The sequence below is a fragment of the Ruditapes philippinarum genome, unplaced genomic scaffold (assembly GCF_026571515.1).
Source record: "Ruditapes philippinarum isolate M1 unplaced genomic scaffold, ASM2657151v2 ctg3737_1_1_1_1, whole genome shotgun sequence".
NCBI classification, from domain to species: Eukaryota; Metazoa; Mollusca; class Bivalvia; order Venerida; family Veneridae; genus Ruditapes; species Ruditapes philippinarum.
Window position 1 is genome coordinate 86,800 of NW_026859629.1, and position 144,179 is coordinate 230,978.

Here is a 144,179-nt window from a genome sequence, read left to right on the forward strand (position 1 = left end):
AAATAAGGGCATAAATGATATTATTGAAATCTCTCATTAGCTATGTACAAACATATTGATTGGAGAAGGTATCAGTAAACCCACGTATAGCTGAGCATTCATTTTATTTAGTGACGTTAGCAATTTGATCTTATATTTGAATATGTCTCATTTAAAAAAAGAACCTTGAAGTTTAAACTATGCATGGCAATCTGCACTCTTCAATACTGGTCAAGTAAACTCATCCTTTCTTTAAACAATTGCCAGATTGTTTAAATGACGTAATGCATAGTGTGTTTACTTATACAGTGTAGGATTTAATACAATACATATGTGTGAAGTCAAAAACATGACTATTGTTGTATGCACAAAAAGACAGGATGCCAATTATCAATATTTTCAAATATTATTTTTAGCATAGTATATCTTTAAGTTTTGTATTACCTTAAACTGATTTCTTACTTAATATTTTTATCTCCGAAATACTCGCTAATCAGTTTAGCTACGACCTATTGATAACCATTTTATAGCATAACATTTATTTGAAATACCTGTTCAATTTTGTTACAGTTTCTGCATCTTTTTATCTTTTGTTAATAAAATGATAAGCTGCTGCTCGATAGCTTTGTTTTGTACAAATTACCGATGTTATGTGTGTAATTTAATTCTCTTGTAATTTTATACAGATTGGCATATACTTTTTATTTTTTGCCTTGTGTATACATATTATACGTGACTGTATATTGATGAGACTTTGTCTTGTAAATCCATTGCGCCGAAAAAAGAAATGTTGGCTTACTCCGGGTTTTACAACTTCAACACAAAACCAGAAGTCAAAACCACCTCACCTGCGAAAGAACCATAACGGTTTCTTCATACGAGAGATACAAATCTCATAATTACCTGAACCAAATATATTAATTTAATAAGAATAGAGCTATAGCACATTTTAGTTGCAATTATATATGTATCAAATCCCTTGCATTCCCGTGCTTCTACAAATTTCAAATGCACCGAAATAGATGCAATTTCCCTCTTTTATGCATATGAAACTTTTAACCAATTTTCTGTCAAATGAATATATATTTTGTACAACTGTAACAATCTAACAATAAAAGTACTGACACTTGTAATATTGTGCTCTTTGCAAACACTTTTAATAACCGTCACTATTTATGTAATGTTTATTTCCCATAGTCAAAAGGGAGTTTTGTTAACTGTTAACTCAAGTGTATCATGTGACTAGAAATTAGTACTGTAATATAGATAAAGAACTTTGTCACAGAAAATAATTATCATGAAAAATAAAAACCTAGAGAAAGAATGTTCCATGAAATTTTTATTTGAGGTAACAACATATATAACACAGAGGATTGCAAAAATATCAACTGTCGTAAAAATACATTGACACTCGGCTGACCTCTCTGATAATAGTATTTCCTCAGGATGATGTTTTTACAGTTACTTACAAACCTTAGTGTCATTCATATAATGTTATAAAAGCAGATACTTATGTCTATTGTACGTTTGATGATACTTGTTATTGGAATTAAATGTACTGCCTAAGACTTGGATTTTGATATAATTTGACTTTGCTGTACCCATATCATAGCATCATGCATATTGTTCTGTGCAATTCGTAAAAGTTTTTACTATATATATGAGCCGCGTCACGACAAAACCAACATAATGGGTTTGCGACCAGCATGGATCCAGACCAGCCTGCGCTTCCGCGCAGTCTGATCAGGATCCATTTTGATCGCTATCAGTTTCCATGCTGGTCGCAAACCCATTATGTTGGTTTTGTCATGACGCGGCTCATATATATATATATATATATATATATAATATATATATATATATATATATATATATATATATATATATATATATATATATATATATATATAAATATATATATTATTGGACACTTGAGTTCTTTTTAGTGCCCTGGATAGTAAGATTTAAAAAAGGAGTTTGAAATGATTCTTTGCCTTTCCTAAAATGAATATGTTTAATTCCTTGTTTGTGACATATAAAACTTTCAAGTATCTAGTGCATATTGCAGCAAAATTGAAAAACAATAACGCAGGTGCATGACTGATAAATTGCTATGTTATACAATCTACATAAGATTTGATCAATACTACACCAATAATAATGTTTAAGCTATTAAAGAACCGTGTGTTCATCAAAACAATGAATACAAAGGGTGGTTTAATAAATGCGCACGAAGCATAATGATAGCATCTTAACTCTATACACTCCTAAATCATGTAAATGTTATTCATTTTGATGTGTTTTTTTTTATTTGTTTTTTTTTGTCATTTGGTCATATTACATGCACATTATATCATATGTTTAGCAATGGACACATTGTATGATTATGCTGAATGAACTATTGATATATAATTATATACATCGGGCAAAGAACATTTAAAGTCTGTTAATTGTGTTTTAACATGGATTACATTTAGCTTATTATAGAGGATTTAATCTTCACATATATGGTAAATTATTTTCTGTTTATTTTATCTAAAATTCATTAACGATTACATATAAATAGATTTTGCCTTGTGTAGTCAGATCATACTATTGTTACAAACATGATAAATTTACAACTTCATGTGATTTATTAGGGAAATAAATATCATTGCCTGAACCAGTCATGAACATAGGATCTCGAGAACGGGACCGCAGATTGCGGCTCATTTTTCCGATCGTGTAACGGTTTTTAAAAACGTTTCTGCCACTTCTAAATATATTTTAGTATTATCCGAGTATATGGCATCAAAAAAATATATTATCAATTGAACCCAATCTGTCTCTTCTAAAATTGGTCAAATTGTACGGTTTCATTAAAAAAAAACAAGGAGTGACAGCCGCCATTCGCCGCAACGTTTTCGGCATGAGTTTTTCCCCTTTCGCTACAATTGATTACTATTTTTCAGAATTTTGTTCCCGTTATTTTTGTCAACTATCAGGTGTCGTCCATATATAACGGTTACAGTTTATTGATTACTCGTGTTGACATGTATAGGCGACATTATAACGGGCGTATTCGTGTTTTGATTTGTTAACATGGAGAAAACAGACACTTTAGTAATATGGTCCAACTGATTTTGCCTATCCATGGATAAATTTTTTAGGCACTCATCTGGTATTCATAGCAAGAAAAATTAAAACAAAAATCAAGCATATCAAGGGGGATAACTTACGCCGAACGTTGCGGTAAATGGCGGATGTCACTCTTTTTCTTTTTTCAATATACCGTAAATTTGACTGATTTTTAAATATTAAGCAGATTATATTGAATTGAGATTAGATAATTAAAGACCACCCGCTCGCATAATAAGAAAAGATATTCAAAGGTCGGACAAACAATATGTAAAGCCGGTATGGATTCGGATTTATGCGCCGCAATATGCGGTCCTGTTCGTAATGAAATAATACAAAGCAAAACTAAAAACTTATATCATCGTTATGTGTTATGTCATAAAATAGTTTGAACAAAAGCTTGTAAAGTTTAGAATAAGGAAAGTCATTTTTTTTCAATCAAAAAATTGTACCTGTTACAGGAGTGTTAATGTATATAACAATTAGTGCTATTTACTAAACGGTTATACTTTTTTAAAGTTTACTAAAATTATTGGCTGTGGACCGTGTTGAATATGTCGTATTTTCATTTATTTAAAGATATACTATGCTCATCCTTGAGTACAATGTGTATATCAAAGAAATTTATTGAAATCTATGAAATTCTTATTGAATATGTCTAATTTGAATCAAAAAATGAATAAACTGTGTTTTGGAAGCTACGTTTCCTATTACAGGACAGGTAAAGATGGTCTTTTCTTTAAAAAAAAACTTCCTAGTTCTTTAACAATACTTTATATTGATATTATGACAATATATTGTGTGAAGTGTTTTAAACTTGACATATTTACTTTGTGCAGATAAGGTTAAATTTTGCAAAGTTGTCTTTTTAGAATGTTTACGGTAGTAATTTCCCTTAACGGCCAAACTAAATATTTTGTGGTGTTATGTGTTTGTCTTTTGTCTTTTTGTTATGGGTGATTGAACTGGTTTAATTTGCAAGTTGAGTGATGGATGATTGATTTTGGTATGCAAGTTATTTATAGATGATTTGGTTCTCGAACCTATTTTTTTCTTTATAACTGACCACTCCTTGTCTCGCTTTCGAAGTGGAAACACATTCTTTGCATTTAAAAGTTCTTATTTCTTTCTTTATAGAAATATTTGTATTTCTATATTTGATTTTTTTAAATTAGATCTCATCTGTTTAAAGCCTGGTATGTATATATGTATTTTAACTGTACTTGTGAAATGTTTATAATGTATATATTTTAATTATTGTAATTGTGAAATATGCAATTCAATATGATATCAACATGAAACTTTGAAGGTAGATAACTCTTATTGTGTAGATGTTCAATACACAAGAACCATAATTCTGCATTGCCTAATTTTGGACTTATTGCCCTTTGTTCATTTTTACACTTCGAACCTTGTCCGGACATAACTCTAAAACAATAAGAGACATCAACATGAAGCTTTGTAGGTGGATAAATATCATTAAGTAAAATCGCAGTGCAAAAGAACTGTAACTCTTTCTTGCCTATTTTTGGAATTATTGCCCTTTGTTTCTTTTTTTTTCATTTTGAACTTTGTCCGGGACATAGCTCTAAAACCATAAGAGGTATCAACATGAAACTTTTTAGGTAAATAAATTTCATTACAATTAGGCGTGCAGTGCACAAGAACCGTAACTCTGCCTTGCTTAATTTTTTAATTATCCCCCTTTGTTTATTTTACACTTTGAACTTTCTCCGGGACATAACAGATCTCAGCATGAAACTTTGTAGGTAGATAGATCTCATTGGGTACAGGTGCAGTGCAAACCATAACTGTGCCTTACCAAATTTTGGCGTTTTTGCCTTTTGTTCCATTTTTTCATTTTGAACTTTGTCCGGGACATAGCTCTGAAACCACAAGAGGTATCAACATGAAAATGTGTATGTAGATAGATCTCGTTAAATAGAAGTGCAGTGCAAGAAAACAGCTTGATTTTGAAGTTATTGCCATTCGTTCATTTTTACAGTTTGAACATTGTCCATTACATAGTTCTTAAAGTATGATAGATGTAAGCAAGACACTTTGTACATGGATAGATCTCATTAGGTAGATGTGCAGTGCAAAAGACCATAACTCTGTCTTGCCTTATTTTGGATTTATTGCCCCCTTGCTCATTTTTACACTTGCATTTTATTCCGGGACAGAACTCTGACACTACAAAAGGTTCTTTTTTCTGTGTCCAAAACATTTTCGGAGAGCATCACCCGGTTCTACCGGTTCTTGTCCGTTTGTTGCTGTTTTTTGGTTGTTTTTATGTGTCTGTGTATGGTTTTTTATGTAAGTCATTTTGTTACTTTTTGTCGAAGAAACATGTCGCAATTTAATAAGATATTTCAAGTAGTGATAAGTTTCCTGATTAAGCATAAACTAAACATTTATGACTTTTGTCACGTTAAACTGCAGTTAGTTACAGCTATCTTTATTTGTACTAGTAAATATACAGATTACAAGTTTTTTAACCGTTTGTATGCGGGGGAGTGGAAGTTCTGCCTTTTTAAATTTTGTCTTTAGCAGCTTATCTATGAGATGAAATCTAAAAGCTGCAGGCCTCCAGATGAGCAAAAATAGTTCGCTTTATATGTGTTGAAGAGATCTGGTGATATAGAAAATCATCTATTTAACTATGAATAACATGAAATAAATGTAACCATTGAATAACCAATATAAAGGAACAATTGTAGCTTTGGCGTAGAATCCATTATTCCGTGTGTTTGGTAATTAAATACCACTACATCAATAGGGTAACTATCTGATGCTAGCAATAGAAATACTAGAAATAGCGAGTATATATATAACATTTTGACAAATAGCGAGTACTACGTGTACTCTAAGGATATTTTACTTGCACAAGCCAAATTTGATTATATTAAAAACCTGACAAATGAATTGACACAACCTTTGCAAAGCTATCGTAACATATATTATTTTCCATAAATCATTAAAAGATATACTTTCTCATCCATACTTTAAACCCAGAATTATATTGAAACGTATGGGATTCCAACTGAATATGTCTTATTTGAATAAAAGAAGAGACAAACTATGTATTGAAAGCTTCGTTTCCTATTGCATGTCAAGCAAGTAACATTTTTTTTTCTTTAAAACAAAACTGCCAGTTGTTTTATTTGTGTTCTTTTTATGAGAATATGACGTCATATTGTGACCACATTTAGTGTGCAGAATATTTACAAAAGCAGCTGTCCGTAGGACAACATGCTAAACTATTCTTTGTGCTTGATAGTAAAAGAGTCTTGATGATGCATTTTTTCTAAATTCATAAAAGTTTTTTTGTTGTTTTTTTTTAATTCATGTTACAGTTATAGGCCTTGAAGAGTGTCATATTATGTTCTCAAAGAAATGTATAAAATTTTAACTTATTTCAAAGCAAAATGTCTGAGGTGGTACGCAAAATTTAATGTAAATACTAAATCAGAATGATTGTTAGAGATACGTGCTCCTGTCTCAGGTTTGTGGAATGGTGGTGAACAAGTGTGCAAAGTTTCAAAACCATTATGTCAATGGACTTTATAAATATTGAGATGGAACGCAAATGTAACGTAAATACTAAGTCGAAAAAGGGGCATAATTTAAAATGCTTGGTAGAGAAACCAGCTCATGTTTACAGTTTAAGGGCGTTATGGTAAACAAATGTGCAAAATTTCAAAGCAATGTGTCCATGGACTTTGAAAATACTTGTGGTTTTTACATAAATTCTTAGTAGAAAAAGGGGCATTATTGTGTCAAAATACTTGAAATAGTTACCTGTCTACATGTTGGGGCCATGATGATGAACAGGTGTGCAATGTTTTAAGGTCATATGTCAGTGACTTGTGAAAATATTTGAGGTTAACAAAAACTTTAACATAACTTTTTACGGCGACGGCGGCACCAACGCCGACGTTCGGATGACTAGGATTGCTCTACTTATTTTTATCGAATAGTCCAGCTAAATATTACATATCTACTTTGTGTGAAGTCAAAACACGTTCATTATGTATTTACAAAGATACTGTCTAGCAATTATTTATATTTTCTTATATAAATTTTGAGTATATTATATCTTTAAATTCATATGCTAACTTAAAGATAGATTTTACTTAGATTTTATTACAAAGTTTATTTTATAGATTTGTACTCACAGGAACAAATATTTTCTAATTGACTGTCATGCAGTAAATTACAGGCAAACTTCTTTATTAAAATTGTACTCAGAAATCAAAAAAAAATCTACTTTTGTGTCTCGTAAATATCACAAAATTGAATAAATATTTGTATGATAATGATAGATAAAGAATCACTTAAATCTTTTTATAATTTTGGCAGCAACTATTATTGTTACGAAACCATTAATGTTTATAATCAACACATCAACGATAAGGTTAATTCTTATATGTAGTGTTTTATATTGATATTTCTGAAGTGAAAAGAAGTAACATGTTAAATCAGTCGATATTATACATGTATGATTATTTCACATGTGAAAGAAAATTACAATCCTTCAATGCATACTGAAGTTTAGAGCGGACACAACCACCACCTTCTATATTTATATTACATAAAAAGATGAAAAAGTTTGAACCCTTACAGTAACCTTGACCTTAGTAGTAGGAACTGGTCTTGTTTGCGACCCCCGCCATAATTATAAAATACTGCCCGGATGACAAAGACAGCCCCGTACGGTTCCGATTTTGATTTTGCCACCCTCCGAGGGCATAAAAAAAACATTTCAAATACTTTTAAGTGAAAATGAAAATTTTTAGAGGTTAATAAATTCCCCATGTAATAAAAAAATTGAAAATATAAGGGAAATTGTTTTGTTTCGAAAGTAGCCCAACCTTTCCCGAAATTTTCTGATTTTTTAAAGGGGGTTTCATAATTGTTGTATTTAATTCCCAAAATGATAACGTTTGTATTTACAATCATTCCCAAAATGGAAAAAACCCCGACAGTTGATAAAACCATACGCCCAAATAAAAATTTTAAATAGTTTTCCTTGAAATTTTTTTTTATAAAAGGAAACCCAAATGTTTTATTGGGGGCTTTTAAAAGGGGTTTTTTAAAAGGGCTTGATTTATAAGCTTTATAAGATGTATCAAGATAAGTATAAGTTAACTAAACAAAATGTTGATTTTTTTCTTAATGATGTTAATTTTAATGAAAATAGACACATAATTAGAAAGTCTATGTCTCATTTAGTTGCAATACCTAAGGCTTTTTAGTATCTAGTGTATATTATAAAATGGTTTAAATCAATAATGCATAACCGAATGATAAAATTCTACTTCAAAGAAGCGACAAATAGTCTTTTACCCATTCAAATATTAACAGTTAATCAAAAGAACATATTGTTAACCGTGTGGTAACCGATACAAAGAAGATAGATTTATTATTATACCTCAAAACATCTTGATAATAATTGAAGCTTCGTAACTTTATACATTGGACAAAGAATAACTTCAAAGTTTTGGATAATGTGTAGCCTACAGTGGAATTAATCGTCATTAATATGGTATTTTTTTCTATTAGTATCCAATTATTTTTTGATATTATAACGATTACACTTATTTGGGTTCTTTCTTATTAGAGCAACCTTGATTTACAACAGTAAATGATTAGGCAGTTCAGTAAATATCAGTATTTAATTAAGTGGTATTTTGCACCGTAAACTAGTACAAGTCAAAATAAGTTTTACACTTTGTTATGATTTTTTTTCGATTTTATATTTTACTTTGCATGAATGATAACTAACTGAGGTTGCCCAAGGACATTTTTATAAAATACCCATCGAAATTAAATTGTAAGGTTCAATTTCTAAAAATAGTAAATTTATATCTTACAAAAAATATTTTTTTAAATATCAACTGTTGGTCAATCACTAATATATCACTCATTTTTTTAAATATAGTGCTGATTCAGCTTAACTTGGCAATAAAAGTATAAGCATAATTTCACAGAGCTGCATCAGTACTAAGGGTGTAATACTTAAGTACCAGTACCAGTACTTGACAAGTTATGATGTACCATTACGAGTGCCAGTACCAGTCCATTTTTAGGAAGTAATTAGTATTAGTACCAGTACATTTATAGATTTATCAAAGTTTGAATAAATACACACTGTCAAACAAAAATAGCATATTTTGTATATACATATTTTAATGATTTAAACTACAAATTTAATAAAATTCAAACAGTAGTCAGCGAAACAATATTTTTTTTATTTACTTTAAAAGTTTTTTTTTACTTTACACGTTTACAACTTTAATCATTTAACACACTTTTACAAACAATATTTTCAAAACATCATATTCATGACATATATGTATTTATTTACAGTGCATATACATATATGGTAATTCCACATGTTTTTAATGGAAATAGTTTTGGCGGTAATTATAAACGATTTGGTAGTTGATAAACTATAGAAATTCGAAGCATTACGTTCACGCCGTTCATTTGTGAAATATCGATTTTCTGTGCTCGAAAGCATGTCCAAAGATTTGACAAATTAAAGGCGTATTTCGATGAGAAATTTTCTGAAATAAAATTGATGTTTTCCGCCAGCCGTGAAATCCACGACGCTAAGGTAAAAACAGTGGCGTACCTACCGATACGCCAATACGCACGCGCGTATAAAAAGAGAGTTTCGAAAACAAACATGAATTATCAAAAATGAAATCAGTATGGGCGTAGATTGATCAACATATTCAAAGCTGCTAATTGATTCTTTAGGTATGCTTAGGATGATACCTTATTTGAATATGCGTTTACAATCAAGAAATCAAGTCTAAAAAAAGGAAGTAAGCACATATGAACAAATTAAAATAAAACAATTGCTTGGGTATATCTACGGAAAGCCATGTTAGAGAGAATTATTCTATTGTTGTGTCAGTCTCGAATCCGAGAAATCAGTGTTTTTAAGAAGGTATGGTTTAAATTATCATTAAAATTTCAGTTTATATCACCCTATGCGAAAGATGAGACTTTAAACCTCAGAAAACAAAATATTCGGACTTTCAACAGTAACTAGGAGTGACTAACACAATGTAAAAATATGATAAAAACAATTTCTTTGGAATTTCCTTTTTTTAAAATTGAGTTAAGCTTTAAAGAAATAATGTTATAATGCTCATTAACCTCGTCAAAATCAAAATAATGATAAGAAGTTGTCCAATATATTACCATCATTTTTTTCACAAGAATAAAAATCAGTGAAAACTTAACATTTATTTAATTTCTTACATCGATATCTATATGCAAAATTAAGATATTGTCTGCAACTTTGAGTTTGCAACCAAATGAAAATGAGTTAGCTGTATGGAATTTTCCTTGTAGCTATAAATCAGTATATTATTTGTCAATTTAGTAACATTCGTTCATCTTATATTCCTTTCAAATTGTGTAGAATATTTTGGGTCGTACGAATCAGATCTTTGCCAGCATCTATCGTTACAAACCGAACTAAACTTCTGTTTATATGACCGTAAAAATGAAAACAAGTATTTACAAAATATATCACTACAGAAAGATGTTTTTACTGTATTATTTCATTGTGTATAGAAAAAGAAATACTTCTGCAAACAATGACATATGTCTATATTCTTTATTATACGTAATCTCTTCTTAACATATTTAAAACATGTACATCCCAATTATTTCATTTTCACCAATTTTAGATAACGAGTCGGGAGAATCCTTTTATGTTCGTGAGGCAGTTGACTTCCTGATGAAATATCTTTAATATTTCGAATGGAAACTGAAAGAGTAGAGTTGAGAATAAAAACTGTTAAAGACAATATTTATTGTCTTCAACATTGGCATAATACGCATTTAAAAATATTTAAAGGGACCTAAATGATCGTGCGATACTAATATCTAAGCTGATAAATACGATAGCATTTCGTTACACTAAAACATTTAAGCTGTTGTGTTTGTATTAAAGTCATACAGATCATTTTAAAGCAATTTTTTCCTTGATTATATCTCATGTTAAGTTATGTTGAAACAAAAGAACAATAACAAAGAACAAACTTGTTAAACATTTTTTATTACAATAGAGAGACACCTGGCTATGTTTTTTTCTTCTAATAGTAAATACCTTTTGAACTTTTTCAAATATTGTAAATGATAGACTTCAAGCAAATTCTCTTACATTCAATACATGTACTTGATGTTATTTTCATTACTATAGATAAATACAATAGAGTACAATTACCATGTATGTCCCCTAAATCCCTTATTTTAGCACATATAGCTATATTTTATGTATATCTCTGGCGACCCTTCGGCCAAAGACCTGCACACGGCGTACACTCAAAATAAGCCTAGGTACGCTCCTGCAAAAGCTCAACAATATCAAACAGTGTGTTAAGAACTTAGAATGCATTACAAGTCCTTTAGAGAACTGTAAAATAAGTGTCATTTGCGCGAAAATTCAGAAGAAAATTAATCGTTGTGTCAAACTGATTAAATCAGCGGACAAATCTCAGGCAGGCTGGCTCGTTGTCAAAAAATACGAACAAGGCCCGGGGGAAAATTGGGGGGGGGGCCAAAAAAAGTTGGAAAAAAGAACGAAAAGAAGCACGAGGAATAGCAAAGGAAAAAAAAAATTAAAAGAAGAAGTCGGCCTGTGGCGATTTTAAAATAACGGGATAAAATGAGAAAGTCACTTATTCAACTTTGCTCAACGTGATTCTCCTTATAACGTTTAAACTTTTTCTAGATCTGTCGGCGACAGATATGCTATCATGGCATCTTTTAATCAAGGGATTAGCAATTTTCGTCTCTGTACAATCAACAACCAGTGGCGACAGCAACATTTTTACGGTCCAAGACCAACTGACCAATGTTTTTTACTGTGGCAAGGTCGGGCACTACCGTTCTACCTGTCCTTACATCTTCAACCGGGAGCCAACCGGAGGCGCAGTCTTCTCAGATTTGGAACCTAAGAAACAGTAAACAAATGACTTGAAAGTTGAGTATAATTCATTCGTTCATTCTTATATCGAAGAAAAGATATTTTTGAATTAAAAGTAAGACAGTTTTTTCAAACATTTTAATGAAGGGCAGATTAAAAAAAAAAGGATGTACTTATAGAAAAATCGTTATCAGATATGGTTATTTTATTCCTCCTTATTCACACCCTAGTTTCAGTTTTCTTGACAAATAATCAGTCAGCTTTAATAAACATTTTTGTTTTAGACGCCATTTCCGAACTATTGATTTCTGGGAGAGTAGTTTTAGAGCAGCCTTTTAAAATAGGAAAATAAGAATCCCGAAAGAACGCCTAACACGAAAATAATGAAAATATTGCAGGCTCGGTTTTATTGAGCCAGTTCATGGACGGTACTGTAAAGTGCAATTTTCCGTCTATGTCCCCTAGCACCGGTTTAAGCAGAATTCAACATTTAAAATGAACTGGTACAATTTTGAATTTTGAAACATCCGCACATGTGTTCATAATTTGGTGGTAATCATTGAGTTAGTGTAATTCCATGAAAAGCGGCATATGGTCCCCAAGTAAAAAAATGTGTGAGCCCTAAATGAAAAAAATAGAGAAAAACAAGAATTACTAAATAAAGCCAAAACGACAAAATTGAAAAATGTTGAAGGCTCAGTTTGATTGAGCCTGTTAATGGACGGTACTGTAAAGTTCAAACTTTCGTCCACGCCCGAGCACCGGCTTTAACAGAATTCAACATTTCAAATGAAAATTGTAAAATTTTTAATTTAGAAACATCCGGAGATGTGTTCATATGTCGGTTAAGTCATAATTTGTAAGCCCTCTTAAAGGTTCTGTATATTGTTTAGACAGGAAATGATTAATTTTAGATTTACGGCGCATTAATCAGTATATTTTGATAGAAAAGATGCTTTTTGAGGATATAGAATTTGCTTTAGAATACGTCAAAATGGTACTCACATATTCCAATTTGATCTCACATCGGGCTACCATCACATAGATATTGCTCCAGAACACCAAACATTCTTTTTTTTAACTAAAGTTTTGAAGTTTTGAGAGAGCTTGTAAAATACTGGCATACTCAAGGCATAACAATAATTGTATATTTAGACGACGGTTGGTCGGTTAATTCCCTTTTTTCATCAGATTTTCGCTGATTCTGATTTGATAAGGACTTCTCTTAATGCATCCGTTTTTTTCTACTTATAATTAAAAATCGGTTTGGGTCATAATATTGACCTGAAAGCAGTCGTAATGAAAATAACACGAGAAAGACTAGATAATTTGAAAAGATAATGTCTGATGCTAAGTCTAAATAGAGTGTCACTGCGCGCCATCTAACAAAAATAACGGGGAAAGAAAACTTCCATTTCATTTTTTCATTGGGGCAGCCCTTTCCCCGCTTCAAAGACCCGCTTTTTTTATGCCCAAAGGTAATGAAGGGAGCTACTGGGGTCGACTAAATTTTTTTTATTCCCAAAGGTAAAGAAACACCCGTCCTGGGAAACGAAATTAAAGCACCAAATCAAATGGATAGAGTTATGTTTCGGTCTGACACTATTAATAATCTTAACATAAAACAGTTGTTTTCTGTTCTTACGATACAATAGTCTATGTCTGTATTCGAATGCTAGTGACGTAGTATGTGCGGCTTTTTTCGCCACATATTGCTAATAGAATTGCACATACGACATGGTCAGATAGAGCAAAACACAAAAGTTCTACTTGGGGATAATTAAAATGTATAAAAAGGGGTATAAGGGCTGTGTCCAATAACCTGAGTGAAAATATATGCTCAAAATATGAAATTTCCGATTATTCTTTTCTCCTTTAATCGATGAAGATGATTGGTGGGTGTCCGATGATTTCTTTCATTTTATTAATTCATTATGGGTGCCATTTACTATAGACCGTTTTGCTAATGTCGATTACAGAAAAACAATCTGTTTCAATTGTAAGTTTTGGAATCCAGAAAACGAGTGCTATTGACGCGTTGTGTTTAGTGTGTTTAGCAAGCAAATGTATTTTGCATTTAATTGACTTTCAGGCTTCAGGTACTTGATTGTGCCGAAATGGCCTTTGGCTGCTTTCTGGCCTCTTGTTTTGCAGACGAATTTTGCACATTGATAGATTATATTTCAGATATCATTAAACCTGGCAATAATACAAAATCTTTGTTTCGATCTGGCCGTTTCAACGGGTCTGTTTTAGCTATTAAATTGGATGCTCGAGCAAAACAGAAATTGAACTTTTGTTTATAAATAGTTTACTCCGCCTTTATCGGTTGTTTGCTTCTATTTATAATAACTTGAGTGTTTTTAGTACAGATCCCTCTCAACACACACCCATACATACGCATGCACGCACGCGCACATACAAATTGTTCTTGTTTTTGTTAAAAGACACATTGGGATTTTTATCGAGCATGCGTATTGTAATCTACTTGAATTCATTGACCTGTTGAAAAGATATAGGGAAAATCGTGAATGTTTACACGATACATACATGTGATTAAAAAAACAAAATAAAATAAGAAAAAATATCAACTTGTCTCAAGTTTACCAGCATGCTTTATTTGTCCAAATTTAAAAGATCTAGCCGATAAATTACCAGAGATCGTGTTTTAAAGTAAATTCGATAATACCAGGAAACAATATTCGTCTTACTTAAGAATAATGATTGCATGGTGCAAACAGATGAAAATAGCTAAAATATATCCCACTTTGAATTTTGACATTGCTTTCATTCTCCTTTTATTGATTCAAAAAGAGAGCTCGTATGCAGTAATTGAACATAGCTTTTATGCATTGAAATGAGTGCACTATTTTAGTGACGCAAAACCCAATGTTATTCTAAAACAGTTAAAGATATTCTATGCAGAAAAAATGGATACCTGCTACACAGTCTCTACCACCAGCGCCATATATGGCATTTCAGACAGATCATTTAAAAAGCACGGAAGGTGGCAAAGTGATCAAGCAAAAGACGGTAATGTTGCCGAAAACTATTCAGAAATGAATATCAGTTACTCAAAACTTAGGAATTTAAAAAAAACGGATCTTTTGAATATAACTATCTTTCAGATTTAAGAGTTAATTGCCTTGGTCGTTTTATACTATTTTTCAGTAATGAAACACCTAACTTTAATATTGTTAAAGGATTTTATCAAGACTTATCAATTTTACATTTTTAGATATCGGTGATAGTTGATTCCCTTTCTTTAGCTGTCGACGGTTTAACCGCATGCCCCTAACCTGGTTCCATGTTATATTTTTCTTTAAATTACGGTGCATACACTGTGTCTTTCCATATATAGTAATTCCTTGTGTTTTTAATGGTAATAGTTTTAAAAGTAATTATGCACGATTTTTCGTTAAAGTTGATAAAATAAAGGTATTCGAGGCATTACACTAACACCATTTGTGAAATTTCTTAGGATATACTTTTTATATATTACGTTTAATCATAAATCAATTAATGGATTTAACATTGTCTTCAACAGATTGTTGATATCTTGTTTTGTCTATTTCAGATTCTTTATATTCATTTTAACATGGATGTAAAAAGTAAAAAAAATGAAGGAGACGAAAGATCAACAGTGCCATGTTTTCATTCCATCTGAACAGCGCCATCTGAACTTAATGCATTTCATATAATGAATGGTTTTTCATTAGACTCAAAATCGGGGATGTGTCAGGTAGGCGATTGAAGCAGCCGCTGATCTAGAGCTTTGGAGCTTCCTATATCACCGACACCCCTTCCCACGACGAAGTAGGGTTCGGTAGCCCGCTTGCAACATTTCTGACTATGGCTTTTAGCTGACCAGAACCGAATGTTCAGGGTGAGCTGTTAGTATCAATGGAAGATGCTCCGTCGTCCGTCGTCATGCGTCAACAATTGTCTTCTTCTCTGAAACTGCTGGGCAGATTTACCTAAAATGTGGTCTGTAGCATCCTTGTGACATTCGCACTTGAATGTGCTCATGACATATCAATTGTCCCCTTTAAGGAGTCAACAGAGCTAAAAATAGAAAGACCTTTAAACATCTACTACATAACTAATTGATTGATGATCACCAAGCTTTGTCTGTAGCATTCTTGGGTAGTATTTTATCAAGTTATGCTCATAATAATTTGATTGGCCCCTTTAAGGGGTATCTAGGGCTAAAAATAGAAAAGCCTTTAAACATCTTTTTCTACAGAAATTTATGATGGATGATCACCAAACTTTGTGTGTAGCATTCTTTTGTAGTCTTATATCAAGTTTGCCAATATAAATTTTAGGGCCGCTAAAGCTAAAAATAGAAATACCTTTAAACGTTTATTTCTACAGAACTAATTGATGGATGATCAACATACTTACACTGTAGCATTATTGGGTAGTCTGTTATCAAGTTTGCTCATATTAATTTGATTGACCCTTTTTAGGGGTCTCTATGGCTAAAAATATGAAAACCTATGTACATCATTTCCTACTGAAATGATTGATAGATGATTACCAATCTTCGTAGCAGTCTTAGATTGTCTTTTATCAAGTTTGCTCATATTAATTTAATTGGCCTCGTTAAAGCTAAAGCTTAAATGCCCAAGTTATGTAGTTCAATCATTGTTTAAACATATTCTAAGGTCAAATTTAATATTAGAAAAAAATATAACAATGGATAATTTCCAAGACTGAAAAGCAGCTGTTTCTGGTAAGCGACTCAGGGCCATCACGGCCCTCTTGTTCCAAGTATATTGTATTTGATTGCTTTGAAATAGAATTTCTTAGAAATCTAATTTCAATAAGTTTGTTTGTTTGGGTCGGGGAGCAGAACACGAACGTTCTAAAAGTGCACTTGCAGTTTATCTTCAGGTATTGATCAAAGGAGTTGTTTCTTTGTTTCCTGTAAATCCTTTTGGCAATTAAGCGGGACGGCTTAACGGCATGCCCCCTAACCTTGTTTTATGTTGTATTTTTCTTTAAAGATGTTTGAATGCAGGCAGAAATATAATGAATGATAATAGATAATGTATGCTCGTTTGAGAGGATCGAATAAGAGCATAACGTATTTTATATTAACCAGTCACAATGTCATCATCCAGGCTTGGTGTAATGAATATTGGTAATGAATGCATTACCTTTCCTGAGAGTGATGCAATGTAATGATACTGCATGCCAATTTGCAGTACTTGAAATTGAACTGGAATGCGAAATTCAGGTAAATAAGTTGCATTACTATGCATTACTTTGCATTACTTTACCAAACCTACTGCGTTATATATTGTATCATGGATGATCCAAAAAACACATTCACAAGATAAAATTGTGATGGCCTTAATCAGACAAATAAAATATATAATCATGAAACTTCAACGTCCCATCCAACTTTGATGTCTGCACTGATTTATAACATTAGTATCAATTGAAGCGTTTATTGTACTTGCAGGCGTGTACATTGTTCTTGTTAGTGTAAATTACAATTTTACAATTAAATAGCAATTATTATAGACCTGAATGAATTGAGTGAATACTAACAAAATACCGTTACAATCTAATTATATTACCAATCTGATATTTTAACACCTTTATGAAAAGCCGTGCTACCAACCATAACCCTTTATGCAAGATAAAATAACTATTTGACACTTGCCTTTGTTAGACAATTGGGCACATTAGCACATTTTTTGGAATTTTCCTTGTTACATTATGTCAAGCTGCCATGTGCCAGACTAATAATCACTAAATGCATAGTCAGCAAGTTTATGTAAATTCAGTTTGGTTGTATTTTAATTTAAAGGCAAAACACAAAGTGAATATCTTGAATCTTGAGTCATCTATAATAAAGGCAGATAATCAAGCAAAATCACAACATTTGTGCAAGAATCCTCTTAATCTTCAACAAGTATACTCCAAACAATCCTTAGCAGTTAAAAGCCATATTTTTATGCCCCCTTCGAAGAAGAGGGGGTATATTGTTTTGCTAATGTCGGTCTGTCTGTCGGTCGGTCCGTCGGTCTGTCGGCCTGTCCGTCGGTAGACCACATGGTTTCCGCTGATTATCTTGAAAAGTATTTATCATAAAGTCTTCATATTTCACATAGTTATTGGTCAGAACTAGTAGATGACTCCTATTGATTTTGGAGTCACTAGGTCAAAGGTCAAGGTCACAGGGGCCTCAAATATCAAAATGGTTTCCGCTGATTATCTTGAAAAGTATGTATCACAAAGTCTTCATATTTCACAAAATGATTGGTCATAACTAGTAGATGACCCCTATATATTTTGGGGTCACTAGGTCAAAGGTCAAGGTCACAGGAGCCTTAAATGTCAAAATGGTTTCCGCTGATTATCTTGAAAAGTATCTATCACATAGTCTTCATATTTCACATAGTGATTAGTCATCACTAGTTAATAACCCACATTGATTTTCGGGTCACTAAGTCAAAGGTCAAGGTCACAGGGGCCTTAAATGTCAAAATGGTTTCCGCTGATTATCTTGAAAAGTATGTAACAGAAAGTCTTCATATTTCACATAGTGATTGGTCATCACTAGTAAATGACCCCTATTGATTTTGGGGTCACTAAGTCAAAGGTCAAGGTTACAGAGCCTTAAATGTCAAAAGGGTTTCCGCTGATTATCTTGAAAAGTATTCATCACAAAGTCTTCGTATTTCACCTAGTGATTGGTCATAAGTAGTAGATGACCTCTATTGATTTAGGGGTTATTAGGTCAAAGGTCAATGTCACATTCGCCTTAAATGTCAAAATGGTTTCTGTTGATTTTTCCATAATTGAACACTTCCATGTACCAATTTTTGGCAAGTTTCTGTAATAAAATTACCAATTATGTGAGTCAATGGCTAGAAAGGGGGGTATATTTGTCGTTCGACATTCTTGTTTTACATAGCTGCCGATTTTTTATTGTAAATATAAGCTACAAAAGATCTTAGCTTGGTTAAAAGAAAATGTCTTATGCTTAAAAGTAATGGTGATGATACTGCATTACTTGGTCCAAGTACTGGTAATGTACTGCATAATTTGCCCAAAATCAAGTAATGGTACTTGTATATTCATGTCTTAGTCTTATTAAATTATCAAGAACCAACTTTTTTTTAATTCAGCACAACCGTGCAAGTCTTAATCAGATTTGATTTATATACATAATTAGTATAACTATAAAGAGAAGTGTGTGTGTGTCCCTGTTCCTTATGCTAAACAAAGTCTTATTACGGCAGTTGTCTATGCAATTATTCAGATATCAGTATTATCGAAACAAGTCCAAAGCATTGTATGTGCTGCATAACTACAATTCGTTTAAAGTAACCATTTTTGGCCAATGTACTATACACCTTACCTGCGTGGATCAACAGCGAATTTCAATTTTACGAGAGTTATGTTCGATTATAGGTCTACCAAATGGCTTTTACCTCGATTCAGTGTTGTTCCTTCGAGGTTTTTGATTCCAGCCGTTAGTGTCATTAATGAATGATAACTTAATGGTCCCGGTACACAAACTTTGACCTCTCTATGAGACCTTGATTTTGGTAACAAGAACCTCGATTATGTGCAATGGTGAACATTTGTGTCAAGTTACGCTCGGCCCCGAACAAGCATTTTTAATGACCTCTAAGTGTGACCTTAACCTTTAACCTAGAGACCTCGTTCATGCACGTGACACTGCTTCTCATAGTGGTTAACATTTCTGTGAAGTTTCATTAAAATCCCACTATGCGTAGAGGAGATATGCTCTGGACAAAATGTCTATATTTTATAACATTTAATAACCTTAACCTTGCATATTTTAAGCTTAATTACATGTTTCACACCAGTAGTTATGATAATGAATATTTGTGTTTCAATCCCTCAATAAATGATTACTAACTGGTCGGAATACACATGTCCATATTTTTTATCAGAGGTTTGACCCCTATGTGTGACCTTGACATTGACTGCAGGGACCTAAATTCTGCAGGCGACACTCCGCCTTACAATGGTAAATATTTGTGCCAAGTTATATTAAAAACCTTCTACCCTCTATGCATGTAGCAGTTTTGCTCCGGACAAATCTCTACATTTTGTCATTTTAGTGACCTTGACTATCATCATTTAGTGACCTTGTCCTTGCTTATACTAAACTAAATTGTATGTTTCACACCAGTAGTAATGATATATCGATTATGACCATTTGTGACGATGGCACATTTAGCATTAATTTTGAGAACTTCTGTCGCAAGACAAATTAACATTCTAGAAACGGGGATAGCTGACAAAATAAGTAATCCACAACTGCCGACGGCATCATTATTCACCGCAACAGAAAAAAAAATGTGCATGAGTGAAATATTCGCTAACAAGAGAAAAGGTGAACACACGTCGATTGATTGCGCAAAAGGTAACACACGTGGAGAAAAACTAACTTGTATTAAAACCCAAACGCATGTGTTTCAATTGTTTGGGAAAATACCAAGTTTCAGAATGTCGTTTTAAGTTCCGATGCAAGAAAAACCAGCGAAAGCACTTTTCTAGTATTTGTGACAAGCTATCGAATTTTGGTTTTGATATGCATGCGTCATTATTCATAAGCTATAATTCCGGCCAAACAGGAAATACAGGAACTGCCTAATTCTATTCACTTACACATCAAAGATCGGACATTTTACTCAAGACTGCTGTCGCTGAAGTATTTTTGCAAGATGATACGAAAACTAATATAAACATATTATTTGATAAAAGTGCTCAAAGGTCATTTATCTGAGAAACTCAAATTCAAACACACTGGTTCGGACACTATATCATTAGCATCTTTTGGCGGCAAAACAGAACAGTGTCGTCATAAACCCACAGAGTGTTTCTACACGTCTTACATGTAGATACCATAACACTTATTGCACTTATTGTACCAACCATTGCTGAACCATTACCTTACTTTCAATGAAATATGAAATGTTTGAAATATAATTATTTGACGTCTTAAACTTGCACATCCTATTTCCGACATTGACGACGATTTCGTGATATCACTCTTTATCGGTGTAGATTATTTTTGGCAGATCGTACTGAATAAGGTCGTTAAGTGTGGGCATACGGCTTTGAAATAAAAGCCCGGTTATTTAAGAAATAATATGTCCCAAACTGTGATTTTATCGCTCAATAACATCACTGTTTGGAGTTCGGATGCGAGGAATTATATCACGAGGGCGTAGCCCGAGTGATATAATGATGCGCATCCGAACGACAAACAGTGATGTTATCCAGCAATAAAATCACCGATTTGGATATATTATTTCGATTCTAACACGACATAAACAAATAAATGCTGCCGTACCTGCTATTAAGCAAAATTGCGCCTGATTTTTTCCGTACTTATTGTCAGCGCGTCGGATTTTATAGTGGTTACGTCACATGTATAATGATTACGTCACATGTCTAAATATAGAACGTCAAACAGTGACTCTATTGCATAATAACACACACTTTCGGTTCTTCTTTGTTCAATAGGGAAAAATGCGGGTCGTGTTAGAATTACTGTTAGGACCCTTTACGGATGCTAAAAAATGGCCGTCATTTAACGATATGTTAAATGTCGGCGCAACCTCATGTCACAGATCTTTAGAGGTCTCTGAAGTTAAAATCTATGGACATATTAGAAAATGCGACTGATAAATCTACTTCCGGTATACTTAAAGCATTAAGAGAAAACTGCATGGCGTACACAGATTGACGCAATGTTCCCAAACCGCCTTAGGAAGAAGTTCATTCTGTAAATCTCTGTGACTCATTTCAAGAACAGTTATCTATGGTTTCACAGACCTATATGGCTTACCCCACCTGACAGTTGGCCTGTTTGGCAAGAAAGATATACTAACGTTACCATGACAACGTTAATTAACCAAGGAACTAAGCCAAATGATACAGCTTTATCATTAAGCAATATCAGTTTCATAGACAAGTCAAGGATCAGTTCGTTGGTAAAGCTGCTCTGAGATACAGCTTATGTCCTGCGTATTATATTCAAATGTCGAGAAGGGAGTCATACGATGATTAGAGATATTAACTACAGACGAACTACGCAGAGCTGAGGAGCTGTATGTACGCAGCTGCCAGATGTCCAAATATCAAGCAGAAATAGAAGACACAAAAATAGAAGACACAAATTCAAAATGAAACAACTTTAATTATGTAGACAACTTCAGTTATTCATAGACGATGGCATATTTAAGTGTCATAGTCGTGTCCATAAATTCTCCATTAGACGAACTTACTAAGTTCACGTACATACTACAAGCTAAGCATCCAATTCTACAACTATCTAATCATCAAAGAACTAACACTTGAGTGTTAATGTTTTGCTTTTGCAAACACTTTTATTTCACGTCACTGGGTGTGTAATGTTAATTATCCATAGACAAAATGGAGTAATTATCACTGTTAATTCAAATGTACCATGTGGCTAGAAAAGATATGAAAAAAACTATATTAACAGTGTAACAATGAACTATTTGTTTGAGGTAATAAATTAATTTTGTGAGTAGTAACATCTCTCGTACAAATAAAGTTACCCTCGACTTTCGCCTCTTATAATAGTCCGCTCTTGCCCACAAAACATTTGCACTAATTATATAATTTTATAAAAACAGATGGGTCTATTGAACGTTTGTGGATAATTCTTATTCGATTTTAATGTCCTGCTTCTTGTTCTTACGTGGACTTTGTTGTACCTATAATATGCATATTTTTCTATTCCGTTCGGTATTTTATGTATAAAAAGTTCCAACACATAATTATTACTTGGTCCCTCGAAGTATTTTTAAGTGCACTGAAATAAAACGAATAAAGAAAAAGAAGTTATAAATGATTCGTTGATTTTTCTGCAATGACAAAAGATATATTAAGTAGAATGTTAATTTCTGTTTATGTCTCATCTTTTGCGATATCTAAATACATCAAGTATCTAGTGCATATTACGGTAAAGTTAAAAAAAAGCAATTAAACATGGGCGAATAATAAATTTCGCAATAAGCTCTTTTCAAGTTTTAAGTCAATATTATACGCTTTATCACGCTTTGCTGTAAACGTATAATACCATTTTTAACACTTTATGAACCGTAAGTTAACCCTTACAATGAAGATAAAATGATGGTTTTGTTAATGCACACAAAGCATTTAAATAATGACAGATACTTAATTCTTCACATTGGACAAAAACAACGTTTAAGTTTTTTAATTGTGTGTTAACATAGATAATATATTAGGCTTATTGTGGATTTAATCTTTACCAATAAGGTATATTATTTTCTATTTCATTAATATAAAGTTTATTTTTGTATAACAATACCATATACATATAATTAGGTTATTCCTTATGTAATTAGATCATGCCACGACAACCATGATTATTTTAACTTTAATTGATTAATTTGCTAAACAAATCTCATTGTAAGAAAAATTAACGAAACAGTACAAACAAACCTCATAACTGGATATACTTTTTTATGTGTCATGTCAAAAATATTTTAATTGAAGGCTTGTAAAGTTTAGAAAGAGGAAAGTCAAACTATTTATTTCAATCATAGAATTGTACCTATAGCATGAGTGTTTATTTGTATAACAATAAATGATATTCACGACAATGGCAATACGTTTTCTAGTTTACTATTCATGACTGTATTATGCAAGCATCATGCGTCTTGTTATCATTTTTTAAAGTATTTTTTCTTATTAATTACTTATTTATTGATCGTGATTAAATTGGTTATCCTTGTTTCTAATATATGAGTAAAATCAGTTCGTGTTATTGTGATGCATTACAATAAATTAAGCTGGAAAAGTTTCCCAATCTATTTGGGCAAACACCGAATACGAGAAAATTTCTGTAAATTAATTATTGAAAAGTAGGTTTTACAAGCAATATCTTTTATCCAACCATAACCAAATTATAAATATAGTCAACATGTGTACAGTTTGTACTCTCGGTGTTTTAAGGTAGCACACCTCTAATATACTATCTCCACTTTGAAGAGTATTCAAACAGGCTAGAATCACTGTCAAGTGTATTGAAAATGAGGGGCGTGGGTTCAAACCCTAGAAGGGGCAACTTTTTTCTTTTCTTTTTTTTCTTTTAAGTTAAACATTTTTTATGAATCACTCAGATCCGTAATGGCAGATAAATCTGTTTCATTTTAATTATATAAATATTGTAGGTATTTATTTGATAAAAAATGCCAAATTTAATAGCAAATATGATACCAGATATTTTCAAAGTTTAATAAAAATAAAAAATACACGGTAAAAGTATTATATAATTTGCAGGACAAACCAATATACATTTAAGAAAATTTAGGCAAACTTTGAAAACATTCCCTCATTGTGGAAAAGTTAAAGGATATTTTAAATATGGCTTTTTACGTAAGGAAATGGTAAAGTAAGTGTTTAAAGTGGAAGGGTTAGGGTTACATTTTTATACATATTAAAAGCATATTATTTGGAAAAAATCGTTTTCTTGTTTTATATGTTATCTGAATGTCATTATTTGTTTCTTAACAATGGATAATAAGAAAACACTTTTCATGTGATGATATTATAGATTATTTAGAGTTTCCTAATTTCTGAAAAAAGCCCTTCTAATGGCAAAGTTTTAGTTAAGAAAAATGTCTATAACTTATAAACCACATGGTAAATTTTGTTTAAATTTTGCTTACAGGTAACATTTGAGGAATATAACTGTCCTATGTAGTCAATTTTACAGTTCCCAGTAGTGTCCATTAGAGGTGTTCTACCTTAAAACATAATGGTTAGTAGAATGTTAAGTATTTGTCTATGCATATCTTCAAGTTTTCTTAATCTAAGTGGACTTGTACCCGATATAGTTATTTAGCGAAGGTAAGACCGAAAAACGTAACCGTTACGCGTAATCATTATAATTGGTTCGATTTCCTTATAAGAAGATTGACTGAAAGAGCCGAAAAAAATGCAATTGTCCTTTTATTTTTTTTTTTAAAGTAAGTGATCTTGATAAATTACGTGTCGAAGAAAAATGTTGTTACTGCATTATATTTATTAAATATAGTTATGTCTCCTGATTTAGGAAACATATCTTTCTTACGCTGCTTAAGCGGAGGTTGGTTGCTTGTACTTTCCAGTGCCGTGCATGAACAGGCTAAATCAAACCGATTATGAAATATTTTCAATTTTTACCGTTTGGACCATTCTTAAGGGGTTCATATTTTTTGGGATTTCCTTTTTGCTTTTATTTGAAATTATAAGCATTGTTATCTTTATATAAACCTATAATTTATTTATCGTACTTTAAAATTAATTGAACTTAAAGGACGTCTGTATGTTTTTCACTTTGTTTTGTCATTGTAATAATTAAATTAAATTAAATTGATTAAAACTGTTATATTTCACAGGATTGTGTCATGCATCAGGAATATCGTGCCATCTCAACAAGTAAAAGTGCACCAGAAACAGGTAAGCATTCAATATAAACTTATCAAGGGGGAGAACCCAACAGTCTTTAGACACCGGGTTAATTTTTGCAACGAAACGGTATTACGTATTGAAACGAATACAATGTTTCTCTTCTTATAGCCGGTGCCATTTTTACAGATAACGACTTCAACGTCGTTAATCGTGTACGTTTTTCGCAATTTCCAATATTATAACGGCTTTACGCGTTTTTAATACATTTTACGGTTCGCGACGGAAAAAAAATCATTATTATTATTATTATTATTATTATTTGTATTATTATCACTTGTGTTTAATAATTTCTATATCTTAGCAAAAGAAGGGTGCGAAATCGAACAGGTTTTTACGGAAGTGATATCCGGAAGTGATATCCGCTTGAAAAAATAGCTTAGTGATCCTTCTTATTGTGTCTTGTTATAATCGAAAAAATATCGATCTGAGCGGTGTTTATCGGCTATTTAACACCGGTTGTGTCTTTTAAATGCGAAAAAATTGGCCACTCAGGCAAACGACATTCGTGGTCAATTTCTACGCATCAAAACTCCAAACCAGCGTTGAATAGCCGATAGACACCGTTCAGACTGATATAGTTTCTTACGTTAAACCCTTTAACTGAAAACTGTAATGTATATAAAAAGTATTTTTGAGAGTATAAATATGTACCAGTAAGCAATATTAAATATATTCCATTGATTTTCATTGTTTTTTAATTGTTTTTTTTTGGGGGGGGGGGGCAAAATACGGTAATATTAACAATCGAAAAGCAAAAAATTCTTAGGTTTACACCCCAAACTTGACACAAAATAATTGTTTTAAAAATAGCACTCATTTTTTTTTTTTGCAGATGATTTTTGAACATCTGAATAGTTCTTAATTATTTACAATAAATTGTCAAAAGTTAAATTGACAAGTTAATGAAGTTTATAGTAAATTTACTGTATATTGAACATTCAAAGGTTGTATATTTATTTGTTTTTTAGTCTTCAATGAAGTTTCAGTCTTTTATAAACATTGATCATTCTTTTTTCTAAGAAAGAGTTTAAGGGTTTCTACGCTGATTTGATGTCGAGTTGTTGAAACAACAAAATTTGAAAACTATATATAACGTTGTAGTCGTTCAATCACCAAGTTTGGGGGAAAGAAAAAAACGTGTACGTTCTAATACATCTCAGGTATGCAAAGGATATGGATCTAAAAAAAAGTGAGCATCCGTAAAAATATTTATGCATTTACGTTGATCCTGATGTGGGCTATAACACAATATGTAAAGGAGAAGATAGGTCAATCACAGGGTACTTGAAATCTTTAAACAATAATATAAAATTTTTACGCTTTTTTGTAATATTTATTGAGATTTGGCCGATTAAAAATTTATAAAATAATATGTGCATTAGAGATTCATCAATTATATTATTATACAAATTAACATTTAGATTGCGCAGAGTGGTTTAGAAAAATATGAAGACATCGTTATTGGTGTTGTTTCCTCAATGTACGGTTGCTTGCTAAATTATCATTCGGTTGCTTGGGAAATTAAAATAAACAGTTGCTTAAGAACCAACTATTTTGTAACTTCTTGATATTTTTGTTTGTTTTTTAAATTAGCTAATGTTTATGAATTTAAGATCTTTAATGCTTAATTGAAATCTAAAACACTTAGATATAAGTTCATTACATTCTAAAAAAGTTGCAACACTTCATTTTTTTCAAAATAACTGTTCTGAAAATCAATATATATCATGCCAATTTGTAATATACCGGAGGTAAATTAAGTAGAATTCACTACATATTCGCTAGTTTTTAAATACGTGTACGAGATATAACTGTAAGATATACACGAGAATTCTTACCTAGAAGATTTCTTATTTTGAAAAATTGAGCTGGAAAGGTGATAAATATTTCGATCTAAAAATTGTCCACTAACTTAAAAATAGGTTTTTATTTCCAGTCCCTCAAACATTGATTTTTACAAGACTTTGCTTTCCAAAACGCCTCAAATGTATTGTTAGCCCATTCCATGTTTTGTTCCGTGTTATTTGATATTTGACATTGTACCTGCGCGTCAAGGTCCGCGTCGGAAATCTTTCTCCAAAGCGTTTAATTTTTTTCTTAATTCTAAGTTTTTCTTATAAACCTAGGTCAAAGTCAAGCAATAAGAAGTGCCGAAATGATCCAGTTGTACATCATTTACTAAATCATTCATGTCAGTAGACCTATGTTACTTAAAACATCTCGATTTCTGTTAATGTCTGCGAAAGGGACAACTCCGTCTCAGTAACTTTTTGACTATTTAAGTCCAAGCCTGCGATAATGACAGGGCTTTGACGCCGAATAAGGAAAACGGGATCACTATTACTTCGACAGCAATGGATCGGAGGCACATAATATGTGTATTTCTGTGTATTTATTAAACAAGAACCGGTTGAACCGGGTGATGCTCCCCTAGAAGGTTCTGGACACAGGCAAAATGAACAAAGGGCAAAAACTCCAATATTAGGCAAGGAGGAGTTATGTTGTTTTTTTTTGCACTTCACTTCTATTCTATGAGATATATCTATCTATAAAGTTTTCTGATGATATCTCTTATAGTTTCAGAGCTATGCCCCGAGTAAAATCCAAAGTGTAAAAATGAACAAAGGACAATAACTCCAAAGTTAGACCAGGCTTTGTTAAGGTTCTTTAAGCATTGCAGTTCTATCCAATGATATCTAGCTGCATACAATGTTTCATGTTGATATCTCTAATAGTTTTAAAGTTATGTCCCGGACAAAAGTCAAAAAGTAAAAATAAACAAAAGGCAATAACTTCAAAATAAGGCAAGGCAGAGTAATGATTCTTAAGCACTGCACTTCTACCCAATGAGACCTATCTGTCTACAAAGTTTCATGTTGATATCTCTTATAATTTTAGAGTCATGTCCCGGACAAATGTCAAAGTGTCAAAATGAACAAAGGGCAATAACTCCAAAAGTAGGCAAGACAGTGTAACAGTTCTTGTGCACTGCAAACCTACTTAATGAGATCTATCTACCAACAAAGTTTCATGTTGATACCTCTAATAGTTTTAGTGTTATGTCCCGGACAAAGTTCAAAGTGTGAAAATAAACAAAGGGGAATAATAAAACAATTATGCAAAGCTCAGTTACGGTTCTTCTGCATTGCACACTTACTCAATGAGATCTATCTGCCTACAAATTTTCATGTTGATACCTCTTATAGTTTTAGAGTTGTGTCACGGACAAAGTTCAAAGTGTAAAATAAACAAAGGGGATAATTCAAAAATAAGGCAAGGCAGAGTAACGGTTCTTGTGCACTGCACACTAACTTAATGAGATCTATATGCCTACAAATTTTCATGTTGATACCTCTTATAGTTTTAGAGTTGTGTCACGGACAAAGTTCAAAGTGTAAAATAAACAAAGGGGATAATTCAAAAATAAGCCAAGGCAGAGTAACGGTTCTTGTGCACTGCACACCTACTCAATGAGATTTATCTACCTACAAAGTTTCATGTTAATACCTCTTATACTTTTAGAGAGTTATCTTTCGGACAAAGTTCAAAGTGTAAAAATAAACAGAGGGGAATAATTCATAAAGTAGGCAAGGCAGAGTTACGGTTCTTGTGCACAGCACACCTACTCAATGAGATCTATCTACCTACAAGTTTCATGTTGATACCTCTTGTTATTTCAAAGTAATGTCCCGGACAAGAAAAGCGGACGGACGGACGAACGTTCCAACATTTTGGGTTTAGGGGCTATTTTCTTTGTTATTTTCTTTGTTTTCTTAAGGGCTACTAGCCCCGAAACCCTTTGATCACGGAATGAACCTATTGTTCTCTTTTGTTCTCTTTACTGTTATATAGCCCCTAAACCCAAAATGTTTGCTCGGACGGACGGACGGAATGACGGACGGACAAGGCAGCGACTATATGCTCCCCCAAAATTTTTCGGGGAGCATAAAAATAGTCTAATTTTAGCTTTAATAATGCAGGTATTGCGAGGGACAGTAAATCTCCAAGCAAATGTCGTGATGGTAATGCGATAAAACAGTAACAGAATGAACAATCGGATTTTACTCGCTTTATTTCCTATGATTGGCCCTTGTTGTCGCCACATGCGCTGATACTACATGTACTTGTTGGTAAAGTCCTCGTTAATGTTCAATAGGTAATACATGATTTTTGTCTTTTGTCTATATCATGGACTCAACTTCTATTTCAAGTTGTGTTTAAATGACAAAACCAAAAATAAAAATTTCACATCCTTTTAATCAACATTACAAAATTATTTAAACCAAGCCAACAAATATTTACAGTTAGCATCAACTATAGTGTGTTTGTTTTTACCGGTCAATTATGAATACATGATATTATTTAATTTTACCCATGAAATATGGTGTTATATCAGTCAAATATATTTCATATTTTTTTAAAATAAATATGAAATATAAATATGAAAGTGGGCGGAGTCAAAACTCATATTTATTTTAAGGGACTTCTTTCGCCGTTTTGTTTGAAAAATCTGATAAATACAAAACACATTTTTCTTGAATATTGTTTTGAAAATTATCTAGCATGATAGAAAATGGTCTAAGAAAATTAATCCGAACACCAATATCTTTAATTCAGTAATTAACGCTGTACAGACGTTTAAAGAGTTGTTTACATGACGTCACAATGTAGCGCCAAGCAGCGCGTGCTTACGCATAATTACTGAGCGCTGTACAATTGCAGTTGGTAGCAAGCAAGGGGGTTCGTTACCATTTTCATTGATAACGAAATTAAATAAAAAGGTTATTTTTTCGTTTTTTGTGAAATATGGTATATATTTTCACACAACATGATAAATGCCACATATATGTGGCATTTTATCATGTTTCGTGAAAATATATTCCATATTTCACGCAAACGAAAAAATATCCTCATAGTACTCATTTAAATATCCGATCCCACTTCAGTTTTGTCCGTGTAGTTTACGATAATTAATATGGAGTATATATCAAATGTTTTAAAAGTAACACGGTCATCCTCACAATGCCTGATATGTGAGAGGTCTGTGGTTCGATCCCTACTGATGCCATTGTTTTAGAACTACACTGTCTTTAGTTTGCAGTATATTTCAATGGAAATGGCAGAGTGCTTGCATAATTGTCTGCACGGATATGAAACAATTTAGAAACAATGTTTTGTCTCGATTAGTATTGTGTTTTTCGGCATTGAAATTACATCTTTTGATTTTAATCCCCATGTTATTTAAAAGGAGTATAGACGTTACCATAATAAGTGCAAAACATTATAATACAAAACGAGCCGCATAAAAAATAAAAGCCTCAATGTTGAAGATATAAATAAGAAAAAAAGCATGACCTACGCAGTCTCGATCTTAAAACAAGTACCGCAGTGAGAAATAATGAACATGTAGTTTAACCTATTGCGATATAATGCTCAGATTAATTTCTTTACAGATACAAATTAAATCACAGCTTACCGCGTACATCTCGCGGAACTTACCAAACAGATATCGAAGATTAATATAGTATGTGCATTGACCAAGCTATTGACTTGTTAATAAAATCAAACAATACAGTAGATTGAACGTTTCAGTTAACACGCAAAACGCACGCCCTGGAAAAAAAAGCATGCACGTTACACGCTAAACGAACGAACATTATAATTATGCACACTTTAACAAAGAAATACGCAGACGCACACAAAACGATATACACTTAACAACTTTTATAAGTGTGCACCATTTATGTCCCTATAACTTTTTCGTTTATCAATATATTTCTACAAAATTTTGCGTGCTGACTATTGGCTGCATTTCTACAATTTTCCCGTGTTAGACCATTACATTAATGTTTTAACAGGATCCAATTGAAAATTGTGAAGGTTGAAAAATCGACAATTCAGATAGAAGCCTGGAAATGCGTGAATTCATGAATAAAATTGTAAAAAAATGGTAAATTTCATGATGAAGATACAAAATCCGGCAATCACTGAATTTTTAATTATTACATTTATCTGGTGTCTGTTTGTACTACGAACCCATCATATAACAATGATTGATTTTGACCAATTATTCAACATAATTGAGAACCAGGCGACATGTATTAGAATTTTAACAGCGCCGTAAAACTTTGCCAAAAATGAATGTGCCTTCTGTATTTTTTAAATTTTCCGATCAAATTTTTCATCCAATAATGTTATTATTTGATTGCACCTTTGTAAAATATAAAATTATAATTTTGTTTACTGTCATATATGTTTGTTTTAAATATTTTTGATACTGTAAATTAATTTTATGTTAGTATAAATATATTTAAAGTGAAAAACAAGCAATTTGCTTATGTGGATTGTAGGCTGAATGTTTCTATATGATTCTTATCAACAATTAATGTGAAAATATTTTTCATAAGGATGATATTGTAGATTTTTTAGAGTTTCCTCATTTCTGTAAAATAGCCCCTGAAATAGCAAAGATTAAGATCAGAAAAATATCCATTACCCATAAACCATATGGTAAGTTTTATTAAAAGTTTGCATAGAGGTGTCTTAGAAGGCATATTATGGCCATATATTGTCCATTTTACAGTTCCTTTTAGTGTCAATACTACCTTAAAAAGCGTTTTATTAACTAAGGAAAAATTGAATATTTGTTTTTCTTTTAACGTCCCTTAAAATGTATACGCAGTCTAAATGCCTAAAATAAATAGGATTCAACTACTCAAATCTTTTGGTACATCATTTCCCCTACCCTTTTTGATAAATCACTGGGTGTTTTCACAAAATATCAACACCTGAAGCTCAAGCTAAAATTTAGATTTAAATTTGCTTTTTTATCTGAAATTAAGCGCTTTGTACGGAAGACTATTGAGGCCGTTTTGAGTACAAAGTTAGAACTTAGATGTTAGATCTTAGAACTTAGATCTAAAAACTCAGGTCTTAGCTTTTAGAACATAGAGGTTCCGTATAGGCGGGAAATCGCCATAATTACTGCAATATAGACAATACTATGGAAGTGAGATAAACTTTTATTTTATTTCTTTAATTCTAGTTTCAATTTAAAGAACTACATATATATAGCTAGAACGTTTAAAGATTAAGTTATTATATATTATATATAAGGACCTGGTAAAATAACAACCGATTTCAACAGGAGACAAAGGTCAACCAAGCTTACTTCAACAAGCGGGGACAAATTAACTTCATAAGTAGCTGTTTTAGCCAGTTCTAGCTATTTTAGCCGAACATGGCTACCAAAGATTTCTTTGATGAGGGACACAAGCTTTGAAACTGGTATATCTGTTGCCTGTATTTATGTATTCCCCAATTATCGAATTTGAAACAGTATTTAAAATTGTGTATCTAATAGTTTTATAATAATTTAAAAAATCGGTTTTCTAATATGTATTAAAATAATTGGATTATTTTTCCAATTGCAGAGTTTTCTTTATCTCATTTCTGGATTATTAAAATTGACTTTAAATTAGCATGGGAGTTTGGAATTTGGCTTTTTGTTATTACACCAGTAACGAGTGTTGTAATCACAGATTGAGTTATCATTCTCGAAGGGGCGCATTTAACAAGACTAGAACTCATTAACTTTGTGTGGCATGTGAATGGTTACGACAAGTTAAATCCATGTTGAATGTGCATCCTAGGAGCAATCTGTGCAGTCCACTCATTGTATGGCTTAAACAGTATCAAACAGCGACAACCCGCCGGCAGTGATAACGTCATACTACGCAGAGACATAAGAAGAGCTGAAAATTCAACACTAGCATTGCTGCAACATTTTTTCAGAAAGTGTTTTATGTATGGAAAGTGTGTAGCAAATCAGCGTTAAGAATCCTGGTACGGATTATTTCGTAAACAAGGTTGCACTGACGGATTTCATTTTTTAAGGATCTTATTGATCACAAATCCTGTACACATGAAATGTCTAAAGATGTTTATGGATTTGATCTAAGCAGAACTCTACGTGACAAGCTAAACACAAAATAATTTTAAATACCTTTCGGAAGACCGGATAAAATGTATTTTGTACATGGAATCTATATGGTGGCATAACTGTGGTCATCGTGTTGATCAAGGAGACATAAAAAACTTAATGGATCACTTAAAGGGTCCCATTGACACGGAAAAACTTGTTCGAGTATTGTCGTCGAATAACGGAAAGCCATTAAACGAACCTTGAAGTTTTACATATAATTGTGGAACATTTTGACAATGACTTACAATAACCATGCAATTGGGTTTTGTGTTGGCATTCATAATTATTAATTATAAATTATATTATTTATAAACTACTATGCTAAATATATTGTTAATTATATATTGTAATTCTAACAAAAGATTTATGTGATTACAGACACTTCAACCTGTGTGTTCTTAATATATCATTTGTGCTAAATGATGCCAGGAATATTTTTGAAAAAACTATTGATCTGTTTCAAGATGTTAATGGGAGTCAAAGCTTCAATAAATTGTCCAATCAAAGTGTGTGTTTATTCTACATTTAAAATAACATGTATGTGCACTTTGCATTAGCCGTAAATCCTTCCGTGTTTCCATTTCTACTAGGTCAAGATCACTGTGGCCACTTAAATGAAAGATAATAATAGCCTTAATTTAACTAAGTGCACTTTTGTATTAACTTTTGATGAAATTATCAGCGGTTTGATACTGATTGGGGTTACCATGATATATAAGTAAATTAAAAGACAAAATTTTGTCTTTAGTTATGTAGTATTGAAAAACAATTGCAATTTGCTACAATTTTCTAAGGTGACAAAGGGACATCATTCTATCTTAGAACTTAGATATTAGAACCAAGACATTAGAACTTAGTTTTTAGAACACACTCAAAATATATTTATGAAGGAAAGGTAACTCTGTTCTCAAACATGAAACTTTATTCAAGTTACAGTGAACTTCAAAACATGATACCAGACACTTATCTCATTTATAACAAAAATAATATCACAATCTCAACAAAAACATGTCAATGGCATACCCCTATGCACACTCAGGAAACAGTTAATACTTACAGCGCTGTTACAATAATATTTATGGTAAAGATCAATGGTATATGTTGGTGTTCATCGACTATTTATAAAAAAAAGAAGTTCCTTTGAACTCAGGGATACCATGAGACAAAAAGGTCAATAAATGCTGAAGTCATGGTAAAATCCAATAAAATCTAGTTCCAACATAATTCTCTTATATTGTGGAAACTCCAAAATTCTGGAAACAAAGTGATCCCTCGAAAGCATTAATAACAACAAAATAGCATAAGAATTGCGGACTCGGTTTGATTAAGTCTATACATGAGTGATAATGAATAAGTGTAACATCCCTCACGCCCAAGGCTGTAAAGTGTACAACGGATGTTCTTAAGCATGGTTCAGATAAAATAAAACAAACACAATAAAGGGTTAACAAAATACTTATTTTTAAACATATTGTTAAAATATTAAAAAGTGTCTTTATCCTTCAGTTATATTCAAAACATACATGCATTTACACTTGAAAATTAAATCAGAATGATGAACTTAAAACTTTGATAATCATTTCTGTACACTGCTTAATTCGTTAAATGCGTCAATGAAGTATGACGCTATCATTGCGGGCGAGTTGTTGCTGTTTGATACTTTGAGGCCTATAATGCGTCGACTGTACCCGTTAATCTTGTTAAATGTGCCCTTCTGAGAATGACAGCTAAATCCATGATCACAACACTAATTACTGGTGTTATAGCAGCAAAATCTAATCAGCCATGCCCATGTAGGCACTATTTTTGTCGTTCTGAAATAAATAAATAGGATTCTGCAATAGGAAAAATAATCAAATGATTGGGTTCACATTACGAAACCAACCAAACTGACAATAATACAATTTTAAAAACTGTTCCAAAGTTAGGGAATTACACACTAAGACAGGCAACAGATATCAGTGTTGACGCTTGCGTCCCTCATCGTAGGTCTTTTTTGCTGCAAGGATTGGCTAAAATAACTTCAATGGGTTAAAAAGCCTTCCTTGTCTCTTATTGAAACTGGTTGTTTTTCATCACGCTTTTTTAGTTATACAGATAAAATCACATAAGTTTTTAACATAATAGCTATATCTCTGCAATTCTTTACAATACAATATAAAATTTTAAAAAAAATTAATAAGAGGTTTACCTGACAACATCTTCATGCCTATCTTGCGTACAAAATGGCGTTTTCCGTCTTTACGGAACCTCTAGTTCTAAGAACTAAGACCTAAGTCCTAAGATCTAACATATAAGTTCTAATTTCTTACTCAAAACGGCCTCAATGGCTTCCGTAGCTTTGCGATGGAACGGAATTGCATTGGTGTTGCTGTCTTTATATAACTATGTAGGACCAGCAAAACTCTATGAAAATGCTCATGATAAACTAAACATTATTGCCGCACTTTGAAGTCTCAAACTATCTGCATACGTCGAATTTTACAAAAATCACGCAAAAGGTGGGGAGATATAAAAGTGTGCACAGATTCCAAGGATACGCAAAAACGTCATGTTCAAAAACCGGCTTTTGAAGTCAATTTTGACGTCATGTAACGGTACAAAGAGGGCTGAAACAATTGGTATAAAATAAACGGAATCTAATCATCTTACAAATAGTCAACTTTTCACATGCAAATTTGTAGGACGCTTATCGAAAGTTCGCAAAGGGGGACCGTCGCGCTCTACCTAAATTCGTACAGATAAGTTCAGGAACTAAAATCTATTGACATTTTTGTTGATATATAAACAAATACAATTAAAAAAATATATATGTATAAGGTCTATCACGAAAAGGAAAAAAAAACAACAACACAAATGCATGGCAATATTATTAGCATGCGTGCGATAATTACGCGACACGTGCTGCGGCGTTCCGATGTATGTGTGATTTTTCGATGTAAATTTGCCCGCTGACGACTTTCTTTCTTTCATATATATAAATGCATTCCATATTCACGAACGTCAAATATATATTCTTCTTTCATAGCGTGCATTGGAACTTAAAAAATCAGTTATTTCATTAAAACGCGGGAAACAGTCGCTAGTTCTTGAAATATAAAGTCAGACGCTCAACGGCTACGTGAAGCTAACAAACTCTAGTCGTACGTTTGTTGTTTGTCTGATTTGGTTTTACGTCACACCGACACAGTATAGGTCATATTTGACGTTCGTCTTTACTGTAGGAGGAAAACGTAATTTTGTTGTAACTTTGTAACTGTTAATTAAAAAGTGATATTTCAATCGAACAATGAGCTATAAAAATGAACAAAGGAACACATTTTTTATACGTAGAGCTTTGATATCATAAACATTAAAACGCTCACTTTAAACGAGCCTTTATATATACATATGATTTATCAATCTGACATTTCAAATGATATTGAATAGTGCATTTAAGAAATGTTTGAAATTGTAATGTATATGTATGGCCTGGGGTAAATCATTCTAAACAATAGAAAAGGAAATGATTTGAATAAGAAAGTCATGCTTTTTCAAGTTCTTTCAACATTTGTATAATAAAGATAATCAAGTATTTGATAACATTTTCATTGCGCTCGATGTTGATATCAATTTAGTTCAATTGTCTTCATAAAGGTGCAGCGACTTATCTACATGAAAGTCAATATAAATTCAGTGGACATTTAAAGATCAAATGCATAAGCAAGCATGGAAAGAGAAAGCGTTGTAAGTATCATCTTTAACTCTTTTATCAAAAAGTACTCAAACGTTTTTGTTTTGTTTTGTTTTCTTTGTGATAGTAGTACGTTCTTCCTTAATAATTGGATTGAGATTTAAAAAAATAAATGAATGATCTTTAGAGGCCCGTTACAAAGTGTGTAAAATGGTTTTTCAGCCTGTTATAAAAGCGTTAAATTAAGTTTTAAAATCTGCTTCTCGGAACAAAAATATTTGGCAAGAGACATTTTCTTCATAAAAACCGCTATAAAGTTTTGTCAAATCGAGGGGTTACCCTACACTTAATTAGTACAGTCTCCCTAACACAACAGAGACGATATATTTGACATCAAATAATTTGTTTGAAACAGTTTGTTTAAATGACGTTCTTTTGTAAAATAGTGTCCAATGCCAGGGACGAAAGGTCTCACATTTCTGTTACTATTTTCATTTCATATTTACATCTTTATCTTATACAAATATCAAATGTAGAGTGTTTGACAAAATAAAATATTGTTTCTAATAAACTACTTTTGCCATTCTCAAAAAGAAATATTATCTTCATTTTTTATCATTTATAATCTATAGCATACACTATTAAAGGTCTGCTTTGTTAAAGCGTCTCACTTATACAGCTTTGATGACACAATAAAACTCGACTTTATCTACTCAATAAACGAAATCAACTCACTCAAATTCTAAAACCTGCTTTATATGCTTAAAGAATTCCACAAAAACTGATATCATTTGGTAGAAAGCGTGATATCGTAAATGACACTAAAATATATAGTGTCTGGCAGAATACTGCAGAAACAGAAACAATGATATGATGTACTTTCATTTCTTACATTTCTGATGTACTTTCATTATTTTAACATTATTATCTGACAATTGTATTTTCATTTTTACATCTTTAATAATTTGTTTGATAACAAGATATTTTTGTCAGTTTATTATTTCTATTTTCTATCTATTAATGTTTTCTTCTGTTTATATATCAAGCCTTTATCACATTTGTCTATGGATACTGCTACAGTAAGATCAGTGGGGCTATTCATTGTTATAGGCAATTTAACAGGATCATAGATGTTAGTTGTTGTGATCTGTAAGGTAACAGACCGACGCCATTTAATATTTGTGACAGAATGTCCTCCTCGGAAAGTTTGACCTACTGTCAATGCAATTAGGCATTGCTGCCTGTTTCAATATGAATGTTTTCTCTTCGGCTTTGTTTTGTCTTCCTTTTGTGAATATTTTTGCACTTTCTTTTTGCATAATATTGCTTTATCACTTTCAGTAACTAAATAATGATTCATATTTTGTACCAGACTTGTGCTTTCGTTCACAATTTCATTGCTTTCAAAAATTACTTTTATAATCATCGCTGAGGGTGTTGAATAGACCGTGTTTGACGTGGTTCACACGTTCAGTTTTTTTACCAAATGACAAATGTACAAATGTTGCAGTAGAAATACACTTGATATAATGCTTGTGTTTTTGTATAAGCGATGGAGTACTTTTTATATCCTGCGTATATATTGATTGACTGTTCAGCCATTCACAAAATGTAAACTCTTACTCTAGAGTTTGCACGCTTCAATGGGTCGCGGGTTGCTTTTAACAGACATTCAGAAGTAAACAAATGCAAGGTATTTTAAGTGCAGGATATCTTTGATTTCAATGTAACATTATAATATACTTGACTTCCTAACTTTACAATATTTGATCTAAGCTGTGTACTGTTATTTATTTTAAAGCCCTGTAAGCATCAGCTTAACATCCAAATTTAAAATTCCACTCTGTTGTCCATTTGTAGGTTGGCTCCTATCATTCCAGGAAGAGGTTTTATAAATTTCCCGGCGTTTCCGCCATTTTTTATGTTCTTGATCTTTTCACTTCCAGTAATTAAAATAGTTCTATAAACAATTTTAAATTAAAATGTGGCATGTTTTCGTTGTGCCCATAACCTATAAGCTTTTATAATTGTTATTACTCGTGAAGTAGTCTCTACACTTGGGACTGGAACTGCAAAATATTTAGTCCATTTACTGAAATGGTCTTTAACGACTTATGCGTAACGTTTTGTTTCAGAGACTCACGGGAAATGATCGTAACGTATCTGTTTATAACCTCTCTTGGTATCCCCACTGATATATGAGAGATGTCCGAAAGTTCATATACTTCTTATTTTTTAATCTAAAACAATACATATGTTGAAAGAGTTTTGTCAGCAAAAATAAACATATCTAGCGAACACATTTACAAACAGTAAGTGGACTGTGAGAAACTTTTTATTTTAACAGTATCTACATACAACATAAATACATCGCCATGGAGAATTTTGACAACGTCAACAGCGCGTTCTGTATTCTTATCAAAATAGCGCACATGTTATGTTACACAATTCTGATATCGGATGGCTCTTTGTAAGCTACATGTTTGTGCCAATACAAAACGATTTATCATTTATATATCACAGGGAAAGATCAATATGTTGTCATCTCAGAAGGGAATTTATATGTGTATTCAGATGTGAGTGCAAAGACCTTAAAAATATCTTACCCCATATGCAATTTTGGAAGGTTTGTATTCAAGTATTTCTTCTCGTTATTCACTTGTCATATAATTTGTACATAAAAATCATAAAGTAAATAATATGTAAAATAGATTTTTAATGGTACATCACATGTAAGAAACTAAAGACCAGTTGTTTGATAATTTTATAGGAAGGTTAAGTTCTTCTCTTGGTTATGGTATAAGCCAAGATTTGTGTAAACACCCTAAAATTCATGTTCTGAGAAGATTTTCGTTAAGTTGTATATTTTTTCATATTTTTATCGATATACTAAACAATATTGTTTAAAAAAAAGGCTATTGTCTGCTTTCAGGGCGACATCATCCGAAAACAATGATATATTTTTGCTAACGTTCAGAGAAGCAAGCAAACAACCAATTGAATGTTCCTGTAAATCATCATTAGAAAGGAGGGTATATATTTTCATGTACTTTAGAAAAGGCAGGGCATATTGCTTTGCAGTTATCTATGGGACGGTCTATCCGCCAGCAGTTCCGTTCTTTGTCTTTTAAAAGATTGCACACATTCAAAAGAATGTATATACACATATTAATCATAAACATATGTAGGAAAATTTCTGTTTTGTGGTAACAACGAGCAATATCTAATAGAGTTTTGCCCCTTGAACTTGTATAAATCCGATTATTTGCTGTGTTTGTTTATTTCGTTGCAGAACTTTATAAGACCGAAATCAAATTTGATACTGATTCATCAAAAGATTATATCATGATTTGTTTTAGGCATGATCAAATAGTCTTAGACAGAGTTATGCCCCATTTGACATAATAAAAACTCAACTTATTTGCGGTTTCCGTTTATTTTCGTAGCAGAGGCTGCACATACTGAAATGAAATTTGGTATACAAATTCATCCAAAGATTATTTAGATAATGTTCTATTTTGGGTAAAATTGAGCAATCTTGACATAGTAATGACCCGGCCATTGGACTTAAAAAAATCCAATTTTTAAGACGCGTATCTAGGGCTCATGGTTAGATCATGTATATAACTGTCATTATATGCCTGCTTTGCACATCATACATATGACTCGGGTCACAATAGGTTCGCTGAATATGAGCATTGATAATTATAAATACTAAGAAGGACAGTCAAACTTCCCAATGAACGACAAGTCAAGCAAGGGTTGTGCAAATAATAGAGCTTAGACACATCATACATGATAGGTTGATGCATCTCAGATAGTACTAGTAGATGACCCCTATTGATTTTAAAGTTAAAATGTAAATATCATTTCAATGTACACTGACCATAATAGATACCGGTGCAAAAGTGCTTCATAAACATCTCTACTTACTCGACGTTTGGATAATGATATGTTAATCAAGGTTGTTGACGTACTGTTTAAATCCGGATTGTCTATGATATAACATTTTTTTAGGATTTCAAAAGTTTACGTATTGTAGACTGAAAATCAATTTTATAAAAAAAAACAATTACGCAGATAACAAATAATATATTTTGCAAAAAAAGATTATAAATGATTTTTTTGTTTCTAGGAATGGATAAAACAGATAAATGAAGCAATATCCTTAACGTTCAAAGGGTGAGCAAAGACATTTCATTTTATAGAAGAATATAAGCAACAAAAATTGTTTTTTAGGTTTTAATGTGGATTTGAAGGGTGACATATATATTTAGTAGGTCAGTATTTTTGCTTAATTGATACAGGTATTACTTTGCGGAAACTAGATAACATTCAAGTACTTCGTTGATACACATGAATGTAACATACTCACACTGTTTGATATGTGTTTATACGTTTATACCAAAATCGTAGGATTATTTTTGATAATTTTGGATAAATTCGTTTTACCTTTAATAGATTACTTATCGGGTCAAGAATAAACATACCAATCAAATATATTTAAGTATTTGGTCACAAGAGTAGTATTTGGCAGTCTCGGTTGTGGACAGATTGGTTATCTCCTTGTTTATTATTTTAGTGACAGTGGATTTGAAAAGGGTGAAATGCTTCAAAATACAACATCAGGTATGAAATAGCTTTCTACTCGAAATGAAACAGTCGTATATACTATCGTGTACATTTGTGAGTACATACTTCATTTCAGAAAAGATCACATATTTATAAAAGAAAGAAGCAGTAGCATAGTATATAATAACAAAATCATTTCTAAGGAAATTTGACCATGCTTAAAAGATTGCTTGGCAGTTAAGGTTTTGTAACCTAACAATTGCTTTGTACATTTTATCTGTCAATTTAGTTGAAAATAACTGCTTCAAATGAAAATGTCATTCAATGTCATTATATGCTATAAATGACTTTGTTGGATGAACTGTGTGTTTAAATGTAGATTTGATCATTTGTAAGTATTGTATAATTTTCAAGTCTGCATTCAGTAAGACTGGAACAAAGACTACATATATAATATGTTCAACAAATATGATACGTTTATTTTAAATGTAAGACGAATATAGAAACTATAGATGGAGATTGATACGTTCCAGTATAGATTAAAAAAATGTTTTGGAGAAGTTCTATATCAGTTGTAAGGCTGTATGCCAGATTTTACTGACCAGCAAAGGTCAAATTTTGTCAAATGTTGTCAAGAAAAGTGCAACCGACGACTGAGCAACTTATATACGGCACTAGTGTTGTATCACCGTTTCATGTCTTTATGAGACTGTTATTTTCGTCGCCACATTTTATTAAAACACCAATAGTCCATTTCATTAAAAACGATTAACAACGAAGTCATGAAGATGTCTATTTGACAATGAATTTGTATTATTTTATCAGGTTTTACGTCACACCGACACAGTAAAGGTCCCAGCTTTACTGGGGCAGGAAGACCTCGGGTGCCCTTCCGTGCATTATTTCAGGCACGGACGGGCACCTGAGTAGAACCATCGACGTTCCTTAAGCTAGCTGTATAGCTTTCTCACATGAAAGAATCCAAATTCCTGTCGGGATTCGAACCCACAGCGGTGAGGGGCAAGTGGTTTGAAGTCAACGACCTTAACCACTCGACCACGGACGCCTTATTTGACAATGGACACTGACTCATTGTAATGCAAAACAACAGACTAATGTTTTGTATGCGTGTGTTTTTTTAAATGGTCCGCATTTGTGATTCGAACAAAGCACTTGCTTTCAACCACGGCGGCATTGAGTCGGTTGTAATATAAGTTGGATAATTACATGACATTACATTACAATTTGGCGAGTAACGGCGTATTGCATCTTGATAGATTTTGATTTTAATTATTGGATACTTTTTGATGAACTTACTGCATTCACTAAATACATTTTTTTTCAGAGTACCAACTTTGAAAATGTGAGTTCGAGAAAAAAAGAAACTATGTTATGTCTTGTTAGAGACAAAGGCCAATACGCGGTCGTTAAATAGCATTTTATATCCATGGCTTGATAATTTTCTAACGTTTTGGATATATCTGCACTTTTTATCTGCATAAATAGGAATCAATATTTGAATAAGATATTTTTTAATGTTTTGTCTTAAACTAATCCAAATCATTGCAATGGTTAATAAGACGATCAATCATCTAATTACAACTCATCGACATACATTTGTAGTTGTCTTCAGCATGGCGTCATTTTTTTATGAACATGGATATGTTGTTTTTAAATCCTAAGATGATATGCATGTACTTATCATAATTATGTTTCAGACCTAAAAACTACAGTCTTGACAGATAATGAAGATAATGAAGACTATCCAACTGTAGATGATGGAAGTAAGGCAAAACAAGAAGAAACAGAAAGGACATTATTATTCCGGACAGAAGACCCTAAAGATGAGCCAGAAGGTTTTTTGTACTATTTTCTTTGAGATTAGAAGTAAAAAAAATGTCTTTACATTCTAGTTCATGGATTGCTGTTTTTAAACATTTGTAGCATAAAATAAATCTGATGTATAAAAGATGAATAGAACCCGATAATAAAAGCACGAGAACATTGATTAAATGCAAATATCAAAAGTGTTTAATTGTTATCAATTTACAGTACTTTCTAGAAGTTACACTGAAGCAGTTGTTGAATTTAACGTTCTGGTAGCCCATAATAATTAATGTAAAGGGAATTGAGTAACTTGTTCTGTTAAAGCATTTTCTTTCGACATCTAAGTCATCATTGTGAGGGATTAATTTCAGATACAATGTGTCCTTTTTGAACGATACAATAGTAATTCTATTAAGTTTAACGTAAATGTATTTTCTACATGTGTATTACCTTTTTGGAGATATAGCAGTTAACTGTAACTATAAATTTCCTCTTACATTTGTATTATGAAATTAAAAATTGGAGACATTAATTGAACCGTAATTGCTTTATGTCATTTTGGTATAATAATGTGATGGATATCTATGAATATAGTAAATAAATACGCAAAATATATAAACATTTATTGCGCGGACTTTACAGAGTTGTGTTTTTAGATTATTGGTAACCTATTAATTTCGACAATAGGAAGTGGATAATTGTCCTTTCCATATTTAGACAACATAAAAAGTGTTCTTTTATTGTTTTTACATGAAACTCTAACATCAATTACCTAGGGTTGCGATGAGAATTATTTTTTTAAGAATCGAACTGATAAGCTTGTGATAATCTTATATTCATCAATTTGAAAACAAGCAAAATCAGTACAAATTACGGAGCATTTAACTGATCTGCAAAATTGTTTATAATATCAAAGTAATGTCTTGATTAAAATGAATGGCTAGCATATTTTTTACAAAGGTTAACATTTTTTCTATATATCATTTTACTGATTAGACTGTCCGTGCTCTGCCTTGTGCCCTGTCCTGTGTTTGTTTGGAATCCTCCTGGGCTCCTTGCAACTGGCTCTTGTTGCTGGGGCGTGTGGCGGTTGCGTTCATTGAACGCCGCCTTTCCTTGTTGGTCTTGTTTATCATATTGTGTGCTAATAAAAAGTTCAACAACTTTTGCAACTGTAGTGACCATTTGTTTACCTGCTTATAGAACTCGTTGTAATGCAACATACGAATGTATTGCTTTTTAAAAATGTCTGCATGTGTGATTCGAACAAGGTAATGCAACAGTAAGCCGGCTGCGTAATAAGTTGCATAATATGGACGTACTACTTGGCTTGTGAAAGCGGGTTTAATTTAGGATAAACTTTGCTTTAAAGTATACGATATTTATTCCGGTTATTGGCTGGTCTTAAATCTGTATAGCTTACTGTAAATTTTACAAAGACGAACGTAATGTAAGATTGGTTTTTTAATGAAATGTGGTAATCTAATCAAACATTCTTAAATAAAAATTAGAATAAATAAAATTTATAATAAATAAAAATGTAAAGGGTAGTTATTGGCATTATAAAATAAAATGTAAATAATAGTTCCTAAATAAAAAGTACCACATAGTTCTTTAATGTTCTAGTTAAATTGCTCAAATATTTAAGTTCTGTTTCGCATGCTCCCTCCAACAAAACAGTTGACACTGTCTTCAGATCTCAATACATAGTGAAAGGTACATTTAATGTAAGAACTCACAGAGTTAATTTTAAACAAGTTCTGAATTTTGTCCAAAAAGTTAATTTCAGAACTTAGTATATTATACTTTGTATACTATATTTATTTACAAGATTATATATGTGATAAATTGATACAATAATGCTTTTAAATTTCATATTGTTTATAAATCAAGGATTTGTAAAAATATTTGCCCTCTGACTGCTCAGATTTTGGTGTTCGAAATTGAGTTTATTTTACCATTTTACGACACGTTCGTTTTGAAACACATATATATATATATTTCAATTTTCTAATTTTTAAGATTTATAACCCTACAAGAAAGTTTTATGTCGTTGTTATGCAAGCTTTGTGAACCATTATGTATGACTTTTGTGAATAACTTAGATCCAACGTTTGCAATTTAACCTGTCTTTTTTTATTTCAGCCGATTATCTTTTTTTCAAAGAGTCTCTGCGTTTATAAATTTGCTTAATTCACTATACTATCTACATTTTTCAAATAATCTGTTCAGAGTCCCAGCTTGAAAATGTTAATTTGAGAACAAATTGGGAACTATATCATGTACTGTTAGAAACAGAGGCAGAAACGTGTTCTCTTAATAATATTTTTTAGCCTTGGCTTTTTTACTTTTTATTGCTTTGGATAAATCTGTACATTATACCTACAGGAATACATCAATTTTAAACAAATACTTCAGATATTTTATCAATGCTAATTTAAAACTAATCCAAATCATCACATTTAATAAAAAGGACGGCAAAACTTCTTGTTACAACTTTGGCATAGTTTAAACTTGCATGACGTCATTGTTTTATGGACATGTATATTTCATTGTTTAATACTGATATGATAATTATACTTATCATGACAATGTTTCAGGCCTTCTTGCATCAATATTAAAGGATTGTACAATTGGATGTTCATACACAGATGAACATAAGCTTGATAAGGCTAAGCAAAGTGATACAGAAACTACAAAAGACACCAAAATTGATTCAAAAGGTTTGTTGTTTTTATTTCGTCAGTTTGTAACCGCTACGTTGTTGCATTTTTGCTGTGTAGTAGGATCCAAAATCACACACTGTTGAAAAGCTTATTAATTGAGAAATGTAAATACAATATGATGTAGCGTGGGGTTGGTCTTATTCAGTGTCTGGAAAATTAAATTTTATAGATTAAAAGTCAAATTAAGTATTTACTCTGGACATTTAATCTGTCAAAACTATTTGTAACTAAAATGCATTTTATATCCGTGGCTTGACTATTTTTTTATCCCTTTATATGTATCTGCACATTTTACCTACATAAATAGAATTTAATATTTCACAGAGATACTTCAGATACCTAATAATGCTGTCTTTAATACTTTTATAATGGAGCTTTAAAATAACCGAAAACACCTCAATGGAAATGGATAATAATTTGTCAATCTTCTAGTTACAATTCATCCATGTAGTTATAATTAACACGATGTCATATGTTGTATGGACATGTAAATGTCGTTTTTTAATACTGAGATAACAATCTTATATTAATTACCTAAGGTTGCGATGAGAAATAATTTTAATGTAAATGGAACTAATAAGCTTATATTAAAATAATTTTACATTCATAATTTAAAAAAAAAAGTTAAAGCAGCAAAGAATTATAAATCATGCCGTAAAAATGCACTTGGGAATTAAACGGAATAAGTTTAACGTTTTAGAGTAACAAAGGCTAAGGTTCACAAGCAAGTAACAGTTTTTATGCTCACATTAATTCTGGTCCGCAGTATATGACATTATGCACAATCTAGCTTAAGGTACAGTTAAATTATGTTAAGTAGTGATGTTAAATAAAGTAAATATTGAACCTTTTTTATTATGCAATTGCTATAGTAACTGCCCGATAATACTTGTCTGATAATTATTGTAGATATCAGGTCAGTAACCTGATAGAAGAAATAAACCCCGCCCATTTTAACGGACTTTTTCAATTGCTTATATTCTCATTGTTATCAGCATATGAATTCTACAATTTTATCTTATACCCTTACAAGTCTTGAATCAAGATGCGATGTTTATTTATTTATTATTTCTATTTTGATTTCAATTAAGAATCAATTAGATAGCGAATAGTTAAGCACCAACTAAATGAAGTGACGTCATACTTTATATTGCAAATGACATCATCGATGTCCACGTCATATTATACAGGTAAACATAACAAACAGGCTAGACGATTTTCTCTATGAACTTCTAAATGTACAAGTACAAATGTTGCTGCAATGCAGCAATTGAGAAGCTCCGCGCAAAAAAAAAATGTGCTCATTACAGATACCTTACCAAATTATTCCTACGCACAGGTCATGTTATATTCAGATTAAGTACTATTGTAGATTTTTTCCAAAAGTTATGTAAACCATTTTTTGCATAATTATACTTATCTTATGCACTGTCCATAACTGTCCATCGTTAAAAAGAGGGGAAAATATTTTATATAAAATGCTTTCACTGATGCCTGCCTGGTAAGGAAAGTAATTCCATTGAATACAAACAAGACTTACAAGACTTGTAAATGTTATGTGACATGACTGCACTGTGTTCTGTTTCAGTAACAGAAGATAGATGATAGAAATAGCAAAGTCTGTTATAATTGTAACAAATATACAAATAGTAACAAAAGGGACTAATATTATAATATAGTAATATTACATATATATTTTTCATGTCAAATTAAAAAAATGGTTTCTTTCAATACTGAAAGTAGAACACACTCTGGAATGAAAAAATGGGATGAATTTCCAAAAGACCAAATTCAGGATTTTTTTGTTTGTTATACACGCGTTACATGGTGATACAGTATTTATCAATAAAAAAGAAGACCGTTATCTGAATTTAAGGTAGGTATGAGGAAATTCACTTATATCATATTCGTGCGAGACAAAGATATGAAAGCTATTTGACATTGGTAATATATAAAAAAACTAATGTTAATTAATTTTTAGGGTAATCAATATATATTTTATGTTGAATTGCTTTAAAACCATTCATAACAAGGGCTTTCACAGGAGACAGCCAAGCTCGACTAATAAAATACTGGATGCAGTAAGGAGGACAAAACTATGAAAGAAAAATCAATTATGTATTAATATGTATTAAGTTATAGTAAAACAATAACATTTGTTAACATAAATTCCAAGATCAAGGGAAATAATTCTAGAAATAGTCACGCTAGAGTTATGAACCTTGTCCCACAACATGTGTGCAATGATAAGAAATATATATTTGAAGTTTAAGGTAGATACCTTAAAAAGTAAAAAAGTTATAATATTTCTTAAAGAAAATCCTAAGTTCAAAGAGAGATTAATCTGTGAAAATTGCTTCAAGAGTTATGAACATTGTCACAAAAAAAGTAATTGATGATAAGGAATAAGTATTTGAAGTTTGAAGTAGATACGTTTAAAACTAAAAAAGTTACCATGACACATAAGATATGGATGATGATAAGGTACATATATTTGAAGTATGAAGTTGATCCCTTTAAGAAATAAATAGGTTACAGTAAAAATAATATTTTTTTAAGGAACATTCTAAGTTCAAGGAGAGATAAATCTGAAAATATTTGTGCAAGAGTTACGAACCTTACCACATAAGAGGGGGATGATGATAAGGTACATATATTTGAAGTATGAGGGTGATCCCTTAAGAAATAAAGAAGTAACAGTCAAAAATATTATTTTTAAGGAAAATTCTAAGTTCAAGGGGAGATAAATCTTAAAAATATTGGTGCTAGAGTTATGAACCTTGTCACATAAGATGGGGATGATAATAAGATACATTGATTTGAAGTATGAGAGTGATCCCTTAAGAAATAAAGAAGTTACAGTAAAAAATATTATTTTTTAAGGAAAATTCAAGGGGAGATAATCTGAAAATATTGATGCTAGAGTTATGAATCTTATCACATAAGATGTGGTTGATGATAAGGAACATATATTTGAAGTTTGAAGTTGATACCTAAAGAAATGACAAAGTTATAGTGACAAATATTTTACTGCACCAAAACTTTAATCTGAAATCTGGACGCGGACGCCGACGCCGGGGCGAGTAGGACAGCTCTCCATATACTTCGTATAGTCGAGCTAAAAAAAACATAACACTTCATGTTCAAACTGCAGATCAATGTTTCTGTTGTTGTCATGATATCTATCTATAGCCTATGCTTAAGGTGATTCAGCTTTGTCAGTCATGTTTGTTTTAACTAAAGTCTGTCCAAAGTGAAAGTAGGCCAAAATTCATATAACAACAAAGCTGTTATTGTAAAATGATGAACCATTTGAAAATACACTTCCAGGTTTATATTTTAAGGACAATTATTAACAAAAATAACGATGATAACAATAAGAACATTTACCATGAATGTGCTACATTTTGAAGACCAAAAACATTCTGTTGCAAAGTTTTATTGTTTTAGTGCCAACAAAAGCTATTTTTTTTTTTGCAGCAAATACAAAAATCTTTCAAAACTTAACTCCAAATAAATCAGTATCTCATGTCCTTCTTAGCACATGGCCTCCATTATTTTTTGTAAAAAAGTAGTGCAAGAAAACAATCATCATTTATAGCCTTATGAACTACAATTAAAATGAAAACACAATCAAACTTTAAAATCTAACCTTTTTATGTGTAATAGTGAAGTGTGTCTCTGTTTGTCATGTACACAAGAAATAGGTAAATGATGTTTATTTTCATGGTACTACTTTTTTACACATGCCATGGAGGCGGTCAGATAAACTACTTTCCTAAGATTTATGTTTTTAAAAGTTTTTGTCTGTATTTTCTGCAATAGTACCATTTGTTTGCACTAAAATATACTTTAAACTGGATTTTGCCATTCATGAAATGTGCATAAAGATTTGCAACAGAATGTTTTTGGTCTTCAGAAATGTAGCCCATTCAAGGTAAATTTCTTATTGTTATCATTTTTATTTTTGTTTAAAATAGTCTTTAAAACATAGAATTGGAAGTGTACTTGCAAATAGCTCATCATATAACAATGTGAGCTTTGTTGAAATATGAATTTTAGCCTACTCTCACTTTGCTCAAACTTTGTGTAATCAAACTTATTAAAATCTTTGGCCTGAAATCTTCTTTATATTGACAAATTCAATCACTAATAGTATACTTGATATGCTGTGTGTAAATGTACATGTACTACTAAAAAAGGGAAATAACAAATGTATAACATTTATAGCTATTTATAGCTTTCGAATTTATGTAACAGCAGAACTGCTTTCCGGTTCTCATTCTAATATGACATGCTGCGAATCATCGACGGGGAAACCAATATAGAAATCGAAAGGAGTTCTTGAATGCAGATTTACTTTTAGCTGTTAATCGAAAGGATTTATTGCTCAAATCCGGGACCATGGACAAAAAATAGTAAACACAAATAGCTCCGCGCCTGTGGGCGCGGAGCAATAATTTATTTCGCCAGATTAATATTTTAATAAGTGAACAAAAATTGTTTAGTTAAAAAGATAAGACGCATGTTTTTGTAGCTTGTGTTTGAATGCCGATTTGACTTTTCATTGATTTAAATAATTGTGAACCTTTGAATTTCACAATTCAAGAAAAAAGGTGCAGTAAAAATTATGCGATTCTTAGGGATTTTCTTTAGATCGATCTTTAAAGGTAAGTATCTTATCGTGCTACTTTCTTATGTATCTATTTTTGCACGTAAAAATCTCGAGTCAAAGAAAAAACGGCCACCATTTACAAATTTTAAGTTTCAGGGGCGGAGGAATTTGTTTGCAAGAATTATTTCTTTGAACAAAAATGTCCCTTTCTACGAAATTCGCTAGTTGAAAGTAGATAATTTTGTAATTTTGACACTTTTTATGTGTTACATGATAGGCCTCGCCCTTTTCTAGCCAATATCAGCCTCGCCTGATTAAATTGATATCAAAAAACAATAGCATGTTATTCTCTATATATGACATATGAGAAACAGTATAAAATTGTACATGTTTTATCATGAAGACACACTCGGTACAATTTGTTTTTGATATTTGTAGATACAGATTATTTTGTTTTAATTGTTAAAATGTGCTTAAACAGATGTCTGAGCTTTAACCTGATCTGAGATATTGGTTATCAATATCAAAGTTATGCCTCGATAGCTAGCATATTTTATACATGGGTTTGTGTATAATTTATGAGACATTTGATTGGTTTCGTTGATAAAATAAAGCGGAGAATTCAACCAATGAAACGGCGCTTTACGCAGCGCTTTCTTTACGAATTGCTTTACGCAGCGCTATCTTTACGGGTTAAAGGAGGCTATCGGTTCAATTTAATTATCCAGTTTTTTAAACTATCAAAGCTTGAAGTTAAAATTTAGCATAACCGACTTTAAACCATTTCAACTTGAAGCTGTTGAACAGTTAGTGAGCCGATATGATGTGTTTCTTTCCGTTCAGACGGTTGGTGGGAAAAGTAAACTATGATATCAAGCTGTCAAACTGCATGATGTGATCAAAACGGTTCCTCGGCGTGAACTGTTTTTTGTTGTTGCACCACTGATTTTCATCATGAAAAAACAGTCAGAGCTTTGGATTGTGTGGAACTTGTATTGTAAAAAAGATCCAGACAGTGAAATAATGGACGGACAACATCAGTTTCCTTTTGTGATACCCGAACAGTTGCTATCGACAAGTAGATGGCCAGACATGGTGACGCCCGTCCGAGGTAGGGAAGTTCAAAATATTGCTGGTTTGGGATGATTGTTTGTTTGTTTCATTTTACGCCTTTTCCCAACAGAATTTCAATCATATAGACGGGTAGTTTCCTAACCATCGTTCCTGGAGAGTTACATCAGTACTAGACAACCTTCCTCCGCGCTAAACTACCAAAGCATCTCCCGGGGATCGAACCCTTGCCACAGAGGTAACTGGATTTGAAGTCATCGGCTCTAACCCCTCGACCACTGAGGCGGGTTTGGGATGAAGCCCATACAGTTGTACAATGGTAATGTATAATATTTAAGTTGTTTATATTGAATATCTTATATTAGTGAAACATTGTTACACAAAGTCAACAACATTATATTAATGTCTAACCTTTTTGTCATTTGTATTCTTAGAGGGAACAAGACACTTTACCCCAGACATTCTGGCTATCAATTCTTTTTAAATACTTCACCCCTCAAGACACTTCACAACCTAACATCATTAAGAGACTTCACTCCTCAACATTTATTATTTTTTGAATAAATATTTCTATAACAAATATACATTGTCTATGTTTATTTTTGAAACTTTTGATAAATAATTACTATTTAAACATAATTACATCAGTTGAAACAATTTACAGTTAGATAACATAAAATTTTTAATGTATTAAAACCATTATACATTTTACATATTTATATAGAATCAGAATTTTAATTTATTACAACATGTAAAAATAACATAAAAATGACATTCAAATGGAAAACAATCAATGCACAGTCATGCAACTCAATATTATTGACAAATAAATACACTGGTATGTGTGACTTGAAACATAAACAGTTAACTATCAAGGTAGTACTTGACAATTAAATATACATGTATGTGTGATTGCAATATAAACAGTTAACTATCAAGGTAGTACTGTCCTACGATGATAACTTGAGCCTTTGTTTACATAACAAAGACCAATAACAATGCGAAAAATAGGTTAGGCAGATCAATGCTACAACCTATAAAAATGAAAATAAAACTACATATTATCATATGACTTGTTAGCGCAGTAGGTAGAGCAACCGTGTCAGTAATGTGTTTTACCCGTACAGCCAGAAGTTTGACTACTGGTTAGACACATTTTTGTTAGCTCAGAACAGCCAATTGTTCAGAAAACAATTTCATATACATACATGAATATGATATCGAATATTTTATTACACTCCGATCAAAAGATACAAAAATAAAATAGAATGGAAATAAAAAAATATATATATACTATAAAATATATATTATAAGAAGAAAACAAAAAGGAAAACGAAAACTAAATAAAGAATAATGATAAAAAACAGAGTAAGAAGAAAAAACTGTGGTTATAAAATGACACTATTTGGGGTTCGAACCTATGAGTACAAAATACTAATAGTTACAATTACTCCGACCTACCGACAGAGCCATAACGGTAATACACAAACGATTATGTAAGAATAATGCTATATAGTATATGTAAGTGTTTACTTTTACAATATCGGATAATAATCCAGATATCCCCGTTTTTCGACTTTCCCATGTACCGTTAAGACCAAATTATCATCTTAGGACAGTACTTACGAAAGAAGTCACTAAAGATTACTTACGGTATATATTCCGTTCATTCTATATCATCTAGTATGTCTGTATATACCGTTGGTAACCGACGATGAAAGGAGGTGTGACAAAGATTAAAATATCATCGTATATCTATGACAAATATAATCACACCCTTAAAATGAGGGCTGAAAAATAGTTGTTTTAATTACTGATAAGCTATTTTAATAAGTGAATATTTTATTGCACTTATAAAATTATAATACTTTTTAGAAAAGAAAAGTTCATTTAATGATTATCATATCTATTTACTACATCATAAATGTTATAGAAGCCATTTTTCAGGAAAATAAAAACATTAAGAATAATTCTGTATTATACGATATACGGTGAAGTGTCTTTATCATATTTCATCAAAAAGAGGGGTGAATTGTCTGAGGGGTGAAGTGTCTGCAAAACATGGCTAGGGGTCAAGTGATGAGGGGTGAACTATCTTTAATTCTTCCTGGAAAATTCCCAGTCACTTACATGGTCTTGAATCATACTCGTAGATGGACACTCAATATAGTCGGTAAAAGTTTAAACCTAAATAGCTTTTTCCCAAGACTATTTTTTGAGATATAGCTACCTTCTTTGACAAAAATATATCTTTAGTAAATTTATTTGCTAAAACATTGATCAAAAGTTAAAGGCTGTATTTCTTAAAAGGCAATAACTACCAGCTAATTATAAGATGCTCATTAATTTAATGATATAACTTTAATAACTTTATCATAATGAAATTGTAAAACTATTTTTTTTTTCAACTGCAATCTGTAAATACAATGTAAAAGTACTTACAATATTTGTTGTTTTTTATTTTAGGGAGAAACAAATAGCAAAGGGGATGCTTTTCGAGCTTGGTAAGGAAGACTTGGTGAGCTACGCTCTCTTTACAATGTCCCGTACTTTTGATCTCAGTTACAGCAAACAAATCAGCTTAGAAACAACTGCAGCGGAAGTTTTGTATGGCCACTTGCCATGTAACTATAAGCATTATAGACCGCAGCAATATTAAACTGTTTGTTACAAAGTTTAAAAGCACTGGACCTCTTGCAAAGTGTGTTTTATTTCTAGATAAGTTTGTTAGTAGAGCAAAAACAATCTTGTTACAATATGTAATTTTTTGTCCATCAATAAAAGCTTTAGTGACTTATATACTGTATTTCGTTTAGAACTTGTAACATACTAAGCACCTGTTCAAATGTACCACTCCAGAACAACAGATATTATTAAAGAAGATATCAATAATGATTGAAGTAATCCAGATGGCAATATTCTCAAGTTTATAGCTACAACTTTGCTGCCTTAAAAGGAGTTATTAATTCGCACCTTAGGACATGGATACTTTATCCAGCAGGAAGAAATGGAGGTCAAGCTACATCTTTATAACTATAAATGCAAAACATTGTAGGAAAATAGTTTATGACATGCAAGATTACATAAGACACTTTTCTGATTGTAGGAGAAAACAAATCGGATGCGTATCATTATATACTTCTCAAAATTTGCTAAGGATCATTCTTTCTACCATGCTTTACTTTTGTGTATTTGTAACAGATGTGAAAATTGATTAAAAGGAATTAAATTTTATTATTTAGGAATTGATTTTATGAGAATAATGACAATGGAAGCGTTCCTTGACGTGTGCCTGTTGCGGAAAGAGTATGCCGGACGATAATTAGTTAGGAACTGATTTTTATATAAATAATGACAATGGAAGTGTTCCTTCACGTGTGCCTGTTGCGGAAAGAGTATGCTGGACGAAAATCAACATTTTGGAGGTCACATAGTTAAATAAAAATCTTTCAAATCAGGAAATGGTTGGCGCTGGATGTTTGATACCGAGTATGATGTCCCCGGGCATTAATTACGGCCTGACATCGCCGCCGTTTGCTGCCTATGAGTCTGCGGACCTTGCGATGAGGAATCTGGTCCCATTTCTCTATGATTGCATGTCTTAGCTCCTGAACTGTTGTTAGTTTGACGTGATGTGAAATGATTGCTTTCTGCGGGATAATCCAAGAATGCTCAATTGGAGTAAAATCCGGGGACCTCGCTTGCGAACCTTAGTTGCCTCCTCAAAATATCGGTTTGTGATATGGGCTATGTGTGCACGGGCGTTGTCATTCATAAGAATAAAATAAGGGCCGACTGCGCCAGCGTACGTGCATACATGGACGTCTTAGAATTCATTGACGCGTCAGTGTACCGTTTTCAATGATTTGTAGGTCCTTATTGCCGCCCACACCATGATTATGATGACTGAGCCCCCGCCAAAACGGTCGTGTTCTACAACGCATGCTGGAGCTAAGCGTTCATTTGGACTTCCCCAAACCCTAGCCCATCTGTCCGTTAAGTCCACACAAAACCTTGACTCAACTGTGAAGAGGAATTGGGTCCAATCATTTACTGTCCATGTGATATGAGTCTGCGCCCATTGCAAACGCTCTTGAATATGGCGTTGTATCAAAAAAATGCAAATGGCACGCCTCCGTGGCCTCTTACAGTTTGTGTGCTTTAAATACACGCACACAGTTGCATTATGGAAGTCGTAACATAAGGTCGTAGCGTTCGAGAACCGCTAGCGTAAATGTTAAAAATACCATTTTATTTCTTTTGTGAAATATTTAATATTTTTGGATATTATTTAAACATAATTATATAAATTATATATAGGATGAAATACGCCAGTAAGTTCTTTGCAGGACAGCTTACTTTATATTTTTTAACATTTCTGCTAGTACATCAGAATATTATGAACATATCTTTCTTTTGCAAACCACTTTTGTATCTTCTTACATCTAATACAAGGTAACAGTTACTAAAAAGCATGCTAATCCCAACTTTTTCTTTAATTTTCAAAAATTGAAAGTTAGAGAAACTTATGTTTCACACCGGCTTAATTATGAAATCTATCACATGATTGAAACTTACTTGTAAAATCGATTCTTTATTTTGGAATCAAATGTTCATCATTCTATTGTCATAATATGCGATTAAATGTTTTTATCCCCCGCCGAAAAGGCGGCGGGGGATATAGAAATGGTCTCCGTCCGTCCGTACGTCCGTCTGTCCTTCCGTACGACATTTTTGTCCGGAGCATATATCTAAAAGTATTTGAGTTATCAACTTGAAACTTCATAGGTGGATAGACCTCATTGAGGAGGAGTGCAGTTCATAATCTTTGAGTTATTGCCCTTTGTTATTTTTCAAAATTGATTTTTGTCCAGAGCATAACTCCAAAAGCCTATGAGATATCAACATGAAACTTCATAGGTGCATATATCTCACTCAAGAGGTGTGCAGTGCACAAGAACGATAACTCTACCTATAATATTTTTTGAGTTACTGCCCTTTGTTATTTTTCATACTTTATTTTTCACCTGAGTGGAGCAAAACTCAAAAGTGTTTGAGATGTCAACATGAAATGTCATAGGTGGATAGATTTTATTGAGGAGGAATGCTATGCACAAAAGTTTTTGAGATATCAACATGAAATGTCATAGTTGGATAGATCTTATTGATGAGGAATGTTGTGCGCAAGAATGATAACTCTTCCCTATACAATTTTTGAGTTATTGCCCTTTGTTCTTTTTCATGCTATTTTGTCCAGAGCTTATCTCAAAAAGTATTTGAGGTATCAACTTGAAACTTCATAGGTGGATGGATCTCATTAAGGAGGAGTGCATTGCTTAAGAATGATAACTCTACCCTGCATTATTTTTGAGGTATTGCCCTTTTTTATTTTTCAAAATTAATTTTTGTCCAGAGCATAACTCAAAAAGCCTTTGAGATATCAAAATGAAACTTCATAGGTGCATAGATCTCACTCAGGAGGTGTGCAGTGCACAAAAATGATAACTCTACCTTTCATGATTTTTGAGTTATTGCCCTTTGTTAGTTTTCATACCTAATTTTTCACCCGAGTGGAGCATAACTCAAAAGTGTTTGAGATGTCAACATGAAATGTCATAGGTGGATAGATTTTATTGAGGAGGAATGCTATGCACAAATATGATAACTCTTCCCTGTACAATTTTTGAGTTATTGCCCTTTGTTCTTTTTCATACTATTTTGTCCGGAGCTTATCTCAAAAAGTATTTGAGGTATCCACTTGAAACTTCATAGGTGGATGAATCTCATAGAGAAAGAGTGCAGTGCACAAGAACGATAACTCTACCCTGCATAATTGTTTAGTTATTGCCCTTTTTTATTTTTCAAAATTAATTTTTGTCCAGAGCATGACTCAAAAGGCCTTTGAGATATCATTATGAAACTTCATAGGTGCATAGATCTCACTCAGGAGGTGTGCAGTGCACAAGAATGATAACTCTACCTTTTATAATTTTTGAGTTATTGCCCTTTGTTATTTTTCATACATAATTTTTCAATTCAAATTTTTTCTCAAAAAGTATTTGAGGTATCAACTTGAAACTTCATAGGTGGATAGATTTTACTGAGGAGGGATGCAGCACACAAGAATGATAACCTACCCTGCATTATTGCCCTTTGTTATTTTCAGCCATCAGTATTCACATAGGTTTCAAATCTGTAATCACTATAGCCATCAGTTTTCATTACCAAAAGACCTCTTAAAATGGAATTATTCTGCTCTACTACAAATACATTCTTCCAATGAGCAAACACATTCGGCGGGGGATGGCCATGTTGACATGGCTCTTGTTATTTTTGCATAAGTAAACAAAATATAGTTTGTTCGATACAAGTATGTTTCACTGTGGTAACTTTAACTAGTTAAAACTCGACCAAAGTTAACAAAATGTACTTACTAATGTACAATTGAAGTTGATGTTGCTCTTATACGTGCTCTCTGACTTGAATTTCCCTTTTGATAAAATTACTTCAAAAAGTTGGTAACGTATGTTCCTGTAACGTATGTCTCAATTTTACATTGAAAGTTGGTTGAAAAGTGAAGCAAGAGCGTATAACACGCCATAGTTAATGGTCAATATATCAAAATTTCACACATGTTTATTTTCTTTCTTGTTTGGAGTCTTCCTTAAATGGGTTAGCTCTAAAACATTGGTAACGTTTGTTTCATTTAAAATGCTGTTGTAAAAGATTTGAATTAAATGAAGATTTCCGAAACCAGAATGATATTTGGGAGCTGTCAGCGTAAGTTCGCTTAAAATTACACATATTAATGTATACATGTAATTTTATGCATGTATTGTTTCAGTTTTGTAATTTCTGTTTTGGTTCTAATTGTTTTAAGTTTGAAACTATTTATTCATATGCATTTGGCGACATTTGATCACCCATGATATCAATGAGGTTTTAATTATCAAATATATATTTACTTGTAATAAAAGTGCATATGCATGCAGCAATGACTGATTGCACAGTCATGTTTCGTTTATTCTGGAACTTATTTGTAGGCGGCGACAGTAACGTATGCTACATTAAAGGGCATTAATTGTACTTGTAAACAAAAAATACCAGGTAAAAATATAAAACTGAGAGTGTCACTATGAGACAAAATGGTAGCCACCTTTCTTAAGCCAATTTGACCTCAAGAAAAAACCTACGTATTAGAGGTACCCAGTTTAACACCAATTGCTGTGTTTAATTGAAAATGAGCGAATACGCCATTGATTGGACGTCAAATCGCGTATAACAACGAAGGTGCCAGACTCATAAATGGCTATGACAAGTAAAACAATACCGTGAAACAGAAAAAGATCGATAGAATATTGATATTCGTTGGGCTTGAATTAGGTAAGCTGTCGGATTCTAGTTCTTGATGTAATGAATGATGCAGCGATATGCCACCGGAATGCACCTGGGTCTCAAAAACGACGATTCCCGTGTCCCTCGTTGTTATACAAATGAATATATCTAAGACTTTCCACCTTTCTATAACTATAATTTTGATTGTGGATTTTTTTAAAACTTACCGATGGTTTTGTATATGATATCTTATATTAAAGCCACTGACCTCCAGATCGTAAAATAAAAAAAATGAAATAGAATTTCAAGTAATTGGTAAATACTGATCTTGTTAGGTTTATTGTATTAACCCATCATAACTGACATCTTGATTCAAAAAAGAATGTTGATAAAAGCTTTAATATATTGGGTTTTCTTTTACATAATCTACTACGTTACTAACGCAGTAGCCAAAAAAATTAGGAGAAGATAATTCATTTAATGCGGTCACGTGTCATAACAGTGATCTGGAAACATCCCGGTATCCGGTATGTCCGGGATCGTTAATCAATTTTCGTTATTAAGTAGGCCTCTATCACATTTTAAGCTAAAGGTTAAATCGACAAATTGGTCATCATATATATGAAATAATTAATCAATTATAATTTTAGTTCCATGAATTACTACAAATATAAAGATAAAGCAGTTATTCGTATCCCTATATGTTTGATAAAATCCCGTGCATACCGGAGCACAGGTCGCGATATTGTCCTGTACGATCACGTGGTACTAGAAAAACCCGGATGAAAGAATTCCGTAGTATAATGAAATACGATATTTCCCGTTTGTGAAAAGCGAACTGTTTGTTTTCAGAGCATGTTGTGTCATTTCGATTTCTTTCATATATATAAGGTTTTTGTAGGGGTATTTTGAAATATAAGCAAGACGGAAATTTTTCTGCTATCTTCTGGAGGTCAGCTGCTTTAAGGCTTAGAGTGTTGAATATTTTGTTCAGGGTTGTAGCAGGGTCCTGGGGCATGATGGAGTGGGGTGTCCAAACACTGATACTACCACCTGTGGCATGTCTAGCAAGTTATTTTTTTGCTTTTGTCCAAGATAATGAAGTTGTAAATAAAAGAACCATATATTTGAACACTGTGGTGACATTTACCGAACAGCCGCTGTAGAGCCATTTTCATATGATCTGCGTGGTCCCCATTTTTAAATACGATTATTTCCAGTTGTTTTTTTTTATTTATAGACATACCGTTATAATTACAAGATTCTGAAATTGAATTTAACTGAGACTGAAGTTCGAGCGCAGAACCGTCTCAATATGCAACATCATCAACGAAAAGATAGTATCGGGAATTTGGTCCTTAATGAATATACCGCGATGATTTAATTACGCAGAAAGGGAGATAACTCATGAATATATTTCGTATCGTTACGTTCCCTTGCCTTGTACCTGTGTTAAATGTAAAATATTCTGTAGTTTTGGTAGTACTAACTTGTACATTTCCACGTTTTGAGTACATTGATATAAGAACACGGAATAAATTCTCTATAACGCCACATATGTTTATAGTATTGAATATAGGGGCGTCCGTGGCCGAGTGGTTAAGGTCATTGACTTCAAACCATTTCAGGAATAAGGTGACAAAAAAGGCATCTGTCACTTCTTGGTTAACACAGAATATACCTACACATACAAATATATTCTTACTATAAAGACTTTTTAGAACATGACACATATACGTTCCTGGCAATGGGTCTGGAAGTGACCCCAATTAGCTTTAAGCTTTCTTCTCATTTAACATCAAACAGAAATCTTTATATATGAATATTTCTAACATAATCATAGCATTTGATTTCAGACTACTTGCAGACAAGTTTCCACAACATAAGAAGCACTTGATTGCAAATGTGTAACTAGATCATGAAATATGAAAGTCCTGCAGCAGTTTTACTTTTGTCACACACCGATGAGTGCAAACTTTTCTGCAAACTATAAGAAAAATCATTGGCTATGTGCTTTAGAGCTGTGTACTTCATTGAATGAATATGGTTTGTTTTTCCCAGGTCGAATCCTAGTCATGGTGGAATTTTTTCTGATGTAAATTGCATTTGCGCCTTTCTGTTTGGACTAAAAATGAAAAAAAAATAAGAATAATGTACCTAAACGTTTTTTTTTTATTTTCTTTGGTCCTGAAACCTCCCTTTGATTAATCAGATTTCTAAAATAATAAAGAGATTCTCTTTCAACACCATTTGCATGGAAAATGTTATGTTAAATGTCTTATTAATGCACATTCCTGAAACTTTACATGGAAATCTAGTCAGTTGTTATTTAATATTGTAACTGATTAAAGATTACTGATAATTTATATTTTCACTTTAATAGATAAGCTAATATAATAAAAAAATAACAGATTCAGGTATCAAAATTTATGTTATGAAATCAAACTTTTAAAAATACACCATTTTGTAAAATTATTTATATGATTTTTTAGTTCATGTGTAGATGCAGTACCAGTACCATGTTTCTTTATTTTTTATATTCTACATAACACAGTCAACACAGCAGAGTGCAGGTTCTTTACCCCATGTATAAGAACTGTCTCTTTTCATTCTCTTTGTGGAAAATTACACTGTATTTTTGGAGGCGGGTAAGACCAAAAAACGATGTAAATTGATTTTTGTGAGAACTGCGTGATTTTAAATTTCATTTTACACTTATATGTATATAGCCTATCCTATAGCAAAAAGCACTAGAATGCTATTTAAGGCATTAGCCATATTGGCCGCCAAATATGCATTGAAGTTGTGAAATTGGGTAAAATCTTATTCAAATACTTAAAGTTGCAAACCTCACGATTAGTAAAGAAATATTTAGTTGTATATTTTTTCTAATATCTAAAGTCTTAAAACTATATCATAATTTTGGTGATGTACTGCTTTTAAACTATCAGTCAATTTAACAAGGCAAATGAACAAGTTTAAGCTGATTCAACTAGCATAAAACAAATACAACATACCAGACGGCATAAGTTTGTAAAAGGAACAACATGAAATGTAACAGGAACGGTCCAACAGGATCAAATGTAATAGGATAGGAAGATCAACGATGGTGTCATTCAGGCCTATGAACTATACCAATGAATCTGTCGAAATCTTTACAGTTGTTCTGCATTATTGACTGGGCAGATAAAGCTCTTTTGCTTATGAACACATCACCTCAAAACCAACCCGTCGTTCCATGACATTAGCATGTGGTACACTGATGTCGTGAACCTTTTGAAGAATTCTGGTCATGCCTGATAAAGACTTTTCACTTCCGTGAATTAAATCATAGTAAAGAACAACATATTTCTTTTTGAAATGTTCATGAAGTCGTGAATTATATAGTCAGGATAGGTAACTGACTCAAGTTGTTTTATTTACTTGTGTAGTATTTTTTAAACGATATATACCATGTTTGGTTTCAGATGGTCTATAAGACCAGTTGTTGGAATCCACTCATTCGTCCCTATGTTCAAGATATTAGGCAGGGAATATAATATATTTTGAACATTTAACTCTTCATATGATATTCTGTTGCACTTAAGGATAAGTAAAATCCAATGTTGTCTGTCGCTGATTTTTTATTCACTGCTTTAATTGCGAACTCTTTGTAAGTGTCCATTTATCTCTTGTGTAGTTATAAAAATGTTTTTTTATTTTTTTCAGAATACTTGAATATGATGCACTAAGCCCAAAGTTATGTAGAAAATTTACTAAAACAAGGATGGAAAAATGTCATATTTTTAATATGTGAAACTATGTTGCTTTTTACCATCAGCAATTTCGTATGCAAAAAAGAGTGTTAACATACATCTGGGTGTGGCATACTTTCATTTAAGACTTGGTTGATGACACTTTGTTAGATTTATTTTTTTCTCATAATAATTCAAATAATAATTGGGGCAGTGACTTGTAAAGGAAATTGAGTCTAGGAATATTTATTTTGTAACTATATCTATATTCCCCCATCCCCATTAGTTGAGGCATAAAAATGTATATCAGCAAGATATACTTATTATTATATGTAAATCAAAATCTGAAAGAATGCAAATAATTTTTACACCAATGTTTCAATTATTGCTTTTATTAAAAAAACTATTCAAACACAATAATACCCACCTCTGAGATTATTGTTCGAAATTCGGCTGTACAGCAGCACACTTACAGCTGTTACTAGACGAGCACCACTTGGTAAATATTTGATTTCATACAAACAGGACAAAAACATTAAAGAAAACAATTATAGTTACCTTTTACTGCAAATTTTGTCCATTTTAAAGAGGCCATAACATTTGATATTATTTCACTTGTTGTCTTTAACAGACTCTGTCGGTGTTTACAAAGAGTGTTGACTTCATCCTTTATGTATTTTCCGATGCCTGTTCAAAAATCATTTCACTATATTCTGCTCCATCTTATCATGAATAGATTTTGTTTTTTCCTGTCCTCTATACTTTGCAGTAACTTAAAATATAAATTTTACATGACATGAAAAAAATGGAAACATTTTAATATTTAAATAAATGTGTATGATAAAAAAAAACATTTTTAAAATCAGCTTGACATGAAAATCAATAAATTGGTTTACTGTTTTTGAATGGGCAATACAAGATTGTCGGTTGGTTAAAACTATGTTAGTGATTTCATATTGCAAAATTATAACACTGATTAATAAAGTCAGAAACAGGAAGTCTAAATATTTTTAATATCAACTGAATAGTTATATAATAAAACAAATAACATTAAGCATTTTTTCATGTTAATCAAACCATACAATCCTTCATTACTTTCACATTCTCAAAAAAAAACACCTGGTCAATACCTTTAACGGCTCTTCTGGTTGAGCTTAAACGGCTCCCCTGACTGAGCAATCTGGACGCTTACACATGGAGTATTTATTTTTTATGAATTGGTCATATAACATTATATTTAAGTTACAATATACATTGAGAAAACATGCAACAAAAAATACCTTGACATTTTACAAGTCATTTGTGTTTTGAATTGGCCACCTTTGACCGTGCTACACGAACTGAACGGACTTGTCCACCTTTAGCTTTATTTTAGCTTTTGGAGTTTAACCTATTGGTGAATTAAAATTAAAATTTCACTCCGTTTTTAAGGCTCGCAACTGAAATAAAATGTTTTACAGAAAATAATAAATGCATTATCCAGAAAAAGAAACAAAATTTCCAGTTTTAAGAACTAGAGTGATATTAAGTGCAACAATGATTTTTATTTACTCTTTATTTACCCGAGTTATAATTATGTTTAAAATATACCAGTAGATCTGATAATTAAATGAATTAGCATTATTTCAGCATGCGATGCAATAAATTGAACATTATTATGTTAACATGTTCACATGTAAGATATGCAAATGAATTAATAGTTAATATCTATATATTTATGAAAACAAAATAATAACTTTTAACAAAATATCTATATATTTATGAAAACAAAATAATAACTTTTAACAAAAGCTTTCAGAACTTTTCAGGCTTTCCTTTGGGTAGCGCATTTACTTCGGTTATTAATATTTTAGGTGAACGTTCATCATTTCTATCATAAATAGGTTTTATTTTCCAATCTGTTTTGCTTATTGTTCAACAGGAAAACATCAACGATACATGAATCTGTTTTTTTGTCAATGGCAGCTATAGTATTATAAATTTTATTTCAACTTTATTAGAGATTCGAATGAGATTTTCATTGGTGGAGACTTCACAAACCAAAACAGTTTCGTAACTTGTATATAACACACTACTGTTGAAGACTTTGCAAACTATTTTACCACATATGAACTGCTTAGTTAGTCATGTAGCACTGACAATTAACTTCTATGGTTCAGCAATGTCATTGAATATAAAATATGCATACTGTCTGTTTTGTAAATATAGTTCCATTTTTTAAAATTTTCATCTAATAATCAACCGTCCTATGTTGGCACGATACGGGCATTGTTTTTACAACATGATGCGCTCCTGGTCCGAACATTCCATGGTGAAAATATCAATGTTTCAGTTTATAAAAACGTATTTCTTTAGATGTATGTATAATAATCTTACCTGGAGTAAGAGCACTGTTCGTTTTTAATGCCGGTCGATTTAAAAATTGACGTGGTTTTTGAAATCTGCAGTTTGTCGATTTTGTAATTCAAGTCACTGTTAAAGTTTAATAGTTTGTTGAACATGTTGAAACATAAATTCTTTACTGCTTGAATCCCTGTCGTTGTAAATAAGGATTCAAATTTTCCCTCACTTTTCTGTAAGATTTTTTGTTCATTATTGTCGATAAACAAGTATTGCAGCTGGGCGCAGCCATTGTGGATACAGAAAATCTAACCCGTAAATTCGTTTGTTATTCGATATCTCATTAGTATTCTTAAAACGAGGTTTGGCAGTTGTATATCCCACGGAAGATAATGTATTATTTACGCATTATATACCAACGGTAACCGACGATGAATGACTTTACGCTGTTGTCCTTAAAAATAGAGAAATGTAAACCCCATATGATGAAGTACGGTGTTCGCCTCAAGTTTTTGAAAATTAATCATATTTAAGTCAAAATTTGTATAAACATAGACATGTTACAGGTCCAAAATAATGTTTCAATTGTATATTTCATTCAATTTCATTATTTGCTAGACATGCTTTCAATTTAGTAGTCAAAACTGGATATGATCATTTTGATGTATTGTCAATGTTTTTAGTCTGCATTCACTAACACTGTCACAAAGGCTACAAACTTCATCCGTTTAAACTCAGATCAAACGTGTATCGATTAAAATGTAAAACAACACATATCGATGAAGAATGAAGGCGATATAGTATACATTAAAACTTGTCTGGAATATTGTTGTATATAAGTAATAAATTTATTACAGATTTTGATGCTAAACAGCAAAGGTGAGAAGTATATATAGTCCGTGTCGTTAAATACATTTATCAACTAATTCATCAAGATAATTGTTTAATAAAGAGCAATAACTCATTGTAAAGTGTAATGCAAAACAACAGTTTTGATGTATCTCCTTTTTTAAAAGGGGGGGAGCTCCATGTGTGTGATTCATTAAACCACGACATTAAGCAGGTTGCGTCATAATTAGCATAACTGCATAATGTAGAAGTACTGCTTGGCATAAGACGTTGGGTTAATCATGATAGAGTCCAGTTTTATATTATTAAACAGTTTTTGTTAATAAAGCTGGATTTTTTTATACATTTTTACATATATCATTTTCTGTGTCCTCGCTTAGAATGTAAATTTGAGAAAAAAATAGAAACTATGTTATGTCTTGAAAAAGACAAAAGCAAAACGTGCTCGCTAAACGGCATTTTATTTCACTGGCTTGGTTAGCAAATAATGTTTTCTAAATTTTACCTTTAGAAATAGAAATCAATATTTTACATAGATAATTCAGATGCATTAATAATGCTATTTTAAAACGTATCAAAATCATCTCAACATTCTCACCGACATAGATATAAATAACCTGACGTCATTTGGTTTATTAGCACGTATATGTCGTTGTTTAAAACTAACTTAAAGATGATATACTTATCATAACAATGTTTCAGACCATTATACAAGACTCATAAAGGATACTTTAAAGGATAATGACGATTGATTTTTATTATGATCGTGTTGGTAAACATTCAACAACAGTAGATGAAAGTAACCTTTATACGGAAAACCAAAAAACAAAACAGGATACACGAACAGGAACGACATTATCTGTCCAGACCGAAGACATTAAAGTTGAGTCAGAAGGTTTGTTTCTTTTTTTATGTTGTTGTTGTTGTTGTTTTTGTTTGTTTGTTTGGTTTTTTTTGTTGTTTTTTTTTGGGGGGGGGATAGAAGTTAAATAAACTAATGAATTTCTGTCTATAGCATGCAATAAAAGAGGGTATAAAACAAGAATAAAATCCGTACAAGACAGCATGAGAACAATTGGTAAAAGGCTGATAATTGCATTGCTTTTATTGTTAGCAAACTACAGACAATTCATGAAAATACACGTCAGCCGTTGTTGACTTGAACGTTTCTTGTAGCCCATTATTTTTAATTTTAAGTAAATATTAATTTTCGAATTTTAGTAGTTTTCTCTCTTTAAGCATTTTCTTTTGACATTGAAATACCCATTTTGAGAGATTTATTTTACTTGTCCCTGCATGAATTATACAATAATAATTTTATTGACGTAAATGCTTTCAATTTGCATTCTTTACTGGAGATAAAAGACAATATTCCTCTTGCGTTGAAATTAATGTATATCTTAATTGAATGGATGAATGAAGATAGAAATTTTATGTTTTTGTTGTTGTTGTTGTTTTTTTTTTTTTTTTTATTTTTTTTTTTTTTTTTTTTTTTTAATTATTTTGAAAACAATTAATTTCGATGGTAGAAAGAAGAGTATTATCCCTTTCCACCTTTAAACATTCATTGTTTCTTAATGAAAAGACTCTAACTTCATGAAACTCTTTTGCAAATTACCATGGGTTGCCATGAGTATTTATTATAATGCAATAGGAACGGATAAGCTTGTAACATACTGAAATATACATGAAAATGATCAAAAACATCACAAAATTACAAAGCATGCCAAATCATTGCACTTAGTAACTAGACGCTTTAAGATGTTGAGGAAAAAAATTCAGAGAGATTTATTACGTGTTTATCACGTTGTTAAATATTGAGATGATATACTTATAATAACAATGTTTCAGACCTTTACACAAAAATCATAAAGGATAAAGAAAAGTATTATTATTATTATGACATGTTTTGGAGGTTCAACAACCATAGATAAAAGGAAGCTTTATAAGGCAAATGAAAACAACAACAACAAAAAAAGGAAGACAAAATCATGTCATACCCATACAATTAAGTATCGAGTCAAGATATGAGTTTTATTATGTTTACTTTATTTTCAATAACGTACTAATTAGATAACGAACACTTAAACACCAACTTTATGACGAGGTGTCATAATTGATTATGCAGATGACATCATCGATGTCCATGTCATATTATAAATATAATTATAACGAACAGGCTAGACGATTTTCTTTAAAAACTTGTAAATGTTTATTTTGTTTCGCCGAATTATTATTAAATAAGAGAGCAAATAGTTTCGTTAAGGAAAGCAGGCGCTTTATTGTGTAGCTTGTGTTTGATTGCCGATTTGACTTTTCTTCGATGAAACTGAACTTATGACGAACAATTGAATTTGACATAAATGTGCAGTAAATCTAACTTTTTGTGATTCATAGGGATATTTTGGATCGATGTTTAAAACATTAGAATTTTAATTTATTACATTCTGTTATATTTATCATGAAAGTAAATTATCTAGAACCGAAAGATAAAATGGCTGCCATTTACAAATTCGAAGTTTCAAGGGCGGATAAATTTTTTTTCAAGAATTATTCCGTTTTTCCGGAATTTTATATATTTTGTATTATATATATCTAGTTCCAAATTTTATGATATTATAGCGTCAAGGCACGTTTTGCCGTGTTATAAAGTCTGCATAGTCCGTCGGAACTGCTGTAGTCTCCTCGGGACTCTATAAACGTTATAACACGGCAAAACGTGCGTGTACCTATATATAAATGGTCTTAAACATTCATTAGCACTGGATGTTTAAGTATAGATATTATCATTTTGCTGTCTTGTCAAAATGTATAGACTGCCTTCAGTAACACTGTCAATAGGAATACATACATAATGTATTTAAACTTTTTATGATACGTATTTCTATTTAAATGTAAAACAACAAGTGATGAAAAATTAATGAGATGTCTTACAGATTAAAACTTGTCTGGGAATTTTCTATATCAACTTTCTTGCCGACTTAGTTGCTTACCAGCAAAGTTCTGAATTCGTAGATTGTTTGTCAAGGTTAGTTACCGATTGTTTAGCCAAACATATACAGAATGGAGTCCTAATCAGTTAATCAGGTACTCGTGTGATATCCTTGTTTAAAGTCTATATAAACTCCAGTTATTTTTATCGCTACATTTTGTTCAAAGCATCTATAATCAAATTGCGGTAAGATTTGTAACAGCGAATTCATTCAAATGAACACTGACTCATTTCAATGCAACAGACTAACGTACTTGAATGTCCGAATATGTGATTGGATTAATGCAGTCACTTTTATCCACGGCGACATAAAGTCGGTTGCGTAATAAGTTGCATAATTGCTTAATATGAAAATACTACTTGGAATATGACGGAGGAGATAATCATGATAGACTTTTCTTTTTAAGTATACTATCGTTTTTGATTTATTTGCTTGATTAAGTCTAACATTTTCAAAATTCTTTGTCAGAGTCCTAACTTGAAAATGTGAATTCAAGAAATAAATGCTTTAATATGTCTTGTAAGAAAGAAAGGCGAAAGGCGTTCGCTTAAATTAAATGTCATTTTTATCCGTGGCTTAATTATTTTCTAACGCTTTAAATATATCTGCTCATTTTAATTGCAGAAATAGAAATTAATAATTTACTAGACACTTCAGACAGATTTATCTTCGTTTAATGCTGAGATGATATACTTATCGTTATAATGTTTCAGACCGTTATACAAAAATCATGGAGGATGATGAAGATTTAAGATATTGTACCATTCCGCTAGACATGCTAGATGAGTCAGAAGGTTTGTTGTAACATTTTCTTTGAGCAAAAAGTAACAAAAAAAAACAGGTTTTAATTATTAGTTAGTTGGTTGCTGTTTTTGAATGAAATAAATTTGATGTATCACAAAGAATAAAACCCGTTAATGAAAAGATGAGTCAGAAAGATTGTTGTAACATTTTGTTTGAGAATAAAAGTGAACAATGTCGTAAATTATAATAAATTGATGGATTCTTGTTTTTATAACAAGTATAGAATGAAATAAATTTGATTTATAAGAATAGAATGAAAGCATGAGAACAATTGATTAGATTTTTTTATGATGTTGCTTTTATTATTAGCGCTTTACAGCCGTATTATTATGTATATACATGTTAGGAGCCGTTAATTTTGATGTTTCTAGTATAAAAAGCATGTATGAATAACGTGTCGTATTTTAGAAAGCTGACGAGTGGCTTTCACTTTTTGGCCTTCACATACATCCTACATGCATGGATGGATTTTGATAAAATTTCATAGAAATGTTCACCTCTAAAAAAAGCCGTGTCATGGGCAAGAACAAGATCGCTAGGTGTCAAGGTCACACAAAAAGGTCATTGCTAAAGGCTTGTCTGACCAAAACTTTTACATGCATTGAGGGATAACATTACTCCTTCGCACAAATACAGGTGGAGTAACGCGAACTTAATTTGGGTCCTAGCGGCTAAAGTCAAATGAAATAAGACAATGTGTATAGGGACCATTTAGTTACTTTCGGTCATTATCGTGATAACTTCTGTAACACTTGAAATTTTTGAATTTAGCTAAATATATATATAAGGTCAAGGTCGCTAAAGATGATGAAATATCGAGATTGTCGTCCAGAGCATCCCCTTACACTCATGGAGGAATTTTTGTGAAACTTAAATGAATTATTTACCATTATATGAGAAGCTGTGTGGAGCGCATGTACAAAGTCTCTTAGTCAAAGGTCAAGGTCACACTTAGAGGTCACTGAAAAAGGCATGTCCGGAGTAAAATGTCTAAATAAGGGGACTTTGATTTAACTTGGTACACATATTAACCATTGTGAGGCAGAGTGTAAGGTCCCATCGAGTTCATATAATTTATTATATGGGTCAAAGTTCTGATGAAACATGAAAATTTGTATCAGTTCCATTTAGCCATCATTTATTACGGGATTGTAACACAAATGATCATTATGATGACTACCGCCATGATACTTGAAATATAGCTTAATTTATGCAAGGTCAATGTCACTAAAGTTGCTGAAATATATGGATTTTGTCTTGACCATATATCCTACATGCATGGAAGATGTTCTATGAAACTTTATGAAATGTTCACCTCAATTAAATGTATTGTTTCATATACGAACTAGTGCAAAGGTCAAGGTCACACAGCACTAGAAGCTATGCATATCTATAATGCCTACATGTCCACCAAAAGCTTTTATGGCGGGCGTATTTTCGGATAATCTTCCATTTGTTAATATTTGATAAACATCAATATAAGAATTATCTTAAAGCATTTTCTTTGGACATTTAAATCATCATTGTGTTTACATGATACAAAAATAATTCTAATAACCGTAAATGTTTCTTTCTTAATGTGTATTTTTACTGGAGATAAAAGCAGAATATTTCCTCTTGAAATGATATTAATATTTGAAAAAAATTAATTTATGAAGAAATTCTAGCAATATAGTTTTTATTATTTACGAAGATATAAACAATATCTGAGTTATTTATTTTATTATTATTTTTAAGATTTATCGAAACTGCTATTTTTGATAACAGAAAGGAGATGATTGTCCCTTTCTAAATTTACACAAAAAAGTTGTCCATTTATTTTTACTTCATGATTCTTTTATTTCAATTAACATGGAATGCCATGAGCTTTTATAATGCGGAAGAAACTAATAAACTTGTAATTTTTGTGAAAAAGTAGATATCAAATCAAATCAAAAGTCCTTCAAATGTTAAAGTAGAATTCATCATAAAAAAGCACCAAAAGACTTGAAGTAAAAATTAAATTGAAACTAACAGACTTAATAACTCATGAACTTAAACTATCTTTATTACAATCTTTTTATTCCTTTGTATTTACTAGTAGAAAAGAGCAAAATGAACACTTATTATTAATTGTTTCTATTCTAAATAATCCTATTTGAAGTGATATTGTTAACATATTCATAAAAGTTGTTATTAACTTTGGTATAAATTGATCAGATGTGTGAAGGTGTGAAAGACGACAAAAACTTTTGTGTTTTAAATGAAAGATGATTGCATTGTATTACAGCTCACTGGTTCCTAAACAATAAGATATGACATAAATATATGTGTTAAATATTGTTTGTAAAAAGTATGTGTAATCATTAAAGTTGTAATAAATAATAATAATAATGATAATAATAATGATGATAATAATAGTAATAATTTTGAGATGGTGACATATTAAGAGTACATAATAAACATACAACTTATTTCGAATATGACCTTCTATACATCTATAAACAGAAAATAGAAATAACAATAAACACCAATATAATTATGACAAACACTCTTACGAAATACATGGATTATAAATAATAAGTTATGGAAATAAGCATCTTAACTTATGCACATACACTCATCAATAAATGTTAACAAACAAACAAAACGCTATATAGAGCTAAATAAATTTCTGTTATAAATCAGTTTAAAGTTTTTAGCGTTTTAAGCTCTATTTTTTTATTAAATAATCCTTTACTTTACCCTTAAAAAATGGCACTTTACTTTGTAGTTTTTTTTCAGTTGGAAATGTATTCCATAAATGTGCCGCTCTGAATGTAAATGTTTGTTTCATATACTTTGTCCGTGGCCTGACGTGAATAAGATCATAAAATGTAATAATGTAATATAGTAATGTAAAAATGTAATATTAACTTAAAAGTAAATGGTTTTATTTCTTTGCTGAATAATGTTTGGAATTGTTTTGCTTGACACTGTATATTTATTCAAAATTTGATGAATATATAAAAGTATTGGTACTGATACTTAATTACTTCCTAAAAAAAGTACTGGTACTGCAATACCGAGCTAAAATCTAGTACTGGTACTGGTAATGGTATTGCATAACTTGGCAAGTACTGGTACTGTTTCTTAAGTACTACACCCTTAGTACTGATGCAGCTCTGTGTCTGAGACAAAACTGTGCACTTCCAAATAGAGAAAAAATAAGTGGTCAATTCCTTTAGGTTTATGAGTACAATAAAATACAACCGTAGTGTCCGAAAACATATTGGATAAAAAAATAACTTAATTAAAACATATTCTTGACCTTGCCAATCTAGAACTCAGTTTTGCATGCAAATGATCTCACTTTTATTGAAATAATGCAGATGACATGTTTATTTAAATTTTAGTTGGTTGTGGATGTACGCTTTATTTTGTAGAAAGTATTCCAAGGCGTGCGATGAGTTATCCATGCATTTCGAGTTTACCCACACCTATGAAAGATAAGCAATTACATCCGTATATATCAATATTCCCAAAAGTTTGACGACTGTATTTCTTTTTTAGCTCTAATCTACCGTATAAGTACTTTTTTCTGCCATTTCTGTGGTTCATAACGATATCGCAGATTTAAAGATTGCAGAAAATTAAGCCTTTCCCTATCTATATGTTGGAATATTTTTTAACTACCAGTATTGTATATATTAATTAAATTACCATGTATCGTCATCTGCTTCTGTAGAAATTAATGGTATTGGGAATTTATTACGTATCCGCCTTGAATAAACGATTATAAACAAATCGCTACTTTGCTTATTTGTTTAAATAATCATCATTTTCTCAGAATATTTTATATGATACTATCAAATTCTCGATAAAAATTTATATTGCAATTAAATATTAAATTTGTGTTCATGTGCGGTTTATACCGTTGTATATATCGCTGTTTTAATTTTCTCATTTTGAAATATAATTAATGATGTCATTATCAAAGACATGATAAAAAATAACCCTTGTTTGTAATTGTAATAAATGCCTGCAGTAAACAGTATTTTGTATTCATACAGTACATGTAGCTTGTGTCTATGTGCGATTTGCCATTTTTTATTTTTCACACTTACCTTCACACGTCAGTTTTTAAGAAACAATCGATGTTCTTTTATTCAAATTGTGTTTGTGTGTTGTTGTTTTTTTACGTGTATAAACCGATATATGATGATTACGAAAAAACGCATTATGAATGGTCTGCATTTTAAACCAGAAGTAATGTAACATCAACAAATCCCTAAATGTTGTCACTTTTTATTTGTTTACTTTGTATAAATATCTTAATGAAACGCACAAATTAAACGCATCAATGCCAGAAAGATGACACCGCATAAATAAGATACGCAGAAATTTTAGACAAAAAATGCAGAATATTAAGCCCGTAGTAATATGTTCTTACACGGTATCTTTGACTTGCTTTCTTCATGTGAAACGATTTACTATTGATTATTTTTATATTCAGAGACATGGCAGAACTGTTATAGAAACAGTAGTAATTTTGAAAAAGTTGCGAAGAAGCTGCTTCTACAGGGAATTTTACCGGATGATATATTGCTTCAAACCATTTGCAAAAGATACGGTCGTAAGTCTGAGATTATTCGATACATCACCAATGTTATATGTCAAAGCATCAAAGAGCAGTCAAAAGATATAGTTCACGTTTGGCCCGCTTTTCAGTATAGAAATAATCTGGAGTACAGTGAAAATCATATTGATCTTTGTTGTTATAACGGAAACACATACTGATATTAAAACAGATTACCAAATATATGAAAGAAATGTCAATAAGATTTTAGCGGAGAGCGAAAGGGAAAATGATTCCATACGTAACAATGAAAACTTTAGTGATGTAAGGATTAATGATATAAAATTATGCTTGAAGTCAAATGCCAGCAAATTGATGGAAACCCATAGAAATCTTACATGGGTAACTATTAGTAGTGTCAAATCAAGTGGGCATGGTAGGAAAAGCGGTATTGTTAAATCACTGTGTATAGCACTTTATGTACAGGTCAAAGGATTTATTCCAATCGATGAGGATCCGTTTGAACAATTTATTGATGGATATCCAGTTGACGTTCGAGAAGGTGTATTTACGCTTTGTGGATCTCCTACAGATTTACATGAAAATGTGAGAATGGGATGTGCATAAGACAGTGGATTTGGAACAAACCAAGGAACTATAGGTCCGTTCTTCAGATATGAAACTGACTCATTTACGTACCTATTAACCAGCGCTCATGTTCTGCTTAACCACGAAGAAATGCAGAGGCTGATTGTAGACAAAGAAGTGCATTATGGAATGTTTGGTACCGATACTTACCAGCCACCTGAAAGTATATCAGTCGAACATAACCAACGCCATCATCTGGGTAAATTAGAGTTCGCTGTCTATAGGAAAGGCGGACAATACAAACCTGGAATGGAAGTTGCACTTGTTCGAATCAACAAAAACCGGATTCCAATAGATGGGAAATTTCCTTCAAAATGTAAATATATTTTAATTCTAAACAGATAACAAATGCATACTGCAGTATAGTTCGTTGTAAAATATTTTATTTTTATAATGTTACACATAATTGCTAATTAGGATAAGGTTTTGCCGCAACGTGACTCTTATTTCCCCCCCTTTCGATTAATAACGAAATTTTATGGTGAAACCAAAACGTAAATGATATTATGTTTTATAGTAGAAGCTAACATTAATAGTAGTTCGGCTCGATACACTTTATGATATAGGACACCTTAAATATTTACCCTCAATAATAACACAAAATGTGTTTTCATTTCAGCAGGTGAAACAGGTGATGATTTTGAGTTTTTTGTCGAAGATATTTGTAGCCAAAACACACTGTTAAATGGTCCATATGTTTACAAATACGGATCGGTGAGTGGACTTACCAAAGGAATGGTCCGATTACAAGGAAGTTCAGTGCAAACCAGTATTCTAGATGGCAGATATCTTGGGCTTGACATACCATTGCATAATCAAATCGAAATAGAACCTGTTGACGGCGTTGCATTTGGAGAGCTAGGAGATTCAGGATCACTTGTATTTCAAAAAGACGGAAACAGATTGACTGCTGTTGGTATTTTTGAAGGCAAGATTAACGACGACATCTGTATGGTTACACCAATCCCTGGAATAAAACAGGCATTAAGTGAATTCATGTCGCGCTACAGAAATCCACCCACTGAACCACACATTGACGTTGATCGACAGAACTCGGCTGTGACTTTAAAGCTGTATTATGTGGCCGGAATGGATCGCCATATTTCTGACGAGATTAGCAGACAAACAACTAAAATACAGACAGATATTCTGCATTATACTGATCGCAAAATTGATTCTGTCAAAACCGAATTAACCACTGTTAAGGCGCATATTGATAACACAAAACGAGAAATAATTGAAAACATAAGTAGTCAGATTACTGCCATGACACAGGCTATTATGAGCAATAAATTGCAAATGAAATAGCTTTATTACATGCTTTTCGGTGGTTTATAGAAATATATCAGTGATATAAAACTGGTAATTTCACTGTTTGAAACAGTGAAATTACCACTTTGATAATTTCACTGTTTTGAATTTAAGCCCCTAACGTTGTTTCAGTGAAATACCAGCGTGCACAGTACTGGGTATCAGCTTAATGACGTGACGTCGAAAATGGCGTCACGTTGTATTATTATTTGGCGCGCTTTTCATTCAGTATTACGTTTAATGTCTTTTTAAAACGTTTATTTGCATGTTATAAAAAGAAAATTTGTTTAGTTTAGTGTAAGATCATAATATATTTTACCTTGTGAACACCAAAAGTTCATATTTCACTCATGGCTGCGTCACTCGTGAAATATACCTTTTGGTGCTCACTCGGTGAAATATATTCTGATCTTACACTGAACTAAACAAATATCCTCTATTTTACTAAAGAACAGTTACTTTCAGTGAGTATGTTCGTCGATATATTTATAACTTATAACCCGTCCAATTCGTGAAAGAAATTGAATAGAAAAATATGTTTGTGCTTCTTCTATCGCGAGACTTTGTTATTTGCTAGATAAAAAAGTGAAAATAAAGAACTACCGCATAGCTAAGTTAAAAATGATGCAGGCTCGGTTTCGTGGAGCCTGTTCACGGGCGACAGTGCTTAATGAACTCTAGATATCGTCCACATGCCCATTGTTTACTTAGAACTTGTTTCATACCGACCAAAGCAATATTGTTCAAGTATAAACAAGATCATATCACAGACAATCCAACAGTCCCCTACCGGTATAATGTTGAATAATTTCCTTCTCAACCAAATTAAATATAAATGAAGAAACATAAAAGTGGAAATTGTCTTAGATGCTTAGAATCATCAGATAGTAATGAAAGAGTCGTGCTTTTGTGACTGTAAGAAAATTAAAGTCAAGTGTGTGAGAGTCATCAACTTATGTCAAGATAACTTCAATGTTTATACTGTTTCTATAGCCACAGCAACAACATTTTCTTCATATAGCATGCCTTATCTCTACGTGATTTTCTATCCATAAACCAAGCATGGTACATATAACTTTGGTATTTTTGAGTTATGACGGGATCTTTACTTGATCTATTTTCATAATCTTCGTTTATCCAGTGTATTTACCGTATACAAGTATTAATGGGTTCCGATTTCCAATGCATTTTTATTGGTGTTCACCATTTTCGTAACCATTTCAAACAAAATAAAAAAGACTTTGCATAATTTTCGTATGTCCTCTACTCAATAAATAAAACGAAGAGAATCAAATGATGTGAACAATTTTAGTATGGCCTTTTATCCACTTACCAGTTATCACTAACTTAGCTTTTGTACTTTTGCGTTAGGATAGAATCAAGATTTCTTATAATGGGTAGGGCGAAAAACAGTCGAACAATATCTGCTTTGATAATTTTGTTATTTTCTATTTTACAGTGGTATATTAACACTTGCATATACCATTATTCATTATGAGTGTTGAAATTGTGTCAATCTTGTAATTGTAATTGTTTATTACCTATGTTTGGTGAAGGTTTTGTTGTTTTGTTAGCTGTTTATATTCATATGAAAATGTGTTTTCAATGAATAAAAGAATTGAATTGATTGAGTTATTTGAGTAAATAGATTTGCAAGATAATTTTTTTAAAGATATTGCATGATCAAGTGAACTTCAAACGGTTATTAATCAAATGTAATGTAGCATATTCTCGTTATATCTAATAATATATTTAAGGTTCATTATTCCTCAGAAATCCATATTTCTTTAATTGTTAAACATGTGTTTAATATTGTTAAATAATGAATTTAGAGTTATAAGATGTTTTAGAACGGAAGAAGTAGTGCAGAACGTGTTGAATGCCATACAGAATACTGAATCACTATAATTATACCAATCGCCAACAGAGCTGAGAAAGCAAAAGATATTACATCATGTGACAAATAAGTGTTTTATTTGTCTTTATTGAAACTGTAAACTAAAGTGGACATATATGTACAGCATAAACATCGAGCAGTAACTTTGATCTCATTAAGATATCACGTTTAATACTTTTATATATAATTGTTTATTATTAATGTGCATTTGTATTGTATGATATTGTGACTTATAATTCCAATGTAAGGGGTGTTGTTGTTGATGATGTTTTGTTGTTGTTTGTATGTATTCATATCATACTTAGTATTATATTTAGATAGAGTAAACAATTGTAATATATTGAAACAATTAAAGGAAATATTTCAAATATTCGAGTTAATATCCATCGCAAAATCAATGTTCATTTATCATATTTATCCAATATTAAAAAGGGGAGAGCAACGTGGAACGTCGACCCTCCCAATATCCTATTACACATGATTAATGGGTAGGCACTCTTGGAGTGAGGCACAGAAAAATAATATGGCACGTTTACCCATTTACTCATAATCCCATATAATTCCATTATAAAATCCATTAGAAAAGATCGGAGACGCAACCAAATATAAAACCTACACTGATTGTTGTGTGAAAATGATGATGATGGTGATGATGATTATGATGATTATAATGCTCCTGCTGCTGTTGTGCTGCTGCTGCTGCTGCTACTGATGATATGATGATTATGATGAGGATAATGATGATGATAATGCTGCTGCTGCCGCCGCCGCTGCCGCTTGTGCTGATGATGATGATGATGATGATGATGATGATGATGATGATGATGATGATGATAATGATTAGGATAATGATAAATATATGTTTGATATTTCAACTAAATTTCTCAAGAAATATAAAAGCTATAAAAAATTTCTGCACTCAGACATTAACCGTGAACCTTGATATTGATTAGACTATGATCAGATACTAATGAGATTGACGTCGGAAAAAGACGTCTAACATATTTTTATATCTGACCACTTTTCAGAAAGTCATCCGACGTTGGAACTCGATTTAAATGTGACGTAAACCTGAAGATGTGCGTTTGTTTGTTTGCTTGTTTAATGACGTAGCTTTTGACAGACAACACATACAGGATGGAACCTGTTTAGGCTCTACCTAAAATGAGAAGATCACGTCGTCGTTTGGTGAGCGCAAAACCACACACAAAGACCCTCTATTTGCGTACCATAGTATTCCCCGCATAACACAGCTCTTGCCATTGTAACAAAACAGTTGTAGCGGTTGCAAAAAGTAAAATAATACAATTATGCATAACCATAAAAATACAAATCATACAGTAAAACATTAAACATTAAAAAACGAGACTTAAGATTTTCACATTACATTTATAGTATAAATTTTGAAATTGATGAGATATTATACAAAACGTTAGAGACAATGGTTTACAATTGCATTGTATAATATTTATAAACAGATGTTTTTTTAGATAATGTTACCTTCATTTATATACATTATTTTCATCCTGTCCTCCAAAGAGTCCAAGCAAGATAACATAAACGAAAAGGATATACGAAAAACAAATTAAGTCTTCCTTTGGATAATTTTTGAAGGAAGAATAAAAAAAACATTATATGAAAGTATTATGTTATGTGTAGTTCACATATATGGTAGATAGACTTATAAACACCATGGACAAGTATTATCTCAATTAAAATAAACCAAATTTCATGTCTCCTAACGAGATAGTTGATCGAAATACTGCTCTCATCACAGGATCTGTATAATTATGTATTATTGGAGTAGCTTAGAAATGTGTATAAATGCAAAAGAAAATATTGTAAAATAAAGAAAATGACAATAATTCCATATACATTAGCATTGATATGCTTTTAAAAAAAGTCATGTCTCATAAAGAAGGATAACTACCATAAATTTCCTAACGTATGTTAACTTTTTTACTTCCCTTTATTAGAAGAGCTAACTTCTTCTTGAAAAATGCTCCCAATTACATAAAACATAAGAAAATTCAAATAATATTAAAATCAGCCGGAACTGATAGTCTATGCCCACTCTATTGTGGACCTGAACTCGACCAGAGCTCGACCCCGGGCATACGATATTGATTACTATAAGATACAAGAATACGAGAAAAAGCGGAGAGTGGTCGGCTATCGGGCTTTTTTTCTCTCGGAGAGTGGAACACGAATGTGATCGTTTTCTTTCTCGCTTCATCTCTAAATATGAGGTCTGGTCAAAGTTACATGATTTAGACACCTAGAACACAAGGGAGAATTCTTTCAGAAGGGATGACGCTTGATACATTTCGTTTTTATTTTACGACGTCATAAACGTCATCTATTGTGCTGTTAGCGTGCGCCGGGTCGCGTACCCCTTGTCATTTGAAATTTTCACAGACTCGTTATTTTTAAACATATTTTATTTAATTTTTTCACTGTATATAGAGGACATGTTCCGATATTATTATCTTGTAAAATTGTGCACGTAAATTAAAAAATGTGAACAGTAGAACTGCAGTCCTATTACTTTTTGAACAACCCTCGTAGAAGCTCCAAAACGGTCTTTCTGTGACAACGCGCGCCCCAGACCGTGCCAGTTGCACTCCCGACACTCAACCTCCAAAGGTTGTCGGGAGTCAGGTGTACCCCGACTTCACGATGGTCCAACATAAAAGTGGCACAGACCATAGTTCCGGCAATCTTAATATCTATATAATTCTGTATATTGATCATATCAGCATTAGAAGTGTAAAATAGGTGTGTATTATATACTAGTTGACTGAAGCTTTTTATGATATGTCACCAAAAATATTTATTACATTATTTTTAAGATATGGTCAAGAAAAAAAAACTCTTTATATATATTTATAATACTGCACGTTTGTAACGTCGCTTTTCATTGTATAATCGTGACTTTATATAATTTTATATACACGGCTATTGTCGACTCATGAAGAAATCTTACTTTTTCTCTAAAAAAAGATGCTTGCTGTATTATAAATTCGTTATAAAGATTGTTGACAGGTTATATGGCCGTATATAAACGGCTATTTCCGATATAACGCATCACCTCAGCGCATGTTGTTTACAACGTGGGGTACCCAACGGGGAAATTTAGTGTGTATATTACCCGTCTGGCTCGGTAATATCAATGTCGTCCGGGTGATTAATAATCTGGAAGGGTAATAAAGGGCCATATAAGCTGTCAACATTTTTATAACTAATAATATATGGAACTTTCCGACTGGTTATATAGCTCATTATATTTTTTTTTTAAGATTGATCTTTTAACAGTTATTTTCCTAGGTGAAAGTATGTTCAGATACTTATCAATTAGGAACTGTAATGTCGACAAGAGTTTGATAGGGAGACCATCTATGATTAAATTTATCCCAGTTTCAAGAAGAATATTGAATATACTTTTCTACATTATAATGAAAAACTAACGTATTATGAAAAGTTTGTATGTTAAAATTTTGGTTATCAAACCTACACGTGTAAATATATCTTTTAGCAACAAGAAAAAATAAAATTAAATGTTTCGTTCGTTTTCTTAGGATCAGTTATCCCCAAAAGAATTTCTTCTTTTGAGAGTTCATAATCTGTAATATTCGGGCATTTAGTTTTAATGAAAAAGTATTTGTTGCATTAATTTGTATTGGGAGTATCTTACGTTTGTATCTGATAATATTTTGTTAACAATAGTATAGACATTATTCCATTCGAAAGTTTCTGGTAATAATAGTTCATGTTTCCATTTATCTTGAGATTTCGGATCTTTTTTTATTTTTTACATATTTCATAAATAGAATGGCACCCCTTTATATTTTGCGTGATAACTTGAATTTGCTTAGGAGTTATTGGTTTATAAGTGTTAGTAGTTTCAGTATTGATTTCAAGTTTGACTCTTAGATTCATCAGCGATCTTAAAAGTCTTAAACTATTTTGTATAGATTGTAAATTATAAAATTGACCATTATTGTCAGTTAGATCAGCGACAAACTGATACCATTTTGAAATAGGTTATTGTAAAAAATTGTTGTGCCTCCGACCTTCACTGTTGGATTGAACCAAATTGGTTGCCTGAGATATTCATTTCAATTCATTATTTCTACGTTCGAATAAAACGAGCTTCTAGTATTTTCACCTATAAAACGGCCAGAAATAAAGCCGGTTTGATCGTCATTTATCAAAAAAGGAAGGATTTTTTATTCTATTTGCGATACAAGCAGATCATCACTAATGTTTGGTTCTCCATTTAATAACTTTTGGAGAGTTGCTGAACAAATAGTAGATATAGTGTTAAGAAAAGAGGCCCTGCTGTCAACATAGCGTTGACATGCAAAGAAAAAGTGGTAATTACTTTCCACTCTGCCACACTGGCAAAGAGGAGATGGAGAAATATTTTTCTTAAACAGATGCTGATTTAGAGAACTACATTCAGTACGACGAAGTCGAGCATGATAAATCTTCCATTTTCTATCGCCTTCATAGAAATAAATCGGACAAATAGAGCTGCTTCGTCTCAAATGGGATTTGAAAGAGGACAGTGAACGTAAATTTTGTACTTCAGTTGGAAGGGCGTTCCATTTATTCAGAGCAGTTGGAAGAAAAGCGTTTTGATAAATAGTTGTTCGTGTTCGAATAGTCTGAATATTTGTAGCATTGCTTAGATCGTACCTTGAATTTTCACCTACAGTAGGTGGAAGTAAAGAGCACAAGTAATCTGGTGTTAAGCCATTTGTCATTTAATAAAGTAAGATAAGCATGAGATTCTAAGGATTCCCAAGGAACTTTACTATGGAGTCGGGGCGTCCATGGCCGAATAGTTAAGGTCGTTGATTTCAAACCACTTGCCCCTCAACGTTGTGGGTTCGAATCCCGACAGGGACTTTGGATTCTTTCATGTGAGGAAGCTATCCAGCTAGTTTACGGAACGTCGGTGGTTCTACTCAGGTGCCCGTTCGTGTCTGAAATAATGCACGTAAGGGCACCTGAAGCCTTCCTCCACCAGTAAAGCTGGAACGTCGCGATAAGACCTTTACAGTGTCGATGTGACGTAAAACCCAATCAATCAAACAAACAAACAAACTATGGGGTTGAACTAATGATACAAGTTTTGTAGCACCGCACACAATACGAGACGGTTCATTTTGAATCTTGTCAAGCTACAGTTTCTCATATTGTATGCAGTTTAGATAGACAACATCGGCGTATTCCAAAATCGGTCGGATGAAAGTTAAATATATCACTTCAAGAGATCTACGGTCAAGCTGAAACTTCGATTTCCTCATAATGTGTATCCTCTTTCAGGGTCGTTCGGTAATATAGTTTATGTGACAATACCACGAGCAATCGTCTGAAAGGTAGAGGCCAAGATGTTTGTGACTGTTGACGGTTGTTATTTGTTGGTTATGCATAAGAAGTGAAGGATGAAAGGGTTTATTTCTTTTACGACAGATAACCATAGATTCAGACTTAGATGGATGGAAAGTAACTAGCCATTTTTCAGCCCAAGCTAATATTTTGTCTATATCATATTGAAGTTGTTCAGCAGCAGAAGCAGAGTAGTCAACAATAATATGTAAACTGTTGAGTAATAATTATGATATACTCTCTAGTCACGTGGGTTTAACTCAGTGTGGACTTGTCTCTATGATACCATATTGATAGAATGCTTTAACATGTAAACATTTGCTCTAGTACTAAGTATATATATATAGATATATATATTTGAATTTGTTATTAAAATTTACAAAAAATTAAAAACAAGAACGGATTTAATTTTCCTAAATCTGTAGAAAACGTTATTCTCTTTGCAAATGCATATTCACTTAAATAAGATGGGTCTGTCTTCATCGTACGTTTGGTTATAACTGCTTCATGTATTACACCATACCTATAAAAATCTTATCTTATTTAAAGGGTTCCTTAATATATTCTATGTAGGAAACCATGTTTATAATTGAACATTTGAGATCTTTTAAGTGCTCGGGTATAATAACTGCGACAAAAACATAAACAGAAAGTCAATGCCTCATATATGTGTAAAACCTTAGGATATCTAGTATCTAATACACATTATGAAAAGGTTAAAATACGATAAAGCATGGACGAATGATTAAATAGTATGTAAAAATCTATATAGGAAGTATGAGACTGTATTTTCCCAATGAATAGATTTTGCTGTATCATTATCATACTTTATGTTATATCATAATTCACCCATAAGAAGGAGATATTTAAATAAAGTTTGTTTTGTAAATGAGCACAAAACATCTAAATGATAATAGCTACATAATTCTATACAGCGGTAAAGAATAACTTTTAAATTATTTAATTGAGTGTTGACATGTATCACATTTAGGTTATAGTGGATTTAATCGTCACCAACATGGTAATACATTTTCTATTTTATTAATCTAAAATTCATTTTTGGTACAACGATTTACATTAAAAGTACAATTGCCACTCCCTCTTTATATAAGACCCTATATTTCTGAATTGTATAAGACATGTGTTCAGTGTTTTGTTATTGTTTCATTTATACCGTTTCTTTATCGATGTATTATTGTTAAAACGATCTTGTAAAACATTTGACTGGGATGAAAGTACCCCCTGCTGAGATCAAATAAATGAGCAACACTATAAGTTCGTTCAATTTTGGTTTGTTCGGTTTGCTGGGTTTTACGGCGCACCAAAATAGAATAGGTGGTATGGTGTCGAAACAGGAAAGATAATTTTGCTAACCTTAAGTGCTACAAAAGCAACACCATACTATTAGGTAATAGCCAACTCACCTGCTGGAGCTAAGAGTTGCATAGACTCTAGTTATTTGAACCCATTTAGTCGCCTCTAAAGATCAAGCAGGGCTATATGGTAGCTGCAACTTTTATGCATCAAGCATTAAAGGCCATTCCTCTGCCACAAGGAGCTCCAGTTTTGAGAAAACGACTCCTTATAGTGAACGAGTTCGAAATTAAAAGGTCTGTTATACCATATATGGTTCTGTTGATCGTATTTAGTATCGTACGTGATATCAGATAAAGATTTCACTATTTTTGAAGGTGTGTCCACCAGTTTTAGAGATAGTATCTGTTTGTTTAATTCGTTTTCTAAAAGGGTAACATAAGGAATGAATAGTAACAAACTTTAAAGCAATAACAACATTTTTTTCAGAAAAAGAAGTATTTTTAGGAATATAGTCGGCGAAAGCTCAACATGTTTTAGATGCCTCAAAGATGTAGTAAAATATTGTCAATGCCAATTTTGACATCTGAAAACACACGCCCCCCATTAGAATAATATTTCACCATAACGTGCACATATAACATGTAACCACTCTCTGTAAAATATTTGCAAAACATGTGTCCTTAAAAGTTAAACAGGGCATTGTTTAATGCGTTTTTACTAGCACTTCATCCTTAATTGTAAATTATCGTTTGTGCAACGATGTTAATATAAACAAATCAGATCAAATATATCTGAGATTTTGATAAAAATAGCACTATTGAAATTTTTAAGTACAGAAAGATCTGCTGAAGCACTTTAATTATGCTGGTCCAACTTTTAACCCATGTCCTGTCAGATGAAGATATTCTGTTCTTTTCAATTGCTATCATCAAAGTATACTGACGCCCATTTTAAAAGTTATGCTCTTTGTAAATACTAATGCACTTAAATAAAATGAGTCTGTCTTCATTGTACGTTTAGTGGTCATTGATTTTAATGCACTGCTTCATGTCTGCAACGTGAGTTTTGAAATAAGTGATTTGCTGAGGCATTTTAATTCATGGAAAACTTAAAAAAGAAAGCTATAATGTAGAGCAGTCTTTGTAGTGGTCCATGTGATACACCTCGGTGCAATACTTGCGTGTTCCTACCACAGAGCGAAACGTTTCAAGTGAAAGATACTACCTACAGTATACAAAGAGGTGGGAACTGTAACACCAAGAATGTAGCTTATCTGATAAGTTGCGGAGAATGTAATCATCTTGTATGTGTGGGTGGGTGAAACAGGGAGGACATATTAAAGAGTATATTTGGGATATAAGGGCATTCAGAGACAAACCTGTGTCTATAAAACTATTTTAATTCATCAGCCCATTCAGAAAATGACATAAAATTCAATATCATAGAATCAATTAATAACAATAAGAGTACAATTTACAAACGGTTTCGTGGAGAGTTTTGGATAAACAAGTTACAAATGGTCACCTATCGGACTTCATATAAAAACAAAATAAGACTTATTACTATTATCATTGTTGCAGTCATAATCACTTTTGCTTGTATTGTTGTTATTGTTATTATTGTTGTTAAGATGTTTGAGATGAACGTGATGACAATGATACGTGCTTTAGGATTTTTCAGTATTATTGTTGTTTTGACTGTTAGTACATGACAGTAATTATTGCATTCATCGGTATTGTTGTATTATTGCGTTGTTGCAATCTTATTTTTTAATGTTTATCGAATTGAATTCTAATTTTCTAGCTACTAAAACATAGTAATTTCAGTTAGTCAGTAATTATCACTTGTCACTTATCATTATTGTTATTGTTATCATTTTTACTACTACTACTACTATTATTACTATTATTATTATTATTATTATTTATTATTATTATTATTATTATTATTATTATTAGTATTATTAGTATTATTATTACTATTATTATTATTATTATTATTATTATTATTATTATATTTGCTTTTATAAATATTATTACTAAATGGTTAAGTAGAACATTTTTAATAATAATAATTATTATTATTATCATTATTATTTGTTTTAATATTAATGTATTCTCAATGAAATTCAAGGAAAGAAGTTCACATTGCTTGCCATGTATATAATATTTTTACTAACAATAAGTAAGGGGAAAAACATTATGCAGTGGAACAATTTTGACGGAAAACGTCATCATCATGGTTTGCATATCTTTTATTGTTGATGTCAACGACGTCATTTCCTGTATTAACATAGTGTAGGATAAGACATGTAAGAAGATAAATATGTGATTTGTAAAAAATAAACAGAATCTCCTTGAAAAAGAGGGGTTTAACCCCTCGAAACGTTGGAGATAGAAAAGTTTGTGTAGTAGATAATTATTGAAAACATAAACAGAAAGTCTATGTTTCATTTATTGGCGATTCCTATAGGAAATCTAGTGTCTAATGCATATTATAACAAAAGTTGAAATACGATGAAACATCGACGAATAATAAAATACTACGTAATAAAATTTACATAAGGAAGTGTAGAATAGTAAGCATTATACCTTAGTGGTTGGAAATTTGCAATATCATTGTCACAAGTGGGTTCTCCCAAACAAAAGAGATATTATGTTCCGTTTTTGTAAACGCGCACAACACATCTTAATAAAAACCGGTAAAAGATGCATGATTCTATACTTTGGATGGGAATAACTTTTAGATTAAAAATTGTATGTGAATATGTATTACATTTAGCTTGAAGTGGATTTTAAATTTAATCTTCATCAATATGGTATTATATTTTTTATTGTATTGTTTTTAAATTCAGATTCTTTCTTATGTAATCGGATCAACAATTAAATTAAAAGTTTACGTAAATAATACAAAAGCCACTCCTTATCCTTTATATAAACACTTATATTTCTGAATTCTATAAACATATGTTCACCGTTTAGTTATTGCATCATTTCTACAATTCGATATTCATGTTTAACTGTTAAGCGGCTCCTGTAAAACACTTGACTGGTCAGGAATAGAAATGACCCTTGCTGAGATAAAATATATGAGCAACACTAGGATTTGGTTTGCTTAGTTTAACGTCGCACCAAAAAACAGTAAATGTCATATGACACCGAAACATGTAAGATGGTTTTGGCTAGCGCTGGGTTTTACAAATTTCAAAGCAACGACAGGGGTAAAAACCAACTCGCCTGCTGGAGTTAAGTGTTGCAGTGTTTATTTGAACTCATTTAGCCGCCTCTAACGATCAAGCAATGATACATATATATAAACAACTATACATTTTAACAACGACTTTTTAACAACCAACACTTATAAGTTATCTTTTATTTATTATAAAGAGTTGTTTTAAATTCACAATAACATTTAATATTGGTCCAGAGAAAAATGAATATGGCGATTACATATTTTTAGATTCCCGATTACAAACGTTACCTACAGATAAACGATATTTTACAAAATTCAAGAAATCATGCAAAATATTTTGTCTAGACAAGTAACAAGTCTGGTCTGCTTTGTGATAGACGAAGTGAAACTGATCCTTTACTTATTATATACACTGCAAAAAATATACTGATATACGGGAATATACGGTCCCGTATTTTTGACATATACGGGCGTGTACGGGATGTATTTGTCGAATATACGGACCAAGTATACGAGTCCGTAAAGGGAACACTGGGTATACGGGAAGTCCGTATATGCATCAGGCATATACGGAATTCCGTATTTGTCCCGTATACATGTACGTATATTTGTTCGTATGTTTGAAGTATACGGAGAATAAAATCCCGTATACGGACTTTATCAAGGTCGTTATCCCTGGTATACTATAAATATACCAAGGATATACGGGACCGTATTTTCTACATATACAGAGGATATACGGACTCGTATTTTCTACGTATACAGAGGATATACGGAACCGTATATTCTACATATACAGATGATATACGGACTCGTATTTTCCACATATGCAGATGATATACGAAATCGTATTTTCAACATATACAGATGATATACGGAATCGTATTTTCTACATATACTGAAGATATACGGAATCGTATTTTCTACGTATACAGGGGATATACGGAATCGTATTTTCAACATATACAGATGATATACGGAATCGTTTTTTCTACATATACTGAAGATATACGGAATCGTATTTTCTACGTATACAGGGGATATACGGAATCGTATTTTCAATATATACAGGGGATATACGGAATTGCATTTTTTAGTTGTACATAGGGTATACAGAACTGTATTTTCGAGATAAAAGAAGGTACAGATACTATCAAAAGCATGTATTTACATATAAGTGACACGTATACATGACCGAAATGCAGGCTTGTAAAATAGAACATGTTTTATTACACATTGTGAATGGGAACTGTAAAGTCATATGATTAAGAACTTTACCTTCACAATTGGCGTATTTCAAATAATAAAGTAAAAACCAAATCGAGTCACGCTTAAATAGTTATTATTTCATAAACATATATTCAATATGTATACATATATTAAACAAAATAAACATGTCTTCGCTACAATAGTCATGTATTGTTGTAAGCCTTATTCCAGAGGGACACATTAATGTAGCGTTGCAACGGAACGGCGATATACCGGTATGTTGCGATACAGAGTCATGAAATACGTATCACAGTGCAGAACATCCGCACCGCGATATTTTCTTCAGAGATCGAATTATACATGTACATTTTTCGATATTTTCAAGCCGTAACCTTTATGTATTGCATGTTGTTTAAATCTAGACCAAACTATGCTAACTTGAAGTTCTTTTCGATTTATCTTAAGAATGATTCATATGAGCCACTTATATTACACCCATAAAACATTTTAAAGATATTCATATCATTTGGTCGTGTTAACATTCACATATTATTTTAGGAAAATGAGTGCATAGCAAAAATTGATAATTACAGAAAGTTTTAATAATAATCATAAAAATTAAAAATCGTATTCACAGAAATTCGTCATTCAAACACTGTTCTTAAAAACACTTCAATATATCAATTATCTATAGGAATGTTACGTAGACCATGCAGTGTGACGGTGTCTATTTCGTGACGTAGGAAATATTTTCTCCAGATATTACAATCTTCTTCGGCATGTGTGTATCTGAAATAAGAGAGTTTAAAATCCTGTTTAAATAGTGTCATGAAATAGTTATCACAACTTTCAAAAAGACTATACACAAGCATTTTTTAAGCGTATACATATATACAATTTTTTATCTTATGCAAATTTCAAAATTATTTTATATTATTAGCATAAAGATGTCATTTATAAGCAACCATTTACACAGGATTTAAATGACATGATTGATCTATATATAAGTTATATGTTTTTGTTATGAAACTTTTACGAATATATATATTTCACACTTGTAATATAAATTATAATGGTATCTTTGTACTATGTGAAGAGTATTTTATTGATTAAAAATATATCTAAACAAAATAACATTGGTAAAAAGTGCTGACATATTAATCTTTTGGATCGTTTTACGATGTATATTAGCATCGTTAGTAGGAGTCAATTCGTTTGGGAAAAAAAAGGTTTGAAATGTACAGTGTGCCATCACAAAAAAATAAAGTGATAATTCTCACAAAAATTATAATTCAAAATATTCTCCCTCTGTATAGCATTAATCTGATAGTATGAAATCAGATTCAGATAATAAAATATACGTATCATATGTGACAATTGCATAAAATGACATAAGAAATATTTTAATTAATACATGCGAATGCGACAGTATTACGTGCGCACGTGAAACATTTACGTATCAACGCCATATGTTTCACGTGCGCACAAGTACTGTGCGTTTAGTATTATAATTAAGTGACGAGGTGGTCAAGTCCACTATGCAGGTGTAAAACAACTATCATATTGTGTTTATTATCTTCAAACAGGCTAGCTATATAAATTAAATTATCAACAAATTTACCGATATTCAGCGTAATGCAGTAGGTAAGGTGGTGGTAAATATCAATGCAAGACAGCTAGGCTCGGATTGCACCATTTTCCCAAAAATATTGCTTTATAATTATCAATCAAGTAAAAAAGTTTGTATCATTTATTGTAAAGATTATAAATGCTGTGCTATTTTCTATTAACTTCTCATTTTGTTTTAAATGTAGCTACATTTAGCCCTATTTAGCAAGTTGGTGCAAACTTATGCGGAATGCATGATACTGTACACAGACTGTGTTTAACTATAGTTAAGTTTGCACGAAATACTCTTGCACTGCAAAAGTACTATGACTACTACATACTATACAGGATAAATATCACTATCATCCGTGCATGTATATCTAAATTATTAAATATCACAACAAAACTACCTTTCTATCCCAATTCATTTTTCTAATGTAAAATTAAAAAACAATTTAGTGTACATGCACAAAAGAAAATGTAAAGTCACTCGATATCTCACATTATCAAAGCGGCGAACATATCGCTTACGCACGTAGTAACTAAAAAAATTACTATCATTAACAGTCATTACCATATATTAAAGTGATTTAACTGTAAAGAAATACATATTTTTGATACAGTAATATGTTTAAGAAAAGAAAACTAATTTTCTTGTTTAAATGACGAATTCCGCCAGATAAAAGGATAACAACAACACGACGCTGCAAAAACATTTGAAAGAATACATGCAGCAGCTATGTCTGTTTCATTTTAATATGTCAGGTGAGAGTCTTTATAATATCTGGAACAAAATCACATAGAGACTCGGTTATGAGATCACAATTTAATTCCTTTATTTCGTACATGAATTATATTAGAAATTAACAGTAAAAATTACCGTTAAGACATTCAACACCAATTGCGCTAACTTACGTAATCGGAGAAAACCGACACTCGTTATACCCTGCTGCGTTTATGATCAATATCCGGATCAATATCCGGCTTAATCAGTATTGGCTTCGATTATCGCAATACAGCACGTGGCTATTACACAATATTATGTCATAAATGAGACCGCGCGAAAAGAATCAAAATTGGGGAATTCGGAACTTCATAAGATTTCTATTCAAAACTTGTGTACAAAAACGCAAATCTTTATGTTTCCTGAAATAAAAAATTAAATAAATAAATAAATAATAAATAAATAAATATAAGAATAAATGAGTGATGAATGAATGAATGTATGAATAAATGAATGAATGATTGCTTGATTGATTGATTCAATGAATGAATGAATGAATGAATGATGGATGATTGATGAATGAATGAATGAATGAATGATGGATGAATGAATGAATGAATGAATGAATGAATGAATGAATGAATGAATGAATGAATGAATGAATGAATGAATGAATGAATGATGGATGAATGAATGAATGAATGAATGAATGAATGAATGAATGAATGAATGAATGAATGAGATATCATTGTTGATTTTTTTACATATGCAAGTACATGTATTATATTATATATAGCCTATTTTTGAAGGACATATATAAACGTAAAATTTAAATGCTGTGTGGACAATCCCGATTTCATCTTCGTGATTTCACAATTATTTTAACTTTCACGGATTCACGATTTTAATATAATTAATTCGTGTTTTGAACATCACAATTTCAACTTTATCATTTTCTCATGTTTGGCTCATCATTATAAAATATTATAATGATAATGAAAAAGAAATTACAAAATAACATAATTCACCATAGATGCAAAATACAAAAAAGTACTATCTAATCGTCAATCGCAATTGTAAAGTATTCGCTATTTATTTGCGGGTGTATGCTAAAATGCAAACACAGCGGTATTGAGCTAGAATACCGCTTCTGTATGCTACAGGTTCTCTGCACTGACGGTATCATTGGCTATTTCTATATACAGAATCCGTATTTGCACGAATACGGAATTTCGAATTTTAGTAATATACGTACTTGTCATAAAAATTCCGTATATTAGTAAAATACGGAATTCGTACATCAAATTTCCCGTATATTACGAGTGTACGGAGCTCGTATACTAGTCATATACGGACTGGTATAATATACGGTCCCGTACTTCTCCGTATTTCAAGTTTCCCGTATTCTTACACGTATATTAATGATATACGGAATTCCGTACACTTCCGTATATCCATGTCTTTTTTCGCAGTGATACATCTCGTTTTTTATGTTTATTTATAACTTTAGTGGTTGTGTATTGTAGCATGCATGCACCTGGTTTTGTTCACTAACTGAATCATTTAATAAAGTTTAAGTAAAAAGTAAGATATTTTAATCTAAGTAGACATCCAAGCAATGACCTCTTAAATTATGTTAATTAAAGACTACTTACGTCAAACTACAAAATATTGGTTATGTTATTAGTACCGGTATTTCAATTGATAAGTAATAACAAAAGAGACGAAAAGTATGAATAAAATATGAAATACAAACCAACTTAATTATCTTTCGTCCTCTGTCTCGTTTTGTCGGGAACTTGTAGGTGATTTTGCTTAAATTTGCTCGTTTTACAGGAAACTGCTTGAACCTGTTTAAAAAAATCCCATTGTTTTGTTTTTGATCGTTCTAATGAGGCATCACAGTCCTTTCTGTATGTGTTGTGCACAGTTACATAAACTGAGGAGCATCGCCGATAGGTGCAGCCGGCTTTGGTCCTTCGGGATCATTGATGCCAGCACTATTTAGTGTTGAGAATTGAATGAATGAATGAATGAGATATCATTGTTGATTTTTTTACATATGCAAGTACATGAAGCCGATGATAGGGGGCGTTAGGGATGTTGCCTTTATTCATTATCCCTCATGTACAGACAATGAAACAGAGTCTGCAATTTTTTGTAATCTTGTTGAGACTAATGCTTCCGAGGGATCACTTTGTTTCCAGATTTGAAAATCATGTTTCATACGGACTAAGACTAATAATTGATAATTGACTGATAATTACGAAAGATCGGTGAGGACATTTCGCCAAGTGAAATCTTAATTCATTAAGTTGAACGCCTGAATTCGTGAAATTGACACTGTAAATTCATAAAGTTGAAAAGGTGAAATCATACAGCTGAAATCTTGAATTCGTTAATTTCGTATGTTTAAAACGTGAATTAATTATAACGAAGTTAAACTTGTGAATTTACGATGATGAAAAGTTGAAATGTCCCCACTGGTCTTTCGTAGAAAATGCATCTATATTTACTGCAGAAGCAAAAAGCCATTGATCTAGCATTGTCATACATTTCACACGCTGTCATACGTACATTTCACAGCATAATAGTAATAAATTTGATTTTCGTTAGATTCACTCTCTGTATTATTATAATTGAAAATCGAAAGTCTGATAACATTGTGATAAATAAACTCCTTTTGCGATTTAATATTTTGAAAACTAAGTCAGTAAAATTATGTTGGATTCCAAGCCACGTAGGAAAACGAGGAAATAAAAAAGTAGATGATTTGGCTAATGAGTCATTAAATACCAACCAGTAAATTTATCGTTACCGAAAGGTGATTTTAAACATTCATTAAATAAACTTATTTCGTCTGAATGGAAATCAAATTTGGACAAATATGTATTTAACAAAACGTCAGGTAATCAACACTTGTCTTTATAAATCAACATCTCTATCTCTCCTTAACCGTCATGTTGTTCTTCTTAGATGTAGAATTGGACATACTATAGTTACACATTCGTACCTTTAAACAGGAAACGATGCTACATTTTGTAAAGCTTGCAATGAATATTTTACTGGCAAATATTTCCTTCATGAATGCCATGATCTTGCACATGTTCGTGATAAGATTTTATCGCATCAATTCACATAGATAACTTTTTTTGCCTCAGTTCGATCGAAACTCCTGTTCGATAACTTAAAGGAAGTAAACTTCTCTACTAAGATTTAACTAGCTTACTTGTACCTTATTTTATATCTACTTATTATAGTGTTCGGCGCAGTATGACAAGTAATGTGTCAGTATCGTCGTTAAACCAAAACAAATAAAATTTCCGATTCGGTTTGTACTTCATCACCCTCCTTTTCATTGTTGCCCTCTACCTTTCTCCATCTCTCACCCACTCCCAAACCGTTCCCTCACCAATCTCCGCCTCCAATCTCATACAAATTGTGTTCATATGTTTCCTTTTATTCCTTTTGGCACTGTGTTCCGTCTATTTGCATCTGCCCCATTTTGTATTCTTTCGGATTGTTTGGACTACGTCTAGTGTATGCCGCTTTACAATGTTGATCTTCAGTTTCATCTCGTTCACATTTAAATACATATTATAATTACGGTTTGTTTTTCTTTTGTTGTAGGTTTCTGTCTTTCAAACTAGCCCAATTATTAATCGGAAATGACGTTTTGGTGCAATGTGTCTGGAGTTGTGAAAAAGATACACTCAATTACAAACATACTTATGGCGTTAAGTTAAATCACACTCGATAGGCTCCGTTTTTTTAACTTTCATTGAGTAAACACTGCACCAGCTTGAGCTCAATATATTATATATTCTTTAGACACACATGTTAGAGATAGCTTACAAATTTTCAGTAATCATACCCGTGAATGAGTATGATTTTGAAATCGGGTTATTGATGTGTAAAATAATTGGTAAAATTGAGACTCGCATCCAGATTCATACAAAATGTGAAATTTTATCAGTAGAAAGCATGGACGAAAAATCAAATTAACCGTTTTTGAGCCCGTACTGATGCGTCTAAATATTCATTAAATTGTCACAAAATATACAAACGCACTAATTCAACTGTTTATGTGGTAGAAGTATGTTGATGGCATTAGCATGACAAAACATTAAAAAAATATATTACCTATTGAATATATAAAGTGCAAATATTGTTTCTGAATATGCTCTTTCAAAGAAAACAAAACAGAAACTTTTAGACTTACTTTAGTCTTACACTTTATTCAGAAATATTCCATGAGCTGACCACCTACCTAATCATGTTGTCAAGAGTATTTTGGACTTTTAGTTTTCACATCATTTTTTTCAGTTATTTTTTTCATTTGCTTATTTATTTTGTCATTCATTAGGGAGTGAATTTTCTGCACACAGCTATAATCATTTATGCTCTTTGATTAAAAGATTCATTGATAATAAAAATAAATGATCTTATAACTGAGACGTTACTTACAGAACAGAATTCATTTATTCAGGCTGAACAGGCAATCTCATTGGGTAGTCAATCATCCCGACGTGGCAGCTCCTCTAGTGCACCTGCAACAAGAAAAGGTAAGCAATAAGTATCAATATCGATGTTTGCGGTGCTAACCGGCCTGAGTTGGTTAACTTCTACACATTAAATCGACAAAAAATACACTTGTTGCAAGTACAGTTGCAAAACCAGTCAGAATAACTCTCATTGGCGTAATGAAAATTAGCATTACAAAAACAGTGAATGAGTAATATTATCATAGAAATTGATAAATGTTACAATGATACATGACTGTCAACAGGGCAAAGTCACCTGAGGTATTATAATGTACGATTATTCACTCATTACCTAGCATGTAGGCAGTATCAATTTAAAGGTAGAAAGAAAACATATTGTATAATAGTAATTATAATTTAATTAGTCTTGTCATTTTAAAGCTTAATCAAATCTATACATAAAGTTCTGTTTTAAATTTACCTGTTTGTCTTAGTTTTATCAAAAGAAATTGGCTTATGTTCATTCTTCTACTTTTAGAAACACTGTCAACGAGGAGTCCTAGATTTCTTGATGTTCCTTTTACAAACATTGGTAAGTACTGAACAATTGTAATGATTTTAGATATTTTAAGATATTTTAGATATTTTTAAAAAGAATGCTGATACGTTGAAAAGGTACGATACTGTCCTTACCTAAGACACTTAAATGTTCTGTCCTAACGGCTTGTTTCAATATTGGCATTCCAAAATTATTTGCCTTACAAATATTTTTCAATTTTTCACTTTCTTCAATCAGACTTAATTGAGTCTGTTATAATAATTCAATTAATGAAAACCAGCATTTTTTTCACCGAAGTAGAAGAAATACTCGCCTACTCTATCAGTGTGATTGTTGTTTATATGCTTTATAACATAAGAAATTTGCCTACCTTCCCTGACACTAAAATACGTTTATTACATCTATTTCACATGTACTATTATAACGTTTCGGTCAAGGAATTCACAAAAAATATATTTACTGGGTTTAAAAAAATATTTTTGGCATTTGTAAATATTGCCATGTCTTTAAAAGGTAGTCACGTACTTCATCTCAGTCTTGTTTAATTTCTTGAACCACCGGTATCAGTCGCTCTAGTACTATTAGCGTTGAGGATTGTATTTCGCTTTAGCCGGTGCTGGGGAGCCATGATAAATGTTGCACTATCCATAATCTCTCATGAACAGGAAAAACAGTGAATGTACAACCTTTTGTTTTCGTATTGGTAAATTTAAATTATTCTTACCAATTTATATTTTTTAAATAAAAAAATTGGTATCGAGACGTTTTGCTTGTTTGTGGAAATTATGGAAACGGTAAAACGAATACAACAGATACTTACTAAAAGCTATAGAATCTTCTGCTAAAGCTATAAGGCTACATATTTCGTTAAATTATTTCAATTGTAGGTGTGGCAGAGTTGTTAACTATTGGAAAATGTCAGTTAAGTGGGTATTTAAATATTCAAAGCAAAGACCGCTTTGGAAAGAATTGTAAGTATGCGGTTATTTGTTCCATAATTAATACCAATATAGAGAATAATAGGTTGGTGCCGTGGATGGAAAAAGTTTATCTGGCGAGGCGGAGGAATTTATTGGGTGAGCCGAAGGCGAACCCAATAAATTCCGGAGCAGAGCCAGATAAACTTTCTCCATCCACGGCACCAATCTATTATTCTATTTATCCTGTCACCGTTTTATTTTAAAGAATTTTATTAGGCAAAATACCTTCAATCACACTATCGGAAATGTTTCTATATAAACAAAGAAGGCCCGAAGCGTGCATTATTCTACAACAATGCACTCGCCGTTCTTATTATCTCCCTGTGTATTTTCACATCGAGGGCGCCATTTTGTTTGAAAAATGTAATAAATAAAAACAATTTTTTGTCGAATTTTGTTGTGAAAACTATCTAGAATGAAAGAAAGTAGTCTAACTAAGAAAATGAATTCGAACACCAATATCTTTTATTCAGTCGTTAACGCTGTACAAACGTTTAAAGTATTGTTTACGTGACGTCACAATGTAGCGCCAAAGAGCACGTGCAAAACAATCAAATCAAGTACGCTATTTTAATGTCGCGAACGAGTTAAGTTTTACATTTATTTCACTTTTAATAATTTTTATTTCGCTTGAAAAATTATAGAGTGAAATAAAATAAACAAACAAAGTTTTATCAACGTTTCCAAAATTCGTTATTCTACACACAGAAGATTTAACGACAGTTTTTATATTTTTTCTTGAAAAGTAGTCCGGCAAACATGCATACCACGTGATCAAGTGCCGTAGATCAGTAAAAATATACGGCAACTTGTTATCGGGTCGAAATTGATACAAGTGACAGGATAAATAACAATATCTGTAACGTTATTGCCAAATATGAATCTCTAACACTCATACTCTTGTAAAATGTATTGCAAATTTAGCAAAACAAAGAGTTGAAGTGAATCGCTTACATTGTATTTAGAAGGGAATAGTATGGTACAAGGCTATTTTTTCATATCTCAAAATTATAAAAGGGATATACAAATCTATTTGCAGGGAAGCGTCGGTTTGTCATCATCTCACGTGGATGTTTATATATATTCGCAAATGAAAATGCAACGAAAATGAAGGATTCTTACTCTCTTGATGATTTCGAAAGGTCTGCTTTTATTTATGTAATTGATGCCTGAATAAGATCTTTAATTTATTAATTGGTATTGTGCTCTTCCATTAAGGAATAATAGATAGAATTAACACGTGTTAATCATTTAGAAGACTAGTTCCAACTGTTTCGTTTTCTCCAATCAAAAATGTAGACACTTGTTACTGTTAATGATTTATTATAGTGGATTTAAGTAAATTAAAGAGTAGAATAACAAGTCACACACTCACCCTGATCATTATGCCAGACATAAATCATTCATTAATTTCAATGTTTTAAGAGATATGTCTGTTTTCAAAACCGTTTAGGAGCTAAGATTAATCAATATACTAGCTTTTTATCTCAAAATGGTGTACAATTTGTACAAACTAAGTCATTGTGGGTTTTTCCAAAATATATTACAATATACCTAACTATAATATATTTAGGAATGCAAAATACATTCATATATTAAAATGTTAAAGTACATGTTTAGGGCCATTTCGCATTGTCAGCCGAACGTTTCATAGTGTATTAAGAATAGAAAACAGATGAACACGCTAAGTTTTTTTTCCAGTGTAAGTGAAGACAAAATCGATTATTGTTTTTTTCTGAAGTTCAAAGAGGCTGGAAGATCAGCAATGGTATGCTCGTGTGAATCAGCAATGGACAGAACAGTATGACAATAATGTTTTAAAACTTTGTAATTAGGATTTGATTGAAATGACTGTGGGACTGTTTTTATATATTCATTTTTATTTCCTTCCTATAAAACATGACTATCAAGGAAATATAAAGTAAACTGTCATCCTTGAGTTTTACTCAAAAGAATGTATTGAATTCTATAAAATTCTTTCTGAATATGTATGTCTATTTTGAATAAACAATGAATAAACTATGTATTGGAAGCCACGATCCGTATCACAGGACAAGTAAAGTTGGTATTTTCTATATATTCATATTGTCACCACCTATAGTGTGTAGAATTTTAAACATGACATTTATATACCTTGTTTGAAATCAAAACATGTTTATTCTATATTAACAAAGAGACTGTGTAGCAATTATCAATATTTTCTTCCATCAAATTTGAGCATAATTTATCTTTAATACATGAATTTAGTATTTGTATGTATAAGAAATTCAATGCATTGACAAATGAAAATCAGTCAACTTTAGATTTTGTTTAATTACAAATCTCCAAAAGTTATACATTGGAAAATGGCGCTCGAAAAATCAGATGAATTTCTATGATAATTTTTGTATGCTTATTCATACTTATTTTACTGATTTGTTTATTTGTAGGAATGGATTTTTCAGATACAGAAGACAATGTCTGATGTACGAACTTATTTTCAAGGGTGAGTAATGACTATATCAAACAGGAGAAAAATGAAAACACACAAGATAGTTTGAATATATTTGCTTACATTTTAGGCTAAATGTCAATAATTAAATAACTGAAATAAAGTAAAAACGATCATGGTAAAACAAACACAGTAAATGTTACCTTTTTATCGTTACATATTATTCAGAAACAAAAAGAGTGTCGTAACTAACGGTTTTTACTATTTATTTAATAATATACATGTTACTCCAGAAATAAGCGACCAAAGGTGTAGAGTCATTTCAGCCTTCATCTTAGTAAAGTTATTATGTCATACATGTACCTTACCTGAAAAAAATATATCAACTAATAGATTACAATTATCTTAATATGTTCTTAACTTATGGAATGCTTGTGTTCTTAACTTATGAAATGTCAGTTTGATTCAGTTGCCGCTTCGTGCCGGAAGTAATGAGGTCTTCCTCTACAAATAAAGCTGGACCGGCATGCTGTGTTGATGCGACATAAAACCCAACCAAAAATAATAGACGCTCAAGTATTCTTTTGTAAATTAAGGCCCAAAGATTCTAAATACAGATGTAACACCCTATTTTATATGAAGATACTGACTTAAAACATAAACCTAATTAAATCAGAGTTTTTCAAAACCATGCTTTAAAATATTTTAAGTTTAAATATTTTTATGCTTCTGAAAATTAAATAAAACATAATAATTTCCTTTGAACAAGACATTTTAAGGACCTTTTCAGGAATTTACAGATGTTCAATTTATAGTCACCCCTAAAATAAATGCAGTCACTATAAATGACGATGATTTTAAACAAGACGAAATATTTATGCAGATTTAATGATTACCCTGGTTAAATCACTTAAAGAATGAACATGTGTATGATTAATATGTCAATAAATACAAATCCACAACAAATGTTTTATCCCCCCACTCACACACAGGGTGGGGCATTTAGAATTGCCTTTGTCCGTCCACCCATTTGCCAGCCCTCACGTTGTGTCACTTGTAGCTCTGAAAGTGCTTGAGCTCGGGTCGAAAACTTCACATGAATATTGACCAGTATGTGAAGTTCTGCACCTGGAGTTTCGCGTGTGAACTAATGCAGTTTTCTCAGAGCCTTGACATAGTAACAATTTGCAATTTTCATCTTGTTTTGCGCGTAGCCAAAAAAGAATTTGACCTAAAGTTAAAGGTTTCTCAGAATATTTGTAGTTGTGCACTTTGAGTTTTGCGTGTAGATTTAGTCAGTATTCGTACAGTTATTGTCCCTGACTTAATTAAACTTTGCAATTTTCAACTTGTGTCGCGCATAGCCCAAAAATAATTTTACCTAGAGTCATTAAACTTTACAAAACCGTTGGTAAGAATGTGTAGTTGTACACCTGGTGGTGTGCTTGTGCATTTATTCAGTATTTGTAGAGTTATTGTCCTTGACTTAGTTTAATTTAATTAGTTTAATATTTAGCATGTGTCGCGCATAAATCAAAAAGTATTTGACCTAGAGTCATAAGTCAATATTTGAAGTGGTGAATCTTGGAGTTTGTATATTTATTTATTTTTCTATATTTAGAGTAATAACCCTTGACTTAGATAAAAAAAATCACAATTTTTAAATTGTATTGCGCGTAGCCCATAAATATGTTTGACCTATAGTCATGTGTAGGTGTTTATCTGGGGCTTTGCTCGATTTAATTCTTTTATGCATACTTTAGTACATAAAATTGAGATTTGAAATTCTTATTATTTTAAAAAAAATCAGGATGACAACATTGGAAATATTGGATGTCATATTTATGCCCCAATCACTTAGGTGTAGGGATAGTCATGTAGTATTCCCTTTGTTATATGTCACTTTGTCATACTGTCCTGCTGTGCGTCAGTAAACTGACAAAGAAGTGGAGAGTGGGGACATTTGTGTCCTATGAACACATTTCTAGTTATAATTTTACAGTATTTGATAAAATCTGCGCTTATGATGATAATTAGCGATTTATAGTGATAAATTCTCGTTAATTTATTATGTTTCTGTTTGTTTTAGTGACAGCGGATTTGAAAGCGCTGAAATGACATCAGGTATGATATAAGCTACTTATCGAAATACCCATGCAATATAAAATTTGTTAAATTGCAAATCACACTTTCATCACAGAACAGTTCATAATTTTCTACAAAGCATCGAACTTTAAACGCCTAGATTACAAAATCCCTATATTCAGCTATATGTGGGTAAGCTAGGCTTATCATACAATGTTTATTATCGTCAGTACAATATAGTCTGATGGTGGCACAAAACAAAACAATACATAATTATAAAAAAATGAATAAGACTATTCCATAAATCATTTAAAATACCTTTACGTCATTATTTTTGACATTCAGACGTCATTGTCCAGTCTAACGCCATATGACATGCAAACATTCTTGTCTTCAGACAGTATAAATTATAGTACAATTACTTTCGAATCCTAGGACCAACGTCATCTTCCATCTAGTAATATTGAAGCAATATGAAACCATGAAAGACAATACTTTTGTACATGTATATATGTTTCAGTACCATGTATAACAGTCAGTACAGAAACACTTGTCGACTATTCTTCTGTTGATGAAAGTAGGCTTTATAAAATTGAGCCAAATCGGACCGAAAAGCCAACAGTTTTAAGGGCAATAAGCTCGCCAAGTTTGATAAAAGGTTTGTTAGCACCTTTATAATTTGTTTCTAATGTAAAAATTCATAACGTATTTTGAGACCATCATTTGATTATTTATTGATAAGTAAATTAGTTAACATCATCGTAATTTCGTGTTGATAATGAAAATATTTTATAACTTTCACGAAACCTATTTAAAAAATTGTGAAGGTTTGGATAAAATTCAAATCTGAATCATTTCTTAATATTTTGTTATTCAATGAGAAAATGGAGCGTCATTTTGACGAAAGCAAATGTTGCATAAGATCTTGTTAAATTATTTTAAAAATGTACAAAATTTTCGAACATGACCATGGTATTGAAAATGAAATGTAGTCATTTGATGTCAGCGCCATTGTAGACAGCCTTTTAGGTTATGTAGACATAGCTTGAATTTAGAGTAAAAATGAGAACAAGATCAGCAAGACAAGGTGACGTTTGAAAAATGTAAATGTGAACGTAACCCAGCCACATCGACATGGCACCCAGTAGGGCATAATAATGTGAATCAATCTCAAAAATGTTATTTCATATAGCAACGCATACGATTTTCATTAATTATACACTGGTACCTATTTAATAAATCCATTCAAACAAGCATTGCTCGATGTGTCTTAAAGCAGCCTTTAGTTTTTCTAAAGGCTAATTAGGTTATTTTTAGATATATCGTTTCATATAATTTTCAAAATATATAAGGTGGTAAATGAAATTTGCCGTCGATAAAATACATAAACAATGGTAAAAAGTCTCAATACCTCTAATGTACCGGTACACTTTCTATATGTAAATCAGTAAAGTTGATCATTTCTCGATCTTCTTTTTTTGGAAACGAATGTCCATGACGCGCTGTAAATAGCTCTCGTGACGATGTTTTGAAAATGGTTTAACAGTGATATGATGCACTTTTCCACGATACAATAACTGAAGTACTTAGTTTTAAACAACATAAAATTATTTCTCCAACCAAAAATGAAAGCTGAAGCCCACTTGACGGATGACATTGTATCAAGTACAACTGCTCTTGTTATCTTTACTGCTACAGGGCTTTAGTCGTTTTGGAGTTTAATTTAAAATTTAACACTTTTGTAAGAAGATAAACTACTGAAAAGAGCAACAGTCTTAGGTTGATTAAAAAATACCTGCCTATCATCGTTAATATTTATAGAAATAAATGACCTTTGTAGTGAAGTCCTATAAATTGCTCATTAGTGTTGTACTCAAGTCAGAAAGTGTCGACTTTTATTATTATTAAATTCAAATTGGCTCTGAATATGACCCGACCAGGGATCGACTATCCCGTATTTCTCTACTGCCGAGATTTATGCTCACTCTTCCAAACACCAGTTATGTAATTGGCCAATCCTTTGTTAAACTCGGGTTTGCATGTACTTATCTTGTATTGGATGTTTTTCCATATGTATTTCGTTTTAGGACCTGTCACAAAATTCTAAAATAATGCAAAAGACATGGGTGTTAAACATTCAGTTGGTAATGTGATTTCGCTTTATTTTTGCAGAAGGTATTCCAAGGCAAGGGATAAGTTATCCAAGCACATTAAGCTTGCCCACTCCTACAGAAGGTAAGCAATTACTTCTGCATATATCAGTATTCCAATAAAGCTTGGCGACTGTATTTCTGTTTTAGCTCTAAACTTTCTTTTACTTGGTTTATCCATGTGTTTTTAAGTGAAGTCGGATTATTATTATTAAATTTAAAATGGATTTAGCATGACATGGCCAGTAATAGCAAACCTCACGTTGTTTCAGATTGACGCTCTTCTTCTGAGATAATTGTGTACTTACATAATAATAATTATGTAAATAGAGAAACCTGAAGTGATCAATTCCCTTAGGTTTATGAGTATATTAAAATACAACTATTGTTTCCGATATACGTGTTTTGTTCAATGTATTCGAAAAGAGATAAATTAATGAAAAACATTTTTTGGACCCGCCAATCTAAAAAGTCAGTGTTCATGTATGTATCTTGCATTTGGTATTTTTGTTATATGTCTCTAAATTGGGACATTTCACTAATAATGTCGTAATGCTGAATATAATATACAAATTCAGTCGGTTAAGGTCTACGCTTTACTTTGCAGAAGGTATTCAAGGGCGTGAGATTAATACTCCAGGCATATTGAGCTTACCCACTACCATGAAAGGTCAGCAATTACTTCTGCATACATTAATATTCCCAATATGTTTGACGAATGTGTTTCTGTTTTTTGCTCTAAACGTTCTTTGACTTTCTTTATGCATGTGTTGTTCTGTAGTGAAGTCGGATTGTTATTATTAAATTCAAAATGGCTTTGTGCATGACCCGGCCAGGAAAAGCATACTTCAAATTTCAGGTTAAGGCTCTACTTCTGAGACAAATTAATGAAAACACTTTTAAATAGAGGAAACATAAGTGGTTAATTCCCTCAGGTTTAGGAGTACATTTATATACAATCGTAGTGTCCGATAACATATTGGGTAAAATGGATAACGTAATGAAAACAGATTCTTAAACTTGTCAATCTAAAACTCAGTTTTTCATGCAAATGACCTTCACTTTTATTGAAATAATGCAGAAGATCTGTTTATGTTGTGGATGTACGCTTTATTTTGCAGAAGGTATTCCAAGACGTGAGATGAGTTATCCATGCACGTTGAGTTTACCCACACCTATGAAAGGTAAGCAATTACTTATGTATACATCAATATAATTATCCAAAGTTTGACGACTGTATTTCTGTTTTAGCTCTAATTTATCTTTGAATTGCTTTATTCATGTGAAACGATTTACTATTGAATTGTTTCTTTATATTCAGAGACATGGCAGAACTGTTTTAGAAACAGTAGAAATTTTGAAAAAGATGCGAAGATGCTGCTTCTAAAGGGACTGTTGCCGGATGATATATTGCTTCAAAACATTTGCAAAAGATACGGTCGTAAGTCTGAGATTATTCGATACATCACCAATGCTATATGTCAAAACATCAAAGAGCAGTCAAATAATATAGTTCAAGTTTGGCCTGCTTTTCGGTATGGAAATGATCTGAAAAATAGTGAAAATCATATTATTTTTGTTATTATAATGGAAACACATACTGATATTAAAACACATTACCAAATATATGAAAGAAATATCAATAAAATATTGCCGGTGAGCGAAAAGGAAAATAACTGCATACGTGACAATGAAAAGTTAAGTGATGTAAAGATTAACGATATAACATTATGCTTGAAGTCAAATGCCAGTAAATTGATGGAAACACATAAAAATCTCACATGTGTAACTATTAGTAGAGTCAAATCAAGCGGGCATGGTAGGGAAAACAGAATTGTTAAATCACTTTGTATAGTACTTTATGTACAGGTCAAAGGATTTATTCCAATCGATGAGGATCCGTTTGAACAATTCATTGATGCTTATCCAGTTGACGTTCGAGAAGGTGTATTTACGCTTTGTGGATCTCCTACAGATTTACATCATAATGTGAGAATGGGCTGTGCACTAGACAGTGGATTTGGAACAAACCAAGGAACTATAGGTCCGTTTTTCAGATATCAAACTGATCCTTATACTTACTTATTAACCAGTGCTCATGTTTTACTCGACCCAGAGCAAATGAAGAAACTGATTGTTGACAATGAAGTGCATTACGGAATGTTTGGTACCGATACTTACCAGCCCCCTGAAAGTATATCAGTCGATTATAATCTCGCCATCATCTGGGGTAAAATTAGAGTTCGCTGTCTATAGGAAAGGGCGGACAATACAAACCTGGAAATGGAAGTTGCACTTGTCGAATCAACAAAAACCCCGGATTCCATAGATGGGGGAAATTTCCTTCAAAATTAAAAATATAGTTTAATATATAATTTTATTAGATATCTAATGATTATGTTTGTTATAAATTTATAATCATATGTATACAACTTACTAATGCTAAATTAAACTTAAGTTTTGTGGCCGGAACTTCGCAATTCTTTCCCTTTCGAATTAATACGGTATCATATAGTAAAGCCAAAACGTAAATGATAATAATTGTAACAGTAGATGCTCAAATTGATGATGGTTCGGCTTAATACAATTCATTATGTAGGAATGCAATAGAATATTCAGTCCAAACAGTAACGCCAAATGTTTTTGCTTTTTAGCAGGTGCAACCGATGACGCTTATGAGTTTTATGCCGGAGGAAATTGTAGCTATTCAGCACTGTTGAATGATCCATATGTATACAAATACGGATCGGTGACTGGACTTACCAAAGGTAGAGTACGATTACAAGGAGCTTCAGTGCGAACTAGTATATTATATGGCAAATCTCTTGGGCTTGACATAACATTGCATGATCAAATCGAAATAGAACCTGTTGACGGCGTTGCATTTGGAGAGCTAGGAGATTCAGGATCACTTGTATTTCAAAAAGACGGAAACAGATTGGCTGCATTTGGTATATTTGAAGGCAAGGTTAACGACGACATCTTTATGGTTACACCAATCCTTGAGATGAAACAGGCATTAAGTGAATTAATGTCGCGCTACAGAGATCCTCCCACTGATACACAAATGGAAGTTGATGAACAGAACTCGGCTGTGACTTTTATGCTTTATTATGTTCCGCCGTCTAGCAACGTATCGTTATCTGCTGGAATTGATCGCCATATTTCTGCCGAAATTAGCAGACAAACGACTGAAATACAGACAAATATTCTGCATCATACTGATCACAAGATTGGTTCTGTCAAGGCCGAATAAACCGCTGTTAAGGCGCATATTGATAACACAAAACGAGAAATAATTGAAAACATAAGTAGTCAAATCAGTATACTGTCACAGGCTATTATGAGAGATAGATCGCAAATGCAATAGCTTTTACTATAGAACAGTTACTTTCAGTGAGTATGTTCGTCGATATATTTATAACTTATAACCCGTCCAATTCGTGCAAGAAATTTAATAGAAAAAATATGTTTTGTGCTTCTTCTATAGTGAGACTATATTATTTGCTAGACATAAAAAGTAACAATAAAGAACTACCGCACAGCTAAGCTGAAAATGATGCAGGCTCGGTTTCATGGAACCTGTTCACGGGCGACAGTGGTTAATGAACAATAACGTCCACATGCCCATTGTTTACTTAGAACTTGTTTCATACCGACCAAAGCAATAGTGCTCAAGTATAAACAAGACCTAATCACAGACAATCCAACAGTCCCCTACCGGTATGATGTTGAATAATTTCCTTCTCAACCAAATTAAATATAAATGAAGAAATGAAAGTGGAAATTGTCTCAGATACCCCGGTATTTAGAATCATCAAATAGTTAGGAAGCAGTCGTGCTTTTGCGACTGTAAGAAAATTAAAGTCAAAGGAACAAGTGTGTTTGAGAGTCATCAATATATTTCAAGATAATTTCAATGTATATACTGTTTCTATAGCCACGGCAACAGCATTTTCTTCGTATAACATGCCTTATCTCTACGTGACTTACTATCCATAAACCAAGCAGAGTACATATGACTTTGGTATTTTTGAGTTATGACGGGATCTTTACTTGATCTATTTTCATCATTTTCGGTAATCCAGTGTATTTACCGTTTACAAGTATTAATGGGTTCCGAATTCCAATGCATTTTATTGGTGTTCACCATTTTTGTAACCATTTCAAACAAAATAAAAAAGACTTTGCAAGTTTCGCAAGTCATCTATTCAATTAATAAAACGAAGAGAATCAAAATGATGTGAACAATTTTAGTATGGCCTTTGGTCCACTTACCAGTTATCACTAACTTAACTTTTGTACTTTTGAGTTAGGATAGAATCATGACTTCTTCTAATGGGTAAGATTAAAAACGGACGAACATTTTCTGCTTTGAGATATTTAAGTTAATAGATTTACAAAATAAGAATTTTGAATACATTGAATGATCAAGTGAACTTCAGATGGATATAAATCAAATGCAATGTATCATATTCTCGTTATATTTTATAATATTTTTAGGGCACATTGTGAGTCAGAAATCCATATTTTTAATTGACATGTTTAAAATGTATTTAATAATGTAAAAAAATGGATTTAGACCTTTAAGGTATTACCATCCTAATGCATTACCTCCGCTTTGTAGAGTATTCAAATAGGCTAGAACTACATTGAAAATGAGGGCCGTGGGTTTAATACTTTTTTCTTTCTTTTTTTTCTTTTAAGATTATTTATGTATCTCTCATGTCCCATTTGGAAAGAAAAAAGTGTTTTATTTTGATTTTTTAAGTTATATAGGTATTCATTGGCTGAATTATGCTAAATCTAGTAATTAATATTGTATCTGATATTTTAAAAGTGTAATAAAATCAAAAATATACGGTAAAAGTATTTCATATTTAACAAGATCAACCAATATACTTCTTTAAAAATTTAGGGAAACTTTGAAAACAGGCACTCATTTGGGTAAATTTTAAGGATTTTTTAAATTAGGCTCCCTAAGTAGGAAAATGGTCAGGCACGTGGTAAAAATGGGTGGGGTAAGGTAACATTTTTATACAGATTTTATAAATTTGACGTAGAAACCATAATTTTGCTTATGTGGATTGTTAGATGAATGGTACTATTTGTTTCTTACCAACATTTAATGGGAAAACATTTTTCATTAGAATGTTATTGCAGATTATTTAAAGGTTTCTCATTTCTAAAAAGGGCCCTCATAACATCCTAGCTTGAGTTCAGAAAAATGGCCATAACTTGATTTCCGTACGGTAAAGTTTGTTTAAATTTTGCATACAGGTGTACTTTAAGGTATATATCTGACCTATGATGTCAATTTTTTTAGTTCCTTATAGTGCCCATTAGGGTGGTAATACCTTAAGATGTTTTACAACTGAAGACGTATTGCTGTACGTGTTGAATGCCATACACAATAATAAATCACTATAATTTTACTAACCGATCAGAGAAGGCAAAGATATTTAATCATGTGAGAAATGGGTATTTTTATTTGTCTTTTGAAACTGTAATATAGGCAAACTAAAGTGGACTTATATGTACAGCATAAACATCGAGCAGTAACTTTTATCTCATTAAGATATTACGTTTAATGCTTTTTTATATAATTGTTTATTATTTATATGTATTTGTACTTGTATAATAGTGTAACTTATAAGTCCAATGTACCGGGTGTTGTTGTTGTTGATGATGATGTTTTTTTGTTTGTTTATGTATTCATGTCATGAATGTCGGTTTGGTATTTACACAATATGTCACTATCATTAACAATTTGCTTATTGACTTACACAATGTCGCTATATTTAACAATTTGCTTACTGATTTGATTTATATCACTTAGACACAGCTGTTAAGACTATTTTACACCGTCATTTAAACGAGAAAATGTTTTTTCAAAGAGTAAAAATTGTAATACATTGGCACAATAAAAGAAAATATGTACAGCATAAACATCGAGCTGTACGTTGATCTCATTCATATATTACGTTTAATATTGTTATATGTAATTGTTTATTGTTTATATGTATTTGTACTTGTAAGATTAGGTGACTTATCATTCCAATATGCCGGGTGTTGTTTTTGTTGTTATTGTTGTTGCTAGGGTTTTTTTTGTATTCATATCATGAATGTCTGCTTGGTATTTACACAATGTCACTATAAAAACAATTTGCTTACTGGCTTGTTTTATACAATAAACAGCACAAATAAACAGCTGTTTAGACTCTTTTTCGCCGTCATTTCAACGAGAAACTGTTTAACCAAAGAGTAAAAAGTGTAATATATTGGAATAATAAAAGAAAATATTTCTAATATTCGAGTTAATATCTATCGCAGAATCAATGTTCATTGTTCAGATGCATCCAATATTCAAAAAGGGAGAACAAAACACGTGGACGTCGACCCTCAGCCTCTCATTATCCTATCACACATGATTATTGGATAGGCACCCTTGGAGTGAGGCACAGAATAATAACTTGGCACGTTCGACTATTTAAAAACTTGTATCACAATTGTCATCTGTTTTTGTTATATTTATAAGATGAATATATAATTTTTAAGAATGATTACTCTCAAACAATTATCAAATGACGTAATTGATGCAATTCCATTATTAAAATTATTAACAAATCTAAGACGCCGACAAATGCAAACCCTACACTGATTGTTGTTTAGTCATGATGATGATGATAATGATGATGATGATGATGATGATGATGATTCGTGGACGTTCTTTGTTGCGTAAAATATATTTGATATATTGATTTGAAATATTTTCACTGCTTAGAAGAATTAATAACAAATAAACACAGAAAAATTCATGTTAGTACATGTAGCTTTATATATAACAACAATCTTTTATTTAACATAAACATATGTAGATGACAGTGGCATTAATCACAACAAAATTACAAGAGAACTGCAGACTCGGTGCTAGGGGGCGTGAGGGATGTTGCACTTTACATTGACTCAATCAAACCGAGTCTGCAGTTCTCTTGTAATTTTGTTGTGATTAATGCTTCCGAGGGATCACTTTGTTTCCAGATTTTTGATTGAGTCTCTACATAAACTTCACGCGTGTGTTATTCGTACGCCTGTAACTGCCGAATAATTGTGTGATTTGGTACAGAGATTTTCCGGCTCATTTTAGAGCAATTCATGATTTATGCAATCTGCAACGCTTTTCAATTTGCAAATCTCTATATTCGGTTTAAAAACAACTGTTTATTTACAATGATCTCGCAATGAGTAATCGGAAATACTTAATAAGCAAAGGATATTTCTTGGCGCAACGCCAGGAATGGTTACAATTATGGGATATACCTACGTTGCATGAGTGTTAAAACAAAGTGCGAGTTTATTTGTTAAAATTCCTACTATGCAGATCTTTTCCTGTGAGAAAAATAATTCAAACGCAATTTCAATAAATTTAAAGGCATAAATTGTCGTAATATTTTTTAATGTCCTATGGAGTTTGGCTACACGGATTGGGACATAGACATTAACAAACTTAATTCATACTTTTATATAAGATATGTTGTGTTATCGTGTTATAAAGAAATATAATGCATAAATTATGTTATGATCAAATATCATGATGATTAGGCTTATCGTTATACTTTTATCAAGACAGTATATAATGGGTCCTATTTTAAAGGTAACTGTGTCTTAGTTTTAACTCACAAACGTCCAGAAGAAAACCGTAGAACTTTTTATAAAGCAACGTGTATCTGTATTAGAGATTGATATATTCAAAAGAAAACGATAAGAAAACGATAGCGTTGGTAAATGATCTATTATATGTGTCTTGTTAATCTTTGCAGTAATATAATTAAAACTCAATAAGAAAATTTTGATATTCTTTCCATTACTGCTAGATGGATCTGAAAGTCTGTTATTATTTTATGCAATGCTTGTACATTTATAAGTACAATCTGGCTCTTTTATCATTATCATTATTCAAATTTATATAAGCATATTAACATATTTACCATAAACTTTACCCGTATTTAAAATAGTAAGGCGGTGACATTTTTAACATTGAGAAGAGAGTGCTTATGTTATTTCAATGAACTTTAGAAATAAAGAACAATATTAACATGTATATAACCAATTTCAGCTTTACTCTGAAGCAGAACGTAAACTAAGGAAGAAAACTAATCATATCAAAACAAATTATGTACACAATATGAAACAAGTTGAAATATACAAACACTTGAAAACAAACACTATTCCGTACCAGTCTAAGATGGTTCGTAATCGTTTATATATGTTTTGTTTGGATAAAAGGTTTATAAATTTTAGTTATCTTCCAAAACAGGCAACACGGCATTATGTATTCATCGATTAGTGTTCAGTCCGCTCATGACATTCTTACAACAACGATGGAATCAAATTTTCCTGTAGAGACACTCATCAAAATCAAAAATAATTTCAATGACTGTTCTTTTTCCTAATATTTTCAACAAATATTATGAAAATTGCTAAAAAAATGTAGTTATAGATATTTAAGAAAGGTGAGTATATATTTTACGGGTTAATGAGCAGAGTTGGATACCTTGTGTTATAACGTATAGCCAGTAAGCTGGTTTTCTATCGATCTGTGATATATCAATGATAACTTTTATTTTTTAAATGATTTTATTCAAATTTTATTATATTTTTATCTTTTGGAGTTGTAGAGAGAAGTCTTGTGGTTAAGGGTTCCTTACCTGGCTACGCGCTTGTGCAAAAAGTATATGTGATGACGAACAATCAACGAGCTTTTATTTTTACTTGATTTGTCAATTGTGGTAATGAATTGTGAAAATAATGATCAGCAAGGGAGGCAACGATCATGAAACCCAATCCTTACAATTTTCGTAAAGACATATCATCAAAATGACACGTAAATAGAAGGAACATTAAGTTCGAAATGCTTGGCTTTTTTTCTTATATCAACCCAAAATATTGTTCTTCTCAAAACAGTCTTTTCAAAACAGTGTTTGTCAGTCCAACATGGAAACAAAGCCCCAAAGTTCGTTCATCAAATAGTTGTTAGTTTCTAATTAACGTGAATTTTGTTTCAATTACTTATGCAATACATTCCGATTATTCAATCATCAGTAAAAGCGGTCATTTTTAGGGTATTACAATGTAGAAAGTAGTTCATAACCGCACAATGAGATATTTCGTTGGTGTTGGACAATATAATCCCAAAAAATGCAGTTATGGGGCAAATGGCCTGGGTCTTTCTATTGTCCAACAACTTAAAACACTTGCTGTCTTTTTGACACGTATTTGTAATACTACACCATCTAGACTAAAGACGAGACTAGTATTTGGTCAGACAGCCATGCCCGAGGTTCATGTAATAACTTGTTTTTGATGGTTAAACAAATGTAATCTCAACGTTATATGACAAATATTTCTATTGAAAGTCATGTTTCGAGAAATACTTATTTAACAACTTTAGCACGGTTCATGTGTATTATATATACAAGATACGATCTTTATATTCCACTCATAAATCTATTTCATTGTCATATGTATTTTTTACTATAAAATGTTTTTTTAATGAGGGTGAATGTCTTAGTTTTTAGTTATTGACTTGTTAATTTTGTTAGTTTTTACTTTGTTAATTGCAGATTGAAATGATGCACTGAAGAAAGTATTGTGTTTAATAATAGTGATTGATAAAATGAATTGTACAAATTTTCAGTATGTGTGTTAAGATATATGTTATATCTGTGATAACCATTTTATCATTTCCTTAACATGTTATGTTTAAAGTTTCTTCGATTGACGTATGTGCGTGTTTTTCTTCTTACGTTTTTAATCTTGAATGCTGCATTGTAAATAAGGTGTTACAATCTGTATATGATGATATGAACTTATGTCAAACCATGTCATATTATCTTATTTAAATAAAAAGTAGATTGTTTGATTTATGTAAATAATTGAATTCAATTATAACTTATTTCAATTTTGTTTGTTTTGTTTCCATTTCCGAAATATCCGCTTATAAGTTTAACTTCGACCTGATCGGGTTGATAAACAAATATTGTTGTGCGTGTATATGGATAAAACTTATACTGATCAATTTATGACGTCGAAACAGGAAAGATTTAACCTAAAATCGGGTGTACAACTTCTAAGCGATACCAGGGATCAAAACAATCTCTCTTGCTGGATTTGGGAGATGCATAGATTCCATTTATTCGACGCGTACTACCACTTATGGGTAAACTATAGCTCTAAGTCTTATTCCTCAATCAATAAAAGCAACACCTCTGCCACTATGGGCGTAATACATTCTTAGAACAAGTTACTTATTCTCAGATAAGTTTACTTATTTACTCGTCAATACTGCTTTTTACGTGAACGGAAGTATTAAGGAATTGTGGACGAATTGTATATCAAGAGTACACTTTCATTATACACATAATATGAGTCGTCATAATTGAGTCGTCATTTATGTCAAAAGAGTGGCTTTGAAAAGAAACGTTCGTATATTCTGAAAAAATAAATATTTTAATATTTTTTATATATATAGCACGTTGTTATAAGAATAGAAAAATGGATCTGTTTTTCAATGCAAGGACCAATCCATCTGTGATACCACTTGCAACGTGTAGAAACATATATACTTCCGGTGATCGCAAAATGATACTGGGATCCCAAGTAAAAAGTGCTTGTATTAGCAAAACCCAATACAGGCTGAATTGTAAAAGTTGTAAACAGAAAGTATATGTGTCATTTATTTGCGATATTTAAGCTTATTTAGTATCTAAAGCATATTATCAAAAAGTTGAATTACGATGAAGTATTGACAAATGATGATATACTACGCAATATAATCTACATAAGGACGCTTGAGATAATGTTATACCCGTTTGACATTTATAATTATCTAGCGGCGTTCAAACCGTTTATTAACCCATACATAGAAGATAATTCGATGGTTTAGTAAATATACGAACAACGTCTCGATAATCAAATTATCTACATACTTGTATAAATTGGACAAAAAATAACTTCTAAATGTTTAAATTGTGTATTACATTTAAGTAACAGTGGATCTTCGCCGATACGGTAAATTTCTATTTTATTATAATATAAATCTAAAATTATTTTTGGTAAAACGATTAGATATAATTAGATTATTTATAATGTAATCAGATCAGACTATCATGATTTACAGCTTTATGTGACTAGTACTTTTAAAATACCATTGTTTGAACAATTGATTAAACAATACAAAGCACACTTCGAAACTAGATGATACATGTATGCCCTTAATTGTTTGTAATGTCAGAAAATATTTCTGAAGACGACTTGTAGTTTAGAAAGTGGAAGGTCACACTATTCTTTTAGTAAACAATAACGTGTATGTGTTGATTTATAAAACTTCGAGAAACACCCTAATGCGACGAAAACCAGGTTTTCAACAAACAAGTACAGATGTGATAGTATAACGAATGAAATATGTCAACGAAGACAGAATGATGCTCTTATGTGAAACAACACAGAAAGTTGGTTTCAATAGTTCAAAATAAAAATACGAATATATCAAATACCCGAGTAGCAATAGCATTTCCATGTTAGCTGCACACATGCCAAGTTAGTATCAATAGGTCAAAGTGTACTGCAGTTTTTTGTAGAAGATGCAACTTCTATTGTGAACTTTACATTGTGACATTGACCTTTCTCCCAGATATCTAGGTAGAAATCTATATATACACATCAAATTTTGCGTCTATTTGTCAAAGCAACCTAAGTCATTTCGTGAAAACTACTGAATTATTTTTTAACAACTGTGACCTTGATCTTCTTCCTAGACAATGTCTTTTTTTTTCTTCAAATTTTATATTTAATTGTAATTATAGTTACTTACAAACACAATTGATAAAAAATGTTATATTCTACAGGATTTCATGGAGCCTTTACGTAACATCTTAAAAATAAGAAGGAAAAGTGCACCATCAATAGGTAAGCATTTAAGAAAATGTACACTTATCAAGGGGTGAACCTTATTCTGATCCCAAAACTGAGAATAGGTAAAACATATATATGGCAGAGTTTTGCTTTTACACTATATGTGAAGTAGAAAATAGGTCAATCACTGGTACGTTTTCAACTTTTAAAATATTTTTATAAGATATGCCCTCCTGCCTTCTCTATATTTACCCATTTGTATCGGGTTTTTATGAAGTCTTTGCCGAAACATTCTTTCAGTCGTGGGGTCTTGTGAGCCCAAAACCTTCAAAGCATATATAGAAAAAGTCGTTAAACGGAATAAAAAACAGTTTAGTTTTCACAATATCTAACAACCAAACGATGGATGCTTCACATCCTGGCTGGAAAACCCTTATTAAAATAGTAAACACGGAATCCCTAATAAAACTTAATTAAATTTGGCCCAAAATAAAAGAACTACTGTTCAAAATTTGTGCGTCCTTTTTATGTGCTGAAAATATCTATATGTGAGATAGAAAACTCTCTACAAAACTACGGATTACTTTCATATAATCATTTAATAGCCAATCTAAAGAAACAAATAAGATTCCGTAGCTTTGGCTGAAAGTCAATCACTGTATTTGGTAGTTAAATATCATTACATCAATAGGCTAACTATCTGATCCTAGCAATAGAAATACTAAAATAGTGAACAAATATAAAAAAAATTGACACTGAACGAATTCTACTCGTATGATAAATATTTTTCCTCTGATGGAACTTAAATATATTAAACATTAACCAAATCTTTGTGAAGCAATATTCTCATATAATTTTTCATAAATTCATGTAGATAAACATTACTTTAAGATTCAACAAGTGTATCTAATAGAGTTTCACTAACAGGCACAATAACTTTCTTATTGAATGTCATGCAGTGAATTACAGGTAAGCTTAAAAACTGTTCACAAAAGAAATATTCGAAAAAAAACGCAAATGAGAAAGATGTTTGTATGACAATGGTAAATGGAAAATCACAAACTTCAACCAATTTAAAATGTTGGCAGCAATCTGATATTTTTATATTTTTTAAAGTTTTTGTACCAATAGAAAGGTAATCTTGACGATGCTCTAGTACAAAATTGCATATCACTTTGTTATGTATACATTTGGTTTGGCAATATATAAAACCGTTTATATGTATGCCCCTCGTCCATTGAAACAACTTTAACGGCGACATCCTTTGCTGGCAATAAAATCCCTTATTAGGGCTATTTCACCCTAACTGCTATTTTTCAGGATACTTCACGTTTATTTGCCCATTGCTCACTTTCCACTTTTATCTGAGAGAATGATTTACCGTTTCACAAGGATGATCTCCGAGACATAATTATACACTTATGCACTTCTCAAAAATGAAAGTGATTTATTTCTCAAAGGAAGATAAACCTTCATAAGAAATAGTACGTTATCGCTTCGGAAGCAAAGCAATGAGTGGCTATTAACTTAAAAATGCTTAAGCTATCCCAGAACCAAATCAGCTAAATGAACTGTCATTAGTCATTAATCGCTTAATTTTCAAGAACTGTCCAATCACCCATAACAAACGGACAACAGACGAGCATGAACACTTAACACCTCAGCAGATTTGGTCTGGCCTTTAAGATAAATAACCGTAAACACTCTAAATAAAACACTTGATTTTTATACCTTATCTACATACAAATGTACAAATGTTTTTGTCGTGTCATTTCGATAAAGTTCCTGTTAGAATTGTTAGAGAAAAATCGGTTATTTATGTTCATTTTAAATATACTCTGCTATGTCATTCTCTTAAACAAGGAGATAAATTTAAACTTTGGATGACAAAACCATATTAATATTTCGTTTTTATTACAGCCTTTCAAAAGGGTAAAAACGTACTTATATAACTCTGTTAAAAATTTCTAAACATTTTAGCAAATCTTATTCATTTGTATTCATATCAAAATTTGGACTGTATGTTTGATATTAAATGAAAAGTTACATCCGTAAATCTAATCATACTAGTAGTTATTGATAAACTTAAAAAAAGATTTAAGATTATTTGTTTTCCTCAGATGCACTTCCGAAATTTTAACATCTGTTAACTTTTCAACTAGATGGAATACAGCTACTGTTAAATTGCTAGTTGAATAAACTCACAGTAAGACATTTGTATGTAAACGCAGACAATAAAAACATATCATTCATTTCATGTTTAAGACTTTTTTGAAATAAGATTACAGAGAAAACACAGTTGTCATTAATATGGTTGTCATTATATTGAACAAATAATAAGCAGTAACTTGGTAAATCTCTTCTCTACCTTAGGGTATATCGGATCCATCGATTATGATTCTGTCTCTATATGTGGCTTTACATATTTGTAACATATTTTCAATTTTGATAGTTCAGTATCTCATATCAAAACAATTAATATTTGCAAATATATGAATTTACACTTAAGGAATAAAGCAATGTTACAGGATATATCACTTTAATATAATTATATACTTAAGTTTTCATTAAAGTAGAAGGAAGAAGGTCGTATTGCGATTAGCGATAATATGGCGGTAGACTGTTATCAAATGGTATTCCGGTGTATTTGTTATGTATAAAAACTAATCAGATTTACTTCGACGTGTCAAAGCAGTAAATTTGTGTACAAAAGGTTCGGTTTGATTGAGTCTGTTCATGGGCGGTAATGGTTACTTGAAACACCCTCCACGTCATCTAGCACCGTCTTAAGCAGAATCTAAGATTTAATATGAACAAGTCAATTTTTTTAAAATCCTAAGATGTGTTCGCAAACTTGCTATGTAACATCTTTGTATGATCTATTAGCTTTGTCCAGAGAAAAGTTGGTCACAAGAGCTTCAAAGGTGATACCTTAGTAATACCTTGAATAAGCTTCAGCTACATTAAATGTCAAATGTGTATCAATATGCCATGTATGCCTTTAAAGTTACAACTGATATTATTGTTTTTGTTGTTATTGGTTTATTTAGATTCTATTGATCATACTCTAGAAGATATATTGATACATTTCTGGACTATAGGAAAGCCTCCTTACTAGTGATTGGTTAATTGATTTCTGCGTTGATATTATCGATATACAATTCTCCGTTCGGGGAGAAGCGAGAGAGAGACGGATAAGAAAAGATCATAAAAATAAATGACCTGGGTTGTTGTCGTAGTTATGGAAATAAACTTAGAAATGACTTTGTAGTTGTTGTTTAACTCCCATCCTGTTACAAATGTTTACATCAAAAGTCAAGTCGTTTTCTTTCTAAAACGTTTTCACATCATTTTGTTAATAATTAAGAACCATTTAAGCCCAATATAAAAGTATTTTAATCAAAAGAGAGAAATGGAATCCTTAAAAAAAAACATATAACGACAAAATTAAAAATGTTGTAGGCTCGGTTTGATTCCGCCCGTTCATAGTCGGTACGGAAAGTGCAGGTTACCCCCTAGCATCGACTTCAGCAGTATTACACATGTTATAGGGAAATCAAAATTTAGAAACAACCGCAGTATTAAAAAAAACAGTATTCAATAAAGAAAAACAATAACTACCCGACGAGAAAATAAAAACTAAAATTACCACATGCACAAACACATTGTCGCGCTTATCGATCTTTAAGGATAAGAAATAGAACATATCTGATTGAAATAATCCGGCGACATTTGACGGACCCCACACGGCACAAGCAACGCTGATGTCGCGATAAAATAGAGATACATAGAATTCTTAAAGAACGCCTAGAATTACAAAATAGAAAATTACGCAGGCTCGATTATCTTTGACCTGTACTTTGACGGCACTAGCACCGGCTCAAGCAGTATTCATCATTTAAACATTTTATGGTGGGCTTTTGAATTTAGAAACAACCGAAGATGTGTTCATACGGCGATGATCATGGAATAATCACAGACACAGACAATAAGCACAGACAACCCTGATGAAGCGATAAAAAGGGATCATAGATAAAATTATTGACGAACAACTAGAATGACAAAAAAAAAATGAAAATGGTGATGGCTATGTTTGATTGAGCCTATGCATGGAAGGCTTTAGAAAGTGCAAGCTACCGTCAACGCCCGATAGCACCGGGTTAAGCAGTATTCTACATGAAATGGTAAAAAAAAATTGGTTAAGTTGAGAGAAATCATACCTCTAATTGCCTTTCAAAATTCCATTCATATTTGTTCCAGTTTAGGGCATGGGCATTTTTGTCTTGGGTACTTTTCAAGGAAAGCACTTACGCGTCACATTGTAGGCTCCCAAGATCACCACAGTATGAACACATCTGCGGATGTTTCTAAATTCAAAATTGTACCAGTTCATATTTAATATTGAATTCTGCTTTAACCGGTGCTAGGGGATGTGGACGGTAGTTTGCACTTGACAATACCGTCCATGAACAGGCTCGATCAAACCGAGCCTGCAATATTTTAAAATCAGGCGTGTTGGGCTTTCTTTAGGGATTCTTACTTTCTCTATTTTTTGCTGTCTTTTACAAAAGCCTTAACCTATACACCCGCTTACATTTACTCTCCTTGATTGAGTCAGTACACTTGTCGTCCTTATTACGCTGAGATATGCTACTAGGAATTTTCTGTTGAATGACGTTAAAACAATATCTGTTTTGATGTGCTAACCTTCATATCTGCTGCTATTGCCTACCTAATAAATGCCACTGACATAGGTCCCTGCCATTGAATGAATTTTCAAGATGAGTGATATATATTGTCATCTCGCAGAAAATAATTCAAATTGTTATTTTTAACTTTTTATTTACACTATGCATACACTTTTAAATTATTAATATTTTCAAATACATGTGGAGTTGTTGAAATTGATCTTGCATTTAATTCTTTCAGTATGATTATTTTATATCGTTTTTAAATAATTTGCAACATATGCTGGCATTATGCTAGTTTATTACATGCTTTCCGGTGGTTTATAGAAATATATCAGTGATATAAAACTGGTAATTTCACTGTTTGAAACAGTGAAATTACCACTTTGATAATTTCACTGTTTTGAATTTAAGCCCCTTACGTTGTTTAGTGAAATACCAGCGTGCACAGTACTGGGAACCAACTTGATGACGCGACGTCGTAAATGACGTCACGTTGTATTATTATTTGGCGCGCTTTTCATTCAGTATTAGGTTTAATGTCTTTTTAAAACGTTTCTTTGCATATAATAAAAAGAAAATTTGTTTAGTTTAGTGTAATATCGAAATATATTTCACCTTGTGAACACCAAAATGTCATATTTCACTCGTGGCTGCGCCACTCGTGAAATATACCTTTTGGTGCTCACTCGGTGAAATATATTCCGATCTTACACTGAACTAAACAAATATCCTCTATATAACCCATTACGCAATATACACGCCTTTTAACGCCTTTTTCACCCCCCCCCCCCTTTTTGTTGTCTCTAATGGTGAAAAAATGCCTTATTTAGGACCCCAACACTTGTTTTTGTTTGAGAAAATTTGTGAAAAAAGTGACCACTTTTTCGGCGCGGTCCCCCAACCAAAACATACATCAGGGGGTTGCTAGAAGGGGGATGTGCCCCCTTCTGTTTGGGGGGTTTGAATGTGGGCGAAGTCCCCCTGATCGCCAAGAAAATTTTGGACTTGTGAGAGGCTATAAATGACCCCAGATTGATCATAATGTAACGTGTAACCAACGCTGAAAAGCATTTGACTTTATCTCAATCCATTGAGAAGTTGCAGCACTTTGAAATCAATTTTGATGGAAAAAATCAACGCAAAATAGTTATTTTTGGCAATTTTGAGATGTCCCCTCGTTGCCATGGGAACAGAAAATTTAAGTCTAAGCTTTTTTGTTCAAGGGCAATGGTCCAGTCAACATTTGTGCCAAGTTTGATTAGTGTTGAAGCAGTTTTTATATTATAATAGCAACTTGAACTTGTAACGGGAGACTTTTCAATGAAAACAGCCATTTTTTACAAAATGATCATAAAGTAATGGGTTAAAATAATACATTGTTTTGTTTAGTACAAATAATGACAGGCGAAAAAAGATACACTAAAAGGACATTATAGTTCAAGAACATTTACTTAAGTTACAATAATTAATACTTAGAACCTGGCTCAATCAGTGTAAGAACAATTTAGCAAACTATGGTAAGCAGAGAAGAATTTGCTTTTGTTGTTAAAAGACAGTAATTTTGATGAATTCTGATCTTTACCGATCTGAAGGATTTGATTTGTTGTAATTGAGAAATACATAAAAAGATCATTCTAACAAGCAATATAAATAGAAAGCTATTTTTGCGGCTACTCACGTGATTTGGTTCTACACCTTGTACTATTGTTTTAACCTTTGTATTCTCTTTTCCATATCATGTCTTATTCATACTATGACCGGTGATTGTTGTTGTTGTTTTTGTTGTTGTTGTTGATGATGATGATGATAATAATGATGATTATGATGATGAAAATGAAGAAAAACATGATGTATTGAAGATGGTGTATTTATGACGCTGCTGTTATTGATGTTAATATACTGAAAATTATGATGCCTTTTTGGAACGATGATAATGATGATTCTTACGCTTTTGTGGTGGTTTTGATGATAAATGATAAAATGATAACAATGTACTGATAATTATGATGGTGATGATGAGCATGGATGTGATGATTCCATAATGATGATTTATGCCCATCATTATGATGACTATGCTGCTGCTAATGATATGTGTTATATACAAAAACAGAAATGTATGCCTGAAATATAAATAGGGCATATATGACGTTTACATCTCCCCTTGGCAGCTATATTCGATGCAATTGTAGTAATGTGCCGACAAATAAAAATCTTTGGAGAGCTATATTGGTTGATAGCTTTATTAAGCGTAACATAGTTTAGACGTTCATCATAAAGATAACGATAAATAGACACGTGTCTTAAAAGAAAATTGAGTATTTGTCACTCCTGCTTTAAAATAATTTCAATCTATGGCTAATTTGTATATTAACATTAAAACATGACTATTTAAAGACAGTGTGCAAAATTATTACATTTCCCACATACTTGTGGGTGAAAATACTAAGAGGATATTTTTTCGTTTTTCGAGAAATATGGAATATATTTTCACGAAACATGATAAAATGCCTCATATTTTCACGAGCCGGGACGGCAAGTGAAAATATGTGGCATTTTATCATGTTGAGTGAGATTTATACCATATTTCACGAAAAACGAAAAAATAACCTTTTTATTTAATTTCATTATCAAAGAAAAATGGTTACGAACCCCCTTGCTTGCTACGCAACTGCAATTGTACAGCGGGCAGTAATATAATTATTGTCTTGTTTTGCACGCGATATTTAGCGCTACATTGTGACGTCACGTAAACAACTCTTTAAACGTCTGTACAGCGTTAATGACTGAATTAAAGATATTGGTGTTCGGATTGATTTTCTTAGTTTGACCATTTTCTATCATTCTAGATAAACGTCTGTACAGCGTTAATGACTGAATTAAAGATATTGGTGTTCGGATTGATTTTCTTAGTTTGACCATTTTCTATCATTCTAGATAGTTTTCAAATCAAAATTCTACAAAAAGTTGTTATTTATTTATCAGATTTTGTAAACAAAATGGCGAAAGAAGTCCCCTAAAATAAATATGAGATTGACTCCGCCCACTTTCATATTTATATTTCATATTTTTTTTTAATAAATATGAAATATATTTGACTGATATAGCACCATATTTCATGGGTAAAATTAAATAAACATGTTATATTCGTTAAAAGCTATATTTGGTAATAAAGATAGTCGTGCATAAACAAATTTATCAAAATGACTTGCAAATCATTTATAATACTTTATCATTATATTTTATCTACGCTACACTGTTAGATTATAGATAATACATTATTAAACACTTCAACAATGATAATAAATATCTTTATCTTCTTTATCTTCTGTCGTTCTATTTTGAAACATTTCAATTAGATATAGGGCACTTGTACACTTATTTCATGATAAAGTTTATCAAAACAGAACACCCTTCGACGACGACACTACTCGTACTTACCTCTATAATTCTATATTTAAGTTTCCACTGTTTAATATTAATAAGTCGAAACTAAACAATGATATATCGTTACAGAGTTTGATAAGAGAATAACATGTATTTGGTGTTTATACACGCATTATTTAAAGGAGAATAATAGAGAAAATAATATTATGTACACAATGGGCGCGTAAGAAAAACTTATACAAAAAAATTCGTGTCGATACGCTCAACGAGGAATTTGCCGTTAAACTTAAAACAATCGAAAGGAAACAAATCAACTTTTCAATCAATTTTGATTGGTTGATATTGTTTGAAAATTGAGATAAATTGTTTAATTTGAAACTTACATTTATTTATTTAAAAAACATAGCCAATTTTTATATTTTGAAATAACAAATCATTTACAATGTGCGTACCTTAATGAAGAAAATGTTATGCACATGGAATTGCATCAGAAGACAGCTATAGATAACATCATTTTTTTTAACAACATCAGATAGATATAGCTGTCATATGTTGCAGTTTGAATAGAAATATCCATGGAAAGAAAACCCGCCATTGGTAGATTACTAGACTTAACGTTCTTAACCGCAAATACATGTCAAATATTTTGTCTAACATATGCTACCACATGTAATCATTATTTAAATTATTTAATTTATCTTTTTCTTTCATGGAACTTAATCCGTCAGCATAACGGTGAAATGACGTATCTTAAGAAAGCTGTTTCATTCTATAATGTGCAAAAATGTCGTCAATTTGAAGCACAGGACTCATGCCAGATGAAATTTCTATTATGGGTAAAACAACGGAATCGACCGTCTGACATGCATAAGACAAATCTGTAACCACCAATTTGGCGGGGACGAGACTTGCCGAGCTGCCGCCCCAATGCAGTAATTTTACTCTAAGTAAATTTCTTTATTATCTGTTGCAGAATCTTCCATGTTAAGAGCTTAATCACTTGATCTACGTACGAATTTTAACCGAGTCTGCAATTCTCTTGTATTCTTGTTGTGAATAATGCTTCCGAGGGATCTCTTTGTTTCCAGATTTTTATGCTTCACAGCAGCAGATGTCAAGTGCTGTGTGGCAGCTGTAAAAAGTTGCCCCGTATTTCACTTCAATGTTGTTATATTTTTCTGGTCCTTCGGGATCATTGATGCCAGCACTATAAAGTAATGAGAATTGAGTACCGCTCAAGCCGGTGCTAGGGGGCGTGAGGGATGTTGCACATATTCATTATCCCTCATGTACAGACTCAATCAAACCGTGTCTGCAATTCTCTTGTAATCTTGTTGAGATTAATGCTTTCGAGGGATCACTTTGTTTCCAGATTTTTGTTATGTGCTGTAATAAGCATTGAGCTTGACATAGTTGTCAACATGGCTTTCAGTGTTTGTGTGCGTGCGTCTAAATATGTCCATGCCATAACTTCTTTATGCATGGATTAATTTTCGAAAACATGATTTGAATTTGGGCATAAATATTACTCATGAGACTTCACTCAAGATGATGTCATGTCAAGATTTTGCCTTGGGTAAAAAGAGGATGCACATCTCACCTATGTATACATTTTATTTAAACTGAAGCTTATAGGTTTAAGTTTGAATTAAGACGAGCGGGCTAGACATTCTGCCCTTGGGTGTCCCTTGACTTTAGAAAGAGTTATAAAACCTGTATAATATCAAACTGACATGGTTACCTTTCAACATCTTTAATAAACAGAATCCGAAAAGTTCATATACTTCTGCATTGTTTATTGTGTAACAATAGATACGTTGTACACATTTTATCAGCAACAATATAAATATATATTGCGAACACATTTATCAAAAATACTGCACTGCGACTTACGCTTGTATTTTTACAGTATTTACATATAACATACATATATACACACACACACATATATATATATAGTCATAGAGCATTTTGACAACGTCAACGGCGTCAAATTAACTACATGTTTATCCACTATTCAATTTCCTCCGATTTCAATAGCCATGAATAAAGCTTGAGTGATAGTTATATAACATAGAGAAATAAGAATCCCTAGAGAAAGCCCAACACGGTAAAATTGAAAATGTTGCAGGCTCGGTTTGATTGAGCCTGTTCATGGACGGTACTGTAATGTGGAAACTACCGTCCACGCCCCCTAGCACCGGCTGAAGCAGAATTCAACATTTAACATGAACTGGTAAAATTTTGAAGTTGGAACATCCGCAGATGTGTTCATATGGCGGTTATCATGGAACCTTCAATGTGACACGTTAGTGTCATTCCATGAAAAGCGGCATATGGTCCCCAAATAAAACAAGATTGCATTTGAGAAAAATGCTATGCCACCGCATTAATACAACACTAAATAGTAGTGTAGGAACAGATTATTTTTGTTTCTATACAATTGAAGATTGTCATAATGCATAGCTCCCTGACCTATCTAATTCTTATACTCAGGTTAGTGGTTAAAATTTATTGTTAATCCAATAAAAGATCAGAGTAGGAATATATCAATACACTTGGGTCTAGTGAATTTGGTGGTGAAGATCCAATCTCATTAAAATCAGATCATCGTTTTTGCTCCGTTACTCTCCGCCTACGAGCGTAGGGTAGTGAAGCGACAGTTAGGATATGATTTTAATGAGATTGGGTGAAGATCATATTTCACACAGCCTAAATTTCAGGACTTCGTCAAAAGACAACACAGTAAGACACTTTGTCAAAACCTAGGTCAGCTGATATCAAAGTTCACTTTACATCTTAATCTGTGCACATGGTTTAAATTTCATAGCTATACATTAAAGGACAAGTAGGTCACATCATCAAAATCTAGGTCACCTGATATCAAAGTTCATTTTTACAACTAAAACTGTTCACATGGTCAAAATTTCATTGCTGTACATCAAAGGAGAAGAAAGTAGATCACTGTCCCCTTGGGCAAGGCAAAATTTTGACCCAGGGGTGTAATTCAAAACAATCTTGATACAGGTCCACCAAACAACATTTCTGAACGATCTTTAAGGATCGGAAATATAACATCCCTGATTGAACTGATTGTAGGTAACATTACCTACAATCGTCGTTAACAAGCTGTTTCTTTGCGTATGACGTCATAACTTTTACTAAATATCATGCAAATAGTAATTTGTGATGTCGCAAAATTAAAACGAGAGTTTGCGTTAAAATTACAACTTTTAGCACCTTAATATTCAACTAGCTATTTTCATGGAATCGAAGTGCTCCGTGATTCAGTGACCATGTTGCCATGGTGATCGGTGCTTTGCGAATATGACTTTAATGATTTGTTTTTAATTTGGAGGTACGAGCAGAATAAATACTTAAGCAAAATATTTAATATTTGGTATATATATATATATATATATGACTGCTTATAATAATTTGATAGCCTTGTCTACGAACTTTCCGGACAGCCCTCGTACTTTGTCCGCGACGACAAGTACTAAAATAGAGAAAAACGGACGCGCTAAAGAACGCCATAAACTACAAAAATTGAAAACGTTGCAAGCTCGGTTAGAGTTGAGACTATTTATGAACGGCGCTGGCAAATGCAAATTACCGTCCACGCCGCCTAGCACCGGCATATGCAGAATTTAACAATTAAACATGAAAATGGTGAAATTTAGAAACATCTGCAATTGTATTCATACGTCGGTTATCATAAAACCTTCAATGTGACACGCCCGTGTCATTCAATGAAAGGCGGCGAATGGTCTCGAAGTTAAAGAAAAACTAAGCGAGTCGTATGTGTCGCCTTGTAAACAGTAAAGCTGTCACTTATTTAAACTCTGTTCTTACACTAACTCTGTTCTTACACTGTACATGAACCTTTAACTTGAGTGACATTTGAACTGACTGTAACAATGTTGCATCAAGATAAATAAAACTTTTATATTATCAAAAATTAATTAAAAAATCTGGTAACAAAAAGATCCCTCGGAAGCATTAATCACAACAAAATTACAAGAGAATTGCAGACTCGGTTTGATTGAGTCTGTACATGACGGATAATGAATACGTGCAACATCCCTCACGCCCCCTAGCACCGGCTTGAGCGGTACTCAATTCTCAAGACTTAATAGTGCTGGCATCAATGATCCCGAAGGACCAGAAAATATAACAACACTGAAGTGAAGTAAAGTACGGGGCAACATTTTACAGCTATGGAAAAGTGTTACACTGACAGATCAAATGAAGGACTCCGTGATGGATTCCTAAACACTGCAATTCAGGTCAATGAAAAAAAAGATTACATACCAAATTTCATGTCAATCAAAGTGGTGCTCTGACCAAGCCTATTAAGTAAGGAATTAACGAATGCAATAACTCAAAAATGCACTGCACTTCTTTTCAATTAGATGCCTTATCATCCTATGAAATTTCAAGTCAATGGCTTTCAAAGTGTAGGAGAAAAGGCCCGGACAAAATAAAGTATTGTATTAACAAAGGCGATAACTCTTAAATCATGAGGTACATTGTATTGATTCATATGCATTGCATTCTTCTCAATGAGATTTATCATCCTATGAAATTCCAAGGCTATAGCTTTTATAGTTTAGGTGAAATGGCCGGGACAAAAATAAAGTAAGAAAATTAACAAAGGGCAATTACTCAAAAATCATGGAGTTCAGAGTACAGAGTTGTTGTACACTGCACTTCATCTCAATTAGATCTATCATCATATGAAGTTTCATTTCCATAGATGTTATAGTTTAAAGAAATAGCCCGGACAAAAACGAAATATGAAAATTAACAAAGGGCAATGACTAAAACAATGAAAAATGCAGAGTACCAGTTTTTGGTCACTGCAATTAACCTCAATAAGATCTATCATCCTATGAAGTTATAAGTCTTTAGATTTCATAGTTAAAGAGAAATGGCCCGGAAAAAATAAAGCATGAAAATTAACAAAGAGCAATAACTCAAACATTCTTATGAACTGCATTTTTGGTCATTTAAAGAAGCATGCATACCAAGTTTGGAGTCAATCCGGCTTATAGTGACTGAGGTATGCTCCGGACAAGCCTAAGGAGACGCCAACACAGACGCCGCCGGCAAAAGTAACACCTCTATATCGCCTATTCAATGCGACACATAAATACGCGGGTGCTTTATCGAAATAACAATGAGCGGAACAAAGTAAAATGGAATTTGAAAGGGCATCATGGGTTAAAAAGCCTACGCATCACCGATAAGACGTCAAACGACAAGTTTCAAAAGTAGGCAACATATCCTAATGCTAATTTAACAATACGATGGTTAGGAAACTACCCGCCTATATGACTGAAATACTGTTTGGAAAAGGCGTAAAATGAAACAAACAAACAAATCAATAAGGAGTATTGGAACCATCCAGCAAGAAAACAAAATAGAGTTACAATCTAACTTGCCCATGCGACCATGTGTATTAAGCGACTTTTGTCTTATGCGACCACTTTAAATTCCCACGATCATTTTCTCTCTATATCTTTAATGTATTAAGCGACTTTTGCTCAGCGCCACCAGCGACTGCTAATTAGTCATCTAATCTTTTAATCAAACGACCACTTATACCTGTAAAATAATTGTGTTTTTAGAGGACCCGCATCATAATGCCACGAATGTCACAATCAAAACATATAAATGTGTGAAAAAAAACCCTATTTCCTAATTTGTTTTAGCGTTTGCAAATGAAGTTTAGTATACGTGTGACGTGTATAAAACAATGCAACAATCCGCCCCTTCTGAGATGGTGTATACGCTTCGCTGTTGATATTTAGACTGCATTGAATTGACCTTGAACTCATAACTGAACGCATTAGGTTAAAGTCCACAGTCTAGTTACTTTTTGTTGCTTTTAGACTCTTTGAAACTGCAGCAGACGTCTTGGTTAGGTTGGGCATTTATCTGCGCCTCATCTCCTCTTTAGAAAATACGTATTTATGCACAGGCGTAAGAATCGTACGGCTATGGAAATCCTACAATTTAAGTTGAGCGTATGATTGCGTTAATAAGACGGTCTTACGATCGTTCACTTGCGCTGTCCAGTAAACCTCAACTTGAAGCACTGTCGTTTATTGGTGTCTTAATATATATTCAAAATTAAAAAAGCGGGGGACGGGGTTTTCTTCATTTTTACATTGCTAATATATTTATATATATCAATATTCATTTTTTTCAGTAACTCAATTGCTAGACCCTAGATAATTGGCATGCACATTGCTTAAGGTTCATCCACTTAATTTTTTTATTCACTAAACCTGTTTAAATAATGGCTCTTGGGTCAAAATCCCTCTGCCGAATTCTTTGTTCATGTACTATATACGTTTAAGATATTTTGAAAACGTTATTAAAAAATAACCAATTTAAATACTCAACTTTGATATAGAACTATGAAAAAAACACAATTTAACGTGGCAGTTAATTTTAATATCAGCTTACTTTGATATGTTGTCTTTCTATTTGTGTATGTAGCTCAAAAGCCTTACAATATTGATTATAATTAGATTAAATACAGATAAAAACTTTCAAATAACATAACAAGTTACCTAATCCCTTGCCTTTACATTTTTAACAATATTCATCTTTTTTCTTTACATACATCAATTACTTGAGAACAATTTTTTCAGAGAAAATCAAAATTGGAATATTCTTTTGAAAATGGAGGTCACAGTTTATATTTGTTTTATATTTTGTTATTTGTCATGAGCAGATATTTCAAACATAAGCAAGTAACGCTTACTTCTATTTCAATTTCATGTTAATCACATTATTTGCTTTCATTTTGATAAATCATTCGCTGAAACGAATTTCTTGTTTAGACTAACTATAAGACATTTTCTCTAGGTTAGCCCCTTTTGCAGAAATGTATCAGTAGATTTACTAACTTATGCATAGAAAAACACGTTTTGGATTTAATTGTTATAAATTGTGCATATTTATTAAAAGTAATTTGAAATGAGATACGACTTCAGAACAGTAAATGTTGAGTTATCTGCACTTGGAAATAGAGATTAAAAATAAATTATCTTTTAGGGACAGAACACTCAAATATTAAGACATTTACCTCCATTTTTTATAATAAATTGTGTTTAAATTATGTTTAAATTATGATTCCTTTAATACATGCAAAGTCTAAAAAATGTCCCTTTGCTTAACATTTTTCAAATGTAGGAAAATATATAAAACAATATGAAACTTTTATCAATTTTCAAGTCTGCGTCTGAAACTATGCACATATTCCAAATATCATAGCTGTGGTTCTGACTACAAAAGAGGGCAACAAAGGTGAACTGGCCAGTTGTATCTGTTAAGAATGTTAATAAAGTAAATGATATTTGAATCGAGAATGTGTCATAAAAGAACAAAAGAACAAATATTTTAAACGTAAAACTACATTACATTAAACGCACGCTTAAAACGAACTTGACAAACCAATATTACTCATAATTTGTGTGATACGATGGTTTATAATGCATTTTATTTCACGAAGAATTTCCTCGGAATTTCAATGGTTAATAAAAATATTGTACCCAGATGCACATCTGCAATAAGTGTGCATGTGTCATATTTATAAACCGGTAGTTACGATTTTGTAAAGGAGATAGGTTTGAGGTATACTGTCTACCATTAATGACAGAATTTTCATATTTGTAAATCCATACGTAATCAATATACGTATGCAGTTCATAAGCGTCTTTGCCTTGGGGAAATCATAACATAAACTAATATTGTTTATAATAATTTCAACAACACAATAAATAAATACATAAATAATTAAATCAATCATTATCACATTTAATTTTATATAACATTTAAGTAATTTTTAAAATTGTAATGTGCATGTATATTGCTAAACATTGTTGATTGAACATACTTCTACTTTTTACTCGTAATAATATATTTAAAGTGACATTATGCTCATATTCCCATAGTCAAGTTGAACTGAAATGACTTTATATTTCAAAAGATTGGCTGTCAAAATGGTGTTAGACCAATAGTTGATATTGGAAAATGTTTAGGATAAAATTATAAATCTGCCTAATATTTAAAAGACTGCCCCACTCTTTTTATAAACTAAGCATTAATTCTAATTGATCTTTACATTTGGATCTGTGTGTTATTTATAGTTTATTTGAACTTGATTATTAAATTGAAAATGAAAACTTATTTTGATCTTCACCCGTTCACTCACTATACATGTATACCCTTGGATGGGCATAATATCACATTAATTAAAGAAAACATCAAAAGATCACGTATCAGTTTGCACTTGTGTGATGCAAAAAGATCTGTCATGTATAAATAATAAAATTTTGTCCTTAAGTTATCTTTTATGTAATGACAATCTAAAATGCTAAGGCCAGGGCTAGCCTAAATCATTCTAAACAATTGAAAAAGAAATTATTTGAATTTAAAAAATCATGCTAGTTGAAGTTATTCAAACATTTCTATTATTAAAATTAAGATCATCAAGTTTCTTGTAATATTTTCATTGCGCTCAATGTTGATATTAAATCCGTTCAATTATGTATTTAAGGCGGTGCGACTTCTACTGAATCAGATGAAAGTCAACGTCAAATCAAAGGGTATTTAAAGATTCAAGATGGACATTCAAAAATGTTTGGAAAGCGTTGTAAGTATTATATTTTACATTCTGTAGCAAGATGCTCGAAAGTAAGTTTTTGTATTAACAGTACGTCCCTTGATCACCGTTACCAACAATTTCTTTAAACACCGTGTTCTCTAAAACAATTGGATTGTTTGTTACATATTTCACAGGAATGATCTTCAGGAGCCCATTACATTTTTTTTTAATTTAAAAAATGATTTGAGTCTGTAAAAGAAGCTTAAAAACAAGTTTTAAAATCACCTTCTCTGAACGTGCATTTCATGGAACTTAAATATTTGGCAAGAGACTTTGTCTTTCTGAAAGACCGAAGTTTGGTCAAATCAAGGGATTACCTGACATGTATTTAGTAAGGTCCCGCCTCTAACATCACAACGGCTAGATATTTGATAAAATAATTTGTAATGAACCTCTATATTTTTTTTTTTCAAATTAGGTTCTTTTTGGGGAAAAATGCAACATGCCGGGGGTCAATGTTTTACATATATTTTGACGATTTTCATATCATCGTTACATATATATCTTTTACCAATATCATCTCTTGTTTCATATACCCTTATTTTATTATTCTCAACAAAAATGTGTATTTGTCATATCTAATATTTTATATTCTATAATATACTTAGGTTTTCCTTTTTAAATCTTATTCATCCATACAGCTTTATAGCATCCCAAATAAATCCTCATACTCATTTTTTCATGGATACTGCTACAGTTAGAGCTTGTAATATTCGTAGTGGGACTTTTCATTGTTTTAGGCGATTTAACAGCATTTTAGCTGTTAGTTGTTGTGATGATCTTAATTTAAATGGAAGATGACAGATTTGCGACCTTCATTATTTGTAACAAAATTTCCTCTGAAAGTCTGACCTAATGTCAATTCCACAAGGCTGCCTGTGCAATATGTATAAAATAGTTTTCAGCTTTGTTAAGCCTTCTTTTTGTGAATATTTTTTTGCGTTTTAATAGCTGCCGTTTTCTTTTTGCTGCGCCAGTTTTTGGCAAATTCAACCTCTATTTTTACGCGCTTTTAAAAATGAAAACTATCTTAAATTGTCATATTTACTAAAAGGTTTAAATGTTAATATGTTTTGTTTTTCTATCTTGAATACTGTTTTGGAAAAATACATTGAAAGTTTGCATTTGCCATGGCAAAGAGTGTTTTGCCATGGCATTTCGGCATTTTGCCATGGCAAATTAGAATTGCCATGGCAAGATTTTTCCTACTTTAACCATGGCAATTATTTTTTTTAAAATATCACAAAACATTTTAAAACTTATCCTATGACATGTTATTGGTGCGACTGTTATGATTTTATTGCAATCTCTACTTTTTAATTTTGCCATGGCAAATTTTTGCCATAGAAATGTCATGGCAAATTTCTCCAATGGCATATCCATGGGAAAAATTTGCCATGACAATTACATAAAAGTTTGCCATGGTAAAATATTATCAATAAAAATAATAAGGAATATAATATTTTAAAGTTTATAGTTTACGTAAGGAATATCTTTTCAACCACGGGTCTTATTTATTAGAATACATTGTATATGATATTTTAAAATGACAATAATTATGAGATCAAGGATCAAATATAATCATTTATACAAAATAATAATAATAAAGCTTGAGTGGTAGTTACATTACAGAGAACAATAAGAATCCCTAGAGAAAGCCCAACACTACAAATTTGAAAATTTGAGCCTGTTCATGGACTGGTAGTCCAGTGGTAGGACGCGCGCTTAGGGATCGAGAGGTCCTGAGTTCGAACCCGACCAGGGTCACTGCTAATTTCCTTGAGCAAGAAATTTACTTGCGATTGCTTCACTTCACCTAGGTGTAAATGGGTACCTGCGAGGGTGGTATAATTCCGTGTGCCAAAGTGTCGGCTGAAATAAACGGAGTTAAAAGTCTCCCTAGGGAGACTGATAGATAGATACCAGTAGCCCGATGACCAGGGGTATTAGCTGTAATGTCGGTGAACGTGCGTAAGCATGAAACTTAGACTATAAAATGCAATTACTTTACTTTTACTGGTAAGTGCAAATTACCGTCAACGTCCACTAGCACCGGCTTAAGCAGTATATAACATTTTAACATGAACCGGTAAAATTTAGAATTTTGAAACATCCGCATATGTGTTTACATGGTGGTTATCATGCAACCTTTAATGTGACACGTTAGTACCATTCCATGAAAAACGGCATATTACAATATACTTATAATAACATAAATAACAGACTTTACTTGTTAACTATATATAACTTTTAAACAAAATAATTATGTATAAAAATGTGCAATTACATTTTTAGTTTCCGGTTTCTTCTAGTATTATGCAGTCTGCGTGGTAAAGGACTGCTAAGGAAGGACCTTACAATCCTCACAAGGAAATTATGGGAGATGCATTGGTACAAATGTTATGAAGGGCACCCTTATAACCTTGTTATTTGTAAAATATTCCGTTAACGCAACAAGATCACCTCGAGCAAACAGGACGTTTCGCGCCTAACCAAATCGGCCCTTAACAACTGCTAGTCCCAAAAATGCGTAAAATCTTGGTATAATGAGTAATGGGTGTATTAATTTGCTATCCAAAGGAAATATAGTCAGTTGTTGTAAAATGTTTTAGTATAATTTACAAAGTGGTCTGTGGAATGTTTTAATTTTCAATTTTATTCTGATGGTCTATATTTACCAGGATTGGCAGGATTTTAAGAATTAAGTAGCCCATCATCAAATCATACGGAATCAATCCTGCGCGAAATTACCATTCGTTTAGGATAGTAACCTCAATTTAGGAAGGAACTGTTCTAGTTGAAGCGAAAATAGAAAAGTTACCGCCCCTTAAAGAGTACTCATCATTTGAATTAAATCGAAACACATATTTCCCGTCGATAATTTGTATAAACTTTTACTGTAAAATATGATAAACAAGACCAACAAGGAAAGGAAGTATGTTTGCGGTGGTTCCCCCGTCATGTAATTTCGTTAATTCGTTATGCATATTGAAAATGTAAGCAACGATTGATTCAAGAATTAATATAGGGCCGGGAAATATATTTGAATATTCGAAACACTACAGCATATTCGAACATTGAAAAACGAATACGAACATTCGAAAAACAGAAGAAATGTTGTATTTTTTGTACTTTCAAATTTCAATCAAGATCGTAAATTAAACCCTTAACCTTTACTTGTCCCGGTGTCCATATGTTTGTATAACGCGTGTCATCGACTGTCGCCAATTAACTGTGAAAAGTTGTGAGGATAGTTTATTAAAAGGGCACCGTTTTTACAGTTTGTAATTTACCTGTTAAAAGTATATAATGTAAAACTTTCCGATTTTAATTAATAATATCTTATTTTATTGTTTTCTGTGCTATAATATCTAAGGGGCGTGAGGGATGTTGCACTTATTTATTATCCCTCATGTATAGACTCAATCAAACCGAGTCTGCAATTTTCATGTAATTTTGTTGTGATTAATGCTTCCGGTGGATCACTTTGTTTCCAGATTGTTTTCGATCAATCAATAATTGTCTTCAATTGTGTAAAGAAAAATGAATTTGCACGTATTAATCGGTACGTTATGAAGGCACGGAAAGTGTCATCCCTAAAGACCAAACACGTCAAACTTGAAAACGTTGCAGGCTCGGTTTGATTGACCCTGTTTATGGACGGTAATGTCAAGTGCAAACTACCGACTACGCCCCCTTGCACCGTCTTTAGCAGAATTCAACATTTTAACATGGAATGGTGAAACTTTGAATTTAGAAACATCCGCAGATGTATTCAAACGGCGGGTATCATGGAACCTTCAATGTGACACAGAAATGCCATTCCATGAATGGCGGCGTATTGTCCCCTAGTAATAATCAAAGGGCTGCAAGCTCTGTGATATTTTCTGATCTTTGCAATCTCAATCGTACTGTATATCTGTATGTATTTTCCTGTATATCCTGGCATCGCTAAAAATAGCATTTTAATTGATTAAAATCATATTCATCCGCGTGCATGTATTGACAATTCTATAAGCCAACGCTACTTTTAACCTTTGAATGCGTTGTAATTTGTTTAATACTTGTAACAAAATAAACATATTTCTTTCTTTTACATCGCAATTTTTAAGCTGTTTTGATAACTACATTGTATATATATAAAACATGAGGACACAGAATCTAGTGTAGCAATGTTTGTTTATCTCGTCATATTTATTTACTGTCTTTTAGAAATAGTTCGGGCGCTCGGTTTACCAAGTACCAAAAAAATGCCCCATCGTATATATTGATAAAAATTAAAGGTGTATAGTACACGGAGCGTAAAATTGGTAGGTATTGGTAGTTGGATATTCGATTTAATGGGTATATAGCAAGATAGATGTGCTCTTCAAGATTGATTCATGTTCGTCATGCGAAAAACTGCTGACCAGTTAAACTTCTGAAAATTGCTGAACTCTTATTTTAGATAATTATATAGATAAAATTACGTCTGGATGTAAATTTCTAGTACCATCGCACTATCGTTTTGTCGCCATTGCATTATCGCACTGTCGGCATCTCATTATCGGCATCACACTATCGCATTGTTGCACTGTCGGCATCGCATTGTCGCCATCGCACTGTTGTATTGTCGTCCTTGTTCTATCGCACTGTCTTATTGTTGCCCTCTAGATTATAAAGTATAACTACGATGGCCCTCTCGGTATTCCATAGTAATATGCATATGTCACAGTCTGTACGTTGTTACCACTTTATCAACGTTTTCTTCGAAAACACACAAGCATTTCTCGCTGTACGTAGTACAAAGTCGATAGCATCATGCCTATGATCTTATTTTGTAAACAAAATCATGTTCCCATACGATGAGGGGTTTTTTGTTGAAAAGTCCCGGATTACACTCTCTGTAAGTGTAACAGCATATGAAACATAATACCGGTACAGTTGAACTGTTGCTTAAATGTGAGTAAAATCGAAAAATCATACGCATCTTCTAGTGGAAAGCATAACACATGCTTGATTTTTATAACGTTTATTTAATAGTGTTCGTGATAAAAATGCATGTCGAAATGAATTACTTATCTGTAGTAATGTGCGTATACCGTAGCTAATCACCTGTATCTTTATATTTGAAGTAAGTATTTTCTTCTACATTAATTCTATCAAATCTAATCAGTTTAAGAATAAGTTCTCAACTGGATAACAACATTTATATCTGAAACAAATATTAGATATATGACATACTTTTATTGGGATTTCATAAAATAAATTCGGCCACAGTGCACGTGACTGCACAGATTTTCAAGCGCCTCAGACACAGAGAACGATGAAATCACGCGTATTCTTTAATCCCGGAAAAGACCCTAACAGTTTGATAAGCAAACATTAGTTTTACTGACTAGACACTTATATCGGGTTCCTTTCATGATATTCACAGTTTCTGCATAATACTTTATGATTATTTGATTGTGACATTTTCGTATCGTAGCTAAAACTATGATGGCCGATTTGTGCCATTCGTGTTTTCGCCCGCGACCCAACCAAGTGAGAATTAACAAATTAAAACGGCTAAATGAATAAAACTTTGCCCCGCGGGTTCGCGGGACTAGATTTAAGAAATAAAACGTCAGGGCGCTGCGAAAACCACCTGATTAGCGCCCCGCAAAATAACAGAGTTTTCGCTACGCGCCCCTGCCATTTTAACTTGTTATTTATTGACTTTTCGCTTGGCGGGGTTGCGGGACGAAATAACTCTAATAAGCGGGGGCGCGGGGCAAAGTTTTATTTATTAAACTTTGCCCCGCGCCCTCGCTAATAAGCGTGTTTTCGTTCCGCGCCCCCGCCATTTTAACTTGATATTAATCGACTTTTCGCTTGTCGGGGTCACGGAACGCAAACACTCTAATGAGCGGGGGCGCAGGGCAAATATTTATTTATTAAACTTCGCCCCGCGCCCTCGCTAATAAGCGTGTTTTTGTTCCGTGACCGCGCCGTTTATTTCTTAAATCTCGCACTCACTTCATTTCCCGCCCTCGCTAATTAGCATGTTTTCGTTCCGCGCCCCCGCCATTTTAACTTGTTAATTTTCGACTTTTCGCTTGACGGGATCGCGGGATGAAAACACGCTACACCGCCGTTTTATATCTTTAATCTTGCTCCGCGCCCCCGCGGGACGAAGTTTTATTTATTTAACTTCGCCCCGCGCCCTCGCTTACAAGCGAGTTTTCGCTCCGCGCCCCGCCATTTTAACTTATTAATTTTCGACCCTTCGCTTGGCGGCGTCGTGGGCGAAAACACGAGTGGCACAAATCAGCCACCATAAAAAAACGTTGAAATTTGTTTTAGTTCAAATGTCGCATTAACACGGTAGGGAATCACGTGACTTTTACGGTTACGCGTACAGACAGTATGACGGCCTAAAAACCTCGCTTCACATGTATTTTTCAGGTAATTCTTTATTATATCCCTTTTACTTACATACGAGACCTGTTGCAACCTACGCGGTATAAAGAATTGTTGCCGCCTATACCTTAGTTTCCACCCATGTGCTCATAGCTTTTACAAACACTCAAAAATTCAACAGAAATTTTCAATGTGAACAATTATATTTCGGGTAACATTCACGCAAAATTTGTATTTTTTATGAATTTGATTAAACTACGTCGAGTTAGCAAAGAGAAAATGTTCATAGAATTTTTTTATTTGAAAATGTAAATATTAGGCATGTTAAATGTTGACAGGTCATTTTCTGTTCCATTACACGAGAGAAAAATGATTTTGGTAACTCCCACGCATACTTTTATTGTTGATAACTCCCACGCAATATTTTATGTGCAGGCAATATCTATGCAGGTTAGAGCCTAGATATAGATTGAAAAAAAATCATGATTGATGCATTTAGCATCAAACTTTCATAGAATTTTGAATAATATTAAAAATACCGCCAATAGGTCCTTGATAGAAGTAACCCAGCAGGCACATCAACGGTGAACAACGTTGAAGTATGGTCAGATTTCAACATTGAAATAACGTTAGATTTATGTTCGAATTCGAAAGTTTAAAAAACGTTGAAGTTCAACGTTGGCACAACGTTGAAGTTTCAATGTCATTTCAACATACTTTAATTCTAATATAAAGCAAAGTACTGTAGCAGAAATTAACAAAAAATCATGACACTATTAAATACTTCAGCTATTTTATTTCAAAACTACAGTTCAAGTGTAGCTTAAATTCAAACGATTTAAGAAGTCCTTTTAGTTTAACAATTAAGCTACAATCTGTTCCAATCTACCACTAGTACTTCTTCTAGAGCATAAATATCTGCGACCTCGTTGTGGCGAATTCGGAATTTGCATGAGAAACTCCACCGTTGGGTCATCCGTACATGAATATTTAATCAACAAGCATGGCTACAAGTAGCAGTCCTAATATAACAGTATATTTACGCATTGTAACGGTTGTTTTCATTCAAATTTAATATTTTTATGAGATGATTACTCTTTCCTGAACGCCATGCCAAGTGCACCGTGAAGCTAAAACGGTTAAAGTGTGAATGCACATGAAACTCTCGTATTTGCTGTGTTCTGTATAGCAACTATAACACTGTGACGTAGCACATACACGAACTGATTATAGTCTTCATTTGCATGTTAAAATTCGTATACGAACTTTAGTGTTACCGTGGGGTTTTCCGTTTAAAATCGTAATTTATGAACATTGTTTCATGAGATTTACAACACTACTGTTAAAAAGGTTAATAAAACTGTATAATGCTTGGTTTTTAGGCCGACAGCAAAATATTTTTACATATTTATTTAATGTAACTTTAAAGTTACATTTAAAAAATTTCATAAAAAACTAAATAGCGACATTTCATTAATAAATTGGGTTTTATATCGACTCCAGGTCTTATTTTGGTGTTCAAATAACCAAAATGAGTTTTATTAGCATAAAAATAGGTAACCTCATAGTGGCGAAATGGGAAGTACAATTTATGTTTGCATGAGAAACTCCGCCTGCGGATCATCCGTACATCAATATTAAATCAACAAACATGACTATAAGTGGCAGTCCTAATTTAACGGTATATTTCCGCATTGTAACGGATTCTCTTCATACAAATTTAATTTTTTTACGAGATGATTACTTTTACTGAACCCCAGGTTTAGTGCACCGTGAAGCTTAAACGGTTAAAGTGTGTTTGCACAAGAAAATATCACATTTGCGCTGTGTTCTTCCGGATAGCAACTATAAAACTGTGACGTAGCGCATACACGAGCTCATTATAGTCTTCATTTGCATGTTAAAATTCGTATACTAACTTTAGTGTTACCGTGGGGTTTCCCGTTTAAAATCCTAATTTATGAACAATATTTGATGAGATTTACAACAAAACTTTTAAACAGGTTAATGAAACTGTTGAATGTTTGATTTTTAGGCCGACGGAAAAAATATTTTTACATATTTATTTAATGTAACTTTAAGTGTTTCATGATGGTGTTTGCCAATAAAATAAGAAGTTACTAGTTAAAATTGACTTGGTCAATCTCAAATTATATATAATTAATCAACTTAGTGATTTTTTTTTATCTTAAAATGCTTATCTTCTAAGATTTACATTATAAAAAAGCATAGAAATTAAGATATAGCTGAAGTTTCATATTGACAGTAAATTATGTACAAAAAAAACAACAAAAACTTTTTAAAAAGAAGCTATTTAGGTCTGACCTATGATTGGTAAGAAAAACTGCTCCCATCAGTTACGTCAGCATTTTCCCAAGAACAGTCCTTTCCATGTTAAATTTATGGTATAGAAGACTCTAAATTTCAGCCAGGACCAGGATCTAGAATATAAGATAGACTTATTATTCCCTATAAATTCACGGCAATTAAACTTAAAATTTAACACTCATCTTTATTATTTAACCTCAAACAGTTTAATCAATATTTGTTTTGATAATGCAATGGATTTAATGTATTTTTCAAACTAATTCACATTTAATTTTACTATCACTAAGATATAAAATTATTATAGCTAAATTGACGAATCGTCTTGGGGCGTTAATTATATGGGGCGAACAACACTTCATCTGCTTATAGGTTACAATATGATAAATAAATTTCAAAAAGGCATGGCTTGTAAAATCATAAATTGCCAAGGGCATCAATAACTTCGCGTAAGGCCTACCAAACCAATATCATTTAATTAGGTCGCGTTTTGATACAAAAGTCTAAAATATTAGAAGGAGGTTTTGTATTTCTGTTTTTATTAGTAAAATTACGGTTGTCATTTTTCATATTTTGCAGATATGGAAGGTTCCATCTCGGATATTGTTTGTGATAAATGTGGGAAACATTTCATTCACGGATAGGTCTCAAATATTGGCCACATGAACAGTCTACACGACACAGGACCTTATAAATGTTGTGGTAAAACATTTTATAGCCCTCCAAATCGGAAACGTTACGGTTTTTACTGTTAATATTAAGATGACATTCAAACATAAGTCCTCTAGATTTTATTACCTAGTTTGTAAAATAAAATACCCATTCTAATATTCTTTAGGTTGTTTTCTTTTATGCTTTAGATTTAAAAAAAAACACAACATAATAATGTTAAATACAGACACTAATTTGAAAAAAGTTGGTTACATAAAAGACTAAGTGATAAAATGACTTGAATGTCTTTAAAATCTTAATATAACGAATAACATAAAATGCCATACCTGTCACGTTTCGATTTGCCACAACATTTACAAGGTCCTGTGCCGAGTAGCCAGTTTATGTGGTCATTAAGACAAATGTTGTCCAACATTATCCACAAATAATATCCGAGCTGGAACCGTCCATATCTGCAAACTTTGAAAAATGACAACTGTAATTGTGCTTAAACTGAAATCGACCTCCTTCTTATATTTGAGACTTGTATTTTAATTTCTGTGATTAATTCATCAATATCGAAACTTCATTTAATATATTCACGTGAGTATGTATTCTGCTATCCGTAGGGGCTTTATTATATCCAGGACCTTTTGGCGGTATTTTTAATATTATTCAAAATTCTTTGAACGTTTAAGGCTAAATGCGTTAATCATGATTTTGTTCAATCAATATCTAGGCTATAACCTTTTAGGCCGCCATATTGTCTGTACGCGTAACCGTAAAAGTCACGTGATTCCCTACCGTGATTAATAAGTATGACAATACTCAGATTTTGCATCAAATTGCTTTAAATTTTAACACGACGCTTGTTATTTTAAGACACTTTGGGGTCTCTTCTATAAGAAGCGCCGCTGTGGCGTTCGTTTCCAAGGTTTATATAACACGAACTGTAACAGTATTAGACGACATTAAAAAAATAGTATTTTACGTATAAATAGTTGAAACATATTGAAATATAATGAAAACAACATGAAATTTATCTGATTGAAAACAAAATCTCTGGAATTTAACAGTAATTCTGGATCATTTCTTCTAACCTGAAATGTATTGTTATTAATTAAGCGATTTTTTGATACACAATGTTTTCAATGTTATTCGGTGTTTGGGAAAAATACTCTGCATAAATTGTGGAAACTAAATTTATGATGGATGTACAAATTAAAAAAAAACACCAGGGTAGGAAGTAGCTGGTTTCTTTTAATGTTTGTTTAAATTCTATGATAGCTTGATAGCTGTTATATATAATCAAGGATGCTAAGTTAAAAGAGTTGCCTCCCTAAATGTTGTTTTGGTAGAATGTACGTTACTGGGGGGGGGGGGGGGCTTCCACCTTGTCATTTTTTAGATGGGGGGGGGGTTTGTCCGGGGAACTTTTGTCCGTATCCTATTAACAAATAGTGCACAGCGCAAGGGGAGTAATAGCGAGGAAAGAAATAATATTGTTTCTTAACAACGATTCTCACTTAATACATGTAATA

General features: G+C 32.1%; 3 protein-coding genes, 1 long non-coding RNA gene and 1 pseudogene across 5 annotated transcripts in view; all 5 read left to right on the forward strand.

Annotated features, from left to right (window-relative positions):
• Positions 1-25,483: 25,483 nt before the first annotated feature.
• LOC132757295 (uncharacterized) lies at positions 25,484-39,842 on the forward strand. The gene is made up of 3 exons (XR_009629430.1): positions 25,484-25,546; positions 37,179-37,268; positions 39,739-39,842. It is a non-coding gene; the product is annotated as an uncharacterized LOC132757295 (long non-coding RNA).
• Positions 39,843-48,795: 8,953 nt separating this feature from the next.
• Positions 48,796-55,631, forward strand: LOC132757296 (uncharacterized; annotated as a pseudogene).
• Positions 55,632-74,599: 18,968 nt separating this feature from the next.
• Positions 74,600-110,992, forward strand: LOC132757293 (uncharacterized). 2 transcript variants are annotated; one of them, XM_060748541.1, is made up of 2 exons: positions 74,600-75,582; positions 107,268-110,992. In XM_060748541.1, the coding sequence occupies exons 1-2, from the start codon at positions 75,357-75,359 to the stop codon at positions 107,864-107,866; spliced, it is 825 nt and encodes a 274-aa protein (XP_060604524.1). In that variant the 5' UTR covers positions 74,600-75,356; the 3' UTR covers positions 107,867-110,992. The 2 variants fall into 2 exon arrangements, with proteins under 2 accessions (XP_060604524.1, XP_060604523.1); XM_060748540.1 differs by having other exon boundaries at positions 74,615-75,582; positions 107,265-110,987.
• LOC132757292 (uncharacterized) lies at positions 87,700-106,866 on the forward strand. The gene is made up of 13 exons (XM_060748539.1): positions 87,700-87,944; positions 96,411-96,486; positions 96,944-96,997; positions 97,852-97,935; positions 98,984-99,086; positions 99,646-99,745; positions 100,374-100,429; positions 102,465-102,499; positions 102,981-103,118; positions 104,633-104,695; positions 105,218-105,280; positions 105,732-105,794; positions 105,932-106,866. Exons 1-13 carry the CDS (start codon positions 87,897-87,899, stop codon positions 106,864-106,866), a joined length of 1,818 nt encoding a protein of 605 aa, XP_060604522.1. The 5' UTR covers positions 87,700-87,896.
• A 4,551-nt stretch (positions 110,993-115,543) lies between the features above and the next one.
• Positions 115,544-144,179, forward strand: part of LOC132757297 (uncharacterized) — a 62,114-nt gene continuing 33,478 nt past the window's right edge. Inside the window, exons 1-3 of the mRNA XM_060748542.1 lie at positions 115,544-115,680; positions 116,517-116,577; positions 133,174-133,269. Coding sequence (XP_060604525.1) covers positions 116,523-116,577; positions 133,174-133,269 — 151 coding nt within the window. The 5' untranslated portion in view covers positions 115,544-115,680; positions 116,517-116,522. The remainder of the gene's footprint in view (positions 115,681-116,516; positions 116,578-133,173; positions 133,270-144,179) is intronic.

Bases quoted from the DNA above. Each gene is read 5' to 3' on its own strand.
- LOC132757293 (XM_060748540.1), top strand. From the start codon at position 75,357: ATGCAGAGGCTGATTGTAGACAAAGAAGTGCATTATGGAATGTTTGGT. The intron at 75,583-107,264 runs GTAAATATATTT...TTTGCTTTTTAG, and splicing joins TGGGAAATTTCCTTCAAAAT to CAGGTGCAACCGATGACGCT.
- LOC132757292 (XM_060748539.1), top strand. From the start codon at position 87,897: ATGCATGATTCTATACTTTGGATGGGAATAACTTTTAGATTAAAAATT. The intron at 96,998-97,851 runs GTAAGTACTGAA...TTTCAATTGTAG, and splicing joins TGTTCCTTTTACAAACATTG to GTGTGGCAGAGTTGTTAACT. The intron at 100,430-102,464 runs GTGAGTAATGAC...TGTTTGTTTTAG, and splicing joins GTACGAACTTATTTTCAAGG to TGACAGCGGATTTGAAAGCG.